This window comes from Grampus griseus (assembly GCF_964374135.1).
Source record: "Grampus griseus genome assembly, chromosome: 12".
Classification (NCBI taxonomy): Eukaryota; Metazoa; Chordata; class Mammalia; order Artiodactyla; family Delphinidae; genus Grampus; species Grampus griseus.
In genome coordinates, this window is record NC_139006.1 from 4,247,501 (window position 1) to 4,391,679 (window position 144,179).

Here is a 144,179-nt window from a genome sequence, read left to right on the forward strand (position 1 = left end):
AACTAATGATATCAGCAAAGATCCTATTTCCAAATAAGGTCACATTGGAACTTCCAGATGGATGTGAATCTGGGGGGACACTATTAACTCTGTCTGAGTAGTAAATATTCTTGCTGATTCCGTTATGATCATTTAGGTTTGTGACCTCATTCTTTGGTCTCAGCTCGGCAGGGCAACACAGGCTAGAATACATTTGGACACGTTTTAAAAGTCACAAAAGGCATTGAGCATGGGGCATTCCCATGGGTTTATTATCTTTGTGACCCATCAGCCCCTTAGGTTTCAGGTTCTGGAACCTCATGCATCACTTTGTTCTCAGATGTGGCCTCATGGGTTCTTAAGAATACATGGGTTCTTAAGAATTCAAAACCATGAGGTTAGGGGAACAAGAGAAGGGGTTTCTGATGGGGCCTGACTTCTGGCTTTTCCATTTTAACACTGACAAAGGCTCCCTCCTTGATCAAACTTCAGCCAGACTCCTTTGTAAAGGAGTCTTCTTCTCTACAAGTTCTGAACGTTGGCCTTCCATGTCCTTAGGCTGCTAAATCAGTTCGTCAAGGATCTTCACACCCTTGATTTCTGTCTTAGTCTGTTAGGGTTGCCATAATGGAGATACAGTAGACTGGGGGACTTAAACACCAGAAATATGGCTCTCACAGCTCTGGGGCTGGAAAGTCCAAGATCCAAGATCAAGGCTCTGGCACATTTGGTACCTAGCGAGGGTCTGCCTTCTGGGTCACAGATGGCCATCTCCTCACTGTGTTCTCACATGGAGGAAAGAGGTGAGGGGGCTTTGGAGGGTCTCTTTTTATAAGGGCACTAATCCCATTCACAAGGACTCCACCCCCATGACCTAATGACCTCCCGCCAACACCACCTCCTACACCATCACATTGGGGGTTAGGATTTCAACATACGACTCTTTTTAGGTGGTGGGAGAGACAAACATTCAGTCATTTTCTGATCACATTCCTCTTCCCCCATCTTTGACGGCTAGGCCTTTGGCTTATCTTTAGCAAGAATCTTGTTAAGACAGTTGAGCAAGAAGCCCCCTTCCCTTGACTTCCGATTTCCCCCCCACTGATCCCCCTCAGCCTGTCCTTCGGCTATAAATCCCCACTTGCCCTTGGTGTGTTCAGTATTGATTTCAGTCTTTCCTCTGTATTGCCATAAGCTTTTTTTTTTAATTTATTTGTTTACTTATTTGTATTGAAGTATAGTTGATTTACAATGTTGTGTTAGTTTCAGGTGTACAACAAAGTGATTCAGTCATATAGAGATAGATATATAGATTTTTTTTCAGATTCTTTTCCATTATAGGATATTACAAGGTACTGAATATAATTCCCTGTGCTATACAGTAGGTCCTTGTTGGTTATCTTTTTTATATATAGTAGTGTGTATCTTTCTCTCTGGGCTGGGGTAGAACCCTGGGCGCTGAAAGCAGACCTTGTGCCCCACTGCGAATGAGTTTAACCTTCAGGTCCCACCAAGATCAGAGTCAGGAACCTGTAGACCTTTCGCCCGGTGGCGAGGGAAGTATTTTTCTCACCTCATGCCCGCGCCCAGGCGTCCCGGGACCCCTGAAGACCCACTGTGAGCACAGCCTCAATCCGGATGGAGGCGAGCCTCTCTCCTCTCCAGCCCCGCGCTCACCCGAGCCTGAGCGGGGCGTGGAGGGCACACGTGGTCGGCTGCTCCTGGGCATGGAAGCCGCCTCCTTCCCTACTGATCTGGGTCTGCTCGGCTCCACCCCGATGCCACGTGTGCATCATAAAAACAGCAAAGGTAATAAGCTCGCCTCTGATCTGGAGATGCACCCACTGCTCCCAGATACCAGTGAGCCCCACAGTCCCGATGAGCACTCTCCCAACCGCCTTGGACCCGGGGAGTTGCCCGCGGGGATGATCCCACACCTCGGCCAAGAGGGGGGCTCCCCGCGAGCTGCGCTGGGAGCGCGAGTCATTTCCGAGGGTCTAGGCCGGCTCTCGGGAGCAGAAGGCTGGGGAAAGACGGGTTCAGAGACCGGCTCACCCCTTGGATTCCCAGTCCCAGTTTGACATAATTGAGGTGAGAGACGGATGGGGCCCCGGGATTTGGGGAAAGAGTGCAAAAAACTCGGCTCCCCATTCCGAGTCCCACAGTCCCTCAGAGTATTGGGGTGCTCGGCAAACCGTGTTCAGCACCCCTTCCTTCGCTGCCTTGTACACCCATGGATCAGGAACCGGTCTGCAGGTGGTCTCAGGTAGGGGAGACCCGGTACGCAGAACCCAATGGGGTCCGCAATTCCAGGGATGGGGCCCCCCGCCGAGGGGCTCCAAATGGGACCAACTCCCTTGCCAGAGCCCGGAGAACGAACTCAAGTTCAGGTTCTCTCCGGTGCCCCTGGAAGCCTGGAGGAAATTGCCCAGCGCTGGGGGCGGGGTGGAGGGGAGAGACAGCCGCGCTCCTGCCTCGCCTTTCCCGGCGCGCCAGCATCCAGCTCAGCGGCCGGCACAGCCCCGGGGCGCACCCTCGGGGCGCATCTTGAGGTCCCGCCGTTCGCATCCCGCCGGTGACCCGCGCGAGTGGAGGACCCCGCGGCTGAGCCCCAAGCCCGGCAGCGTCTCGGATGCCTGCGCCCCGGTCCCTCGGTGCCCTCGCCGCTGCCCGCGCTCTGCCACGAGCAACTTTTCTACTGCCGCCGCCCCCCGGTCCCACCCCCGTCTCTGTCCCCGCCCGGGGCCTCCAGGACTATCCCCGGCCCAGGGGCGGGGCCCCTCCCGCGCGGATGCTGGGCTGGAGGTGAGCGGGGCGCAGGGGGAGAAGCGCGCGGGCGGGGATGCAGGGTGCCTTGTGCGCTGGGGAAGTGGCACTGCCGGAGGCAGATGGACGTGCCGGGGCGGCTCTCACCGGTGACCCGCACAGCTCGTCCGCGCAAACCGGCTCCACCCGCGAAGAAACTGCAAGTTCGCAGACTCGGTCCTTCGCCCCTGCGGCGCTGGAATTCTGCGCCGGGTACCTGCTACTGTGATGCGGATCCTTTCCCCACCTGCCGGCCGTCCCTTGGGGCAGGCTGTGGGCGCCTCCCACTTGTAAATTGCTCTGCTGTCTTGGGAGCTCGCGATTTCAGGAATTAAAAATCCCATTCATCTGATGTGTAACCATCTTCGGCCCACTAAGAGAATACACAACAGTGAACAAGGGATCTATGCTTATATAGATGGACATTTACCTGTATTTTAGGTACGCGTGTGTTAAGACTCAAAACATACGTGTAGAAATACACCGTTAACTGCTAATGGAAGAAAGGTTAACTGTTCACTAGTGACCCTTGTTTACTCATGGAGTTTTAACGCAATGTGCTTCAGTTAACTATTCAGGAGGGAAGAGCCCCCTCTCCTGCAGAATTGTTCCCGCAATAGCATTTTCAGCTCAACTTCCCACCGCCCCTCATCCCCTCCTCTTTCCCCCAGATTTTCACCAGCGCCCCCAGCTTCTCCCCTCGCGGTTGCCTCAGGTGCCGCCCGATCAGGTGCTTCCTGTTCCTGTCGGTCTGGGGGTGAGTGGGAGGTAGAGCGACCCGCCTCCTGACAATACACCAGCGCAGAGACCCCTGCTGCCACGCCTTCCCCGCGCCCCTGGCCCAGCGCTGGGACAGCCTCCTTCGTCTCCTCTTCTGGGACAGGGCTCAGGCCGCCCTTCTCTCTCCGGAGGCTCAGTCTAGCCTCGGAAAGGAAGCCAAGCTGACTGTGCCCTGTGTCACCATCTTTCTGCGACCGAGGGCATCCTGAGCCCAGAAAGCTTTTCAAAAGAAAAGAAAACTTAAAATCCCGTGTGGATGAGAATCAAAGAGAGAGAAAATGAGCAACTGAAAATCCTTTTGTGTCCCCAGACTCGGGCACACGGAGGTGCCAGGCCTCGGAGGAGCTGGGGGTGGGCTGGGCAATGCAGTCAGCGTGGGGCAGGTCCCCCAGGAGATCACCTTTGGAAATCTGGACCCAGGCTGGGGTGAAGGCAGCTCACTGGGTCCCCACGTTGATTCCACTTGGCGGCAGTGGGAGAAGGCAGCCTGGGACACAGGACACAGGCCCGAGGGGTCATAGTTAAATGCCAGCTCTCATAGGTCTGGGGAGCGAGGCTTGTGGCTTTTACTGTTTGCTTGTCTTTGTTTAAAAAAAAAAAAAAGAAAGAAAACTCTTGCTGATAATTTCCCAAGATTCCTTCCATTTGGCTAGCCTAGATGTGACCTCAGAAGCAGATGCAGTTATAAAACACATGTGGGCTGTCTGGTGCCCCTAAAACAGCAGGGCTATCTTCTTCTGTATCTGCTTCTGCTACTCCTCTCTCTCTCTCTCTCTCTCTCTCTCTCTCTCTCTCTATCACTCTCTCTCTCCCCAGCCCAAACACACACACACACACACACACACACACACACACACACACACACACGTTTCTCACCTTCTGAATTCATCCAAGAGTGCGTTATACTGGCTGATGAATCAGGCTGTTCACCTTTCCCTCCTCCTATAAGATCATATGAACAACAAAACCGTAAAAATAGCCCTAAAAATGTATCCAGCTTCCCCCCTGCCTTTCCCTCTTCTCTGCAGGCTTACAGTCTGCACTTCCTGCTTCCCTATCATCTCTAACCTTCCAGCGCTGAATATTACTCTCTCCAAGTTGTAGAACTAATGCAGTTCCCAGTCCAAAATACCACGGCGAAAATAAAAAACCCCTTTCTGACTGTGATGCCCACGTTTATCTTCCTTCTAACGTATCCTCACACCCTCTGTTTCTCTCTCTCTCTCTTTCTGGATAAAGATTTAGTCCATCCTATGCCCCATCCAGTTGTAACTACGATTTACTGAGCACTTGTTATGGGCCTTCCTTGCTTCATTTTGTTGTTCATTTATTTGTTTACTTGCTTATTTGTCCCCAGGGCCACCCGTCCAGCCCTCAATGAAAGCTCCACGGAGCATGACGATTCAACCCTCCAGCTCCTGGAGCCATGCCCGACATAGTGTGTAACTCGTGACCATTTGTTGGGTGAATTATTCTTGTAAAGCTCTGCATATTATCCATTTTACCACTCAAGAAACCAGGATTCAGAAATATTAAATTAAAATGGCCTAGCTTGCAATGACAATAGTATTTTGGAGCACATAAGTTAGATGCTTTTCTGAGCATAATGAGTGAGTTGACGCATTGAATCTTTATGCAAACGCTACAGGTATATGCTCCCCTTAGAGCCATTTTACAGGCAAGGAAACAGATGCTTAAAGATGTCCAGTCGTTTGTCCAGGGTCACACAGGTGGCGGGGGCTGGAGCTGAATCCATCCCAGGCAGGAGGCTTCTGACTTCACATTCACCAGGCAGCTCGGTGCCCGGGTGTTTCCAGAAGTTGTGTCCCACCCTTACTGCATGACACGCCGATGGCTTTGTTACCGACCAGGGTCCTTGGACTCTTTAATAACTAGCAATTGATAAGAGGCTGGAAGAGAAATTCAGGCAAGGCGTTTTGGGGATCCTGCTGCAGCAGGGGAGAGTGAAATCAAGTGGCAGGCTCCCTTGGGGCGCTCGCTCCCTGAGAAGAAGGGTGGGTCCAGGAGTCGGGCTGGAGGGGCAGCTTAGGTGGTCTGTGCACCCCCTTGGGGATGCTGTGTGCAGGGGGCATGCGCAGTATCCTGCTTTTGTTCCAGGCGCCTCAGAAGTGGCAGCTGGGTTTTGGCCTTTTTGTATCTTGTTGTTCATCATTTGCCCCAACTGCGCCTGTGTGCGGTTACTTTTAGCCCCTTACAGTTTCTTTGTATCTGTTGCTTGCAGAGGCAGTTCGTCCAGGTGCAAGCCCTCCAGTAAAGGGTCCCAGGTCCCAGCCTGTCTCAGGTTCTGTTGCCTCCTATGTGCTTGCTCATCTCTGGGTCAGATTTTACTTGCTAGAACTTTCTACATCAAACAAAACTGTTTCTTGGTAACTTCGGCTTCTTTTCACACTCCTAGAACCAGCCTCATCACAAGCTTAGGAGACACCAACCCACCCTGGGCAGGGCCACCTCCTCAGAAGTCTGGGTCTCAGCCCCAGAGGGGTTCCGTCTTACACCCTCTGGAGGCAGCAGCAGCCCCCGGGTTGTGGTCTTTCTTCTGAGGTCCACACTCGTAGGTACCAACATAACCTCAGGGTTTGGGAAATTAAATAAAATATTTCATGCAAAGAGGCGTCTGTGTCCAGCAAACACCGGTTCCGTGTCACTCACTGAGGGCCCCTTCAAGAAGAAGTCACAAGTACTTTACTTTCCAACATTTAAAGCATACCACAGTGTAAAACATTCTGATTTAATGCGAAATATTTGTAGGAGGATCTGAGTGATTTTTACGGTGAATTCGCTGAAAGAGCTATGAAAGAATTTTGTAGAGAAAACATATTCTTCTGCCCGTGTAAATACATCATAATCTATATTGGAATGTAGCAGGGAACCGATGGGAATAGAATAGAACGGTCCATTAGCTCTGATTTTAAAAAGGTGTAAAATTACATAAATAAAAGAAATATGTTGGCTTAAGTGGATATGGGTACAAATCAGGGGAAGAAATGCCACAAAATATTGCTGGTAAATGGATTCTTATATTTTATTTGTGGTATTATAAAAGCAAACGGCAGCACTGTGATTCAGAAAATATGGGTGCCTGAAAAGCAAGTCACAATATAAAATTGGATGGGATAAAAATGAATGGCTCTGTTGGCAAGCGAAGAAATTAAGCAAAACGAAAACATACGTTGGACTGAATTCCCACACAGGTTTGCTGGAGGAAATGTTGACAAGCCAATATTTCTGTATAAATCAGTGCAAGACATACAGTAAAAAATCGAGCTGAAGGAAACCCAAGGTCATTCTTATGCATGCAGTAAAAGCCAATATTTTTCTGGCTATTATTCACACACTAACCAGTGGCAGGGGAGAAAAAAAGAATTGTAATAGAAACTAGCTTGAAACGTAGCTTCAAGAACATCCTAGAAATTCCATTCCTCTTGAAGCCTTGGCTTGTGGTAGTGAGAAATTTAAATTTAAATCTCGTAAGGAAATAACCCCAATTCTAGCTCTGATTCGTTGGGTGGGTAACGGGGTGTTACTTATATAGAAAATCATGCTAGGATGGGAATCTGTCTCCAATCTTTTCTGTGATGTTTGTGTTTCCATTTTTTGCCACTAGAGGTAACGATGTTACCATAGTCTGGAAACCCGCTATTCCTGTCTCCTTCCCTGCTGGGTTTTCAACAGGCTCTCCTGGTTCACTAGACATGGGGTAAAAAGATGTGGCTTTTGGAGAAAGATGGACCTTGCTCGCTGGCAAGTAGAGTAGCTCTTAACAAAATGAGGGACACATACACTCCATTCAAAGGGTGACCAGAGACAGTGGAAGCAGGTCGTCAACAGATTGTTGTACCTTGCTAATTACTAGAGAAATGCAAATCAAAACTACAATGGGGCTTCCCTGGTGGCACCGTGGTTGAGAATCTGCCTGCCAGTGCAGGGGACATGGGCTCGAGCCCTGGTCTGGGAAGATCCCACATGCCGCGGAGCAACTAAGCCTGTGCGCCACAACTACTGAGCCTGCGCGTCTGGAGCTTGTGCTCCGCACCAAGAGAGGCCACGAGAGTGAGAGGCCCGCGCACCACAATGAAGCGTGGCCCCCGCTCACCGCAACTAGAGAAAGCCCACGCACAGAAACAGAGACCCAACACAGCCAAAAATAAATAAAATTAAAAAAAAAAAAACCTACAATGAAGTACCACCTCACACCTGTCAGAATGGGCATCATTAAAAAGTCTACAAATAACAAATGCTGGAGAGAGTGTGGAGAAAAGGGAACCCTCCTACACTGTTGGTGGGAATGTAAGTTGGTGCAGCTACTATGGAAAACAGTATTGAGTTTCCTCAGAAAACTAAAAATTGAACTACCATATGATCCAGCAATTCCACTCCTGGGCCTATACCGGGACAAAACTATACTTCAAAAAGATACATGCACCCCTATGTTCATTGCAGCACTATTCACAATAGCCAAGACATGGAAACAACCTAAATGTCCATCAACAGATGAATGGATAAAGAAGTTGTGGTACATATGCACAGTGGAATACTACGCAGCCATAAAAAAGATAATGCCATTTGCAGCAAAATGGATGAACCTAGTGATTATCATACTAAGTGAAGTAAGTCTGATGGAGAAAGACAAGTATCATATGATATCACTCATATGTGGAATTTAAAATATGGCACAGATGAACCTATCTACAAAACAGAAACAGACCCACAGACATAGAGAACAGACTTGTGGTTGCCAAGGGGGTGGAAGGTAGGGGAGGGTAGGACCGGGAGTTTGGGATTAGCAGAGGTAAACTATTATATATAGGATGGATAAATGATACGGTCCTACTATATAGCACATGGAATTCTATTCAATATCCTGTGATAAACCATAATGGAAAAGAATATGAAAAAAAAGAATGTCTACGTGTGTATAACTGAGTCACTTTGCTGTACCGCAGAGATTGGTATGACATTGTACATCAACCATACTTCAATAAAAAAACTAAATTATAAAAATAAACAGACTGTTGTAAACGAACCCAAACTTCTTTGCTTCATTCTGGGTTGACCATTAAATATAATACCAGCGGCTCAAATTTTTGTTTATTTTGTTTTGTTTTGGTGTTTCTTGAGTAGCAGCCTTGGGGACAACTCCAAGAAGCTATTGCCACAATTTTTTCAAGTATGCTATTCATTGGATTGATCATTAGCAAACTGAGGGATAGATAAAACAACACAAGTCACAGGAGTTTAAAACATTCAGGGCTCTTGATTCCTGGTGAACAACTCTTTCTTTGAGCTTGGAGGATTTATAGGGAAACAGTGAGAAATGCAAAATTTTAAAGAGAGAATGGGTTTTGTAAGACGAAGTGTATTACAGTGATTTGCTGTGCCTTTTTGTGGCCTTTTTCTGAGTGGCTGCATCTCCACATGTAAAAAGCAAAGTAATCTTGACTTCAAGCCAGTTTCCTCTCAAGCGTGGACTTGGGATGATTCCTCATTTAAGATGCTTCCACCCTAGCAGCCGCATAGCACAGAGATATCAGCTCGGTGCTTTGTGACCACCTGGAAGGGTGAGATAGGGAGGGTGGGAGGGAGGGAGACGCAAGAGGGAAGAGATCTGGGAACATATGTATATGTATAACTGATTCACTTTGTTATAAAGCAGAAACTAACACACCATTGTAAAGCAATTATACCCCAATAAAGATGTTAAAAATAAAAAAGATGCTTCCACCCTTCACTGTCATCCTTTACCAACTTTCTTTAGGTGATTGTGATCGATCTGAGAGCTTAGAGTCCCCTTCATGGATCGGGGATACAAAGAGCAGACACGGATACAGGCTACAGACATGGAAACAGCCTCTGTCCCAGCCACATGCCTGAGACAGCTCAGAAGATGGCCAGCCCATCCCAATTTACTACCACCATCCTCGCTACTCATAAAAGAACAGCTCAATATCTAACATGCCTGTGCCTCTCCTGGGAATGTTAATAACATGTACATATTAATAACATAGATTCTGATTTGGTAGGTTTGCGTTGGGACCTGAGAGGCTGCATTTCTCATTAATTTCCTGATGGAGCTGATACCTGCATCCCATGCGGTGACTTCTCTTAGCCCGAGGCGGGGAATGAAACATTCTATCCAGCTAGACATCAGGCACTGAAATGCAGGCATTTTCTGCTCATGAACTGTAACAGCTAGTACAACAATACTGAAAACAGCCACCATTTGTAGACTCTGCATATTGTGTGGATATATAACATGGATGCTGTAAACCTCACCCCACCCCTGCATATGATGTTACAGATAATTAAGTACTAATACTTACTGACCTTTCCCATGAGCCAGGTATTTTTCTAAACATTTCATGTGCATGAGTCATTCTGACCTTCACCACAAGCCTATGAGGTGAAGGGTGTTACTGTCACCGTTTCAATGGTGATACTTTGAGACACAGATAGTCACATGGCTAAATCTCTCCTTTTCTTCAGGTGTTTGCTCAAATATGTTCTTCTCTTTTTTTGAAGATGTTGGGGGTAGGAGTTTATTAATTTATTTATTTATTTTTGCTGTGTTGGGTCTTCGTTTCTGTGCGAGGGCTTTCTCTAGTTGCGGCAAGCGGGGTCCACTCTTCATCGCGGTGCGCGGCCCTCTCACTGTCGCGGTCTCTCTTGTTGTGGAGCACAGGCTCCAGACGCGCAGGCTCATTAGTTGTGGCTCATGGGCCTAGTTGCTCCGCAGCATGTGGAATCCTCCCAGATCAGGGCTCGAACCCGTGTTCCCTGCATTAGCAGGCAGATTCTCAAGCACTGCGCCACCAGGGAAGCCCTCAAATATATTCTTAAAGACTCTTGTCACCTCCTGTTTCAAATTGTCACCCATTCCCATCACTAGCAACCCGGATCGCCACTATCTCTTCCCTTTTTATTCGCCACTGTACTTATGACCTTTCAGAATTTAACACAACTTAATTACTTCTGAGGTTTATATTTTGTTGTTTACCCTTTTATGAAATGTAAGATCTCTGAGCACGTTTCCTCTATTTTTTTCCACTGATGTATCTTCAGCACCAAGGAGAGCGCTCGCAATACAGTGGAGGATCCAAAAACTATATACCGGTGGAAGGTTGAATGAAGAGGTGAGGAATGTGCGGGAGGAGAGGGTACATCTGGGAACGGCTGTCAGCCATGGCTGCCGTGGTGGGCATGGTGATGCGGGACTCGTTTGGGGAGCACTGCTTCCTTGGGTGGAAGCTAGGCTTGGGAAAGATTGAGAGCCACTAGTCCCCCTGAGTGCCACTGGCAATTCTCTCTACAGCACATGCTAACATGAAGAAGGGTGATTCGCCCAATCCCCTGCAAGGAAAGAGGAAATCATTTGATTGAGTGGTTTAGCAACATGTAGATCAAAGAAATCAACCGTAACAAATTCCAGCCCATTCAGATGGACAAATAACGGAATGCTCTCTGTTTTGGCCGTTTGTTTTGTAGCTACTTGTAGGTCAAAGTGACTTCAAGATATATGGTAAAACCTCCCCCCAAAATAGTTTAACAGTCAAAGGAAAGAGGCTGTTGAGTGCCCCCGCCCGTTGCCTAATGTACTGACTCTTGCAAAAAACATTCATGGTTGGGGGGAAATTTTCATCATCTTCACGAATTAGGGGCTGAGGGTCTAAGCTGTTGAAGAAATCTGCTTGGGTGGCTACACTGTGTCGGGTACCTGCTTGGAACATCCAGGATCAAAGCACTTGACTAGTGATTGAACGTCACAGAGTGTGGGCATCAGTAAACTCCGCACATTATTTGTGCTGATAAAAATAAGACGTGTCTGATCTGCACATCAGCGGTGCTCATGGAGAAGGATCCCTGGGAGTGAATATCACAGAAGAGATACTGTATCCGTGAGACAGAGGTGGGATTACTATCAGGGTCAACATGGGCACACCCAGAAGGAGGTCAGCATGATTCTTGTAGCCCAGAAAGGGAGTATCTCTGACAGCACATCCTACATGCACAGAATAGTGACAGTGACAGCACCAGCAAATGTGTCCCCGTGGAGGGGATCCTTGACAGACTGGATTTCAGACCTGGGCATGGTGTTTTTGTTTATGGAAATTTGAAATGCCAGAAGGGGAGCCAGTTGACGTGAGGGGTTCAGACAGAGACGGAACTCAGACAGTAGGAAGCCGCACGTGAGAAGGACAAAGCCAACAAAGGCACAGTCAGTAAATATTTAGTGAATGGATGGATGGATGGATGAAAATGGCTAAATACAACACTTATTCTACCTTTTAAGACAAACCCAAGGTGGTCGGCATCCTGAGTACGACAAGGGTGCCCCCGTGCTGCAAATTCTTCAGGCTACTTGCCTGACTATTTGAGCAACACAGAACATCTAATTCAAAATAGCAATGGTACAAAAGGGAGTTTATTGGTGTAACTGCCTGTGAGGAGCATTGCATGTAGACAGGGCAGGGATTGGTGGCTCAAACAATGGCACCAGGACTCATCTTCTCCTCCTGGCTCTTCTCTCGTCCATGTTGATGTAATTGTCAAGCTTCACACGGCAGCAAGATGCAACAGGGAAGGGCTCTGCTTTTCAGCTCAAGTCCTGTTAAAAGCATGTCTTCCTTCTCAAAACTAGCCAATAGGCCTTCCCTGGTGGCGCACTGGTTGAGAGTCCACCTGCCGATGCAGGGGACACGGGTTCGTGCCCTGGTCCGGGAAGATCCCACATGCCGTGGAGTGGCTGGGCCCGTGAGCCATGGCCGCTGAGCCTGCGCGTCCAGAGCCTGTGCTCCGCAATGGGAGAGGCCACAACAGTGAGAAGCCCGCGTACCGCAAAAAAACAAAAACAAAAATTAGCCGATAACTAAATAAATAAAACAAAATAAAATAGATTGCTTTGCTTCCTCATCTCATGGGGCCAAAGGCCACCCCTGGCCTTCTGGGGCCATGCCAATAAGATGCTTTGACTGCCTTAATATAAGGCACATGTTTACTTCCAGAAAAGAATGAGGTTATTCTCTGTAATATAATTAGATATTATAATTACTGAGTGATTTTTTAAAAATCTACTAAAATTAGTGAATGTAAAAAAAAAAAAAAAAAGCCTGAATCTAGAATAACAGAACAAACATGAGTGAAACCACATTTGGAAACTAATTATGCTTTGGCACTGGAATAACAAATAAGTAGTTCTTATTAAGCTGGGCCTCATTATTAGTCAATCTTGATACTTTTCCTTCTAACTCCAGATGCCCCTTCAGAAAAATCTCAGTACACCTCTGGGCAGTGAACCATGCTTTTGGATTTGTGATATGAACTGAAGTGTCATTGTCATTCTTTATGGAAAGGATTGGAACTTGAGAGTTCAGTGGTTCTGAGTTCAAACACCAGCTCCACCTGTCACCTGCTATCCAGGTGAATGTACACAGTACAACTCCTGTAAGTCTCAATTTTGTCCTTTGGAAAATAGGGAAAATAAATCTTTCAAGATTACATGAATATATGTAAATAGCCATGTTTATAACCCATGCAGTGCTAAATTACAAGCAATCTTCCCTTCCCTCTCCCTGAGAGGTCCTGTCTGCACTGAGTGGGAACTCTCTTTTGGAAACTGTAGCCAAACAAGCCCCAGCCTATGATCAAGTGGCTATAACTCTCCCTCTGCAATCCAAGTTTGAGGGTTCAGCTCTTGCAAATCTATTCATTCTGTGCAAACAGTCTTGAGACAAATGATATACTTGGAAGAGCCAACGTGGTTTGGGATACTCAATCCATGATTGGAAAGATGCTGGCCAATTCAGTGCAATAGTCATAAGATTTCAGTGGAAAACACCAACAATGGCACTAATGATGCTGGTTTTCTGAATGCTTTAGAGGAGATGGCAGCCTCCTGCTGCCTGTCTTAGGGACCAGCCTTGCCTCTGAGACACTTAGAGAAAATCAATACCTCCTTGATAAGTTTCTCCTTTAGAGCCAGTTTGTAACTTTCACCTCTGAAGAAACACAATCAATCAAACACGAGCAATTGCTGAAGTCTGAACTGGGCACCGGTTTCTTATACATCAAAAGTTTGGAGGAATAATTTCAATTCCAAGATGTACTTTCCGTAGCTTGTTCACCTGGAAGGTGCCCGTTGCCTTTGAGTTGAAATGTAGCCTGCCCTGGAATTTGGTAACAATGTTCAATGTTTAATAGAAGTGTGAAATAACATTTCTTTGGCTCATCCAACTTTTATTTGGCAGGTGTTTTTGAGTATCAACAATTTTATCAGGCCCTCCATTATGTGTCAGGGGATGAGCAAAACACTTGATTCCTGCCCCCTTGGTGAAATCTACTATCAAGTAAAAAGCCAGATATGAAACAATGAATTTCAAAATTAATCATTTAATTACATTTGAGATAAGACATCAACTAGACGTGCATGATGCTTTTTTCTTAATTAATTTATTTTTGGCTGCGTTGGGTCTTCGTGGCTGCACGCGGGCTTTCTCTAGTTGCGGCGAGCGGGGGCTTCTCTTTGTTGCGGTGCGCGGGCCTCTCATTGCAGTGGCTTCTCTTGTTGCGGAGCACGGGCTCTAGACGCGCTGGCTTCAATAGTTGTGGCACGCGGGCTCAGTAGTTGTGGTGCACGGGCTTAGTTGCTCCGCAGCATGTGGGATCTTCCCGGACCAGGGCTCGAACCCGCGTCCCCTGCATTAGCAGGTGGATTCTTAACCACTGCGCCACCAGGCAAGTCCCTCAGTTGGTTTCTGAATAAAGTTTCGACATTGTTAGCATGAAAGAAGCAAGCAGTCTGACTCTTCTCATAAAGATGAGAAACATACGTTGCCGTACCACACCACTACCAGCACCAAGTAATTCCTCAAGAAATACAAGCCTCATTAGTAAAGGTAACAATTCCCGTCTTGACTTCCTCCCATACTAAAGCCTTCAGTATCCATGGTTGCTTTTATAGTTCAAAAACAATCGTCTTCTTGTTAAGTATCAAGCAGAAAAGGAACTTCTGTCATTACTCCACAGGGCCACAGGGGGCAGTGTTGAAGAGAGGTTCTGTGAGGATCTGCAAACTAATTCGCTGCTGCTCAGATACCAAGGTTCAGGCCACGGTTGCGTGCCACGGTACCGGTCTTTTTAGTTCATGTGCAGTTTTAGCCATTCTTCTCTAGATCACCATTGTTGTTGAAACTCGGCCTCTGTTCACGGGTACCAAATAGAAACGCAGAGACAGAGTTTTGGGTGAAGCAGAAAAGAGTAGCTTCTATGGTTTTGCCAGGCAAAGGGGGGCCACAGCAGGCTAATGCCCTCAAAACGCCCCTGGAGGGGGTAGTGAGGAGTTTTATAGCAATGGTTCAAAGGGGAGGGCGTGGTCAGCTTTGAACAGTCTTCTGATTGGTTGGTGGTGAGGTAATCGTGAGTCGGCATCATCAGCCTTCTGGTTCCAACCCGTCTGACGTCTACATGCTTGTGATCAGCGTACAGGTAACTTCTCCTACCTGGTGGGGCTTTCAAGTATCTGCAGAACAGCTCGAAGGACATGGCTCAGAATATTACCTATAGCCCTTGAGGAGGAACTAAAGGTCCTTGACTTTGTTTAATAGCTAAAGTATTATTCTTTTGTCTTGCTTGACAATTTTCCTTTCTGCATGTTCTCACTTCTCTGATTAAATTTCTTCTTTGACTAAAGTTTTTCTACAGACAAAAGGCAGGTGGAGGACATGAGGGGGTGTCTATTCTGGGAAGGCCTCATAGGGTCCTGCTAGATTATACTATCTCTGATAAATACTCCCAGAATCAGCTGTGTGTTTTGCTTTGTTTTGTTTTGTTTTCGGTACGCGGGCCTCTCACTGCTGTGGCCTCTCCCGTTGCGGAGCACAGGCTCCGGACGTGCAGGCTCAGCGGCCATGGCCCACGGGCCCAGCAGCTCCACGGCACGTGGGATCTTCCCGGACTGGGGCACGAACCCGTGTCCCCTGCATCAGCAGGTGGACTCCCAACCACTGCGCCACCAGGGAAGCCCAGCTGTGTGTTATTTTGAAAACAACTCTCTGAATGGATCTGTATGACCTTTAGCTGAGCCGGGTCACTGGCTGAGACTTGCATTTTCCATGAGTTGATTTTATTTTGGGTAAATGTACCCCTCTGAGTAGATTAATTAGGGTATTCACTTCTACCTGACCAGGAGGTCCTGGATTCCTTATGAAAACTGAGCCCTTTACTTTCCAGAATTAATTTTGTAAACCAAGAGAGTGATGCCATTTTTGCTCAGCCATTGGAATAGAAGCTTTATGAGGGAATACACTCTGTCCTTTCATAACCCCATTTACTGATTTGAGTAGAAGCCCAACCTTTCAATGAAATAAATGGATGATGAATGAAGCGACTTAGACGTTTGTTATATAAGGATTTTAAGCAAATAGATATTTATATAACTAAGAGGGATGGTTGAGTGACCCTTGTTGAGTCTTCATTCCCATGGCTGGATGAAGTAGGGCCAGTATCATTTTAAATACGCTGTCAGGAGAACCCCTACAATCTCAGTCTTAAGAGACATCCTGCTTTGTACTATAACAGTCTCCTAAAGATGCCACGGGCCCCTATTAAAAAAAGAAAGAAATTTTCTCATTTTAAAACACAAAACATAAAAACATCTCAGCCTGAAGCTTGTCGTGTGGACTAGCTTACTATCTGCCCAGTAACAATGCTTAAGTCTGCGCCTTACATATGTATGTGTAAAACATTCTTGACAGCACTCCAGACTCCCTGGCCCTTCGGTTTACAACCTTGAATAAAAATTAGGATCTAATTTCTCTGCCTGGATCTAAGTGGCCAAACTCCACTGGGTAAAGTCATGCAAGAAGGCACATCTTCATAATTTGAAATCAACGTCCTCCCCGAGGTGCAGAAAGCCCGCCACATCTTCTTCTCCCTCTCATGCTGAAAATACATTTCCACGTCCCCCTCTATTCCCTTCTATCCTCACCTACCATCTTATTTTCAGCAGAGGAGTGTGTCTCTTATTTCACAGAGGTAATTAAGCACTTCAAAATGTTCTCCCAGGGCTTCCCTGGTGGCGCAGTGGTTGAGAGTCCGCCTGCCGATGCAGGGGACATGGGTTCGTGCCCCGGTCCGGGAAGATCCCACGTGCCGCGGAGCGGCTGGGCCCGTGAGCCATGGCCGCTGAGCCTGCGCATCCGGAGCCTTTGCTCCGCAACGGGAGAGGCCACAGCAGTGAGAGGCCCGCGTACCGCGCAAAAAAAAAAAAAAAAAAAAAAAAAAGAAAAAGAAAAAAGAAGGGACTGTCTTCCTTTCTAGAGTCAGTTCCTTCGCCTGTTGGCTGTTGCCCATTCCAGACATCCTCTCTAGGGCCTTACATGGTCATTCTTCTTTCTCATAATCAACCTCTCAGCTCGATTCTTCCCATGTCTTTACTAACGTGTGTAGTTTTCTCTGTTCAAATCAACTACAAGCAAAGCAGACTTTCTTCGACTCCGTATCCGCCTCCATCACTTTCTCTCACTTGCTCTTCAGCATAACACTTCTTGGCGTGATGAAACAATCTGTCTACGTATATCTGACTCAGCAAATGGTTTTTGAGCTCTTGCCACCTGACTCCCCTATTCCTTCATCGCTCGCTCAAAATATCTCTTCATCGTACTCCATACCTGTCGTTTTCCTAACTCTAGTAGGTGTATTTCAAAGCATTTGTTCCAATCTACCTGCTCCTTCCTGAAACCCTCTCTTCCACTGATTTTCTTGATTCCACACTTCCCTGAGTTTTCTTCCTCCTTTTGGTTTATAACAGGTAAGTTTCTGTTGAAGGCTTTTGACTCCTGTACTCAGCAATTAGATGTCAGAATTTTTCAGTGTTGGTTCCAACATGATCATGAAAGCCAGGAGTCAGAATTCAGAGGCTCTTTGACTCCAAAGACTGGACTGATTAATCTAGAGCTTAATTATTAATTATTACTTAATTAGGAATTAATACTTGCTAGTTATTTGCCTAAATGTCTCTCAAAAGAAAGAATATAACACAACATTGTAAATCAGCTATATTTCAGGGACTTCCCTGGTGGTCCAGTGGTTAAGACTCTGCCTTTCCAATGCAGAAGGCGTGGGTTCGATCCCCGGTTGGGGAACTAAGCTCCCATATGCCACATAGTGTGGCCAAAAATAAAATTAAATTAAATTAAAAAATAAATCAACTATACTTTAATAAAAAGAAAGAAGGAATATAATGTCCATAATGAAGCGGCTATGTCCCTGTGTTCTGTTGGCCACAGGTCTTTTCCTATGTCACTCCCAACAGAAAAGTTTCTCTCTCCAATGAACACTCACAATGGTGCCGCTTCCCCCGTGAGCGCTGGGTGGGCTGGGGCCCGGTGAGAGAAAGCCAAGGCTGGAGAAGGAAAAGTGAGGGGCACTGTGTCTTCCTTCTTTGGCACTTCCAGAGTAGCCTTGGGGAAACCAGATTAAATTAAGAAACAGTATACATTTTCCCCTACATTTAGACAAGCTACCTAGGTAGAGGACATAGGGATTTATGCCAAAGTCCTGGCCAGGGATACAGATGTTGCGTAGAAACATTAGGCCAAGTGACTTGAGAATATAAGTGAGACTTGGCAGGGCAAGGGTCCAACAGGGAGCAGAACCCTGAATACATTTTTGGAGGTGAGACGAGGCATACAATAATTGAACCCTTTTGTTATGGGCTGAACTGTGTTCCCCAGGCCTTGATATCCCTTCTCTATGTCTGAAGCATCCTGTCCTTGTCTCTATTTGCTGTCACAATTTTTTAGGAACTAATTTGGAAAACATTCAGGAAACGCTTACCACCTTTTCTTCACCTGAATTGCTTGTGTATGTCCCAGCCACAATCCTGGACTGTAGCGAACCCTTGAAAATTGGGGCAGTGGCAGTAATCACAGTGAAAAACTTGAACTTCCTTTTTTTTTGGCTAGATGGATTCCCTCACAATTACCAGAACCTCATTAACAGCTACGGTATCATAAGTAAAGAGTTAAAATTATTGACACAGAAAGGTATTGTAACAGAATGCTAGCCTGTGTCATTACTTCTGTACAAAAGCTTCCACAAGTTATACCCATAGAAGTCTCTGCAGACTCTGACAGGTTGATGATCACAGACACAATATATCTTCCACCTGTTACTTTTTCTCCCCCTCCCACCTTCTCTCTCTCCCTCCCTCCCTCTTATTTATTTATTTTGGCTTTGCCATGAGGCACTTTTCCTGTCTTGATTACACTGTATTAAAACGAGGGCTATAATGAATGCAACGCAGATACAAAGATTTTTTCAGGCAAGTCATTACACACGCAAGCTGTGATATTGTTTACGCTGATGGGATTCTCCTCTCATTAATAATCTTATAGGAAGGATCCTGATTAACGAGGAATGGGGCTGAAAAGGAGGCAATGAATGGAATAAAGAAATAAACAAACATGCACGGTGTACATAACATCTTAAAAGCCACCTGGGTTGCACAGCTAGAGGGTCAGCAGAAATTTTGGCTGCAGTAACTGGATCTGGTCATACACTGGAGTCACGTGAAGTCTCCAATTTTCCAGTCCTTTTCTGAATCTAGATGCTGATGAGGAACGCAGGCAAAAGCTGACAGCCCTGTGTCCTCTGGTGCATTTCCATAGCGCTGAGTCCTGTAAACATGCTGGGACCACCTGGGCTTTAGTCTGCATCTTGTGGTTTAAAAAGACAGAAAGCTTCCCCCGACTGCAACCTCTCTCTGGGCTCGGATCTCCCAGTGTGCGCCAAATTGTTTTATAATTTCTTATTAAGTAGCAGTGAAATAAAAACACACAATTAGGACCAATTTTAATTATATGCTGCTCTCCCAAAGAGGACTTAAATTACAGTTAAAAATTAGACAGTCACATAAAACCCAGGGAAATAACAAGGAACAAAGAGAAATCTCCAAAGATCCTGGCACGGAGAGCAGGTTTCAGATAATTAGAGATAAACTCGGAGATCTGACTGCTTGACTTTACTTCTAAGAAGGTGACGTTCAATTTAAAACGTAAGTCTGATTTTTTTTTAAAGAATCAACAAATCCGGGCTTCCCTGGTGGCGCAGTGGTTGGGAGTCCGCCTGCCGATGCAGGGGACGTGGGTTCGTGCCCCAGTCCGGGAAGATCCCACGTGCCGCGGAGCGGCTGGGCCCGTGAGCCATGGCCGCTGAGCCTGCGCATCCGGAGCCTGTGCTCCACAACGGGAGAGGCCATAACAGTGAGAGGCCCGCGTACCGCAAAAAAAAAAAATCAATAAATCCTTGTAGTGATGGGAAGATATTAAAATAATTCATTATATTTAAATACCAAAATGGAAATTATAGCTTCATGCTAGCAAAAGTAGCATATGATAGCAACATTTACATTCAGGTATGAATCTTTCAAACCTGCTATCAAAAAGTCTCACGATCCATAACAGAACTTTATTAATTTTAACTTTATGAAATAGGCAATATTATAGTATTGTAAAAAAAAAAGTAGACAAAGGAACCCAACATTTGCATATAGATAGAAAAGAATTCAGCTTCAGATGACTAGTGGAAAATAATGATTTTCAATATTTCCAGCTAATTTTCAGTAAATTATCATTTAGGAATGTCACTGTCATGTTATTTAAATATGTAGATTGGTTCTCTCTTAGCTTATCATGTAAAAAATAAAAACGAGATTGCTTTCTCCAAGAAACTGCAACACCACGTGGTTGAACTCCAGGAGAACATCTCTGGGTTTGCCAGGTTGTAACCAAACCCAGACAACATCTATGAAGTATGGATTTTCCCTTCACTTCATTTCACTACTTTTGACTCAAATTCATAGATTTTTTTTTAAAGATTTCACTGTATATTTTATTAGTACATAAGCACAATTAATAACAAGTATAACAGGTACTACGTGTCAAATGCCAAGAAATTCTGCTCATGGAGCTATCACTGTCCTTCATCCAAAGTCATGGGGTCGCTGAGTAGTGGGGGACAGAATCTGAACCCGGCTGGAGGTGGTTTCAAAGGCCTAGCTCTTTTTATTTGTTTGTTCATTTCTTTATTTTTTGTTGAATTACAATGTTGTGTTAATTACTGCTCTACAGGAAAGTGACTCAGTTATACATACATATATATACATATTCTTTTTCATATTCTTTTCCATGATGGTTTATTACAGGATACTGAGTATAGTTCCCTGTGCTGTACAGTAGGACCTTGTTGCTTATCCATTCTATTTATAATAGTTGGCGTCTGCTAAACTCAAACTCCCACTCCTACCCTCTGAGTTAGTTTCTGCTGTACAACAAAGTGACTCTGTTATACATATACCTATATCCACTCTTTTAGATTCTTTTCCCATATAGTCATTACAGAGTATTGAGTAGAGTTCCCCGTACTATACAGTAGGTCCTTATTAGTTATCAATTTTATATATAGCAGTGTGTAAATGTTAATCCCAATCTCCCAATTTACCCCTCTCTTCCCTCACCCCCTAGTAACCATAAGTTTGTTTTCTACATCTGTAACTCTATTTGTTTTGTAGATAAGTTCATTTGTACCCTTTTTTTAGATTCCACATATAAGCAATATCATATGATATGGAGAGACAAAGGTTTTTGACAATGGGAATTCATATTTTCTAATCATAGGACATATTTAACTATAAAAAGAGGGCATCCCTGGTATCATTTATGGCACAGACATTTAAGGAGCCCCTGGTACCGGGGTTAGGCTTGTGACCTTTGAACCTGCTGAAAATGACATGTGCCTGAGTACACACTGTTGGCTTCTTGCTTTGTTCTGTTACAGATTTTCCTGTTCTTGACGTTCTACTGAGATTCTATTAAATGATGGGAAAAAAGCACACAGACTGCCTGATACTTTTTCCTCAAGAGAAAAGGTATTAAAGGCAACATCTGGGTATTTCTCCAAGTATCGTACCAGGGGCTGCGGAGGCCTCTGGGTGTGGCAGTCTAGACCTTCCATGGGAGCCTTCTCGGGATCTTCGGAGCGTGCCTCCCGGAGGTGGTGGGAAGTTTTCCACTTGGAGTCGTGTTTAATGTTTGTGTCTGATTCTGGGCAGGCGGCTGGCTGGGACCGCTGTGCGGACAAGGAAGGGCTCCTGCAGGAACACGACTCAGGTGGCTCTGAGGACCCCATTCCCTGTCTGTCAGAGGCTCAAGCCCGTGGTGATCAGGTACAGGAGATGGTCAGCAGACCCAGAAACTGGCATCATCACTGTAAACATTTTGTGCCATGAGTAAGTAGCACAGACACCACAGCACGTGTGGAATAAGCCCGGCTCCTTCTCTCTGACTCGAGGAAATGTCAATATCGGGTACTGTGCTCGACCAAGCAATGCAGTGCAAAGCCATCGAACTAGGCCCCTCGATACAAGGAGAAAAAGATATATTTGAAAACCAACGAAACCGCTGAAATGAACTATGGGACGGAGCAGGACTGCCCTGATATCTCACACCTGCTTCCCAGGCCCCCGGCTGCACGGGCTGTCCTGTGTATTAGAAGTAGCGCTAGGATAGAATGAATGAAATTTGTTTCCTCCGAGCTGATGACTTGTGTCCTACAATATGCACTACCTACAAAATCAACTGAATCTAAAAATAAAATGAATGAATACTCCAATTTGAAGCACAAAATGGATGTAAACAATATGACTATCTTTTAGGCCAAAGAAGGCAAAATCCCTCCCCCCACTTCCCCTCTCCTTCCGTTTCCCCTTCCACTTCTCCTTCTTCTTCTTCTCTCTCTCTCTGCCAATCCACTGGTAAGCCACGATTCATTCATAAAGGTAGCCTCGTTCAATGTCTTAGAAAATGCAGTTTATTTGGCCTTGTTATTTCTAACTTGGGGAAAAGGTTGGACAAATTACAAGTCCCTGGACTCATTTTCTGTAGAACAGGGAAATGAGCTTATTGCCTCCATGACGGATCATCTGCAGATCTCAAACATAAGCACATTAACCCCATATTTATACATAAAGGTTTTGGCAATTTTTGTGCTAGGAAGAGTGGAATACAAAATACATCCATTTTGGAAGATGTGCATTGTATATTTTAATACCTGAAAATATTATTCCATGATCTTCCTAGTTTTGCCTAGAGAGTTTGACTAAATTGTGCTCCGGTACACTGGGAAGGAAATACTAATATTAAATATGTGCAACGTAATCCAGACTGACAGACCCTCTAACCTCAGGATTACTGACTGGAAGGGGCCGTCCCACCACCATCTCTCCCCAGAACTCATTTAGATTTAAATTATCAACATGTATTTATTTAAAAATTCACTGATTTCTTCAAACCCTTGCTTCTCAAGCAATGCTTTTCTTCTCTAAAGGGTTTTCACAGTTGGATTTGGCTCCCTCAGCTCTAGGCAGCGCCGAGGAGGGTGTACACTTAATCATAAATGAATGCATTTACAACTGCCTTCACGGGATTACCGGGACTCATCTCAAATGCCTCCCAGGTGTTCTCACATTCTTATAATTTCCTGGAAAGGTTTTTTAGATGGTTTGCGCTTTTTATGGGCCATAAGAACTTGACATAACCTAAACTTTATCTGCCACATTCCATTTATTTCTGTGGTAAATGCAAACTAGAGTAATTTAAGTTCTTAAGCAACGTGTGAGAAAATGAGAAGACAAAAATGGGGACGGCCTGATTTCTGCCTTTTAAAATTCTAGCGAAATGAAATTAACATCTCAAGTGCACAATATAACACATGCCATGAGAATCAACGCTACATGAGAAAAACATAAGAACATAGATTATTGAAAACCAAAGTAGGTAAGGAAGAATACGAACAAGGCTGGATTGATCTGGGTCTGATTACACTCGATCGGTCATGAGACCAGGTCTGGAAGGAGAGGAGTCTTGGGGGGGCAGCAGCTCAGTTAGAAAGACTTGGATGGAACTTTGTCTTTTGGACGAAGGTGTCTGGATCCTGGACGCTGGGTGAGAGAGTGGAGTAGCCCCAGCGCGGGAACCTTAGCCTGCCCTTCTCCTGCCTCTTCCCATCAGCCTCCTATGCAGAGGCGGGTACTTTGCAGATTCCTGGCTTTGTCTACCCTCCAGTACTGCCAAAGAAAGAGATCCCTCCTTATCACACACTGGCTTTCAATACTCAGAAGAACGCCATGAAACAGGTGGTCCCTCGGTTTACATACGATTAACCCCTGCAGGGGTGTACCTATGGGAAACAACGCATAATCACATAGCTGGCAAGACACCTTGTATTTTCATTTTGGGAGAAGTCAAAGGAAAGGAGGGCTTTGCCACGAGGGCCAACTGAAAGGCAATGGGAGGCTCTAACCCTGACTCTTCCATCAGGCTTCTTGGTGGGGCATGAAGAGGGGGGGGGGGTCTCATCAAGAGTGAGACCCCCTCCTTTGAATCCCATCTCTACCTCGGGCTGGCTGTGTGATTTGCTCACACAGTCACGGTGCTTGACTCTCCTGTGCCTTGTCAGTAAAATGGGAACAGTAACAGCTCCTAGTCTATACGTGTGCGAGGATTAAGTTGAATGACGTGGCATAGGGGAGGGGTCTCCTTCAAGGTGGGCTCTGAATACCTGGTGTGCAGAGAGAAGTTATCATAGGGGGCCCGGGACTGTTATCCTTGGAACAGGAAAACGGCTTGCAAGGTTGGCTGGCGTCAGAGAGCTAAGTTGACTCTCAGTGTCGAATGGCTCCTAGCCGATAGTTAATAAAAGGGGCTCACTGTGCCTAGGCTGTCTGTGCAAATGATACGGTTCGTGCTGAACACCTGCTGTCCTTGTCACTGTCTGGAATTTTGGCCAAGCCAGGCAGATGGTGCCCTAAGTCACCAGCCCCCAGTAAAAGCCCTGAGTCTGAGTCTGGGCAGAAACCCAGCGTGCATGCTGCCGCATTCTTATAGCTGGGAGCAAGTGTGTCTGTGTGGCCCTCATTGGAGGGACAGCACAAGGGGGCTGCATGTGGACACCCCCAGACCCACCACTGTCCCTTACAGCCCCCCTGAATATCATATCTACGCCACTGAGCTACACCTCAGCTGTGCGAACATCTCTCTGCCAATTCCTGTGAGTCTTTCTAGAGGGTCTCTGAGCATGGGGCTGGTCTTGGGAACCCCTGAAACACATAGGGACCAGCATTACTTCCTTATTTTATTCTTTTATGAATGTCTCTCAATTTTCTAATGAAAAAAAAAAAAACGCTTTTGTAACTGAGCTGAATTTACTTTTTTTTTTTTTTTTTTTTGCGGTACGCGGGCCTCTCACTGCTGTGGCCTCTCCCGTTGCGGAGCACAGGCTCCGGACGCGCCGGCTCAGTGGCCATGGTTCACGGGCCCAGCCACTCCGCGGCATGTGGGATCTTCCCAGACCGGGACACGAACCCATGTCCCCTGCATCGGCAGGCGGATTCTCAACCACTGCGCCACCAGGGAAGCCCTCTTCCAGTGATCTTTGAGGTGACCTGCTTTATTAGTCAGCTTCTGCAAAACCTTCTTTGAGACAGAACTATGTCTTCTTGAGTTCAGAGCAAGGAATTGGAGAGAAATTATTTTTATCCTCATACATTGGCCATATCTTTGAAACTCAATATATATGGTGGTGATATTTTTTTACAACTCTGTAAATACATTTGAGTCTGGTGAAACACCAGCCACATTTAAAAAAATTTCTATAGCTTTTTATGATAAGCATTTTTATTGTTAGCATTTTTCATATGATGTATTTCATTTATCTTTGAAAGGGCAAGAGGAGAAGCCAGTGTCACCAGAACTCAGGGCTGGAGCCTTGGAGGAGGGCTAATCTTCTTCTAGGGGCTGTAATCTTGGAGTGGTGGGATTACTGTCAGAGTCTTGTCACCAAATCAGAGAAGCAGGAAAGAAATACCCTGATACGTCTCTCCTCCTGCTGTCTGTGGTCTGGTTGGTGCTTCCCATTGGCCAAACCCAATTGGAAGGCAGAAGATAAAGGTCAACTTTCTAAGGTTCAGAAAGGCTGTACACGTCATCGTACAGCAGAACCTAACACAACATTGTAAAGCAATTATACTCCAATAAAAAAAAGAAGGATGTCATAGTTGCAGTGTAATAGAGTACATCTGGATTGGTAAATGCTAAATAATCAGGATTAAAAATCTGACATCCAAAAAAAAAAAAAAATGGCCAGAAAATAGATCTTGTTGCGAATGTTTGAGAAAGGGAAACTGAGTTTTCCTCGGGGTGTTTCCCACTTGCGGGCAGGGAGGCTGGTTCTGAAAAGCTTCTGAGTCACTTCTGTCTGCTTTCTGGTATTTGCTGGCTGAGAATCCCTGCCGTTATTCAACTTCTCTGAGGTCCTGAATACTGGGAATGCTCACCCCAGCCTTGCTCGGTTATGGGTGTGAAATGCCTTGTATACTAAAAAGGGCTGTGTCTGTTCTAAGAAGATCCCCACCCTCACACGGACCGTTTTCCCCCGGGTTCAAGTCAAACAGACTCAGAAATTAGCAAGTCACTCCCACTGCTGTTCGTGCATTGCTCATCTCTTAAATGTGGTTTAATGAGTCGATTTAACTTTAACTGAAAATTCATTAAAATGTATTTGCTCTAAGTAAATATTTAAATGAATATAACACACACTAGGGAAGGAAGAGGCTTGTTTAATCCCGTCTGGCTTCTCTCTGGGAGTAATCTTGGTTTTCCCCTTCTAGGCTGATTTTTCTATTAACCACAGCATCTCCTGCCCTGGGGAAGCCACACTGAAATTAACCAGGCCCCACCCAGATAGAGAGCATCTGGGTTTGGGATACAGAACTTTGTTGGAATTGGCTGCCTTCCAAGCGTTTGTGGTCCCTCTGTCGGTCACACAACTACATCTGTGTCTGGATGATATGAAATATTAAACCAGGTATGCATTTTCCCCACATTCCTTTGCACTTTTGTTTACAATCAGGCAGCTGGGGCATTTCTGGCTTATTGCCCAAATGACAACAGTTATGGAAGAGATGCAAATAAAAGGCAAACAAGTCTATGGCTATAACTTTTGAGATTCATCACAGAAATTTTAAACTCAAGACAGAGCCAATGCTCTCCAGACAGCACAAAGTCAGAGGATGGGGAGAGGGGTGGGCGTTGAGTCAGAAGAATCTTGTTCTCTTGAATTTCAGATTTTAGGTTCTGATCTAAGCAGTAGGGAAAGAAGAAAACGTGATTTGTCAGAATGAGTTTCTCTTGTTCACCTGGAATAAACAATCCACATGCCTGGGGGACGGTGAGACGATCTGAGAGAAAAGCAAGCACGATTAGGAGGTGTTCTAAGCTGATGGTGGTTGAGTGATGCATCCCCTATATAGTTTGGGAGCCTGAAAACAGAAGCAGCCTGTTACCCATCCTGTTTGTTCTCCATTCCCACGTGGAGTCCCTCATGCCTCCTTGGTACTGAAGGGTAGTAATGGCCACATGTGGGACTCTGGCAGAGGGACCTGGTGTAACCCTCCAGCCCTCTTGTTTCCCACCCAAAAGAAGGCACTAAATACTCTCTTGTGTGGCTGAGATTTGCCCACACGCATTAGCAAGAGATGGAGGAGAAGCCTGGGTCTCCTCGCTGGGACTGGGTCCAGCCCCATGGGTGAGAGGTGGTTGTCCTTCCCAATTATCAGGCAAGGAATATTGAAAGGAGAGGATTCACACGGACATAGAGAACAGATTCGTGGTTGCCAAGGGGGAAGGGGTTGGGGGAGGGAGTGAGTGGGAGGTTGAGGTTAGCGGATGTGAGCTTTTATAGAGAGAATGGGTAGACAACAAGGTCCCACTATATAGCACAGAGAACTATATTCAGTATCCTACAATACACAATAATGGAAAAGAATATGAAAAAAAAGAATGTATATAACTGAATCACTTTGCTGTACAGTGGTAATTAACACAGCATTGTAAATCAACTATATTTTGGTTTTAAAAAATTAAAATATTAAAAAAGTAGAGGATTCAATCCTCTTTGACATCTAATCAAAATGGAAATTCCCTGTTATAAGAGTTTACCTGACTACGCAGCATGTACTAGGATAACACATCATATATTTTTCTTCTTTTATGAAAATTGCACAAAATAAACTTTATCAGAAAATGCAAAGCCATACAGCACATAGCAGACATGTCACATGTATTAGACATCATAAATATCAATGTTAAAAAATGTAAGGAATGCTTGATTTGTATATCATTATACGAAAATTGTATTTCAAAATCATTGTCATGTAAAGAAGCTCTCAAGGAGTACTCAAAAAATATGTGTAAGAACAGTATTACAGAGGTGCGTCAGGCCATTACTTAATGATATTGCATTCATTTCCTGAAATTTTGTGATATCTGTGGCATTGATCAACTTTTTACGATATTTAACCTGTTGTGGTTTAGGTTCTCTTCCTAAGTAAATATGCACATCCATTCCTGATTTTTATTTGTAATTTTAATTTTTTTTTCTTAGAGATGGTCCCTAAAATTGTATACTCTCAAGACTTAAATGAGAAAGTCAATGGGATTAAAGTAGATCTCATTTCTTTTTTTAAGATTCTATTTTCTATACATCTTGGTCTTTAGATTCATATTTGCACCCCTCCTTTCCCAGAGTGTGGTCCTCTCCATAATCAAAGGAGCCTTACAGTTTCACTTACAGAATTTGGAGATCACTTCCAATGAGACCACACTCTACAAAGTCTGGCTGCTGTATATGAATCTGTTTACTTCTTACCTCCTGGTAATCAGAGCCACAGAGTTGAGATTAGTTAGAGGGCTATCCACAATATGTGAGAAATTGGCCTTTTCTGGTGTGTGTTAGGCTGCAGTGACTTGTGGGTTATTTGTTACTCTGTATATGCTTGCCTTTGCTGACTGCTACACTCCCTAAACTCACTTAACCACATAAAGTAAACATAACTAACCTTTGCAGCTACTTAGATTCAAGCAATTACTCAGCTATTATATAGAATAATAAGTTTGCTGTGAAATAATTAGGATGTGCAGAAATAAATGTTATTAATAGAGCCGTGTTACCTATAATAGTGTAATGAACTAATTGCAGAGTTTAGAAGTCTCGTTTGTTTTGAAGTAGTTAAGGTGACGATTTTTAACGTTGTCACTGCCCTGATATAGTCTAGAGATGAAGCAATTTCTACCTCTGGCGTGGGTGTATCCTGGCCAGTGGGCTTCCCTCCATTCTAACTCTATTTTCTAAAATGCCTGTCAGGGCATTTTAAAAAATAACTAGCCTGCATCCTTATGGAGAACAGATTTACACACCTAAAAATTCAGCAAGGCACATACATAAACATCACGAAACTCAACGAAAGTACCTTTCAAGCTTTTGTCAAGCACAGCCACATTTTATAACAGCGCTTAAATCAAGGGTTTGCGTGGCTTATTTTAGCCTTGGGTTTCCAAGCAGTTGACATTAACAGTGGTCGTAGAATCAGCGTCTGTATTTTCGCATTCTAGATTATTTTTCTTTTTAAAGCCAAATATTCAAAGCTGCATCAGTGAACATACAGACTTTCTGCAAAGGCCACTTACTTATCACCCTCATTGATCTGAGAGTCCTCCCTCACGGCACCAAGACTCTTTCCTTTGTGTGGCTAGTGAGGGTTCCTGAAAGAGCTGTGCCTTGTTCATCAATTGCTATTCAGAACCAAATCTTTAGTGTGCGGTGATTTTTGCGTTTCTGAAGAGCTGCCTGTCATTGTACAAGATTATCTCGCTGTTAAAATGGGATCACCTAAGCATACTAATCTTCCAAAGTGACTCACGCCTGAAAGAAGGCCAATGAGTGACTTTCTTTATGTGTCAATTAGCAAGTCCCAGCTTCTCAGCTGGAAAGATGAGAAAGATGGGGAATCCAATATGGTCCTTATTCTGCCAGAGAACAGCTACTGGGTGACTTTTACGTGCCAGGAACTATGGGACAAGGGTCCTTGCAGAAGGCTACTCAGGAAAGAGGAATTTTAAAGCTAAGCTTTTGCATTTATTTAATGTTTCCATTTTTCTCCCTTGGAATTTGAAGGATCAAGGGGAAGCCTGAGGGCAGAGACAGCACGATGATGTGTGTTTCTTGCTTTGATCCAGAGAAAGGGAATTTAGAGACATGTGAATATCAGGCGTCCAAGCATGGGAAGCCTTATCATCTCGAGGTCAGAGGTGATTGTTTTCCTTGCCTACTTTGTTGTTTTTCTTAAATTTTCAGGAATAAAGATGTTTTACCTCTGTCAACTAGAAATGGGCACTCACCATTGGCTCTTGCCATCTACCTCTACAAGGATTAAATCATGTGATGCTGCAGCCGCTGACTTTCAGCGGCCCCTGAAAGGAGTTCAGGGTGGAGAGCAGGAAGGAGGCCCTCTGTGCTCTGGGAAAAACTGGCAGAACAGGTCTTCAGAGAGTTAGAGATTTTCAGGAGCTGATTTTTTGAGCCCAATTCTTGTGTCTCCTCGTATCTAGAAAAGCCCTAAAATCCTTCACGGTGACGACCGCTCCTTGAGACTAGCAGAAACCTTCTGCAAAGAATATGTGCTCAGTTGCATGTACTCCCCCTTCACCAAAATCACATATATTCTGACCTTCTCCCCGCCTCTTTGAGCAGGTCCTCAGAGCTACCTGAAACGCTGTCTCCCGGGCTGCAGTCCTCATTTTGCCCCAAATAAAACTTAACTCGCACCTCTCACGTTGTGCATTTTTTTTTAAGTCGACACATCCAAGGTTAAGAAAAAAAGAAAAACAAAATCCCATCTGTACCCTGTAGGATGTTTCACCTATAGCAATAGAACCACTCAAGCAGTAGTGATTAAGCCATAGACCAAGAAACGTTTCATTTGCAGGGAGTGCAGAGGGTGGTGGTTTTGTGACTGTTCAGCCTCTCCTTGATGTCACTTGGCCTGTTTCCTTCCTTGCTTGCTGTCATACTTTCCCAGTTGGCCTTTCATCCTCATGCTGTCGCCTCACGGTAACAAGATGCTGGAGGCAGGTCCACACGTAACTTCCTGACACTCGTGTCTCCTGGAGAAGGAAACCTGAAGACAAAGCGTGGCCTCAGTTTTATCAGGTAGGGGCTGGGTCTCGGCCACTTCCTACTATATCTTCTCAGGTCACCTGACCACTGCCAGGAAGGACAAGAAAATGTCCAGCAAAGCCATCTGGAGCGCCATGACTAACCACAGCCAATCAGAATCTACACCCTGAGGCTGGACACGTCATTGCTCAGAGGCAGTTAAAAAGGGAGATAATGGATGGGTTGACCACCCAGGGTCAGCTCCATCTTCACCAGACGCTTCATCCAGAGACCTGAGAAGTCCAGCCTGTGGCTGTGTCTTATGTGTGTGCTGCACATGGCACAGGAAGGCTTTGGTCTTGAGTCCGCTGGCTCAGCTCTGTCACTCCACACCAATGCTCCCTCCCGGTCCCCATCACAGTGGCTTGGATAGACGGGCCATCAGCTGTGATTCCTGTGTCCCGCTGACCCCTCTGCTATGTCTCTGCCACCTGAATACCCGTGGGTGGACCTTGGCGGTTTAGACAAGTGCCACCCTCCTCCCCCCGCGTTATGGTCTTTGCATTCTTTGGTAAAAGAGAGCAATTCCCCCTGGGCAAGCATGGGGGGCCTTCCCCAGGGGAAATGAGAAATTATGTCTCTTGGCCACGACGTCCACCAGGAAATGCCCTGCTTTCCGAGAACCGAGGGAGAGAGAAATAGCGTTCCCAGCCCCTTCCTGAAGATGAACCACTGCCTTTCCAAGTCTTCTCTTTTGAAAGCAAAAGCACTTCTTATTGGGATCTGGAAGAATAAATCATGCAGGAATACCCTAACATATTTCAGGGGTGGAGATGAAAGAGGTTTGATTCCTTGTGGAAGAAATGGGCAGAAAGAGCATTCTGGACACAGTGAGAGGGTGGATGAAGCTGCATCCTGTGGCAGGTCTGGGTTCTAAAGAGGAGAATAAGATAAAAACCATGTCTAGTCAAAATAACTCCATAAGCCCAGCAGAACCAGGGTTACTGCTAAAGTGCACATAGATCATTATTGTAATTGTTAAGGGATTATGTCGTATAAAAAATGCAGGTCTTGGGCTTCCCTGGTGGCGCAGTGGTTGAGAGTCCGCCTGCCGATGCAGGGGACACAGGTTCGTGCCCCGGTCCGGGAAGATCCCACATGCCGCAGAGCGGCTGGGCCCGTGAACCATGGCCGCTGAGCCTGTGCTCCGCAACGGAAGAGGCCACAACAGTGAGAGGCCCACATACCACAAAAAAAAAAAAAAAAAAAAAAAAAAATGCAGGTCTTTTCAACATCAAAAATGCACTCAGTGCAAAATGTGCCTCCTTTCATGACACCCACTTCTGCTGCCTTTTAGTGGACACATCTACAGAAACTCACAGCACAGGGAAAGTGGGTGCATGCAGAAATGCGGGGACCCATCTATCCTGGCACCGAACGCTGTCTCTGTGTGTGCTAATTGGTTAGAAATAATATCCCCAAACTAGGGAAATTCACAAACCTTAGATCCCTCTGCAGTTCAGACTCCAAATTTATTTATTTTTTAAATAAAAAGGGCCACTTCTTCATGAGAAGGATCGCATTTGGGGGAGTAGCTGTCTCGTGATGTGATAACTACAGCATAATAGCAGTAATTATACTTCCTGTTAACTGGCTTTCATTTGATTGTGGAACAGACCTATTAAGTCCAAACAAGGCATGCCATCATTTAATAACATACAAGAAAACCGGAACCGTTCTGTAATTAAGTTTTCAGGGCAAAGATGACTTCAGGAAGTGACCTAAATATTTCTTTTTGACAGAGGAGAATTTTTTTCTCAGCAAACAATTTGGGAAGAAATAGGAGGATTAAAAGACAGAGTAAATTGAATAACCCTGGCAGCAAACAGAGCAGTTGGATTTATTCACCCTGTTGAACAAATGTGATCTTAAGTGATGCTCACAGAATGCATATTGGGATAAAAAAACAATAAAGCGTCTCCTTTAGCCCCATATGATTTAAAGAAATTCCTGCTATAAATTAAAGATCAGTCTGTGTATTTGTTTTGACTCAAAATACAAGGTGACAGCCAATGGATTAACTTGACAGATGTGCAAGGAAGTTGTGTTAGGTTTGCCCAGGTAACATAAAAGTGTTTATTAAGAAAAGTGGTAACATTCTAGGCAACGGTGCTCCCCCCAAAAGCGTTGATCTGACAGAATATAACCAACAAGCCCACAGAGCACAGTCATACAATAGCCCCTTCCAAGAGAAGCTGTCTTTTTACCCCACTGAAGCCCCTGCCACGCTCTGGGTCTGGGAAAAACCACATGGAATGAGAATTACAAGAGCCTCCAGAATCGGAGGCTCTTTGCCCCAAATAAAACTTAACTCACAGCTATACATCCTTTTTATACGTCCCTTTTTCTCTGGGGACTCAAACGCCTGGGGGATCCAGACCCAAAATATAAGTAAGTGATCCCCACTAAGTGATGAGTGTGAAACCAAGTCCCCCTAAAACTGAGCTCCTCTGCTGAGTTTATGATTAACCTCTCTACCCAAAATGTCATTCCCTTTCTCATCCAACACTGTTCCCCTCAAGACTGAGGAGTATCAGAGAAAAGAGGGGATGGAAATTGCACACAAGCCCCTGTGTCCCTGTGTCTAAAGTAAAGGCCAGGCCTGCGCTGAGTCTCAAAACACTGGCTCAAGAGTGAGTGATTAGGAAACGTGAAGATGGGAAAACAAAGAATGCCTGTTGGCCCGGGAAACTGGTAACAATCTAGACTACAAGCCAGCCCCATAGTAGAGTCACTGAGCTCCCAGTTTCCTAAAAGATGGAGATAAAGGTGTAACTCACATTCCTAAGTTGTTTGTTTGTTTTTTTTTACCTCCACCAGCTGAAAACTTCTGACCGAAAGCACGTACACCCCAGACCAGCTGAAACCAGAAAATTGGCGATGCTCAAAGCTTCAACCTTGATGCCAGCCCATCCGAGAACTGAGCACGAGCTGATCATGTCGCCTGCAGCCCCCTCCCCCTCCCTCCCACTGCCTTTAAAACCTTTGTCTCCCGACCAGTAACTTGGAGATGGTCTTAGGACATTAGTCCAACATCTTCCCGGGTTGCTGGCCTCCTGGATAAAGCAAATTTCCCTTTTCTACAAACACTTGCCTCTCAAGTATTGGCCTTTCAAGCAGCGAGCATCTAAACTTGGGTTCGTTACCGGCCTCACCAGGTTACAAGTTTATCAAGTAGGGACCATGCACCACCTAAAGGGGAGGGAGACTTGAGACCCAGTCCTGGGTCCCACTTTCATGTGAGAAGACAGACTAGGGGCACCAGATCCTATGATTTCAACAGGATCTAGAAACCTCGATTTTTATGTGACACCTCCCACCCTTATTTTTATTAACTAATTTAAAAATATTTTACCCTGCCCATTGGATCCAGACTATGGGTAACCCCTCTTCATCACCTTATGGCAGAAGACGTTTTCCATAAGAGTTGAGAAAGAGGACTTCCCTGGTGGGGCAGTGGTTAAGAATCCACCTGCCAATGCAGGGGACATGGGTTTGAGCCCTGGTCTGGGAAGATCCCACATGCCGCGGAGCAACTAAGCCCGAGCGCCACAACTACTGAAGCCCGCGCGCCTAGAGCCCGTGCTCCGCAACAAGAGAAGCCACCGCAATGAGAAGCCCGCGCACCACAACGAAGGGTAGCCCCCACTCGCCACAGCTAGAGAAAGCCCGCGTGTGGCAATGATGACCCAACGCAGCCATAAATAAGTTTATTAGGACAGGACAACCCGGTTTAAAAAAAAAAAAAGTTGAGAAAGAAAGGCTGTGCTTGCAACTTCACAAGGATGTTGAGGATATCCTAATTCACCCTAATTCACCCCATTCTAGATATAGCTCTGCTTTTTGACTCAGTTGATGAATATCAGGAGTGTTATTTTTTATTTTTTTATTTTTGTCTCGGTACGCGGGCCTCTCACTGTTGTGGCCTCTCCCGTTGCGGAGCACAGGCTCAGCAGCCATGGCTCACAGGCCCAGCCGCTCCGCGGCATGTGGGATCTTCCCGGACCGGGGCACGAACCCGTGTCCCCTGCATCGGCAGGCGGACTCCCAACCACTGCGCCACCAGGGAAGCCCAGGAGTGTTATTTTTGCCCCAAATTATCTATGGATTCTGTTCCACAGGAAGACAAAGGCTCCAGGTTGCCTTCCTTGCCCCCTGAAGCAGCCCTGTCTTCTAACTTCTGCCCTGTGTCCCCAGGAAGTGTGACCTTGGGTCGGCTGCCCAGCTTCTGAGTCTCCTTGGATGTCCCTCGGAAAGAGGACAGACGTCTGTCCTCTGCAGATATTTGCCATATTTGTCTGTCTGAGAAACATAGCAGATATCTGCTTAAGCCACTCAAAATAACTGGATTCCATTCAGCTTTGGAAAACCACATAAAATGAGTTTCCCTAAACACTTCCCATGAACGATGTGTAGAATTCACCATCCTTTGTTGGGTGGTACTGTTGATGGTTCAATTTATGCCATTAGGGCTGAGACTAAACGACCCTGTACATTCAAGACAGTGATAACCGAAAATTAGGAAAAAGCAAAAAACATTTCCTCTCTGCCACCTGCCACCTTCCACTTACATACACTCTCGCTTCACCTCCTGGCCCGAGAAGAGTCTGCCTCATCTATTTTAAGAATAGTGCATTTAAGAACGTGCATTTTCCACTCAGCTCTGACCAGGGCTATCAGGGTAATCCTCTCAATTTCAGCAATTGCAGAAGTTCTCTTAAGTGCCTGCCTGTGTAAGAGGGTCCTGTAATTACAGATGAAATGGCAATCAGCTTTCAATTTTGAACACACGGCGGGGGAGGGGGGGATGTTTTCCACCGTGTCTAGTAAAAGTTTATCAGCTTGTTTATTTTGCTAATGCATTTCTATCCCTAACCACCATGACTTGTCGGGGAGCTCACTGTTAATTAAGGGAAAAGCTGGTTGGGCAGCGTTAGAAATATTGCTGCTTTTTTTTTTTTTCTTTTTCTGGAAACAAGCTCACTTAGAGGATCATTAATGGATGACAATATTCCCAGACCCCAGCTTCTTGGTACCTAAGAGAACAGAAAAAAATTATATCAATTAAAAAGCTTTATGGGACTTCCCTGGTGGCGCAGTGGTTGATAGTCCGCCTGCCGATGCAGGGGACACGGGTTCGTGCCCCGGTCCAGGAGGATCCCACGTGCCGCGGAGCGGCTGGGCCCGTGAGCCATGGCCGCTGAGCCTGCGCGTCCGGAGCCTGTGCTCCACAACGGGAGAGGTCACAACAGTGAGAGGCCCGCGTACCGCAAAAAGGAAAAAAAAGCCTTAAGAAGTAAATTAACCTCCGGAAACTTTAGGAAAATAAACTATTCGTGGAGGTCTCCTGGGAGGCCCCAATGGGGGTTGAGCGTGTTGGAAAACGGCAAACTTTCTGCAGTGGATAAGAAATGGAATGAATGAAGCCGTGAATATTGGCACAAACAACACAAAATGTTACAAAACACTTTCAGAGAAAAGACTTCCCTCTCCAATGTAAATCTGCTTCTGTGTTAGAGTCCGTGGGGGTTTTATACTCTAGAAAGAATGGTTATGATATGACAAAAATAGTAACAGTAGCCAATGTTACTTGAGCTGCATGTGAAAAGCACATTTCTACTGATTTTCGTGGACAATCTCATTTAATTTTCTCATCCCTAATATATGTGAAGGAGATAATGATCATATACGGACTAGAGATTAGTTACTCTGTGACGTCAAATCACTCAGGGTCTCAGCTAATGAGTTAATGTGAGGGTGTGAATCCCCGCTTCCTTCACATCCCACGACTCTTGTAGCTCACGCCTCCCCAGAGTTCATGTAAGTCCATGTCCCTTTCCCGTGGGATCTGTAAGGATTTATGGATGAAGCAACCACCTGTCTTCCAGATCCACATCCCATCAGGGTGGGTCTGGGTTATGGTTCCCAAGCAGTTGCTATTATAAATAGGTTTTCAACTTCCATTCATGTGTGTGTGTGTGTGTGTGTGTGTGTGTGTGTGACATTTGTTAGCAGGTGCATTTACACATCTAGCCGACTCAAGCCTGATTGCCTGGGTCCAAAATTATCATGCACTTTGACTGCAAACAGGGAGATGATATTGAGTAATTATAATAGGTTCTTCATTTTCTGTAAACACCTCTTCATTCAAATTGGGAAGTTTACTCACCCTTCGATGTAACAAGCTCCCGAAATCTGTCTGGGCAAATAAATGTTAATATTAACAGCTTGCACCAGATGGCAATAAAAATAACTGCTATGACTTAGATGAGAATGAAGCCCTCACCGACCAGAAAGTCCTAGGACCTTGAAGTTATTGAGAAGATATCCACTTTGCAGAAATTAAAGCTAAAACCACAAATAACCAACATGCCTAACGTGTGGTTTCTGTACTGGAGTTTGCTCAAGTGCATTTATTTTCTGGGTTTTCCACCCTGTCACGGTACTTGCAGTCATTTCTGTAAGTGCCCTCAGGGAAGCTAAATTCGTATGGTTAATAAAGGCGTAATGAGCGTTCTCAAGCCTGTTCGCGACCACAGAACCTCCACGACAGTACGTGAGCATCCAGAAATGAAAACTATGGTTTTTTGTTTTGTTTTGTTTTGTTTTGTTTGTTTTTTGCGGTACGCGGGCCTCTCACTGTCGTGGCCTCTCCCGTTGCGGAGCACAGGCTCCGGACGCGCGGGCTCAGCGGCCACGGCTCACGGGCCCAGCTGCCCCGCGGCATGTGGGATCTTCCCGGACCGGGGCACGAACCCGTGTCCCCTGCATCGGCAGGCGGACTCTCAACCACTGCGCCACCAGGGAAGCCCGAAAACTATGTTTTGATACAAGCCAGCTCCACTCCCCAGGACCCTACTCCAGGCAAAATGAAAGAGGAAGGGTCATAGTCTCGAAAGCTCCTGCCTCCTGCCTTTCCCTTTCTTTAGATCTGCAGATAACTTCTCTTGTTGAGATGCTTCTGTTGAGATGCTCGTGAGCTCCTCCCTGCTGCCTTGTAACAAGGACAGAAATGCTTGTTCCAAGGCCTTGTGGAGAAAGGAGCCTCCTTCCATCTCCAGCCTGTGCCTCTCCATCCTATATGTCCTATACCTCCCAATCACACCAAGCCCCCGGACGTCTCCCTACTCCCAGCTCCGAGTGCAGCAAGAGTCTGAAAACATTGTATTGAATCCTTCTAAGTATCTGGGGTGTGCTGGGAATGCAACGACAGTTCCATGAACATTTGTGGAATTACCTTAAAAAACACCAGTTGTTTTCTTATCTAGTTTGGATACTAGCTCCTTTATCAGATAGATGGTTTGCAAATATATTTTCCCATCCTGTAGGTTGCCTTTTCATTCTGTGGATGGTTTCCATGGTTGTGCGGAAGCCTTTTCATTTTCTGGAGTCCCACTTCTCTATTTTTACCTTTGTTGCCTGTGATTTTGGTGTCATGTTACTGCCAGGACAGCTGTGCCGTGACGAGGTTTATTATGTGACACCACTTCCAAGCCTCAGGAACAAAACACAGCAGGAACTGAGGGGGATCTCGATCCAGATGCCTGGGCTGAGTCAGGACCTCGATTACACCCAGGCTCTTGAAATTCCTGAGAACGTTGGAATAGTTACCCCAGTCCCTGCCCCCCAGAACACAGACCCGGTCCCCCCATCAGTGACAAGGGGGCCACGCGGTCAGATGTGTGGGTACTCTTGCTTCCAGATGGGCACTTCCTGTGTGTCGTTGGATGCTAGGTCCTGCTGAAATTCACCTGCTCCAGAAAAACCACTGGGAAAGAAAATCTAAATCTAAAACATACATAATTTTAACATTTTCTTAAGTGTAGTGCAAGTGCACAGAGCATTCCTTTTAATTTTGAAGAGCTTCTGTTTATAGGATAATATTGCATCATATGGATAATTTGAGAAACTCAAAGCTTTGGTGAAATACCCTTTGTTTAAGGTTCTTAGTTTTCTGAGACTCAGTTTCCCACACTGAGGTCATTCACGTGTCATACTCTGCTCTCTACAAGGAACACATGTTCTATTATTTACCTTGTTCTTATAATTTTTTTTTACTATAAATTGACTTTTTTAAACTTTAGTACTTATTTTCCCTTTGTAATAGGCCAAAACATCTATACAATTATGCATCTGATGTCCCAATCATGCTTCTTTTTATATAGAACAAGAATGAACGTCACCATAATGATGAAATCAAATGTTTATCCATATATCTTAATATCTCTCACCTCGTGGTATAAATGTCACACTGGGCTAAATGTTCTTTGAAGTTTATGCATGTCTGCAGAAGTCAGGGTTTTATCAGAGAAGAAGAGATAAAGCAAATGATACAAAATGTAAGATGGATTGTAGGGAAGAGATCACATGAGTCCTGGGAACTGCCTAAGAGTCCGATGTAAGGATTCAGTCCCTGCTTCTTGAGTGTGGCCAGAAGTTGGGAGGAGAACACACACATGCAGCTGGGGAGACTCAGGACAGACTAGCACTTCTGGCTTCCTCTGTCGAGTCATCTGAATTCCTTCTCTTTACATTCTCCAGAGTGATGCTTCAAGGTTGAATGCTGACCTTGACCATCTATTTTTTTTTAAATCTTTGAAGGTTCCTCATCGCTCTTGGCTAGAGTCCAAACGCCTTCATTGATTATAGGTCCCCGAAAGATCCAGCCCCTCTTTCCCGTCCTGTCTGGTGATACACAACTGTTTCCTTTGCAGCCCAGCCTCAAGCCACATTGAAATCTCCGCAGGTCCTGAGCTAAGCAACTCCCATCTTTGAAGAATGGACATGTCCTTTTCTTTCTGCCTGGTCCACCTTTCACTATTCAAATACATCCCCATCTGTTTCTCCTCCAACCTTAATTTTCTATTATTCAACCTAGAGGCATCCTCCCTAGAGGAATGCTCCCTTGACCCTTACTAAATTTTTTTTTAAAGAGATGTCACAGTTAAAAATGCTTCTGGGCTGAATAATTTCATTTGTTGGCTCCCAAGGAGATGGAGACAGAAAGTGGTCCAACGGGGTTACCTTCCACTCAATTGCTTTCACATGCAGCACCCAGACTGCTACCTTCTCCATGGAAGGAGAAACTTCCAGTTGTCGGTCCTGAATCTCTGAGCTGGCTTTTCTTACAGCTGTGGGTAGGAGACGGGGGATGCTGCAGCCCACTACCTAAGTGCCGTGGGGGACCCTCTGCCCCGTTGGGAAAAAAAGGAACTTCTCCCTCCAGGGAAGGAGCTGTACATCATTGATATTTGTTAGCATCCTCTATCTAAGCCCAAATCCATTATTTCCTGCATCCATAAAATCCAGTTTCAACTTTCTTTTGCATCATTTGAGACACAAAGGGATACGTCCCTCTCTGATTTATTCAGGGCCACTTTTCTGCCAAAAGTGCTTGAACACATCAAAGGAGGTTGAGGAAATGAATCGCATCTTATCCACGTGCCCTGTGTGTTGCAATATAGATATTTTATAGGAATGAGTGTGATGAGTTTGACACCATCTATTACCCTCATCTCTTCCCTTGGAGGGGTTAAAAAAAAACATAAATAAAAGGCAGATGGGAGTCCAATTTGGGAACCGAGATTTTCCTGAGAAGCCTCCAAATTACATTCCTAGGGATTCCTGAGATACCGTGTTCAGGGTCCGGATAAAGTACTCACCGTGTAAGAGAACCATCTCTTCACTAGTCTTTGACCCCAGGAGCTTGTGAATCAGGAAACCTAGCCAGCGGGTAATATGAGACACTCAATAAATGCTTAGAGAATGAATGATTGCATGAGATTGTTTAAATTCTTTGATCTGATCAAAGACATAATTTTGTTTTAAGAATGGACGGTAGCTCTAGTTTTAGCTTTTTGAGGAACCTCCATACTGTTCTCCATAGTGGCTGTATCAATTTACATTCCCACCAACAGTGCAAGAGGGTTCCCTTTTCTCCACACCCTCTCCAGCATTTATCATTTGTAGATTTTTTGATGATGGCCATTCTGACCACTGTGAGGTGATACTGTAATTTTGATTTGCATTTCTCTGATAATTAGTGATGTTGAGCATCTTTTCATGTGCTTTTTAGCCATAAAAGAATCTTAAAACGAGTGGATAGATGTATAACTGATTCACTTAGCTGTACACCTGAAACAAACACAACATTGTAAAACAACTATACTGCAATAAAATTTTTTTAAAAAAGAATGGATGATCTGTGAGTCTCTTGCCTACCCTTAGTTCAAGACCACAGTTAGGCAACTCTCGGGTGTATTGTTTTTCCAAGTAATACCCCAAACATTTTATTCTTCCATACATATATATTTTTTTAATAGCAGAAAGATTTCAGTAGTGGCTTCTGTTTATGTGAGAGATGTGTGGGCAGGAGCTCCAGGCATAGGCATCAAAAACGAGTTAAAAAAAAACAACAGACAAGTTTTAAAAGCCTATGAAATCCCGTGGAATAAGAAACATTCCACCCATCCTGCTGGGTTGCCTGATTAACATCGGAGTCTGATTTAAAAGACAAAGAATCTAAATAAGAGGTTCCTTTGAAAGGGATGTACAAACTCAGGAACCAATTTAAAACCCTTGAAAAATGTGTTTCTGAGCTGTACGTAAGGGGCCTGGAGGGCACCAGGCCACTCCCGTTGCACCACTGAGTTGGAGGTATAGGAAGTAATTTCCATTCTTTTTGTCTTATAACAAGGTTCTTGATGAGTATGAAGATAAAATTGCAGTATTTGGCAATCCCTTTCCTTCAAGGAGCCTGGATCCCTTAGCTGGACCTTAACTTGTTAGGAGGTAATGGGAAATCTGAGGGTGAATTTGACCTACGATGGACTAACTTTTGACACCTAATAAAATCCGGGTTCATAGAGTCTGTGGATGTGAGAAGTGTATCATTTTCATCATCAAACACCTTTCCATTTAATCGATTGCATTCCCTAAATACAATTGCAAATGAATGGGATTCGACCCAGCACATCCATCACCTGGAAATTGGCAGGAGGTGAGGAAGGGCAGCATCTCCTTGTTACACGTGGACCAGAAGAAAATCCTCACTCAGTTTCCACGTAAAAGAGCTTCCATCTGGCTTTGCAGAGACAAGTCACAGCAAGCCTGCGATGGGGTCTGGAAATGTTCAAAATTGTCCTGCAGAAGTAGTCGTTTGGGGAAAATCCTAATTCTCTGAAGTCATTTATGCCACTTAAAGCCCCCAACATGCTTGTGGCTCCTTTGAAACACAGAGATAATTTGCGTGATTTTAATTATAAAGGTACTTTTCAAATTTATTGCATTTTTAACTGATTTTTGTTGTTTTTAATTGCAGAAGTCGTACCCAGTTGATTCATAGATATTTAAGGAGAAAGTCGCCCGAAGATCATTGGGTCCAGAGCTCAACCAGAGCTTCCAACTCCAGTTGGAAGTACTGTTAAGAACTTCTTACACGTTCTTCCAAATCTCACTCTTTCACTCACTCTGCAGCCCACCTGGCCATTTCTAATAAAGCTCCCTTTCTCTAAATATTTACATCAATGTAATTTGATTTCTCATATACAGCTCCATAGCTCACCCCAGCGGTACTTTTAAAGGGTGGATTAGGAAAAAAAAAAAAAAGACAAACAAATAGAAAAACGCCTTTCTCAAGAAAGTTTGCCACAGTCTACCAGAATATTGTCTTGAGTATTTTGAAAATCTAAGATCACTGTGAATATGAACTATGACCCCCCAGAGTTGCTCGCAACCTGCACAACTGTACGTGGTGACCCTCGGCCAGAACATGAGATGCTCCCCTCCCTGCACCCACAAACGCCCCTCCCCTACTCACACACCCCATCTGCAAATACCTGAGGGCCTCACTTCCCCATGGTCACTTCTGTGCAATTCTTCTGTCCGGTGTTTCTTTCTCTTTTCCCTGTGTCAATCCAGACACCAAACTGAGCCTGATTTTCTGGTTCAATAACGTCCCATCCTAACAAGGATTTCAGAGGTTTAGTTCAGTGGTTCCCAAACGGGGTAACTTCTGCACCCTTGGCCAGGGGATATTTGGCACTCTCTGGAGACATTTCTGGTTGTCGTGTCCTGCAAGGGGATGACAGTAGGTAGATAGAGGCCAGGGATGCTGTTAAACAGCCTACAATGCGCAGGACAGCCTTCCCACAACACAGTTATCCGACCGCAGATGTCAATAGGGCCAAAGTGGACACACCCTTATTTAGTCCCTTTGCTGAGGGCATCCAGGGCTGTGGGGAAAAGGCCCATCACTCTGCCTCCTGCCACCCCCCTGGTTCCCACCCCAGCTCTCTCCACCCTCACATCCCTCTGCCCTCAGAGCTCTCCATTCCCCTTGACCTCAGGACAAATGGGCTCTTTGCCAGAGCTCCCCACTGAGCAACACCCTGCCCTCCCTGAATCTTTATAGCCGGTCACTTAGTAACTGGTCCCACAGAGACGTCCCCAGCCCAAGGGGACTTGCCAAGACATTTCCCTGGGAAAGGTCTCATGTAAACCAATAAGGGAGCAGAAAACTTCCAGCTTTGCAAATACATTTGGAAGTTATATTTTATTCAAATTTGAAACATAGTTTAACCAGTGTGTGATAAGAAACACGAATTCAATAGGACTGTATTTGAATAACTGGGAATAATGGGTGTCACGTAAATTAGAAATAAATCTTCAAGAACCAAGTTACTTCACAGCTGATTGGCTGAATAGATTGTAAACTTAGCTAATGTTACTGCTCCATTATGGCACCAATTTCGCCAGGAAAATAAAAACACCAGCAATTTTCAACTCATTCTCCCTGACATCAGGGCTTGGGATCTGAACCAGAGAAGGGAGACATTACGTATGAGTCTTTTTAACAATACGATCTCAGTTTATCTTTATGCTACTTGGTGATGTGGGTGTTATGATGGTCTTCATTTTATAGACCATTTAACCCAAATTCAGAGTAGTAAAATCAGTTTCTAAATCAGTTCATATGATCTCATCTAAATAAAATTAAATATTTAAAAATATATAAACATGTGAAAAGAAAATATTTCACCTGAGAGGATCATTCCTGAAAAAAAACCCAGAAACCTACAATTCAGAACGTGATAAATCCAAAGTCATCCAGGAATGACTGGAATGTTTTCTTTTTACCGGCTAAATGGGCACCTCGCTGACACATTTAGCCTCGGGAGGGAGACAAGGAACCCCTCAGGCAAGATGCGGAAATGAACTCAGAACCTCACCCCAGCCTGGCGAGTCCCCGGGAAGCCTACAGAATCCTGCGGATTGCACGTCAGACTTAAACCCTGTCCCACCTGCGCAGACCCTCACTGAGATGCTGTAGCAGTGAACCCTCATCCCAAGTCACACCCGCTACAGACAGCACCACTCTCGTGCCCTCCTTCATTATATCTGCCCTTAAACCTCACAAAGCCCCATTCTCTTTCAACCCTTCCCTGTTTTTCCTGTGCGTTACATCCCTTCTTTTTTTTTTTTTTTTTGCAGTATGCGGGCCTCTCACTGTTGTGGCCTCTCCCGTTGCAGAGCACAGGCTCCGGGCGCACAGGCTCAGCGGCCATGGCTCACGGGCCCAGCCGCTCCGCGCCATGTGGGATCTTCCCGGACCGGGGCACGAACCCGTGTCCCCTGCATCGGCAGGCGGACTCTCAACCACTGCGCCACCAGGGAAGCCCTGTTACATCCCTTCTTGATGAACTTTCTGTCCTCTGTGGATCTCACGAGCAAGCCTCTTAATTATCCTTGTACAAAGACCATCACGACCTGGTCCTCTCGTCTTTCCACTATGCTTACCCAGCCAATTCAAAACTCCTGAGGACTTCAAACACCTACCTAGGCCATACCCATGCCCAGGCTGTCAGGGGCTAGAGGACAATCTCTCAAGATATTCTTGATTTCTCTACTAGTTCCTGGTCTCCAGCCCTGAGCTGACCCCCAAGGCCACTCAACTCTCCCAGGACGTGAATCCAGGTATCTTCCTCAACAAGTCCCTTTCCCAATCTCTGAATCATTTCCCACACTCCCAGCTCTCAGGGAAACTCCTGCCTCCCAAGTCTTGGAAGCAACAGAGACTATCAGGTGGGATGGTCCTTTGTTTCCTGACTCACTCCTTGTCTTTACCTGCTATCACATTCGGGAAATTATCACCTTGTTGGTTTCAATGGACCAGGTCTCACCTCGACATCCTGTCTTCTCCTTTATTCTTCATTCTTCCCATTCTCATTCTCATGCTTCCCATCCAGACGTTCTTCTGAAATTGCCCCTAGAAGATCACTGATGACCTTCTGATGGCCAAAGCCACGTGCCCTTCTTTTCTCTCTTCTCACATATCTTGCTCCTGCTTTATTCTGATTCCTTTCTCTCTCCCCTCCGGACACATCACTTTGAGAAGTTGAGGGCTCAGACTCTGAGATCAGACTTCTTGGGTTCAAATCCCAGCTCTACTGTTTTCTCACCTGGGGACTTTGGGCAAGTTATTTATTGTCTCAATGCCCCAGTTAGCTCATCCTGGAAATAGTTGATAATGAGCAGTATCACAGGTCATGAGGTTGACGTGAATGTTGAATTCTTGGCTTTGATGGTTCTAGCCAAGATTTCTGTATCGAACACTTAGCCCCTGGGAATACTGATGTGGGCAACTGGTTCCATAAGTCAAAAGAATTTCCTGTCATTAATTTGTCTAAAAACTCAATTAATTAAAAAAAAATCTTTACTCTTACTCTCCATCAGACAGCCATCATGGCTCCTTTATAGATCTTCAAAGGTCACTCCTTTTTCTTCTTCTGCACAAATACTGGGACTCCTTTTATTTTCAAAGGTATATTTGATCTCTTTTAAAAAAAAATATTGACCTCCTTTCAAATGCGTATTAAGTTTCATTGCAAAGCCATCTTGCTGATGAATGAAAAGCTCTTTCTCCCCTGAAGATCACAAAGAATCTTTGGAATGAGTCAAGGAATGGGTGACATTTGGGGCAAATTCAGGTGGAAAAGAAAGTCTGCAATTTTGACGTCTTGCGATGTGGATTATGATGGACTCAACCTGTGGGTGCGGGGGACACGTCTCCTTCTTTCTTACTGTTCAGTCTTTATGAATCAAAAGTGGGGGTTTTAAATTCTGCACTTCCACCATCTATTCTCCCACAAGAGTATAAATACAGTCGTTATATTGTAATATTTGATGTCTCTTAGTGTGTGACAGTCTTGAGGGCCTCCTGTCTGTTGTTGTCACATTTCTTTCTCACCTGGGTTCTCCTCCAACTTTCCAAAGCCCCCCGCCTTTTTTTTTTCCACCTGTATTTATCAAGGAGAAAGTTGAGAGGAGAGGAGAGAGGCACCATGATCAAAGACATTTAATGGTGCTTTGCCAAGGCCAAGTCTGAATCAAATCTTCTCCATGCCAAAGATCGTGCTTGTGTTCTGACTCTGAACAAGGGATCGGGGCAGCGGGGGCAGAGAGCAACTCCATCGTCTAATTTCAAACCAAACTTCGACCCCAGGTCATAAAGATACGGGACGCACATCCTATTCCAGCAAAGACGAGGGAAAGGAAGTTCCATCACATCTCCCAGCGCAAATAGTTCAAGCCTGTGGGGTTCCCCCTCTGTTGGCATGAGTGGGACGCCAGTGGTCAGTGACAAAGGTGGTCCCTGCCTCCCCTCTGTCTCCTGTCCTCCACCCCCAGCTGTGTCTGCTGTAGGCAGCACTTGGGGGACCCTGGAAACAGAACCCCCAAAGCATACAGCGACCTTTCAATCCAGTGACTGCGACTAGACTTTTCACGGTTCCCAATCCAGATAAATTTGACTTTCTGTTTTTTTTTAATCCTATTATATTATCCAATATTTTGTTAATTCTCTAAGCTATTCTCTTATATTTTCCAGATCTGCCTTAATAGTCGGGCCCTCAATCCGCAGACTTCTACAAATGTGTTTATCTACACACTCAAATGTTACTGATTTCATTCACAAAGGCCAATTATAGCCCAGAAGAGAACTGTTCCTAAGGACTTTGAGAACAAACAGGGAAACAGCTCACGTGGATTTCACTGAGGTCTGATATGGCGTGCTTGAATTCATGCCAGTTGAATTTACTAGACGAAAGAAAAATCAGATTTCTTTGAAGTAAAACACCTTTTATCTCTGGGGTTTAGTTGAGAAAAGCTTAACAGAAAAGAACGTGCCAAACGTAGGGCTGCTAAAGTCTCATTAAATTGGAAACTGGAGAATTATCGACCGTTAAATAATTCACCTTCATTAAGAGGAGAGGGGGAAACATCAGAAAAAGATGTGCATCTTTTCACCCTTGAAATGCATGTGTTTGATTGTTTTCTCCAGGTTAACATTTGTACTAAGGCTCTTCTCCAACACTTCTGCAAATCATTCCTGACAAGTCTTTTCCTTCTTTCCACTGTTCTGAAGTGAACTGATAAGGGCACAGCAATGGAAACATCTCCAGCCTTCTTAGAGGGTGACTGGGCCTCCAGGAGCACGAGATCCTCCTTTCTCTGCAAACTGTGGGCCATCCTACAAGACTTACTCCCAAGAGCATCTTCACTATGTAACCTTTCCTGTCTCCTTGTGGATATACACACACAGACAGAGCTAATGTCTCCCATATTTGTGTGCCTATAGACTTCTTGACATACCAACATTTACAGATGTGTTATATTTCATAATTTACACTGGGGCCCACCAGCTGAATCCAGCTGACAGCCTTCAAGTTTAAACTGGTAAAACAGCTTCTAAGGAACTCCTACAACTCAATAACAGAAAAAATAAATAAATACACAATTAAAAATGACAATTATAGGGGCTTCCCTGGTGGCGCAGTGGTTGAGAGTCCGCCTGCCGATGCAGGGGACACGGGTTCGTGCCCCGGTCCGGGAAGATCCCACATGCCGCAGAGCGGCTGGGCCCGTGAGCCATGGCCGCTGAGCCTGCGCGTCCGGAGCCTGTGCTCCGCAGCGGGAGAGGCCACAGCAGTGAGAGGCCCGTGTACCACACACACACACAAAAGACAATTATAAAACGGGCAAAGGACCTGAATAAACGTTTCTCCAAAGACGATATACAAATGGCCACCAGGTCTATGAAAAGGTTCTCAACATCACTAAACACTAGGGATAAAGCAAATCGAAACCAAGATGAGATATCACCTCGCATCTGTTAGGCTGGTTATTACCAAAAAAACAAAGATACCAAGTGTTGGGGAGGAGGTGGAGATATCGTGACCCTTGTGCTCTGTTGGTGGCAGTGTCAAATGGTGTATCCACTAGAGAAAACAGTGCGGAGTTTCCTCAAAAAAATTAAAAACAGAGTTACTGTATGACCCAGCAATTCCACTTCTGGGTATATATTCAAAAGAACTGAAGGGATCTCAAAGAGATATTCTACACCTATTTTCATTGCAGAATTATTCACAATAGTCAGGACATGGAAACAGCCCAAATGTCCATCAACAGATGAATGTGTAAAGAAAACATGATACCTACATACAATGGAATATTATTCAGTATTTAAAAAGAAGGAAGTCCTGCCATATGTAACAGCATGGGATGGACCTGGAGGACATTATTCTAAGTGAAATAAGCCAGAAACAGAAGGACGAATGCTGCATAATCCCATTTATATGATGTATCTAAAATAGACAAGCTCATAGATGGAGGTTGGGGGGGGAAATTGTGACTTATTGGCCAATGGGCATAAAGTCTCAGTTATACAAGAGGAATAAATTCTAGAAAGCTGCTGTGTCATGTAGGTTCTATGGTTAACAATACGATGTTGTGTACTTAAAATAATTTTAAGGGGGTAGATCTCATGCTAACACAAAACAAAACCAAACCAAATAAAAGAGACAAGAGGAAACTTTTGGAGGTGATGGACATGTTTAATACCTTGATGGTAGTGATAGTATCATGGGTATATACAGTACGTCTCCTACATACGAACAAGTTCTGTTCCGAGAGCACATGTGGAGGTCCCATTTGTTCGTAAGTCCAACAAAGTTAGCCTAGGTACCCAACTAACACAATTGGCTACAGAGTACTGTACTCTAATAGGTTTATAATACTTTTCACACAAATAATACACTGTACATAAAAACAAACACACAAAAATAAAGAAAACATTTTTAATCTTACATCACAGTCCCTTGAAAAGTACAGTAGTACAGTACAACAGCTGGCATCCAGGGGCTGGCATCCAGTGAACAAGCAAGAAGAGTTACTGACTGGAGGAGGGAGAGGAGGTGGGAGATAGTAGAGCTGAAGGATTGTCAGCAATAGGGGATGGAGGGCGAGCTGCAATTGCACTCACGCCTGAGCGCACGTTCGCATGTTTGAAAGTTCGCAACTTGAAGGTTCGTATATAGGGGACTTACCGTACATATGTCCAAACTCATCAAATCATATGCCTGACTCACGCACAGCTACTTTTGTGCATCAATTACACTCAAGAGCTCTGCATGTAAAGAAGGTGCCCCTCCCTCCTAACGAGTAAAAACCTGAACAGACTGAAAAAAGAACAACTCTCCTTGAATCCATAAGAAAGGGGAGGACACAGGTCAAACCGCTGTGGCCATCAGGACCACAATGAGGCCATTATCTTTCACCCTGACGAGTGTTCACCACATTCTTGCTAAACATTTCAGTAGTGTTTCATCAATCACTCCAAAAAAGGGGGGGGGGAAGATAGAAATGACAATCCCTATGAAAATATAAAATAAAACTTTTAAAATTCAACCCAGGGCTTCCCTGGTGGCGCAGTGGTTGGGAATCCGCCTGCCGATGCAGGGGACACGGGTTCGAGCCCTGGTCCAGGAAGAGGCCACATGCCACAGAGCAACTGGGCCCTTGCGCCACAACTACTGAGCCTGCGCTCTAGAGCCCGCGAGCCACAACTACTGAGCCCATGTGCCACAACTACAGAAGCCCAGGCACCTAAAACCCGTGCTCCGCAATGAGAGAAGCCACCGCAATGAGAAGCCCGCTCACTGCAACGAAGAGTAGCTGCCGCTCGCCACAACTAGAGAAAGCCCGCATGCAGCAACGAAGACCCAACACAGCCAAAAATAAATAACTAACTAAATAAAATTCAACACAAGGAAATTAAGATTTGTAAATAGTAAATAATAAGCTGAAAATGTAACATCCAAGCACTTTATTCCGCCGTATTTTATAGCAGAAAGGATTCCACTCTCTGAACTATGTCCCTGCTTGGTTACTTCAACTCGTGATGCAACTCTAAGAAAATTAGGAATTATACCAGAAGCGCAAGCAAGTCTCCACTGTGAAAAATAAAAAATTCTAAAACCATGATTTACAAGCCTGTTTGTGATAGTAAAGATTATTCAGCCGTCCTTAATTCCGGATAATGTAATAAAAATGCCGGTGAGTTAACAATCATTGCAGATGTCTATGTACAATTAAATTCATTCGATACAGATATGCATTGCAATAACGTCTGTCTAGGGGAAGCAGGCCTATTTTCAAATTCTTATTCTTTAAGCCAGCTTCATGTAGGTACACACTCTAAAAAGCAGCGCACTATTTGCAATATTAAAATTAAACACTCCAAAGAAGTAATTTTATACACCGTTTTCCAGAAAGCCCTTCACCCCGCACCTGACTGTAACCATGAGTGCAAAATAGCATTTTACAATTTTTTGGCTGAAGGAGCAGAACAGATTTGAACATATGTGTAACTCTTCTACGTGGTACATATCGTAGCTCCGATTTCTCACACCGGATTTACTTAATTTTCTAACACAAAGTGTGGTTTCTGATAGAAATCGAATTTCCCCACATAACTGCGTCTAGCCACATAAACATTTTTAAAAGTTGAGTACAAAGTACATTGGAATCATTATATCAGCTTCATGGGATGGAAGGGGAGCTTTAATCTAATGATACCGTAGTCTCTAAAAGAAGCTTTGGCTTTTAGAAAGAGTGAAAATATGGAGGTCAGAGATGGAAAACTGGCAATTTGCAGATAAATGAGAGGTGCTCTATAAAGCCCCGTTTAGGTGCGCTGTGGTTAAACTTGATCTTAATTAGTTCCCAATTTTTTTTTAAGAGTGAGATTTTTAGATAAACAACCATATTTCAGCCCTCTCTCCTTCTGTTAGATTTCCTTAATCCTGGCCGGAATTCCTATGTGGCAACAATCAGCTGGGTCTGAGAATAAGGATCCCCAGTTCACCCCAGTCCCGATGATTTCCCATGCCTCCCACCCCTTGCTTCTCACTCAGGTATAAGCGTTCACTGCCCCAGTAAGATTTTAAATTGTTTGTGGCAGTCTAGGAGTTAGGTGCACTTAGAATCAAACCCGATACAAAATTTGCCTGTAAACTGATGCCTATCTAAGCCTTAGAGAGTATCAGAGGAGAAATTAAGAAAACAATCACATTTAGCATCACATCAAAAAGAATGAAATACCTATAACAAGAAACCTACCTAAGGAGGCAAAAGACCTGGACTCTGACAACTGTAAGACAGGGATGAAAGAAATTGGAGACGATCAAATGCATATTTTAAAATAATAGATGAGCATGGTTCCTGCTGTCAGTTCATTGGAAAACTAGTGGGAGAGACAAACTAAACAGATAAACGGGGACATTAACAAACTAAGAACAAACTGTGAAAACTTTAGGAAAGATATAAATAAACGTGGTCGCTTGGGAATAGTGGTGTGCTAGGTGGGAGGGCTTCCCTGAGGAGGTGACATTTGGATGGAGACCGGATGGTAAGAGGGAGACACTAGTTAAAGACTGAGAAGAAGTTTCCAGGAAAAAAATAGCACATTCAATTGGTTTTCAGTTGCCATCAAGAGCACCCATTCTTCTGCTCTTAACATGTCCTAGGGCTCCATTTTTCTTTCCATGCAAATGTCCTTCTCTTGTTGACCACGGAAGACGAAGGCCACAGTGACAGAAGATTCAAAGGAACCTGATAGGTCAGCATGCGAACACACCACTTCAAGCTTCAGAAGACCTTGATTTATACTGCCAATTTGCGTCAAACATCTTCTTTTAGAATACAGCTGGGGCTTTTCCAGAAACTCACAGTTCATTTATTCTTGGTCCTCACCTCCTGTTAATTATCATCCCTTTAAGCCATTCTACTGAGCACAAAAATACCTCCACAAAACAAAGATAGATTGTTGACCTTCAAAAGCGAAAGTGTAGAAGTTACCATCTGATTGCAAAATAAACAGAGCTCATGCCACAGAAGCATCCCATCTCGTTGGGGTGAATGACGGCCTCTCTCAGAAGGCAGATTTTACTTAAATGCTGTAACACACTCAGGTCTCCACTGGATGGCAAAACGTCATCCCACTATTAGCTGTGTTAGCTCTCCACACGTTATTCATTTATTTTTGAGGGGCATTGAAGTGCTACATACCTAGTAATTAATGCCAGCAATTCTTTCTGCTATTTCTCTTTGGACGGTGATTTCACATTTCACAATAATTCTTCATTTCTGTCTTCTGATTGTCTTCTCCCCCCACACACTCATTTTAACGGATGTGTGCCTCCCAAAACAATCAGTTGCTTTTGGTTAATGGAATGTTGATAAAGGAAACTGTCAAAATCGAGTTCCATCAGTATCCACGATCATTTCTAAGATAAGATGAAATCAAATTCACTGAAAGTAGAGATTAAAATTTTTGTTCACTCTTTCATGGGCCTGGGAGCATTCCTTGTTTTACTGTAGGACTCAGTTCAGTGGTAAACACTTTGAGTTGGCCACTTTACAGCCATCCTGTTCCTTCCCTGCCATTCTTTACCACAGAGACCGGGAAGCAAAAATATTTTCTGGATTCTCTTGTAACTAGGCGTCACGTGACCCAGTTTGAATCAAGGTCACATACTTGAAATTTTTTAGGGAAAGCAAACCTATTCTAATAAAAAGCAAAGACCTGTGAGAAGAAGTCTGTTGGCACCACCCCCTTTTCTCTCCCTGGAATATAGATGTAAAGGATGGAGATATAGCAGTCATTTTGTGACCATGTGGCAGGAATCACCTGCTGAATTGGGGGGAAAATGAGGGAAGGATCTGGACTCTTGATGACAACATGAACGACCACTTCATCTATAAACTGCCCATATCCAGGCTTCTTACTACAAGAAAACCTAAGTTCTTTATATATTTATAAACTGTAACAGGGATTTATGTTACCCAGAGCTGAAAACATAATCTTACCGTACCTCCCCCTCATTAAGAGCCTTGGACTTAATTCTCTGTGTTCTCTCAATAAAGAATCTCCCCAAAGCATACCTTTTCTTATTATCCTTCTCCATGATTACTAGAAAACTCCATTTCCTACCTATCAACACAGGAGCATGGGGTACAGTGGAAAGAGGACGATAAGTGAAGGTTGAAGTTTCTTATCTGTGTCTCCCTTGCAGTATCTGTCAAGTTTGTGCAAATTGCTCTATTTCTTGGTTGTTCTGTGTCTGTGAAGTCTTATGCAGTGTACAGATCAAGGATAATTAAAATATTCCAGTTCTCTAAGCATTCAGTGTTGCCCTTCTAATCTGCAGCCATTCAAGAAGCATTTTTTTTGATGTGATTTAGCTCAGAAAATGTGAGCTTTCATGTTGGGGGGGAGGGGACACACCCCAGGAAGCCCTGTGGTCAGTTCCCCATGTCATAGCTTTTTGTTTTCTTCCTACTCAGAGGATCCTAGTGGAAATTAAGGAGTATTACGTGGGAGATAGTAACACACCATGACTGCATGTCAATTACTGGCTTGTGACAACTGCCTCACAGAGGGTCTGTGCTTAAGAAATTAAGAAAACACCCCTGTGAACTTCGCTTATCTAAGCTCCTGCAAAACGAGAGTTTTGGAAAACAGTATTAAATTGTCATGGGCCAATTGTTCCCACAATTTCATAAAATAATGGTTTCTATATTAGCCTGAGTTAATAAAAATAGTCCCCTGATGAAAAATGTATGTGATGAATAAAAGATGAGCATTTTTAATCAGTTCTTGCTCTTCCAAAAGCCCTAATTACAATTATTTTTTGTATTCACGCAAAGATTTTTATTTTCAGAAAAGTAATCATGGTTTAGTCAACTCAACAATGTTGAACAGTGATGCGGATCATTTTTTTTCAGTTTTGGTTTGCAAAGCATTTCATTAAAATGCCTTTTGCTCCAGGTTTCACCCAGTGAATGGAATCTGTGCAAACAGAATAAATGTGACACCGCCTCATCACCTATTTTAAAAAGTGTCCTTGCATAGCTTCCAGGTGATCATTAAGCTACTTTCTGACTGTAGATTTACCTGTTCTAGACACTTCAGACAAATGAAATCATGCAGAATGCGAACTTTTGTGAATAGCGTATTTCGCTTGGCATCACATCTTTAAGTTTCATCCATGGTGTAGCACGTACTTCTTTCTTTCTTTTTTTTTTTTTTTTTTTTTTTGCGGTACGCGGGCCTCCCACCGCCGTGGCCTCTCCCGTTGCGGAGCACAGGCTCCGGACGCGCAGGCTCAGCGGCCATGGCTCACGGGCCCAGCCGCTCCACGGCATGTGGGATTCTCCTGGACCCGGGCACGGTGTGCCCTGCATCGGCAGGCGGACTCTCAACCATTGCGCCACCAGGGAAGCCCCTTCTTTCCTTTTAATAGCTGAATATTATCCATTGTATTTTCATTATCTATTCATCACTGGTGGACGTTGAGTTGTTTCCATTTTGGGCTATTATTAATAATACTATTATAAGCATTAAGGCCCAAGTCTTTGTGTGTATATGTGTCTTCACTTCTCTTGGGTAAATACTAGGTCATATAGTAATGCTATACTTATTATTTTCAAGAATTGACAAACTATTTTCCAAAGCAGCTGTACCACTTTGCAGTCCTATCAACGGTGAACCATTGTTGAGATTCTACCAATGGCTCAACAACACTTGCTGTTATTGGTCTTCTATTGCATTTATCTGTAAGTTCCTCCCTTGCTTCTGTCCTGTTGTTTTGTATTAAGTCTTGAAATAGAGAAATGTGAATCCTCCAACTCTGTTCTCCTATTTTCAAGGTTGTTTGGCTATTCTGGGTCCTTTGTGTTTTTATCTGAAACTTACAGTGAGCTTGTCAATTTCCACAAAGAAGTCAGCTAAAATTTTGGTTGTGTTTAATCTTTAGATCAATTTGGGAGTATCATCATCTTAACAGTATTAAGTCTTTTGATCCAGAATCATGGGCTATCTTTCTGTTTATTTAGATCGTCCTTAATTTCTTTCAACCATGTTTTTAGTTTTGAATATATGTTTGTACTTCTTGTTAAAATGTACTTGTATTTCATATTTTTCCTGCCATTATAAATGGGTTTTTTTGGAATTTTATTCTCAGTTTGCTCATTGCTACTGTCTAGAAATACAACTGATTTGAAACCTTGCTGAACTCATTTACTATTTCTAAGAGTTTTCATATGGATTTGTTAGGATTTTCTATGTATAAGATTATGACATCTGCATGTAGGTATAGTTTTACTTTTCCTTTTCCAATTTTGATGTCTCGTGTTGTGTTTTCTTGACTGTATGCCTGAGCTATAAAATTAATTTCTTTCAACACTTTTTTTTCAACATCTTTATTGGAATATAATTGCTCTACAGTGGCGCATTAGCTTCTGCTGTATAACAAAGTGAATCAGCCTTACGTATACACATATCCCCGTATCCCCTCCCTCTTGCGTCTCCCTCCCACCCTCCCTATCCCACCCCTCTAGGTGGTCACAAAGCACTGAGTTGATATCCCTGGGCTATGCAGCTGCTTCCCACCAGCCATCCATTCTATATCTGTTAGTGTATATATGTCCATGCCACTCTCTCACTTCGTCCCACCTTACCCTTCCCCCTCCCCGTGTCCTCAAGTCCATTCTCTAAGTCTGGGTCTTTATTCCTGTCCTACCCTAGGTTCTTCAGAACCTTTCTTTTTTTTGTTTTAGATTCCATATATATGTGTTAGCATACAGTATTTGTTTTTCTCTTTCTGACTTACTTCACTCTGTATGACAGACTCTAGGTCCATCCACCTCACTACAAATAACTCAGTTTTTTTCCCTTTTATGGCTGAGTAATATTCCATTGTATATATGTGCCACATCTTCTTTATCCATTCATCTGTCAATGGACACTTAGGCTGCTTCCATGTCCTGACTATTGTAAATAGTGCTGCAATGAACATTGTGGTACATGACTCTTTTTGAATGATGGTTTTCTCAGGGTATATGCCCAGTAGTGGGATTGCTGGGTCGTATGATAGTTCTATTTTTAGTTTTTTAAGGAACGTCCCTACTGTTCTCCATAGTGGCTGTATCAATTTACATCCCCACCAACAGTGCAAGAGGGTTCCCTTTTCTCCACACCCTCTCCAGCATTTATTGTTTCAACACTGTTTTGTAGCTTTCAGAGTACAAGTTTCGTGATTCTTCTGTCACATTTCTCTTAAGCATTTTTTTTCTTATGAAGCTGTTGCAAATTGAATTGTTTGCTTGATTTAATTTATATTATTCATTCCTAGTGTATAGAAATACAGTTTTTTTTGGTATATGTATCTTATCTCCTGCAAGCTTGCTGCATTGCTGAACTCTTTCATTAGTTCTAAAAGGTTTTTAAAAATGAATTTCTAAGCAGTTTCTAAATACAAAATCATGCCATCTGCAAATTGCACCATTTCACGCCTTCCTTTTTAATCTGGATACCTTACATTTTTATTTTCTTGCCTAATTGCCTTGGCTAAAACCTCCAGTACAGTGTTGAAAGGAACATGCAGGAGGAAACTTCTGTGTCTTTCATGATTAAGAAGAAACATTCAGAACCATCAAGTTTGATGTTAACTGTGGAATGTTTGTAGATATTTTCAGTTTCAAGGAAACTCTGTTACATTCTTACTTTGTTAAGCTTCTTATTATAATAGGGTACTGAATTTCACAGAATGTTTTCTGAGTCTATTGAGATAATCATTGGGTCACTGACATTTTTTCTGTCGGTAGACTGTACTACATTAATTGGTTTCCAGATGTTAAAATGACTTTCCTTTGCTGAGATAAATCCCAGTTGGCCATGGTATATATTATTTTCCATATGTCACTGGATTAGTTTACTACTACTTTGTTGAGGATTTTTGCATCTCTACTGAAGAGATATTGGTCTGTAGTTTTCTTTTCTGGTAAGGTGTTTGCAGGATTTGGTATCAGGTAATCTGGGCCTCAAGAATAAACAGAGAAGTGTTCCTTCCGCTTTAAATTTTGGGAAAGATTTTGTGAAGAATTAGTATTAATTCTTCTGAAATATTTGGAGTTCACCAGTGAAGCTCTGTGTCTGGGCCTGGACTTTATGAGAAGGTTTTAAATGTATAATTCAATCTACGTAATCTATGCTCTTCCCTGATCTGCCCTCTCTCCTCAAGCTCTGTGTCCTGGTGACTCAGCACCCTCTCTGGGCTCAGCCATTGCCTTTTCCCAGTGCAGAGTAGGAAGGAGATCATTCTAAAAGTTCCCTTTACCTCTGACAGTATGTTTTCATGACACCACCTTCCTTTTTAATCTGGATACCTTACATTTGTACTTTCTTGCATAATTGCTTTGTCTAAAACCTCCAGCCCCTGAACCAACCGGCCATGGAACCCTTTGCCTGTGGTACACAGGACTCATTATTATGTGAAAAGACAAATTTCCTTCTTTCTTCAGGCAGTATGAATTCAAATTTCTGTGATTTCAATTTTTTTTATATGTGAAATAACCTAAACTTATAAAAGCCAGCATTCTTCCACATACATAGGAAACAAAACTAAACAAAAGTTATGTGTCTAGTACAACAGAGTAGATCTAGGAACTGAACTTAGTTCTGCAGGTGAAATCAGGTCAGAATGAATACCCTTATATAAAGTGGTTGACCATATGGACTCAAATGTGCTTTATGTGCTGGGAGAATGGTCAGAAGATGCAGTCATTTCAGGCTCATGTTTCTCCAGGGCAACAATTGCCTAGAACTGGGCCCAGCCCTCTTTCAGAAAGGAGCAAATACCTTTAGTTCCACATGGTGTCCACGATTCCTTAATTATGGATAATAACCCCATTTCCCTTCCTTTCATTGCCTTCCCTGGAACCTACTGGCATTTGAGTTTCCACAAGGAGGAGCTATCTCAAGTCAGCATCCTAATCTCTTTCCCTGCTTGGTGGGATAACTAAATCCCCGATGTCCTGGATGGGCTCTTCCTTATTGTGAGCCTGGGATGCCAGCACACCACACAAGGCAAGGCCGAGGTGAAGGCCAGACAGATTGCAGTGATAAAGACACAGAGGTTGCCTTTAGATTCAGATGGTGTATCACTCACATAGATGGAAAAGGACAAATAGATACAGTGAAACAAAGCAGGACCCTATGGTCCTTCCCCCTGATGTCCTCTGCCTGCTTTTTGTCTCTGGAAAAGCATTAGCCAAAGAATAAGTTTAATCAGAGAAGTAAGAAAATGTGGAAACAAAGGAAAACAGTCAAAGGAGACCAAATAATAATAGTTTAGTCACTAAGCATCGTCAAGGCCCTTTAGTTCCCCCTCAAGGGCTAGAGATCATATTCTGAGCCGTGTCCTGGGAGCTGTTTTGCAGATACTGAAACCCTACCAGGTGGAAGAAGTTAACTGCATGACGACCAGACTGTAGCCATGACAAAATCTGCCACAGTTCTGAGAACTGGCCTCAAAGGAATGGGAACAACCAACCAACTGTGCGTAAAACAATCAAGATGACACTGGTCAGACCACCAATGACCAAGTTCAAGAAGCCTGTGGGAGCTTCCTGTGTTGTTTCTGCACGCAGCCCCCTCCCTCCGTCTATAAAAGCGCTTGCCCACGACTGTCAGCGTCCTTTGGACGGGCGTCCCCCTCCCCAGGTTGCCGGCATCCAAATTAAAGCAAACTTTCCTTTCCACCAACCTGGCCTCTTTAGTAGCTTTCGAGCAGCGAGGGGCCGGAGCCCACTACCGGTGACAATAAGAGCTAGTTCCCCATAAGCCTGGTCCTACACCTCAAGGGGCCAGGTGACTGCCACCCTGTTCCTGGGGCCTCTGCTCCATTTTGACGGAGGTAGGACAAAATGCCATGGGCGGTGGTCTCAGACCAGACCCTACAGGCATCCCACCCTCTTATGCTCTGGGGGAATACTCGGGGGTCCTCCCAAGCTCTTCCTTATGTGGCCTCTGGGGATAAGTTCCCGGATATTCGCCACTATGGGGCTGTCCGCCTACAGTAGGCCTGTTTGGGAATATGGTCAAAACATCCATGAGTGTCAAGTTAAACTATGATAGTGAGAAGAGTCAGAATTGTCCTTTCACTGTTTCACTCTAATAGAAAATTTAGGGAAGTAAAGTCAACAGTTGCCTGTCACTTCTGTGAACTGACGTTTTTCACCAAACGATCTCATGGTTGAAAAATATATTACTATTTGGGCAGGAACGTACAGGTTTCCTTATAATGTTTAATCATCTTTAGCTTTTCGTTCTCTGAAAATATCTGGTACTTGTGATGCCAAGGTTTGGTTTCTTAAGAGGTGAATTAGGTTTTTGCAAAATTTTTCAAGGGACACCTATGGATTTTTTTTTTTTTCTCCTTAACACATACATTTATGGAAGCAAAGAACATTGATTTGCAATTTAGAGCCCTTAGTGAAAGCTGTCAATCACTGAACCCTCCTTATTACCCAGACTAATCTTTAAACCCAATCTCAACACTGTCTACACAGTAACTGGGAGCTTTTGATTACAAGTCCCTGTACAAGTCGGTCACCCACTGCTAATTCTTGCTGCCAGGAACGTGCTGAGAAATTAAACTCTTTGCCAAGAGGAACATTTCACCTTTCTCTCTGGGAACGAACAGAAATTTGGTCGTTGTCTCCTGGGAGGGCTTGGAGCAGCGACGACCACTGACGAGAACATGTTTTTAAAATAGTTTTCACCTCATGGAAAGAGAGCGGCTTCCTGATTCTCACATGGTCATGTCTCCCTCAGGTGACAAATCTCTCACATTTAGACCGTTTAGGGTTTCCCAACATGAGCTCCGGACCCTGGGCCAGATGGTCCTTTGTTGGGGGCCGTCCTGTACATTGTAGGATGTTTTCAGCATCCCTGTGCTCTACCCTCTACTCCAAATCCCACATGGGCACGACCAAAAACGTCTTCAAGTTGCCAGATTTTCTCAAGGGGACCAACTTTCCAGGCCCCGGGTGGGAAGCACTGCTTCAGATGCTTAGTGGTAGGTAATGCCACGGATTTCTTTTCCCATTAAATAGCAGTGTTGTTGAACCAAACTTGGGTCCACTCACCCGTGCACAGTAAGGCCAATCTACTGACACCAGGTTGTGGTGAAGGAAACTGCAGCGCTTATTGCAGGTGCCAAGCAAGGAGTCCAGGGCCACTAGTGTTCAAAAGACCTGAACTTCCCAGTGGGTTTCAGCGAAGCATTTTTAAAGACCGGGTGAAGGAGGGGGTCCCAGGGTGTGTGATCAGCTCATGCACAGTTCTCTGATTGGCTGATGGTGAGGTAACAGGATGGTGTCACAGGGGGTCACGTTATCCATCCTCAGGCTCCAGTAGATCTGGGGGCTACGTGCTCGTGGTCATCAAGTGGTTAACATCTTCCATTTGGTGGGGGTTTTAGCATCTGTAAGACAACTCAGGAATGTGCATCAGATACTATTATCTGGGTACTTCAGAGAGGAGTTAAAGCCCAGGATATGGGGGAGGGTCTGTCCCCGGAAGATCCCAGAGGGTCCTGCTCAGTTACAATAGCAGAGTTCAGAGACAGACAATGAGCAAGGTTCACCTTTTTTTCAGGAGGCAAGTCCCTCTGGTTTAGCAATTGGACTATCAAAGTGAAGCACTCAGGGTTTTTCTGCAAATAAATTGTACTTCTCACGGAATTGTGAAAGAAAAAGGCACAACAAAAGCTCTCAATATCGTTTACTGGAAATGGAGAGTTTAAAGGTGGAGATGCAATAATGGTAAACAGTTTGTGCATGCCTTAAGTTAGGAAAGTGAGGGAGAGTTATGAGCCACGGACTTAGAACACAGTGAGTATGAGAGTTAGAGTTGCATATACTAATAACATAGAACAGGAGAGGCTTAAATTCAATAAGACAGACCTGTTTTTTCTTCCTATTGTCTAACATGGAATCCTGCAGTGGGGAGTCCAGAGCTAGTGCAGAGGAACTTCATTGCCAGTATATTTTAGACTCATTCTATCTTTCCACTTTGCCATCTTTATCACCTGCTTTTATCCTCACAGTTGTCTCATTGTGGCAACAGGCTTCTGTTGCACCGGCCACTGCATCAGCATCCCAAGGAACGGGAAAACTTTTTTTTTTTTTTGCGGTACGCGGGCCTCTCACTGTTGTGGCCTCTCCCGTTGCGGAGCACAGGCTCCGGACGCGCAGGCTCAGCGGCCATGGCTCACGGGCCCAGCCGCTCCGCAGCATGTGGGATCTTCCTGGACCGGAGCACGAACCCGCGTCCCCTACATCGGCAGGCGGACTCTCAACCACTGTGCCACCAGGGAAGCCCAGGAGTCAGCATTCTTTTACAGAGCTTTCCTAGAAGTCCTACTCAATAGCTTCCGTTTAAATCTCACTGTCCAAAAATAGTCACCTGGCCGTTTCTGTCTGTAAGCAAGACTGTGAATACTAGTCTTTATTTTGACCTTGGCCTATGGCTACCCTGACCTGTCAGAGCACCTTAAGTATGACACCCAGGATGAATGGACATTGCTTAGGTAACACTGGAGCGTTGGCCTCAAAAAGACTGAATGTTAAGGTAAGACTGGGAGGAATATTAGAGTTAATTTTAATATTTCACAAGCATGTTAATTATGCACAACTTACAGATTTTTGACCTTTTTTGAGTACCACGTCTGTCTTCCTTTTCTTAGTGTTTGCCTTTGAATGTACTCATTTGTTTAAGTTGATTTTGTTTGCAAAGAGAACTTTATGTTACACAGTAAATGGAAAACCGCTTTGCCCCTAGGGCAGAGTCACGGCCCTTTACAGATGCTTCCACGCTCTACCAGCTACTCTCACAGCTCTATCAGGCCTAGTTTTTCTGACAGTACTATCGATATTTGGGAGCAGATAATCTTCGTTGTGGTGATCTGTCCTAGACAAGGTAGGATGTTCAACAGCATCCCTGGCCTCCACCATGAGATGCTAAATGCCAGTACCACAAGCAAGAATGTCTCCTGGGGGAACAGCTGACGTTTCCCTGATTGAAACACTGGTATCACCTCTTATTCCTATAATTGATTTTTATTCTACGATACTCATTTTGGCTATGCTTCTCTGATGGGATCCTGATGGATGCAGAAGATAATTGTAAAATACAATAAAATTATTCAACAATATAAAATTCTTGCGGGACTCTTACATAGAAAAGATTCCAAGCCTGAAGTTGCGTCTCTCTTTGCTAAATAGGGAGATTAAAAAGTGTAAAAATCCTGCCGGGACCAAAGAGACTCTCCCCTTAATGGAACCAAAATCAAAAGGTAATTGAAATGGAGATCATTTCTCTCTAAGTGATTTAATGTTATTTTATGCCGTGCCAAGTGCCACCTAACACTAGCTTGTATGGTGACTGAGCCACGCTCCTCCGTGCTAGGAAACACGGATCTGATCGAACAAGTGGAAAGGAAGCCCAGGAAGGGAAGGAGATTTATCCAAGATTTGGGTGGAGGCGTAACTCATTTCCGTAATTTCTGTATTTTCTAAATCTCGGGCATCTCTAAATTCAAGAACATCCCAATTATGTGTTTAAGAGTGTCAAGGTGTTCAGGTATGCGTGACGCCTGGAGCCTAGAACACAAGCTAAGAGGCCCCGAGCAACCCCAGCACGACGTCACTTGAGTTTGGAAACCAGCTACATTCCCAGCATTCTGCAAGGTGATTTGCATCAGACTTTGGTTTAGCAAATGGTTTTTGGTACCTGCCCTTGTGGAATGTAAAACCTAATGGCTGATTTGTTTAAAAAGTACAGCGAAACAAGAGTAATAATAACACAGGAACCACACAACACAAATTCTTAGTCCACATCAAAGCAAAAGCACGTAGCTTACTTCAAATAAAAAAAAATTGCACTGACATTTTTTTTTCTTTTTGTGGGCGTTTATTGATGGATTTCAGTCCCTAAAAAAAAAGACCATGACCCTCGATTCGACTCAGTCTTTCACTGAGATACGGAATCATTTTTCTTCTTTGGACATTCAATTGGAACTGACAGAGAACAGTACTTCTTTGAGTTTAAAAAAAACACGAAATTACTTTATTTCTTTCCACAGGAAAAAAAGTCAATAGATTTTCAAGTCAAACTTGATTTTATTTTCAATGCTTTGCTAAAACATATGCCATGGTTCTATGTAGGATTACAAGAGAGCAGGTGAAAGGTTAAATGGGGACAAGCTGAGATCAGTCCTCATAGAAGGGCAGCATAGACTTTTGGACCTCATTTGTTTATGGACCTCAGTGGCACTTGCAAATCTTATTCGTTTAATAGGAACTATGCCCACTCATAGGCAAGGAAGCTTGCCCTGAATCTAACCCAGGAGAATTCGTGTACTTACTTAAACTTACTTTTCCCCTATCATTGGTATTCTTATGAAATTTTTAATTCAAAGCTGAGGTTCAAGTTCCTCGCAGAGCTGAGACATGAGCGGAGGATGGAAAGACATCCATCCATCTTCAAGTGATAATGCCCTTAATATGCTGGGAGGCTTTGCGCTCTGTGGCTAATGATCAATTATGCAAGTTCATTCTTCCACGCCTCCGGGCTCAGATGTGAAGTTCATGCCTTAAGTAGCTGGAGCCCGTCTCCGTGGCCTTGAGTTAGGAGGAAGCCACTCAGAACCCAGAGCCCCTGGGCGCATCCGGCTGTGCTCACAGCGCCCAGACCACTCGTGTGAAACTATGCCCTGCAGCTCACATCCCAAACCAGACACCGAAGCTGGAGGTTTTAAGCTGATCTCCGCAGGCCGTAATTTCTCTAAGAGCCGCGTTCTCTTTCTCATAACCCCTTCAGTGTTAACCTGTGCCGTGTTAAAAATCAAAAGAGAGTTGGATAGTCTGAATTTGAAACTGGGAGATTTCACATTCAACTCTGCTTCTCTTGGAGAAACGATTTTACCTGATAACCCTGGGACTTCATATCTGCAGAGCAACACACCTGAGAAGTAAAGAGACAGTGTCTGTGTCTAGACGGCTGCGGGATGTGCCTCCCCAGGGGCCTTACCGCTTTCTCTTTCGTCTGGTCAATTTACTTTTACTTGTCTTGTCCTAGCAAGCATGTGGGTTCAAAGTTCTTAATTCCCTATATACCACCCAGATGCAGAGTTTCATATTCACCCGTCTTATTTGAGTCCTGTTGGGCAGGAAGAAATTTTCCTCTCCCTTTCGAGGTTCTTCTGGCTGGTCTAAGAATTAAATTGACATGAGACAGATGAACAGGAGAAAAATCAAACACAAGTGTAATCCCATGTATACATGGGAGAGACCCAGGGAAACTGAGTAAGTTGCCAACATGGCCCAGACCCTCACCTTAAATACCATCTTCAGCTAAAGACCAAAGAAGATGCTGAGGTTAGAGGAAGGCAATTCACATGGAGATGGAAAAGCAAATGTCTGGTAAATAGATGTTTGCTGAGCCAAGCAGGGACAGTGGGACACAGAAGAATTCTAACAAACAGACTGCTGGGTTCCCCCACCCCGTCTCCACAGCTAGTTCATACTATGGTTACCTATGGTGACGCTCCCTTCCTGGAACAGGTCCTCAATCTATAATCTTTTAAGAAGTTAGGGGGTAGGTCAAAGTTTCTCCCTGAGTCTTTTGGGCCTTGATTGTTTTCGGCTGGAAATCATCCACATACCAAAACATTCCAGGGTGGCACATTTTGTTCTCCTGCAGCCCGATCACATATTCAATGACGTGATGTACAACCCTCTATTTTAGAAAGCGACTGCCCTTTGTGGTTAAGAGCAGTTGCTTAATTTTAGCTCAAGGTGGTATATAGGCCCCAATTACCTTACAGCCAGGGAGTTTCACATTTTTATGGGGCACCTATACATACAAATTTTGTATTTTTCTCCTGTTACCGTCTTATGTCAATTTAACTATTAGACCAGCCATAGAACCTAGAAGGGAAGAAGGGAAATTTTTTCCCACCCTATCTGGTTATCCTGGAGCCTTTGCATTTCTGCATGAAATTAAGACGCGGTAGAGTGGTACCCATTGCTGCCTAGCACGTTACCAGAGATGTGCATCTTAAAACAGTTCATCCACGGTCGGACAGGTTCTGTGGGTCAGGAATGTGGCACAGGCTCCTGGATCCTCAGCTTAGGGTCTCACCAGACCGCGATGGAAGGAGGCTGCCAGGCCCGGGTCTTCATCTGGAAGCTTGACTAGTAAAGGGTCCACGTCCCTGATCCCTCAGGTTGTTGGCAGATTCATTTCCTTGCAGCTGGATTCACAGAAGCTTGCTTTTCCGAAGCCAGCAAATGAGAGATCGTAGAGCGAATCTAGGAACTACGACTAGCAAGTAGCAGTAATCTAGCCATGTCTACTAGCGAGATGGAGTCCTACCTAATACGCAATTCAGAGTGGCGTCCATCACTTTTGTTAGAATCAAGTCACTGATTCGATCCACACTCAAGGGGAGAGGACACACAGAGGCACGAATATGTAGAGGACACAATCACGGGGATGTCTTGAATCCTGACACCACGCTCAGCTTGCGAAAGCCTTCCAGGGTTGTGACTGGATTTCACTGAATGTATAAATCAATTTGGGGAAAAATGGCATCTTAACAGTATTGAGTCTTCTGATCCCATAGCACTCCGTTTATCATTTCTCTTAGGGATTATTGTAGCTTTCCTCTTGATCATAAGCTATAAAGATATCAGTAATGATGACCTGTAACCAACTGCATAGGACTTTTTGAACTTAAGATGATTCTTTTTTAAATACACATTTTTTCTCTTTTGGATCGGAAGCTATAACGATGAAGTTTGGAATTCTCTGAAGACATCACTGCCACTAATGTGAAGGGACTTCATAGATTTGATGCCATCACACAGAAGAAGGCAGATCTGATGATGTTTCTGCCACACCTCCCTCCCCTGGAATTTAACTTTGCCTGAAGCCTGTATCACACCTGGCTTTTCCAGTTACATGAGACAATTTGCCTTTTTTGATTTTAAAATTTACTAATATAGTTTCAGTACTAACTGGATCTTAGAGACCTCTCACTTCATGTACAAGGAAACTGAGGTCCAGCAAGCTGAATTGGCTGGACTAGAAACTCACGCAGCTGGTCCCCTAACTTGCACTCCCTGTTTCTGCAGTATTTGACACGCTACATGGTATGTACTTGAAATTCAGGGTCTCTGCCAGTAGCTGCTTCCCGTTACACCTGAGCTGTGTCAAGGAAGACAGAGAAGAACTTTTACAAGTAGCTTCAGAGGCAAAATGCGTGACTAACATTGTCCCATTCTGCGTCTCCCTTCCCAGTGTAAATTCCCAAAGGCTCAGATTTCTCTCTGTTTTAACCTAGAGTCTTTCTGGAAGACAGAAACTATATGATGAACGTGCATTTCCAGAGAGTTTGAAGAAGTGGTTAATGAGGCAAAAAGAACAGACAAGTTCCTTTAGCTAAGAGTGGAAATATATTATTTCAAGGACTGAGTCTCCAGATACTTCCATGGTGTTCACAGTTCGTGTTTCCACAATGGGAGAAATCACAAAAAGGAAGATATTCCGTTCGTAGTAAGATCTGCCAAAAAAGACACAAACCAGAGTCAACTATTGTGGTCGCCTCCATTTATTTTGCTAAAATACTCATGCTTGAGTATTACTTGAGTAATACTTGAGTATTACCAAGCAGAAGCTGGTGTCCTACTCTCCCTAATTTTAAGAATAATGGAGATAAAGTAAATAAGTGTTTAAAATGTGTTGAATGGGGCTTCCGTGGTGGCGCAGTGGTTGAGAGTCCGCCTGCCGATGCAGGGGACGCGGGTTCGTGCCCCGGTCCGGGAAGATCCCACATGCCGCGGAGCGGCTGGGCCCGTGAGCCATGGCTGCTGAGCCTGCGCGTCCGGAGCCTGTGCTCCGCAACGGGAGAGGCCACAACAGTGAGAGGCCCACATACCGCAAAAAAAAAAAAAAAATGTGTTGAATGTTTATATCTATGTATATACACAAACAGGGAATTACTTCATTAAATCGTGAAAATAATCCCGAGAGATAGGTGCTTTATCTCTATTTTAAAATTAGAAGTTGTAAAGCAACCATACTCCAATAACAATTAATAAGAAAAATAAATAAAATTAGAAGACTGAGGCGGTCAAAGGCAGTAAAGGCTGTCGCGTGTTACAAAATTCTGATATTGATTCCAATGATCTGAAATTGGCAAGTCTAATTGTCCCACTGGCACCTTCACTTGGAAACTTTCTACTACATTGACACTGATTTTACGTAGCATGTTTTTAAAGCGTGTATGATGTAAACATGGTAAGAACTAATGACCTGTGGTATAAAACCCCAGTAGGATAGCGGATTAAATTTACACAGGAAGTGAAAGTATACCTTGTTTATCCTACCTTTAATGCATATAGTTCTATTTTATGGTCACTGAAATATACACGTGTGCATCTCAGTCAAAGACTGCAAACAAGAAGAGAGTGCTGATTTTTATCAGTTGCTTATCATGTAGGCAATTCACCATTTTGTTCTGATGAAATAAAAATTCATCAAAGGCAAGAGAAACAACATTAAACAGAATCTTTTCTCTGCCCGATGTGGCCTCCTCCCTCCCTTCCAGTGTGCCTTGTGCGGTTGCAGTGTGCATTAACCAGACCTCCCCAGTGGCAGAAATACCTGCTCAACCATAAAGATCAATTTTTCTCCTTCTGGCACCAGCCATGTAACTGGTTAGGAGATAAGATTCCTCTTTCAATCCTATAAAGGCTCATGATGACCCACCATTCGCCTTGTCCGTGCAGACATCTTTGGTGAGCTTTCTGTACTATGCCAGTGTATCATCTCCCTTAAAGGTAAAGATTGGTGCAAACAAAACAGGCTGGTCAGACGAACTGGGGAGACACTGGGCCACACCTAATGGAAGTTCTTGGCTTCAAGACTTACTTATGACATTAGTAGTGTCACTAGCTATATTCCTTGTGTTCTGCCTAGTTTACAGGATTATTGTTTCTGTTTATTATTGATTATTGTTTCATTTAGCCTCCAATAAAAATAATGATGACTATGCAGCTTGGAACAATTGACCAATTATACATTTCTATGAGATCAATGATTGTAATAGTGTAACTCTAAATATGGGAAGAAGCAACAAAAGGGAACCATTTCCTGGACCATAACAGACCAGTATGACAGGTGGCTCAGAGGCCTTTGATGACTGTTAACAGGGGCTTAGTACAGTAAGAGCACACTGCACGGCCCATCAACGAAATCCTCACCTGAACTGGGAATGAGCATTCCCAGCACCATGAGACATATAGGTCCTGAAATGCCTCCCAAACCTTGGTTGAAATTAAGACCAAAAGGGAGGGGATTGTAAAAGAAAGAATGTTGCCCACCATCCAGTTCAACAAGAATCAAGTCGTTAGTCACCGTGTTTGCTGATGTACGAGACACCCTGAAAGGGATTCAGGGTGAAGGTCAAGATGAGACATTTTGTGCTCTGAGAAAATGCAGAAGTGGCCATAAAACAGATATTTTCAAGAGAAAATGCTATGAACCCAGTTTCTTGCATCTTCCCATACCTGGAAAAGCATTAAAAGCACTAAAACCATGAACTAAAATATCTGTTCCTCATGAACATAGTAACCTTTTACCAAGATGTGATTACACACACCCCTTGATTAGAGGTACCCCTTCGCCAAACTCACATCTATACTGATCTCCCCCCACCAATTACCTCTTCGGAAATATCCTCAGAGCTTTCTAAAAGGCTGTCTCCCAGGTTATAATCTTCAGGTTGGCTCAAGTAAAGTTTTCAATTTCTTTCTTAGATCGGCTCTTGATTAATTTTTGTGTCTACATTTTTCACGCCAGATGTTCACCAAATTCAGTCACTGTTTTTCCCGAGCACAGGAGGATTGTATTCTGTAGCTCCTGCGATTCTTTAAGGTCCATATGACAAAATTCTAGTCAATAAAATATGGGCTGGAGTGATACATGTCGCTTTCAGGCTTCAAAAATGCATGGGCTGCTGCCCTGTGCTGTCCTGTCTCTTCTGCGTGCAGGGTGGGACTGAAGGCTCGTGAGATGGTGGAACCACACGATAGAAAGAGCCTTATCTCCGAGCGCACGGAGCAGTCCGCAGCAGTGTTACACCCAACCGTGTGCCTGGCGGAGTTCCAAGGCGTCAGCCTCCTCTTGCAAAGGCCACAGATCCGACAGGCGTCTCATTGCATCCTGGGAATAACGTTTTCCTCTTGCTCTTTAAGCTTTGGAGGAGTAACTGCTTCCCACTCTTGCTAGGTCTTGGGGGCTTCATCATACTTCATTGGTTACCTTAATCCTGTCCACACCCGTTAAAGGGGTCCTGCGTATTAATATTTGATCACCCACTTGTGTATGACATACGGTCTTTCTAGGATCATGACTGTTACATTTCATGCACAATTGCAATACGGAGGAACAAATCTGACTCCATAATGGATCTGTTTCTTTTACTTTAACCTTTGTGTTTTATTGCTTTCGTTACAAGTTAATCACTAAAGGGATGTTGCCTATTGCTTAAGGTATGCATAATGGCCCATCTCCAGTCCCCTGCCTCCCATGCCTGAGTGCTAAGCTAAAATATCTTCATTTAAGCTCACAGGAAACATCCTGATCAGGCCCACCTGTGAATGGCTGCAGGAAAGAAGAAATTACTGCATCCCCTCTGGAGTCTGATGAGAACCAGGCAATATTTGCAGCAACGTATTTGCCTTTTTTTTTTTTTTTTTTTTTTTTGTGATACGCGGGCCTCTCACTGTTGTGGCCTCTCCCGTTGCGGAGCACAGACTCCGGACGCGCAGGCTCAGCGGCCATGGCTCACGGGCCCAGCCGCTCCGCGGTATGTGGGATCTTCCCGGACAGGGGCACGAACCCGTGTCCCCCGCATCGGCAGGCAGGCTCTCAGCCACTGCGCCACCAGGGAAGCCCCCGTATTTGCCTTTTTTACTTTACTTCCTTCCTCACTTCCACCTTGTTGTTCTGTAAAAGAAACTAGCACCCAAACCTGGGCAAGACGGTTCTCTGGGACACGAGTCCACCAGCTCCTAGGTCTGAGGGCTTTCTGAATAAAGTCGCTATTCCTTGCCCCAGCACCTCCTTTCTTGATTGATTGGCCCGTCATGCAGACGGCAGGACGAGCTTGGACCCAGTAACACAGTGATAGCTACAGCCGGCACTTACCTATGGCTTACTTCATGCCGTGCTGTCATAAATGCTTGGGAACTATTGATACTACACCCACTTTACAGATGAGGAGACTGAGGCATATAGATTGTAATTTGCCTGAAGTCTAGCAAGTAAGTAAGTAGCACATCTGGGATTTGACCTGGGACAATTTGGCTTCAGGAAATTGCAGTTTTCTACTTCTAAAATCCAAAATGGGGACTTCTCAGGCTAGCGATTTTTCCAATTGCCATGTCAGTGGTGGAATTTATTACACAATTTACTTTGCATTATCACCGCTCACTGTGAGAAGTGCTTGTTCAAAGTCATTTGCTGAGTTCTTCAACCACCCAGTGATACTTTCAATGAATCCGTTAGAAAAGCTTTTGCTGCGCACCAACCAGTCTGCTCTTATGAATGAATAATTAGTGTGCAGCGTCTCTTATCCAGACAATGAAGAAAAACCAGGCAGGAACAGGGATGATTTATATATAATCAAAGAGGATTATGTAAACCCCTTCACAAATTAATGGAGGTAATAAAAAAATTCACAGCCATTTTTACACCTAAGCCTTCCCATATTTCAAAATAAAGGCAACTTAGTTGGTAAGAGTGATATGCTGAAAGCCAGGTCATGCCAGCTTGCAAGAGCTGATTCCCAAGCATTCTGTGAGCTTGTTGTAAATACAACCATTATCAACTAATTTAAAACCGAACAATGATCCGTTCCCCTGCAACTCTTCCAAAGGCAATAGAGATAGTTGGCACTACCGCAATGAGCAGTGCTGAAGCTGAAAGAGGTTTCCGTCTAATGAATCTAAATCATTTGAAGGTGAAAAATCATTTCAAGTAGATCACAGATCAGATACAGCGACGATATGCTTAATGGGAAGAACAGAGTGAGATGCCCGGCCATCGGTCAAGTCATGGTTAAGCTGCAACCATGTTGTCTCCTGAGAGACAAGACCCACAAAAATCAACAAAAGTATTAACTGAGTATCAATTAGCTAGATGGACTTTACGATAAATAACATATTTTTATTATTAATTGTAAATGGTGTTTTACACATGTTTTACATCAGAACAGCTCATAATAAACTTATATAGGAATACACGTATATATGTTTAACAATTATAGGTATTTTCTCACTACCCCATAAAAACCCAAAGCATGTTCACTTTATTTAAAAACATGGCCACGTAGATAACAACAATATAAGAAAATTATAAAAGTCGTCGTCTCGTCACCTGTTCTACTTTACTGTATCTGTGTAACAGAGTCCATCAGAACTGAGTGATCGGATTGTTTGCTACAACTCACAGTGAAAAACACATGCAGTCACTCCTCCGGATCCACATCTACAGCTTCCACATCTGTGGATTCTACCAACCACGGATCAAAAGTATCCGAGAAAAGAATCTCAGCAAGTTCCAAAAAGCAGAACTTGCATTTGCCACCCCATTTACATTGTATGAGGTATTATAAGTAACCTGGAGGCGATTTAAAGTATAAGGAGAATGTGCATAGGTTATGTGCAAATACTATGCTATTTTATATAAGGAACTCCAGCATCCATTGTGTTTGTTATCCGCGGAGGGAGTTCCTGGAATCAATCCCCCAGATACACAGACAACTGTGGTAAGAAATATATTTCATGTCTCACTATCCATGCAAACACACACTCTTGTACAACGGAAGCAAAATTTTACAAATCTTTAATTTCTTTGTTACATGCAATGAGCTTCAATATTTTCTTCTTTCTTTTCTGTTCTATTTTGTTCTGTCCTGTTCTATAATACTTCACGTAAAATGTTGGTTTCAATAAATAAAGAAATACACATACACATACGTACATAAAATGTTGGTTTCAACTCTTACTGAGCGGCAGCAAGCCATTATGACCTGTGAGAGATCCATGGAAGAGCGTTCCCCAACAAACAGGTGACAAGAAAAAGTCAGATTTTCATTTAAAATGATACATGTACTATTGCAATAATCATCTCACAGTATATGCAAATCAAACCACCACACTGTACGCCTTAAACGTAGCGATGTATATCAATTATTTCTCAATAAAACTGGAAAAAATACTCATAGACTAGAATAGAGATTTAAAAAGAAATGTGCTATAGAGCTACGGCGAGACATGGAAGAACCTTAGAATGTTAAGTGAAAGAAGCCAATCTGAAAGGCTGCATACTGCATGATTCCAACCCCTGTCGTTCTGGGAAAAGCAAAGTTATGGCGACAGTAAGAAGATGGGTAGTGGCCAGGAGTTGGGGGGAGAGTGACGAAGAGGTGGAACACAGAGGATCTGGGGGGCAGTGCACCTTACATGTGTGACACTGTAATGGTGGATACAGGGCATTTTGCATCTGTCAAAACCACAGACGTGTACAACACAAAAAGTGAACCCTAATGTAAACTACGGACTGTAGTTAATAATGACACGATGTGAGTTCATCCTTTGTGAGAAACGCATCACACTAGTAGTGGAAGAAGCTGTGTAGAGAAAAGGAGCGTATGGAAACTCGCTATATTTTCTGCACAATTTTCCGTAAACCAAAGGCTGTCTTAAAAAATAAAATTTATTTTAAATGTAGACTAAGATGGAGATTGTGTGGTATTTCCTACGGCATTTGTGGAGACGTTTTTTTTTGCAGGACTGGCAAACTCCATCTTTACTAGTGGTGACATTTTAATATAATCCCCACAGTTCTGACTGTGCTGAAAGCCTTTATCTTGACAAGGATGTCTTTCTAGCCATACTTTTAGGTGACACGTTTATATACTGCACAGAGAGGTGAAAATTCATTAATGGCTTTCAAACCATCCTCCAGTTTTCTGTGTCTGTGCATTTCCTGCTGATCCTCTAACTGTTTATGTTTTGATGGCTTGTTTGGGGAAAGTTCCAGAACATGAGACGGCTTCATCTCAGATATCTATGAAAAGGAGACTGGATGACAGAAAACAATGGCGTGGAGAAGGAAGTTAAGCCGAACCTTTAGTAAAAGCAACAAAAACTGATTTTGGCTAATATAACAAAAAGTGGGGAGGGATTCTAGGAAAGACAGGAGTTTTGTTGCCGTAGCAGAGTTAAAAACCCAGGGTCCAACGGCACCTAATTTAGCACAGAACACTAACTTGGCTATTTTCTGACAATATCGTGATCTTTCTTGTTCTGCAAAGAGTGCTGTGCTTTCTCGATGCTTTGCCACTTGAATAAGTTTTGCGATAGAGAAGGGGGTCCAATTTAGAAAAATGAACATCCAGATAAATGAAAATTAGTGAACAGGTGACTGTGCCTTGAACAAGATGGCAGGAGGAAAACGAATTCTCCCTGGTCGTAAAAACACCATTATTCATTTGTACTTGAAAATGGGCTTTCCGAGTGTCTAATTTAAAACAAAGGAGCTCATTTTTAATGGTTTCTGTCCTAGACAGTTTGACATGAGGTGCGTGTAATGAATTCATCACAGAACAGCAGCTACACTTGTAAACATCAGGCGGAGAGGCAGGGGACCTGGCAGCCAGGGTGTGGGAAGGTTAGGGTGGATACTGAAACAAAGGCTCTTAATTTTTCTCTCTAACCTCTAATCCCTCAGGACCCATCAGATTGTCTCAGGAGGACATGCCCTCCCATCATTTTCCCAAGAAGATTTGCAAGAGGAAGTGAAACAGTCTATATTGTCTCCTTAAAACTGACTCTTATTTCATTCATTAAGAATGTCTTACTAGGGGCAAACGGTTCATTCCAAGGCTTTTTTGTACCTGTGATTTTGAATAAGCCATGAGAGGATTTCCCATCGCACATACAGACACAAAGCTTTAAACTCAATATTGGCCTGCTAGGGAAGGGACATTCAAATGCTTCAAGATTACACAAAACTGCTCCAGGGTCTAACACTGGCAGATTGCTTGAGCTCCAAATATCAAAATGGTTAGCTCACCATCCTCATCTTAGGGATGGGATGGGAAACGTGAAGGCAAAATGTTAGCAGGTGTTTGCTAGCAATTTTTTTTTTTTTTTTTTGCTGCGCAGCATGCGGGATCTCCGACCAGGGATCGAACCCGTGCCGCCGCCAGTGGAACCACGAGGTCTTAACTACTGGACTGCCAGGGAAATGCAGATGTTTGCTAGCTTTGAAAGTCCCTTCTGATGTATTTGTTGTTGTGCGTATCATCCACAAATATGTACTAGGCTACCATGTGTATTTCAGGCTCTAGGCAACATTCTTTTACCAAAGGCGCAGAGCCAGCATGACTCAGCACAGGCAACAGAGCACAAGGGTTAGAGCTAAAGGAATAGATCCAACACAGTGACGTTTGCTCTTCTCTGTTACACTTATAATTCAAAGAGGAAATAGAAGAGGGGTCAATGTCACAGAGGGATTTGAAATGCTACAGTACTCGTTTTCGAGATGGAGGAGGGGCCATGATCCAAGGAACGAGGGCAGCCTCTAGATGCTGGAGAAGGTGAGACACAGATTCTCCCCTGGTGCCTCTGGGAGAAACTAGCCTTGCCCGACACCTTGATTTTACCCACAAAATGCCCCTTTCCTATTCCTGATTTCCAGAACTGTTAGACAATAAATTTGTTGTTTTAAACCGCTAAGTGTGTGATAATTTGTTATAGCACCAAGGGACATCTAATGAACTATGCATATTGGGGAAAATCACAGGGACCTGAGTTAGTCTAAGTGCTCTAATTAGCTGTGGGTAGTGTGGAGCAAGCCACGGACATTTCCATGGTCAGGGTCGGTTCAGGCCTTAGAGACCATCGAAAACAGGGTCAGCAACTGTGGCCTGTGGGCAGCCTCTAGTCCTGCAAAGCCCACATGCTAAAAATGTTTTTACCTTTTAAATGAATATAGAAATAATTATATAATGTTCTCGAGTTTGCCTTTTCTGGCCCGCCAATAGATTTCCTATTTGGCCCTTTGCAGAAAAAAAAAAAAAAAGTGCTGACCCTTGATCTAGAACAAGCAAAAACCAACAACAAAACAAAGCAAAAACAATGCCTCCCTTTGGGCTCTTTGCATTGTTTAACCGGTGGCAAAAGCTACACTGAAAAATAGGTCTTCCCATATTTAATTCCAAACACTTCTCAGGCGTCCACCTGAAGACACTTATGTGTGGGGAAGATGATAGACTGTAAATTTCATAATTGATTTTTCGAAAGGAATAACAACGTAGAAACCACAGACCCAGGATCATCTTGGAATGTGCCACGGATCTTGAAACTGTGGCATATGCAATTAAAGGTCCCTCCGCAGGCCGTTCAGCCGTGAAGTTAACGGCATATTTTGCTCTCAAAATTTGCTTTCTGCTTCTCCAATATTTAGAATCCAATTTCCACCGGCACAGATGAATAATGACCCACCCCAACCTATATAGTCTATGTGGAGAAGAATGATGATCAGACTATTGATTTTCCTTCCTCCTTCTTGCTTCTAGAGACTGGAGGAGAGATAACCTTGTTTTCCTGGGACCCTGCTGTGCTTCAGATGAAGTAAATAACGGGCAACTCCAAGAAGCAGCCGTTAAGTTCCCAAATTAGTAAATATATTTGGGCAACAGTGTACAGCTCTAGGTTTGGGGAGAGAAACTCGGGAGTTTTCAACGAACAAAATGATGTTCAGGACAGCCCTCTTAGGCATTTACAGAAAATTGGAAAGAACGTTACCCAGCGTAGAAAAGATGTTTTGTATAACTTGGAGCTTATTTCATTTACTCGTTGCCAAGAATCTTTATGTGTTTTCTCCATTACCTGTTTTAAATCAACTTTGGGGAGTGTAATTAATAGACAATAAGATGCACCCATGTTAAGTACAGTCAGATGAGTTTTGACACCCCTGGGCCTGGGTCTTGGGGTGCAGAGCCCCCCTTGTCCCCTCCCCTCCCACTGTAGACTGTAAATGCCCACCTTTATGAGAAAACACAGGGATAACAGAGAGAAACCCCTAAAGCTATAAGTGGTACCTGAGTTCTCTACTGGCCAGATAGTGGGAGCCCCTGAGCCTCGGTTTAATAACTTGAGTTTGAATTGAATAAAGCTTCAACCAGTGACACCAAAGAGCACACAGTTTCTGGAGAGTGATACTGATTAACGTGGATAAAGCCATTGTACTAATCAAACTTCTTCTAGCACTTAGAGTAATTAGTTTCAAATACCTTCCACTGAGGGGTACAGCACGACAGACACTTTAATATATATTTTCCTTTAAAGACCATAAATTAAAATGTTGATTTGTGTTTGCTTTGGTGGTCAACCTTCAGTGCAATCCATCGGGATAAAATTGGCCGTTAGAAGCCCAGTGAACCCAGTCTGGATACCTGAACTCAATGACAAACAACCATAAATTATTTTAGAAAGTTCTTCAATATTCCATCACCTGATTTCCTTGTTTTTCTTTTTTCCCCTCTTTTTAGTCAGAAATATTAGTTTTCAGAGCATTTCTTTTTGCTGTGACATAACTACAAAGTTGGACTGTTCCATGTTTGTGCAAATCATTTGATATATAACTAAAATATTATCAGTAGAGATGGTATACTTAATATGTTTTGTTATTGGAAAGGTCAAAGTTTACTTTTCAGTTCTTTTTCTTCTTGGTCATATTTTCTATCTATATCTTTGATTTTTCCTTTTCCACCTGTTAGAGTTCTTTATCTATTAGACATCAACCAAGGGTTTATAGTCTATACCGTACTTGGAAACACATAAAATTCCATCTTAACACAGATTTCGTATTTAACAATATGGACATAATATTTCTTACAATGATCTTCTCCTCATTGTAAGTGCGCCACAGTTTGAAATATATGACATTACATTCCAAAATACAAGGACGCTATTTGAGAATCAGGCCATCTGCGTATGATCAGGGATTTCTTATTTTTTACATCTTTATTGGAGTATAATTGCTTTACAATGTTGTGTTAGTTTCTGCTTTATAACAAAGTGAATCAGTTATACATACACATATGTTCCCATATCTCTTCCCTCTTGTGTCTCCCTCCCTCCCACCCTCCCTATCCCACCCCTCTAGGTGGCACAAAGCACCAAGCTGATCTCCCTGTGCTATACGGCTGCTTCCCACTAGCTATCTACCTTACGTTTGGTAGTGTACATATGTCCATGCCACTCTCTCACTTTGTCACAGCTCACCCTTCCCCCTCCCCATATCTTCAAGTCCATTCTCTAGTAGGTCTGTGTCTTTATTCCCGTCTTACCCCAAGGTTCTTCATGACATTATTTTTTTTTCTTAAATTCCATATATATGTGTTAGCATACGGTATTTGTCTTTCTCTTTCTGACTTACTTCACTCTGTATGACAGACTCTAGGTCCATCCACCTCATTACAAATAGCTCAATTTTGTTTCTTTTTATGGCTGAGTAATATTCCATTCCATTCCATATATATGTGCCACATCTTCTTTATCCATTCATCCGATGATGGACACTTAGGATGTTTCCGTCTCCTGGCTATTGTAAATAGAGCTGCAATGAACATTTTGGTACATGACTCTTTTTCAATATGGTTTTCTCAGGGTATATGCCCAGTAGTGGGATTGCTGGGTCATATGGTAGTTCTATTTGTAGTTTTTTAAGGAACCTCCATACTGTTCTCCGTAGTGGCTGTACCAATTCGCATTCCCACCAGCAGTGCAAGAGGGTTCCCTTTTCTCCACACCCTCTCCAGCATTTGTTGTTTGTAGACTTTTTGATGATGGCCATTCTGACCAGTGTGAGGTGATACCTCATTGTAGTTTTGATTTGCATTACTCTAATGATTAGTGATGTTGAGCATCCTTTCATGTGTTTGTTGGTAATCTGTATATCTTCTTTGGAGAAATGTCTATTTAGGTCTTCTGCCCATTATTGGATTGGGTTGTATGTTTTTTTGATACTGAGCTGCATGAGCTGCTTGTAAATTTTGGAGATTAATCCTTTGTCCGTTGCTTCATTTGCAAATATTTTCTCCCATTCTGAGGGTTGTCTTTTGGTCTTGTTTATGGTTTCCTTTGCTGTGCAAAAGCTTTGAAGTTTCATTAGGTCCCATTTGTTCATTTTTGTTTTTATTTCCATTTCTCTAGGAGGTGGGTCAGAAAGGATCTTGCTGTGAGTTATGTCATAAAATTGGGATGTTTTATTCACATACGATCTTGCTACTTGCACAGGCTGAATATATCATGTCTCAGTGATAAGAAAAAGCAAGATGAGCAGCATAAAAACAAAGCACTAGGAAAGTACAAAATCAGATTACGGTCTTTTTACGCCTTGAAACGGCTCAACAGTCCTTATCTTGAAATTAGCAGGTGCATCCGGATTAGGGCACACGCGCATTCCCAGGCTGTGACGCTCTTCACAGAACAGCTCTTGCCAAGTTGTCTAAAGTCTGGGATACATTCTTCCATCAGGGATTCTCCGTCTAAGAGACGGGGTTCAGCTTTCTCTTTCTCTGCCTCCTTATACTTTCATGTCCTTGGTTAAGAGCTCTGACTCCCCATGTGATTTGAGGAGACCTGGTGCAAGTGTTCTAACCTCACAGGTTCAGTTCAGCTAATGTGTTAACTACCCAGCCCATTCCCATAGGAATCCACTCTTTATCTTTAGCTGAAATGCTTCCCAAACTCTACCCCAGTCCTTCTCCCAAAGGGGAGCCTGCAACATCATTGCGGCACTGATTTCTGTTGGTGTCACCGACTTGGTTTTGGTGCATGACGTCATTAGCATGAGGAGGAGGTCTTTTAACTGCTGCTCCTCTAGAGAGACGCTTCCGTTCTAGCCAAGGTGTCTGCATTCACCAGATTCAAGTCCAATTACCTATTCGAATCACTTACTTTTTGTCATTAGAAGAATGCAGCCTCCCTGCAGTTGCCTCTTCACTCCCTTGCCTGGGAAAATGTGAATTTTCTTTCTGCACATTTTAATTGTAGTTTCTCTTTTGATTTTTCAGAAGGTGCCAAATTCCATTGAACTTTTTTGCAAGTCTTTGTAACAATTTTAAATGCATAAGTGGAGGTTGGGACCCGGCAACACAAAGAAGTTAATTTCAGAAAAAGAATAGCTATACTTAGTTCTTTCTTCTCTTCCCCCCACCCCCCCACGCCAGGGCTTGTTTTTCCTGCAAGCTTTTATACATGCATTGTTATAGTCTAGCTTAGAAGCAAATTAAATTATCTTAACGTACAAACAAAATGGATAAGGGGTAAAACTCTTCATTTAAATATACTATGTTCTGGATGAAAAAAGCAGGAGTAAAAATTGATGAGCAATTAAAAAAAAAAGTACTACAAACCAAGATACCGCCTTCTAAAAATACTGGTATCATTCAATCTATTTAAAATTATACAGTGTTTCCTATCCTGTAGTATCACATACTAGTGCCCTTGAATCCCTTTAAACACGTTTATTGTTTACTAATCACTTAACCTAGATTATATCACATCTTCACAGAAATAGATTTTCCTTCTGTTCAATACTGTCCAGCTTCACACACTGCCATTTCTCCACCTTATATTCAAGCAACAGCCAATTAAATGTGGTGACAGGCGTGGGTACAAAGAACTTAGACCATGCTCTGACTACCTGTTTTTGAGAATTTTATTATCTCTTTCCCTACCATGCTCTTTCATACTTTCATGCCTCCGCCTGCACGAATCTCTCTTGTCCCATATTTTTTGCCAGGCATTCTTATGACCCAATGGGGCATCATCCCTTCACAAAGCTTTCTCTCTACCCCAAGCTGCACTAATTACCCCTCCAGCAAGCCCCACCGTGCCCTTTATGTGTCTATTGTGTGCATCTCATTATGTAGTTTCTGTATTCGGTTTTCACTTAAAACATAAACTCCTTGAGGAAAGGGAGTGGGTCTCACTTATACCTGAATTCCCAGTTTCTAGCACAGTCCATGGCACATAATAAAACATTTGCAATAAACTGAAGGGATTCATTAAGATCATTTTTAAAAGCCCTTTCAGCTCTGATATTTTATTCTACCTATTGGGTAAATGGTCAAAGAAGGACCCATTATTCTCAATTTAAGATGTGTGACGTGTCAGACTTGGGGCTCCAGCTGTATTCACAGTAGATTCGGTAAAAATTTCTTATGATTTATGGAATCTGCTTAGCTCACGTGAACATAATTCATCACTCCAAGCCCAGGGAGCTCCAGCCCTCTGTCAGATTTGGGAATCGTGTCCTTGTGACCAGACAAAGGCTATTTTCGAGTCTGGTAACTAACATTTCTGTCACCTCTGCAGTCACCTCTGGCTGAAGCACAGAAATTTTATTCCTGGATGGTGTTGACTGAAAAACAGGCATTCCTGTATCTGCTGCAGTGGGCTTGGGAGGAGGCATTTTGGAAGAGTCAGGGTGTTTATCGCCAGAATCACACACACTCTGAAATCTCAGTGGCTTGAAATTGTAAAGGTTGACTCTTCATGCACCTGTGATGCGCCTCTGGCATCTCCTCCCTAGTAGCTGCGCTACTGCAAGTGGTCCACTAGGTCCTCACATCAGGGGAAAGAGTGATAGAAGAAACACTGGATTTTAAATACCTCTTCTCAGAAGCCATATATGTTACTTGCCCTCCCAGAGCAAGTCATCAGTCCCAGTGTAGCTGCAAGAGAGGCAAGGAAAGATGTATAGGGAGGTATATCGATATACGTGAGGCACTTCCTGTCTCTGCCACACGTTCCCAGATATTTGAGATGCCATTCATCAAAGGCATCCTAACAGGCCATTTGGAATAAACGCCATGTTTGGAGAAAAATTCCCTTTTCAGTTTTGTGCATTCAAAATCCAGAGTCTGATAACTTAATTTTCCCTTCCCTATACAGCAGCTTCCGGCTTCAGGCACAGAAATTCTTGGGCGTGAAGCTGTTATATTATGTTAATGACTTTGGGCACAGAAACACAATAGGATGCTTGTATGAGAAAACAAGATTCTGACAGAGCTAGTGGTGGACCAACTTTATGCTCTGGTCTGCTGCCTGGGACTAGTGTCCTAATAAGCTTTTAATGACGTTCCCCTGATACCTGGGCGTGAGTCACTCTGCCCACTGCCATCTTTTCCTAGAAGACAAATCAATTAAGCCCCAGGGCTTCCTGACCTTGTCTTTTCTTCTGCCTTATCCTGACAGCATGTGTTTCATTAGCACACTTGGAAAGGCCTCACCCCAATTTGTTTCTCCAGATGTTTTGCTCATCGGATGTCACATAAGATACATTCTGCCTTCAAACAGCCCAATGGTTTAATGCTAGAGGCTGGGCAGCCATTTTTGGATATTAATGACTCCTTCTAGGGGAGCGTCATTGCGGAAGTTCCCAGATGTCTATAGATGTCATGATCTTTAGTGATTTCAGTGTTTCCCACGGGTAGCTCTTCGGGGTCTGTGCATGTGTTATTTTAGCATCACTTGGTGGTACCTGCTCACAACATTCATTCCTGTAACATTAGTCTAATGGGGATTTTCCATTTCACGCATAGTTTTTGCTTTTTTCATTGGGATTCTACTCTCAGACACACTGGCTCTTCTGTACCATTAATTGATTGATTGATATTATATCAATTCATGGATACTTATTTTATTCTATGGGTTATTAGCCAACACTGTCATAGTTATTTTGTTGTACTCATTGTTCTGGCTTTGAACATTCTGAGTTCCTTCAGGTTGGTTCTTGTAATCTTTCCATGTATTTCTGTCACATCTGAGCACTTCCTTGTACCTTCCTTGTACCACAAGATGCTCCAGGTTCATCCAGTAATTCTTCTGCCTCAGCCCTGGGGTCAGCATTTTTTTTCCCAAGAGCCCTGATTCCTATTATTAAAAATTGGTATTAGAAACCAAGATCTGAGCATTAGGTGTTCTCATTGTTACGGGGGTGTCACTGCTTCTAAGTCCTCTTAGAGGACAGAGCTAGGAAATGTTGGTATACACGTGTGTATACCAACCTGTGCACACACATATATCTATATTTGTGTGTGTGTGTGTATGTGTGTGTGTAGTACTTTATACTAGTACCTGATTCCAGTCTAATGCCATGGGATTGACTCCCATCCTCTCCATTTCCATATATATAACTTTTTTCTCCAACATTAAGAAATCTGGCTCTGCAATATATCTATGTATTTTTTCAATCCTAGAAAACATAAAAAGTTTAAAAAGTACTTTCATAATTGCTAACCTATACCTCTGTTAAAAAAAACACTAAAGGTTCATTTCAAAACACATGTATTATATTATATTTCACAGACACCAAGAATGCAGGGTCCTTGTAAACCATGGTGATATTTTCTAAATTCCCTTTTTCCTCGCTGGTCTCTTCCTCCACACACAGACACTGCTGTGGCTCCTTTGTCACCCTAACAACTCCTTGAAAACTTTCTTTTCTGCTCTTGCCCGAATACTCCTTGTTTTGCTCACTTGCCTTCTTATTTCCTGCTACAAATCTCAAAGGAGCATCTGGCCAGGCTGGTCCCTCTGTAGGGAGAGGGTCAGAAACTTAACAGGCCATGTCGGAATCTTCTTTATTTTGTGGGCGTGGGATGGGAAAGACTGGATATTTTTATAGTAATAATTTTTTTTAATTGAAGTATAGTTGATTTACAATATTGTGTTAGTTTCAGGTGCGCAGCAAAGTGGTTCATATAGTAATTGTGTTTATATTATCACCATGGTTGATGGATGCAGTTGAACTTCATTAGGGAGGTGGTCAGTAGGTTCACCCGTTGGTGTGAGAGGTTCCCAGGCAAGAAGAGCAAATGATCCCATTGTCTCTGTTCCGGTGCTTTTCTGTGGGAGACGCTATAGGTGTTTGGGGTGCACCATTTTCATAGTGAGGTCCCATTCTGGTCATTTCAGGCTCTCACCATCCCAGGCCCTAAATGCCAAAAGGGTTCCATAGTCAATGCGACAGCTCAGATCTCTCCATTTCCAAGTGTCCCATTCTGGGGTGGGAGGGACAGAGCAGGGCATTATCTGGCCCAGGTAGAGTCTGAGCCTAAACCTGCTGTGAATCATCTTCTCATATTCTCATTTCCCTGCATCTTGGGGTACATGGGTCTTAAAAGCCACACTGTTTAAGCTGTCGACTGACTAGTTCTCTGAAGTGGAGAAGAATGACCTGCTGGGGGTGTGACAGTAGCAGATGGACGCTGTGTCTCTTGTCCTTCTTCAGCCACGCGTGGCCGATCTGCCGGAGTCCTCATCACGGCTCCTGTTTCCTGTCTGTATCTGCAACTTCAGAGAACATAGGTTATTCTCCAGCAGACCTTGTAGAAACGGAAGTACATTTTCTCTTCTTCCTTTTTTTTTTCTTTTTTGATGATTATCTGGTTTTATTTGCAATTAGCAAATTTAACTTCAAAAAGCACTATTCCAGGGCTTCCCTGGTGGAGCAGTGGTTGAGAGTCCGCCTGCCGATGCAGGGGACACGGGTTCGTGCCCCGGTCTGGGAAGATCCCACATGCCGTGGAGCGGCTGGGCCCGTGAGCCATGGCCGCTGGGCCTGCGAGTCCGGAGCCTGTGCTCCGCAACGGGAGAGGCCACAGCGGTGAGAGGCCCGTGTACCACAAAAAAAAAAAAAAGCCAGTACATAACCTACCAGACTTAAAAAGAAACAATAATAATATAATATGAAATAAATATAATGTGATATATAATTATATAATAGTATAATATCATTACTAGTGTTGCTAACTGATAAATTATATAATATAAATGTAATAAATAATTATGCACATACTTTTTTTAATTTAACATAAATATAAAGTGGATATCTGCACATTGTATATTAAAAATAATAATCATATAAATTATATATTATTTTGTATCATTTACTTTTATGTTATGTAAATGGTATTAAGTAAAAGGAAAAAAATAAATAGATAAATAAATAAAAGTGGCAGAGTAATTAATATCGGACTAATTAAACAAGTAACATGTGTGAGAACATGTAATGATATTTCGCAATGTCTCTGTTCTCCAAAACAATTTACTTTAACGGCTTTTTAACTCTTTATTGGAGATTTAAATTTTATAGGCTCTGCCGTTGAATATTCTTAAGATCCCTAAGTGTTAGACATTCAGAAGTGTTAGACTTTCAGAAAGAAAAGGTAAATGCAATAGGACTCATTAAGCAGACATTAACTTATATTTAATAAATAGCAATGGCATGTTTCTTTCTGCCCTGTGGAATGATAGGGTATTTTTATTCTTTCTGCTTCCTTTTCTAATAAACGTTCTCCAATCTGCCTGCAGCCTCCAATCTGCCCACAGCCTCCAATCTGCCTACAGCCTACAGGCTGCCTGCAGCCTCCAATCTGCCTGCAGCCTCCGATCTGCCTACAGCCTCCAATCTGCCCGCAGCCTCCAATCTGCCCGCAGCCTCCAATCTGCCTGCAGCCTCTGTCCCTTTGAGAAGCGGCTGTGTTATCAAGTCTACATACCACTGACTCCTGGTGTTAGTCCAAGGCGATGTTACCAAGCTAAATGAACTCCCGACAAAACAGTCTGTGCATGGAACTTAAGATTTTATTTACTAGAACAGCATGGTTTCTGGCCTTGAAGAATCAGTCCCCAGCTTTCCCAAAACATTCACCACTTTCTATCTGCAGCCGTGTTTCGAAAGACCAGCGGTTTAGTCAGCTTCTCTGCATCAATATGCCAAGCTACTAGTAGCCTCTATTTTCAACTGAGCGTTGGTGTCTTTGGGGGAGATGAGGAAACTTGATTGATTTAAGTAGACTGACCCTTAAAAAAACATAGTTTTGAACTGCACGGATCCATTCATACAGGGATTTTTTTCAGTAATAAATACGACAGTAAATACTGCACACTCCGAGGTTGGTTGAATCTGTGGATGTGTAACCTCGGATACAGAGGAACTTGGAATACTGAGGGTCAACTATAAGTTACATGCAGATTTTTCAACTACTGGGAGGGTTGGCGCCCCTAACTATACACCCCCCTCCCAGGTTGTTCAAGGGTCAACTGTACTTGCCTGTCTCTTCAAGTATAGTTGATGTATAATGTTGTGTTAATTTCTACTGTACAGCAAAGTGATTCAGTTATACTTATATATACATGCTTTTCCATATTCTTTTCCATGATGGTTTATCACAGGAGATTGAATAGAGTTCCCTGTGCTCTACAGTAGGACCTTGTTGTTTATCCATCCTATACGTACTACTTTGCATCTGCTAATCCCAAACTCCCAATCCATCCCTCACCCGACCCTGTAACTATGTTTTGATAGGCACTCAGATAACTTGGAAGAGACTTGCTGGCATCTCCTTAACGTGAGTTAATTGTGTCACACAGGTTTCCACAGTGGTGGAACTGCACCAGTTCCAGCTCACTTAATGAAACTGAGGGTGGTCATCAGACCCATTAAACTGTAACTTGCTTAATAAATAATGAATTGTAACCTGCCTTCACTTACCAAGCTAATTTTAATTGTGTTTACAAAAATGTGTGTGTCCTCCAAACATCATGTAGCCTAAACAATAAGATGTTTGCCCAAGCTGTTTTTCAGGAACTTGGAGTCAGCTGGTTCCAGTTTGAGTCGGGCCGGCTAAGATTGGTCGAGACTACCTCAACACTAGAGGCCAAAACCCCACACTCAAAAGATGATAACGCCTGCACTTTCTGAACATGCAGGCCTGTAGCTTAGCTGCACCTGCATAGAATGACAATGACCTCACCCTTTCCTTTTCTCCAATCACCTTTCCCCACACTCCTCATATGCCTCAGACCACCCACCCTGCTTCTTTTTTTTTTTTTATATTGAAGTATAGTTCATTTACAATGTGTTAGTTTCAGGTGCACAGCAAAATGATTCAGTTATACATATATTCTTTTCCATTACAGTTTATTACAAGATACTGAATATAGTTCCCTGTGCTGTACAGTAGGACCTTGCTGTTTATCTATTTTATATATAGCCACCCTGCTTCTTTATCCCATAAATATCCTGAACCCCTCACCTTCAGGGAGGTGGATTTGAGATCTGTCTCTTTGCTTGGCTGCCTCGTGAATAAACCTTTTCTCTGCTGCAAAACCTTGGCGTCTCAGCATTTGGTTTGTTAGGGGGGTAAACGAACTTGGTTCAGTTACATTAGAAGTGTTACTGAAATCATTTTCCTTACGTTAAACTGCAGAGACCGTTATACCTGGTCCAGTATCGTATTGCTCAGCGTTTCTCCTTTTCTTATTGACTGCTGAGTACCCCCTGGATACTGTCCATCGATCGGGGTCAAAGGGAGAGACCGTCCCATCCATCCTTCACCACTTTCTCTTCACTGACATTCCCAGCCACCATGCTTCAGAAATCTATTCTTTCCCCGTCGCTTTATGTTGAACCCCTCTTCTATTTTTGCATCTCCCTGACAGCCCTTTCCACTGCCTCTGCCTCCTCAGAGAAGGAAATCCCTTGAACAAAAAATGAGTGAAGGAAAAGTAAACGAAAGCTACAGTCCCCTAGTTTCAAATATTCAACTTTTGCAGTTTTTCTACCTTGTGAATTTTTTTATATTGATTAATTTATTGTTTACTTCATTGGGTCTTCGTTGTGGTGCGCGGGCTTCTCACTGTGGTGGCTTCTTTTGTTGCGGAGCACGGGCTCTAGGCGCGTGGGCTTCAGTAGTTGTGGTGCGTGAGCTCAGTGGTCGCTTGCGGGCATTAGAGCGCAGGCTCAGTAGTTGCGGCGCACGGGCTTAGTTGCTCCACGGCATGTGGGATCTTTCCAGACTAGGGCTCGAACCCGTGTCCCCTGAATTGGCAGGTGAATTCTTAACCACTGCACCACCAGGGAAGCCCTACCTTGTGAATTTTCTTAATCAGAACCCTAAATACCCTCTGTCAGATGGTCCTGAGTCTCCTGCATGTGGGTCACTCACCAGTGGGGAGGTTTACACGCCTGTGAGGGCAGCTGTATGCATGGCAACCTCTGTGCTCTGGTGCTAGAGTAGCCCATCTGCTGGAGCAGAGCGAAGTGCACTGTGGGAAACTTGCCCACGCCACTGGTGCCGAGAACACTGCCCCCTACTGGCTCCAAGACATTCAGAATAAGGACCTGCTGTGCCTTTCTCTCCGAGATCAATCTAGACGCTTTTGCAGGAGCATGGCGATGCAACTGGGGAAGAGATCAATGTGAACCGAACGTCAAAACCTCACACTCCAGTAACTCAAAACTGCCTATGTTTCTCACGCTCCAAACAGGAAAATGACACTCTAATTTTACAGAGGCTGAAGGACGCTAACAAATGCCATTCATCTGAACGTGGGTAAAAAAGATGCTGTCATGTATATGCTCGGTTTTGTTCCCCAAGGGAAGCTGTGACATGAGACTGAGGACGGGCTCCTGGGGCGAGGGAGACCTGCTGTGTTTATATTTTATGCCGTTGACAGGTCACTTGCTGTCCCACACAGAACAAGTAGCAGCAGATTTCATAAAAAAGCAGTGCAGGCTGCAGGGAATTACAGATGCACGTTCGCGGCCCTTCTCTGAGAATGGAAGCCATCTGGCCCTTGCTGGACGGGGAGGTATAGCCAGTCTGGTTACTGGCCATTCAGTCGCTAAGGGTTCCATGTTGAAGAAGATTTTCAGACAGACAACAAAAAACAGCCTTGCTGAGCCCGCACTCTGCACCCCGAACCCGATTTCTCTATCTTTAAAGCTTGGTCAATCATAAAGCAAGATCATTTAAATCATTAGAAAATGCTGAAAATGAACCTAAATGCCTACAGATCACCTATATTTAAGGTAGATGGATGGCAACACAGAGGCCTATTGAAAGAGGTAGGACCACAGTAGCCTTTCTCTTTTGCCAGAGGAAATTCCTGTAACTGGCAGCTTCCCGCCCTCTCATCCCACTGGGTCCTGAGTGACCACAGGCAGACTGGGCTCCTCAGATGGGCGCGGAGGCCTGTGGATGCGCACGGATCAGCAGAACAAGGCAGGCGTGAGCTGCCGGGGAAGAAGCGGAGGGATTCTCTGCAGGTAGCACACAACCCAACTCTCCACCTGGAGATGCACCTCTCCCACCACGGCGGGCAGCCTTGCCCAGCAGGCGTCTGGCTCTGATGCTGGACGTCTGGGTCCCAGGGAAGCCTGGGTCCGCCTCCACCACACAGGGGGCGCCTCTGCCAATGGGTTAACCTCAGCCTCCACTCTCTCGATGGCCACTGCACTGCAGCCACTCCGCCTTGATGGTGACAAGGAACGGAGGGGTTCTACAGAGACAGAGAGGCTAGGTATAGGGCAGATCCCTAAATCAGAGAGCGCCTGCCTGAACCCGGGGCTGCGAGAGATTCTTGAGGAATGAATGGGCAGTCTGCAACGTCAGCTTGAAGATTAACAAGGGAGGGGCCTGTGTGGTCCTCACACCGGGGACCCTGAGGGGCTAGGCTCCTGGAACCTCGATGTAGTACTTCGCATCTACATCCAATTATGGGTCGGTGGGTGGCTTGATATCCTGCATACCTAGAGCTTTTTTAATCACAGATCGCCCTTGGCCTGGAGAACACACCACATTCATTAGAACACTGTTTTCTGTGAATAACACACAGCCACACAGCCATAGGATATTAATGGTATAAAGTAAACAAAGAAATTGACAAAGCCACACAAGTGGAAGAAAGCTTGTCATGGTTACTAATTCCCACTGGCCTGAGAAATAGGTTCTTGTAAAGATTAAATGACAAATGGGAAAGGTAATTATAATCTACGTGACATATAGTACACGTACAGGTGATATCATTCAACATACAGACCCCAGGAACGAAATTTATTCATTAAGTTTTCAAAGTTTGGAATAACAAAGGACCAAAAACATCGTTGATAGCAACCAATTTCAGAAAGCAAATTTGGAATCCTGTTCTGATTTTTTTTTTTTTATGTTACTAGGACAGCGTCAATTTGATACAAAATTTTATATAATAATTTTGTTCCATGTGAATTAATTCTTCAAAACCTACTATAAAGAAGTGACCCTACATGTGATTTAACACACTTGCTCTGTTTTTTATATAAATCGGTGGTTTTCATCTTTCTTTCATGGATCTTCAGATTCCACAGAAAGTAAGTCATATTTGGGGAAGGACCTGGGGTATTGGTGAGAATACAGTAGTGAAAGGTTCAGCGTTTCCTGCCTTGAGAGACACATCATTTAGCCAGGGAACCATGTAATGATCTCTTTGGAACAAAGGTAATGGTCTTAAAAATAATATTAACTCAAATAGATGATGGAGTGGCATATCTGCTAGGTGGTGTTTGGCTGTAATTAACAGAAAACTGAGCTCACAACGGCTTCAAATAGACAGTCTCCCCAAATTGAACATCCATAATTAGTTATCTGTTGCTGCTGTAATGAATTACCATAGACTTAGTGACTTAAATCAAAACAAATTTATTGTCTTACAGTTCAGGGGGTCAGAAGTCTTAAATGGGTGTCACTGAGGCAGGAGATAGATGGGCTCCAGGTGAGACATTTACAACTGGTCTCCTGTTCACACTTCTGGGGGGAGAAGAAGATGGGCTCCAGGCCAGACATTCATTACCAGCCCCCTGTTTACATTTCCTGAAGCAAGAGACAAACGGGCTCCAGGAATACATATTTATGACCGGACTCCTGTCTATATTTTGAGATCTGCACCTCGATATAAAAACCAGTAAGAGAAATAGGGTAAATAACCGGACATTGGACATTTTTATGGCAGGGACGGAGTGGGACTAAACCCTGTTAAAAGATTAAGAGGCCATACATTTCCCATCCTTGGGGCAAGGGAGACATTGCACATGCACAGAAAAACTCTTTGGGGGTCAAAAAGGAGGGGGCACCACCCTATAATAGGTGATGCTAAGGTCGTCCCATAGGCCTCTGGGCTGGGATCCATCTTGGAAAGAAGCTGCCCACGCGTGTTAGGGAGGGTCCTAGGGCAGGGCAGGTGTGGAGAAGGCAACCAGATAATTGGCCAGAGGTGAACAGAGACCCGGAAGACCTGCCCTATATAAGTGACCTAACCGCCTCTTTACTGGGGTCCTCCTCGTTAAGGGGGACGCCCACACCCTTGCTTTCCGGGTGTGCATCTCTGCCCTGCTTCTGTCTTAACCAAACAAACTGTTTCCCTGTGTGCTCTCCCACTTGTTGTTGTGCTGTGTCTCTAATAATAAACTTTGCACCTGTTTTTACAGTTTTGCCTCCATGAGAAATGCATTTTTCACCAGGGGCAAGAGCCAGGGGGTGTGGTGGCTGGGATTCCTAGTTTTCATCCAGGCTCCCCAGGTTCAAGTCCCGGGCAGTGAATTAAGATCTCGCTTTATGCCATCACTCACTGCTGCCTCTCCGAGATCATCACGGGGCTAAAATCAGATGTCTGCAGAGCTGCGTTCCTTTCTGGAGGTTCTAGAGGAAAATCCCATTCCCTGTATTTTCCAGTGTCAAGCGGCTTCTGGCATTCCTTGGCCCGTGGGCACGTCCTCCATCTTCAAAGCCAGCCATGGCCAGTCCAGTCTTTTTCTCATGGCATCACTGTGACAATGACTCCTCTGCTTCCCTTTTTCACATTTAAGAACCCTGTGATGACATGGGATCCGCCCTGTTAATCCAAGATAATCTGCCTGGTCAACAACCTTCATTCCATCTGTTACCTTACTTCTCTTCTGCCGTGTAATGTAGCATATTCCCAGGTTCTGGGCATGAAGATGTACACTTTTGCGACTGTTTTGCCCACCACAGTGGGTGTTCTCAGGATTGACCTGGAAGTAACTGGAAGTCTTCTTTCTTCCTTTCATTCCACAGTTCTTGGTAACAGCCTGTTTTCCAAGGCTCAATCCCTCGTGATCCCAGCATGGCAGTCTCCCATCCAGGTGTCACATCCTCCAAAACTGTATATACAGCAGGAAGGCACAGGACGGTGGCAGGAAGCTCTTTACCCTGTGTGAGTATTTTTTGTTTATTAAGGAGAAAAGTATTTCCCAGGGCCCCAAGATCACTTCCCCTCCTCTCTCCTTGGCCATAAGTGGGTCACATGCTCATGTCTAGACCAATCACAAAGGAGCACCGGGTTGCGATGACTTAGACTAGACTTGATTCATCTTCAGGGCCTGGGAACAGGGCAGCCTGACCAAATCAGGGTCCTGGCAGCAGGGAAAGGAGCACAGCTGTGGAAGAGCCAATAACAGTGAAGCCACAGGAGACCAATAGATCTGAGGGCTTTTCAGCACTAGTTTTCTGGCAGTTAAGGTCAGAGAGAGGAAGAAGTGGGAAAATATTTTTTGCGAGGACTTTAGAAAAGTTTTTATTGTGTGTATATATATATATATATTTTTTTAATACACACAAATTAAGTTCAAAATTGACTTTACTCTCAAGGAGAGAGCATATCGCAGTTAATAAAGACCGCTCCTTAATTTTTTTCGGAACTGTACCCTAATTCTTCCCAAGGTTTATCTTTCTCATTTCATCCAACAAGGAGGGATGAGCTCTTTATCTCAATAAGATGTGACCATCTTAAAGGCACATCAATTCACTAGAAGCAAAAAGCATTTTTTTCAGAGCTGAATTATAGGATTATTGGGGGTCCGTTTTGATTCTGAAAGGCAGAGATAGAATTCTTTCAAAGTCACTTAGGAAATCGAGACCCTTCGAAGTGGCTGAGGAGGACTTTATGTTAAGAACAGTTATTTCATTGGCACCTCTGCGGTTTTCTAGGTCTTACTAAACTTGATCATTTAATGACGTCATATTGCACAGTCATTAAAAAAGTTTCAGGCATTTGTTTCAAGTTGGAAGCACAGTCACAATGATAAATTTGCCAACTTAACAACTGTATACCAAAAAAAAGAGAACGGGACAAAATTCATGTATTGTGATGGGAGTAATTATGGTAAGTATGACATCTGTGTGTCACACACGTGCACTGCAAATGCATATGCCCTGAAATTCATTCCGTATGAACGTTAATCAAGTCCATGTGAACTCGTCGTGGACAGATTTGTGGCTGACCTCTGACTAGGTGCATAAGGAAATGGCCATCGTACTCATTCAGCCATCTCTGCCACCAGCATGCCCTAAATCACGGAGGCGCTCAGCAATGATTCATGCCTTCAGTGCATTTCAGGGAAAAAAGTGTGAGTTTGTGTGAGTCATGAGACTAAGGGAAGGTGAACATAAATGAACGTGAAGCAATCACAGCAGTGAAGAGCAGCGTTTTTCCATATCAGACTGAATTAGAACACCAAGCAGGTGGATAAGAGAACGTGCTCACAAGGACTAGCCTGCCGCCTCATTTTCAGACTGATAACGTGCTGTGTTTTAAAGTCACCGTTCCATTTTCCTGTAAATACTCTGAATTACATGAAATACCATCGTTTTAGAATCATCACAACATGCAGATTATTTTTAAGAGAAAGAAGATTGAAAGTCACTAATACCCTGTCACCAAGAGGCAAAAACAGTTGATAGTTTGGTGACTTTTCTCAGACAAATATACACCTAAAATATAGTGTTATACAGGTTTGTTTGTTTTCAACAATTTTCAAGTACATGCAATTTCAAATAACTCTTCCAAGACACAGAAACATGAAATTTCAACCCACACATGGAAAAGCAATGAGTCAGACGTTTCCCTCGACGCCTGAAGGAGTTTATGGGATGGACGCGTGTTCCGCAGCCCGGCCTCTGCGACCACCTGTTTACATCTCTTGGGTCTGGGCTCAGCCACATCCCAGGGGAAGCCCTGTTAGGCTTGTAGCTCTTTGTGGCTCTGTTTCTCAGACACAATTTTACAATCCGCTGTAAAATCCTCCCGAGGTCAACCTATACCTTCTAAATATGTCTCCTGTATTGAGATCAATAATCCATTGTCCACAGAATCGCCAGCTGCTTTATATCTGGGTGACGCATTGTCATTGTAAGACTGGATGCCTTCTGACTCCCAGAAACGGCCAATTTAACATGATGCCATGCTGATTAGACAGAGCTGTGGACCAGGCAGGCAGGCGTTAGGGGACCTCAGTAGAATCTTGAACAACTAAGACTGCACAGCAATTTTCCTACCTCTTCCTGTCCTCATACACACCAAAAAAAAAAAAAAAAAAAAAGAAAGAAAGAAATTATTTTGTAGAAATTTAAAAATCTCTCTCTCTCTTTGGGAGAGGGGGTATCGGGCCAGCAGTTGGCAATAATTTATACCAATTGAATTGTGAGTTTTTTTGTATAAGGTATTTATTCCTTTCTTGCTTCAAATTAATAGTATTTTTAATTTTTATATAATTTTAAAAGGTCACTGTCCATTTACGGTTTTTACAAAATATTGGGGTTATATTCCCCATGGTGTACGATACATCCTCGAGCCTCTCTGACACCCAGAAATTAAGAGTAGTTTTAAACAAACCTGATTACGTATGGGTATTTATAAATTTGACTTTTCTTTGTTCATCTTCTCTTTTGTCTTTATTATAAATTTTTAAATAAGAAATGCAAACTGTATTATAAATATTTTAAATTCTTTCTGCATATTATGATATTTTGACATATTAAAAATCCTTTCTGGCTGAGAAAGGACCACCCCTCCAGGGACTAGACAATTCTTAGAGATAATAAAGGGCCCAGATGGGAGTTTGCCTCTAATACACAAAATAACCAACCCACAGCCAGACCTACACCCCAGGAGGCATTCTTCCCCTATTTTAATCATCCCAGGGCCAGGTGCCGTAAGCAGGGGACCATCCCTGTAGCACAGAAGTTTTCCAATGAGTCAACCCTGAACTGTTTACTCTGCTGTCTTTGCCTTTCCCCAGCAAACACCCATAAAGGTCATGGGAGTTTCCTGGGGAAAACTTCCCCTCACCGTCTTACACCTCCTGACTGCCCTGGTGTCTTTCCATGTGGTCCTGCATGTTATGTGTGTCTCCCAACTCTAGGACTTGTGAGTATAATAACCTTTGTTTTTGCTGAGTCTCCCCTGTGTCTCCTTCTGTGGCTGCGTCTGACCACCACAATAAAATATATATATACATGCAAAATTTTGCCATTTGCAGCAACATGGATGGACTCGGAAGGCATTATGCTAAGTGAAAAAAGACAGAGAAAGACAAATACTGTATGATGTCACCTGTATGTGGAATCTAAAAAATACAACAAAGTAGTGAATATAACAAAAAAGAATCAGATTCACAGATCTAGAGAACAAACTAGTGGTTACCAGTGGTGAGTGGTGGGGGAAAGATAAAGGTCGGGGGGTGGTGAGAGGCACACACTCCTGGGCGCAAGATAGGCTAAAGGATGTATTGTACAACACAGAGAATATAGCCAATATTGTGTAATAAGTGTAAATGGAAAGTAATTTTAAAAATTGTATAAAAAATTGAAAAAAACCCAAAACAACAAACAAACAAAATATATATACACATTATTTACCAGAAACCTAATGAGCCAGAAAAAAAGTATTTTTAATTAGCAAATTGCATATCTTAAGTCATGCACTAATGGGAATTCCGCATATGGACAAATTATGATTTTATATCGTTTGCTTGTGTGATTTCCTTCTGAGATTACATGCGTTATCAGAATTCTTTCTCCTGAACAAATGGAGACAAAATTCAAAACTCTAAAGAGAAAAAGATGGAGGCCGAGGCGAGAAGTCAGTAAAACGTCAGATGAGTTGATAATACTAGATACATACCCCAAAGGCCGCTGTCTTTCAGTAAACATTTTTCTTTTTCTCACAGAGTTTTCCCCGTGCAATGATACCGCTGCACCTACACCTTGTCAACAAGTGGCCGTTCGTAGAAGCTGCTAAGAAAACACAGGGATGGAATGAGCAGCTTTGCTTCCACTCCTACAGGAACCAGGGATGCGTGTTGCTCTTCTCTGAGTAACAGGACGTTCTACACCTGAATCTTCCACAAGTTTCAAGGGAGGAGGGTGCACAGGCAAACACAGCATCCTACCCCTGACCACCACCGTCATCTCCACCACACCTGCCCTTCTTATTCTTCAAGGCCTTCTAGCGTATCACGAACTCAAGCCCGAGGGTGAGGGGCGCGGACTTTGCCTCCATTGGAACTTGGGGAAGCCACACTGTCCCTAAAGCCTGACAGCGTCCAGACTGTGAGCTCTAGCCTCTGGATCTGAGACCTGCCCATTGCTGATGGCCCCATGACCTCAGGCCTGCCCCCAATCCTCCCTTGACCTCTCAGTTTCTTCACCTCTAACTTCTGGATCCTATAGTTGACAATATTCAGATACCAGCTGGAAATATTTATCCTGGTCATTTTTGGTAGGCAATAGCTATAGAGAAACAACTGGTAAAGTGAGTATTTTAACTGTGCAAGAGTTAACTGGATGTGTCAACATCCAGAGGCTGGTCCCCCGGGGCGGGGGACCAGATAAAACATTGTTTCTGGGTGTTTCTCTGAGGGTGTTCACGGGTGAGATTAGCCACGGAATTAGTGTCTCTGTATATGGCCCTCCCCAGTGTGGGTGGCCATCGGCCAATGTTGAGGGCCTGAATACAGCAAAGGGCCCCTTCCTGCCCGCCTAAGGTTCACCTGAGACACCTTTTTCCCCTGCCTTGGACTGGACTTACATTTAGGTTCTCAGGCCATCAAACTGTGACTTGAATCACCCCAACTTTCCTGGGTGTCCAGCCTGCAGACCTAAAACTAACCCTAACCCTAACCCTAACGTTAAGCCTAGCCCTAACCCTAACCCCGCAAATCTTGGGGCCTCTCAGCCTCCACCATCAACTGAGCCAATTTCTCATAGTAAATCCCCATACGTCTATGTATATCTCCCATTGGGACTGTTCCTCTGGAGAACCCTGACTAATACAAATAGGAATCTTGTACTTCCTTTGTGCACGCCAGGAGGGAATAAAACATGTATAATACCCACCTTTCTGTATGTGTGCAAAAATGAATAAATATACATACACAGATGTCTTGTTTTTTGTAAGTTCTGAGACCATTATTCATTCGTTCCATAAATATTTATTGGGTATGCCAATTAGCTTTTCTTGCATGACAAACGATGAACAACCAAAGTAGCTTTAAATACAGCTATTTGTTTACACGTGATGCTCCAGGCTGGAGATGTGGTCTGGCCTCAGCTGCGATGGGCTTACCCTATGCTGACAGTCACCAGGGTCCAGTGGCCTCATCAGGTGTTTGGCAGCTGGGGCCGGCTCTCAGCGAAGCTGATGGAGGTCACAGGCCACGTGCTGTTCACATTCACAGGCTCACCCAGGCTTACTGGGGGGTGGAGGGCAGCCAACAGGATTTCCAGAGCAAGAGAGGGCAAGCTTCAAAGGGCAAGTGCTGTTTAATCCTCTGTTTAAGCAATATTTACTAATTTACTAACAGGCAGAGCGATCCCCAAGGCCAAGTCCAGACACAAGATGTGAAGAAACAGTCCCACTTTCAGTGGGAGCAGTGGAAAAGTCATTTGCAAAGGCGTGTGAATAAGCGGAGGTGAAATTTGTGGCCACCTACCTCAATGGGCACCTATTCTGTGCCCAGCACTCGGTGATGTCATGACAAATGACCCCCCTCCAAAAAGACAAAAGTGAAAAATAAGCAAAAAGAAAAACGGACAAAGTAATCCCAGCCCTCATACCGTAGAGAGACAGAGCTTAAACAAATAGACACATAACACATAAATAGGGCTTCCCTGGCGGTGCAGTGGTTAAGAATCCGCCTGCCGATGCAGGGGACACGGGTTCGAGCCCTGGTCCGGGAAGATCCCACATGCCGCGGAGCTACCAAGCCCGTGCGCCAAAACTACTGAGCCTGTGCTCTAGAGCCTGTGAGCCGCAACTACTGAGCCCGTGTGCCACAACTACTGAAGTCCGCGCGCCTAGAGCCCGTGCTCCACAAGAGAAGCCACTGCTTGCCACAACTAGAGAAAGCCCGCGTGCAGCAACGAAGACCCAATGCAGCCAAAAATAAATAATAAATAAATTTAAAAACAAACAAACAAAACATATAAATAAATGTGTACAGAGTGTAAGAAGGAGTGCCAGGGGAGGACAGCCAGCTAGAACCCTAGCTTGTGATCCTCAGGGCCCTGTAAGGAAGTGAACCTGATGCCACCTGCCCAGGGGGAGGTACCAACCACAGGGCACTCTGGACCCTCAGATCAGGCTGTGACCAATCAGGACCCTATGGGGCTTTCCTGGCATAGGACCCCAACCCCTCATGTCCTCCGCCTGCCTCTTGTCTGTAGAAAAACTTTAGCCAAAGAATAAATTTAATCAGAGAAATGAGAAAAATGCAGACGCGATGGAAAATCAGTCAAACAAGACAAAATAATAATAGTTCAGTCACTAAGCATAGTCAGGGCCCTTTCGTTCCTCCTCAAGGGCTAGAGATCGTATTCTGAGCCGTGTCCTGGGAGCTGTCTTGTAGACACTGAAACCCCTGCCAGGTGCAGATGTTAACTACATGATGACCGGACTGTAGCCATGACATAAGCTGCCACAATTCCGAGAACTGGCCTCAAATAAATGGGAATTGACCCTGGAACTGAAGACTAACTGTACCTAAAACCATCAAGATGACGCTGATCAGACCACCGATGACCAAGTTCAAGATGCCTGTTGGAGCTGCCTGTGCTGTTTCTGCAGGTAGCCCCCTCCCTCCACCTGTGCACCCCTGAAACTTCCCTTTAAAAGTTCTTGCCCCCTGATGGGCAGTTGGGAGTCTGGCTGTGGACACAAGTCCGCCTTCTCCCCAGGTTGCTGGCCTCCTGAATAAAGCAAGCTTTCCTTTCCTACCAACACTGTCTCTTGAGTATTGGTTTTCAAGCTGCGGGCAGCTGAACCTGAGTTTGGTAGCAGGGTCCGTGAAACCAAGTTCCATCTGGGGTCTTTGAAGGAGTTTGTTCTCTCCGAGAACTGATGAAGGGGGGCACCGGCCTTTCGGGGGGAAGCTTGACTGCTTTGACATGGCCTTGAACTACAATGACCAAGAGCCTTCTTTCTCTCTGTGGCAAAACAGACAGGGCAGCATAAACACGGAATCCTCAAATCTATTAATTACTTTGGGTGGTAAAGAATAAAAATATTAATTTTGTTGCTATTGTTGTTTGTTTTCTTTTTAAAAAAAGTTCTATTGGTGAACATTGGCCCTTACGTATCAGTATATGTCACACGTTTCCAGGACCAGAAGCCTGATAGCCTGGTTGTCTTAGAGCATCCCAGCCTTTAACGCCATGTGTGAACCTCACACCTAAATGATGCTGCCCACATACTACACCAGCATCCCAGCCTTCACCCTACTTCCTCCCACTCACAAAGCACAAAGTCATATACACAGGGTCAGAGAATGTACCTCCTATTCTCAGCCAAAAGGATTCCAAAAAGCATCTTAAATCAAATGATAGAGTAAACCCCCAAGAAAGCAAAGCCCTGAAAGAACCTTATAATTAGGATGGTGACATAACTTATTCCCCACCCTTGGACATTTCTGAGTGTGAACGGAGAGTGCTATAAATAATTAGCTAGGACGATAGGCATAAATAGGTCTGCATCACATGTAGTTGACAGATGAGCAATTCAGTTACCTAGTTACAGATATTTTTATGAGTGAGAATGATTCCATGCCCATTTAAATGGTGTTACATTACTCTAGGAATTATCTCTTATTTTAAAAAATCATTTGTCTGAATTTAGGGAGCAACTATTAATAGTATGGAAAACAAATTTTGCATTAACAGTCAAAATGAAAAAGGACTAGGAAACGTATAGGAGCATGGACTTATTTGAAGAAAATACATTTGTCCCTCCATAAAGCAGTTTTTCAGGTCATTTAAGAAAGCAGAGTTGATGGGAAAGTCATATGGAAACAAAACAAAAAGTCCTTTTGCTTTGTGGTGCATCACCTTTCATGTTTTAACTTCCTCCTCTCTTTTGAAGTTTGAAAAAAGCTTTCTTGATAATTGGGCTGAGTGGTACTTTGCTGGTTCCCTAAATCGAATCCTTCTGGGAGTGAAGAATACGGCTCTGCAGTAGCCATGCTGATGGTGCGTGAAAATGACTGGACGATAAGTGGGACGAACCCACTGGGTGTCAGGTGCCTCGTGTCTCCATTGTCTTGGGAGCCTGGAGCTCTTGATTAGAATTTCTGTGGGCTGTGAGTCGCTTATCTTTTTTAATTTTTTATTTTTTTGCGGTACGCGGGCCTCTCACTGTTGTGGCCTCTCCCATTGCGGAGCAACAGGCTCCGGACGCGCAGGCTCAGCGGCCATGGCTCACGGGCCCAGCCGCTCCGCGGCATGTGGGATCTTCCCGGACCGGGGCACGAACCCGTGTCCCCTGCATCGGCAGGCGGACTCTCAACCACTGCGCCACCAGGGAAGCCCCGCTTACCTTTTCTAAAAGGGCGAGCAAAAGACGTCTCCAGAGTGGCTAAGGTTGGCATCTCCCCAGGCCATGAGTTGCCCATGTGACTAGCTTGTGAACAATGGGAGAAAGTCCACACATTGGCTGAAAAACATGCCCGTGAAGCTATTTGGAAAGCTGTGGGTACTCTTTAAAACAGGGCATTCTGGGAATTTGACAAAATAACGATATAGCTGGGATTTCGAATAGGATTTCATTATTATTCAGAGCGACAGGAGTTCCCTCTACAAGCCCACACTTGGGGAAATATTTAGAGACAGAGGTGAAGAGGGTCACTTAGAATGATGCCCTGGTGACTTCTGATGGTGAGTGAATGGGTGCCTATTCCAGCTGGTACTTCATTAAAAAAAAAAAGCCCCCAACCATTTCTATCTCAGTAATGGATGTCTGGCTACAGGGCCAAGAAAACAGCATGAATATAACAGGGAATACCCAAAGCACCATTTATTTTTAGGAAAAGAGGTGTCACATTTGAATACTTGGGCCTTGACCCATGGCTCTTGAGGGAAAAAAAAAAAAGAAAAATTTCAACCAGCTATTGTTAACCTGAAATAGAAAAGATCACCAATATAAACAGTATCAAACCCAAACTTGGGATAATTCAAATAGTTTATAATATCATTTTTAATAAAAGCTCTATCTCTCTGGCTCTATAAGGGGACTACATTCTCAAGCCAGAAGATTCATTAATGCAAAATCTCAGGGAATTCTTATTTTCCTTTAATTAGGATTTTTCATGGGCTAAATTACCAATTTCTTTCAGGAGATTTTTACCTTTTGGTTCCAGGAATTCAATTTACTCAAATTTAGATATTCAGCTTAAGCTAAGTGACATGTTTTAGACAATCCCTTCTCAAACCTAATTATTTTATCTCCCTTTATAAGTTACTTCCATATATAAAATGTGATATATGTGGAAATGCAAAAAATTGTGCCCTGGAAAACATTTAAGACCTCCTCCAATGTTAACATTTGTATGATATCAAAACATATTTTAAGATATTTTATTAAAAATGCTCTGCCACCTTCCATTTTCGTCCACATTGTTAAAATGAATTGTAGAGAAATAGAAAGTTAATAATTAGCATTTGGATGGAAAAATCCCCAAAGTTCGGATAAACAAAATGTGGTCTATTCATACCATGGAATAGCATTCAGTTCTTAAAGGAATGAAGCAGTGACCCAGGCTATGGTGTGGACGGGCCTTGGAAACACGACGCTAAAGGAAATAAGCCGGGCACAAAAGACAACGTATTGTGCACTTACATTTACGTGAAATGTCCACAGTAGTCAAATCCACAGAGACAGAAGATGGGTGGTTGCCCAGGGCTGGATGTGGTGCGGGGTGACGGGGAATGACTGCTAATGGGAACACGGTTTCTCTTTGGGGCGATGAAAATGTTCTAAAGTCAGGTTTGATGATGTTGTTCAATTCTGTGAATATACTAATAAAATAAACTTTGACTTAAATTGTATATTTTATTTTATATATTTTTAAATAAATTTATTTATTATTTATTTATTTTGGCTGCATTGGGTCTTTGTTGCTGTGTGCGGGCTTTCTCTAGTTGCGCTGAGCAGGGGCTACTCTTCGTTGGGGTGCACGGGCCTCTCATTGTGGTGGCTTCTCTTGTTGCAGAGCACGGGCTCTAGGCGCACGGGCTTCAGTAGTTGTGGCACATGAGTTAAGTAGTTGTGGCACACGGGCTGAGTAGTTGTGACTCGTGGCCTCTAGAGCACGGGTTCAGTATTTGTGGTGCACGGGCTTAGTTGTCCCGTGGCATGTGGGATCTTCCCGGGCCAGGGCTCGAACTCATGTCCCCGGCACTGGCAGGCGGGTTCTTAATCACTGCGCCACCAGGGAAGCCCAAATTGTATATTTTAAAAGGGTGAATTTAATGGTATGTGAATTATATCTCAATTAAAGACTGGACTTAGCCAATGGAAGGCACTGATGCTAGACTGTCAGGCAGGAGGAAGAAAGAGTCCAGGGTGTTCCTCCCCTTTGTTCTTTTCCTCAGGCCAGGTTTGCAGCAGTGGCTGACTCCCCTCCAACCTCTGTCTCCCACTCGACATGTCTTTTGAGGGTCTATCTCCACTGGGTGATACTGGGATTTAGTAACACTGCTACTGAGCAGGACCCTCTGTAACCAGGACAGATGCCACCCACACCCATGTCCTCTGCCTGCCTCTTGTCAGTAGAAAAACTTTAGCCAAAGAATAAGTTTAATCAGAGATGTAAGAAAATTCAGAAGCAAAGGAAAACAGTCAAACAGGACAAAATAGTAATACTTAATGGCTACATTAACAAAGTCAAGGACCTTGAGTTCCTCCTCAAAGACTATAGATAATATTCTGAACTATGTCCTTTGAGCTGCTTTGCAGATATTGAAAACTCCACCAGATGGAAGAAGTTAACTATATGATGCCCACAAGCATGTAGACCCCAGACCAGTTGGGACCAGAAGGTCGATGATGGTGACTCCCAGTTACCTCACCACCAACCAATCAGAAGAATGTCCACAAGCTGATCACACCCCCCACAACCCTCTCCTCAGCATGTAGCCCCTTCCTCTTTTCCCTGTATTATCTCCAAGTGAAATCTGAGGAGTGGGGAGTTGGTTTTTGGGGACATGAGTCCACCTTCTCCCGAGGATTGCCAGCTTCCTCAATGAAGCTATCTTTCCTTTTACCCAACACTTGACTCTCAGTATTGGATTCTTGAGTGACCAGCAACTGAACCTGAGTTCAGTAACAACATCATTGCCTTCCTTTGCCCTTCAATCTACAAAACATGCAGGGAACTAGGAATGCAACAGTGGAAATAGAGGTATCACCTACCCGTGTGGAGTTTACAGCCTAGTCGGTAAATGCCATTCCATTTAAAAGTAAAATGACAGTGGCTGTACAATTCAAATCATACCTGTGGTCATGCAGTCCTTGACACTGAAAAGTAATGATTTTTCTTCTCCACAGTCTCTGGGATGTCCCATGCTCTCCTTAAGATATTTGCAAAACCTCAGTAAATTTATGTTTGTGGGGTTTCTTCTATAGTCACACTCCAGAAGCTGTGATCTCCACCATCTCACATATCTGAATCCCCAGGCCGTCTTCTTTTGTTCTGCTCTAGATCAAAATCCAGCAACTTTTCCATCATTCCCCCAATCTTCCACCCACAATTTCACTCAAGTCATTTCTAAGTTGAGCAAACTTGAGAAGAGCAATCAGAAGGTCTTGTTGACCCTCAGAGCCCACTTCAGCACACAGACAACTTTCTCCAAAGATATGCCCTCTCTTTGGCCTGATTTTCAGAACTCTTCAACTTCAATCCTTTTATATTCTCAAGCTTACTTTATACATGGTAGTCAGCACCTCACTTCGGAAAGTGGGTGTACTTGTTTCCCACTGTTTTCTTGATCTAGAAGAATTCCCACATACAGATGCTACAAAAATAAAGAATAATATAACCAATGCCCGTATACACGGGGCAGAATTTGGTTAAAATATTATGAACACTGTTGAAGCCTCCTGGGGGCCCTTCTCCAATTTTATTCTCTCTTTTTTCCCCTGATGGAACTACTATCCTAAATCTGGTTTTAAGCATCCTCTTGGATTCCTTTAATTAGGAGCTGGCAATTCTCCTTGGCTTTGAACACATCACCTTCAATAGCAGGTGAGATGATTCAAAAAGGGGAGATTTCACATTTAGACTGAGGGCTATCAGATCTAATGGATACTAATATTTCATAAAAAGACAATCTATTTCATTACCTTAATTACTTGGTCTAATACCTCATTTGCCACCAGGAACACTGACAAATTAAGAGGCTTAAAAAATGGTCTATATCGTATCTGTCATGAATTCACGCTAACCCAGATAGAAACACAGACTCTACCTTTGTATTGTTTTCTTGCAAATAATTCAGTGTTCATAATTAATATGAACTTAACATGTGACAAAGTGCTTGTTTCTGTCAAATGAAAAAGTCTGTTTAAATATAAAGTGGGAATTTTTCCTCTAATTACAGGTTTTAGTGATTTCTGTGCCCTGTTTTCCAGTCCTACAGTATTGCTAGCAGCGCACTTGATACGGGAAGAGAATTTAGAATACTCTACGGGGGGCAGAGGAGAGAGTTGAAATAACTGATGGCTGTGATAAAGTCACAGAAAGCTGCAGGGAGGATTCACATTGCTTAACTCGGCAAAAAGATTACCTTGTGCTCTGTAGTGGTTGGTGGCAATAGAGCTTATAAAAAATAATGTTTGGGGCTTCCCTGGTGGCGCAGTGGTTGAGAGTCCGCCTGCCGATGCAGGGGACACGGGTTCGCGCCCCGGTCCAGGAGGATCCCACATGCTGCGGAGCGGCTGGGTCTGTGAGCCATGGCCGCTGAGCCTGCGCGTCCGGAGCCTGTGCTCTGCAACGGGAGAGGCCACAACAGTGAGAGGCCCACGTACCGCAAAAAAAAAAAAAAAAATAATAATAATGATGTTTGGGTAAAATCTATATGCCTATTTTGTATATACAAGCAGGTAAACTGGAAACTCTGGGAAATGTATAAGTAAATAAGTGTTTTGTGGGTGTCTTGGGTATAAATGGGACGTATCAGCATTTACCCTTCATTCCATGGCTCACGGGTCCAGCCACTCCGCGGCATGTGGGATCCTCCCGGACCGGGGCACGAACCCGCGTCCCCTGCATCAGCAGGCGGACTCTCAACCACTGCGCCACCAGGGAAGCCCTTACCCTTCATTTTTAACTTATCCAGAAAACGGGGTGAGGAGATGAGCTGTAACACCACGGGTGTATGGCATTGTGGAGGAGGGGCTGTCACATGTCATTCTTGGAGGGAACATTTAACATCCTTGAAGGGAAGTGGAAACATCCCCTTGTACCTGACTGTCAAAGGCCAACATTTATTTAAGCCCTCAGAGAATGCAATAAACATTTCATTAGAAAACATCTGATCCTAGAATGAATATCCTTCTTTAGGAAACTGCATGTTGGCTGCTTACATTTGTATAGAGAAGCACTGTTTGCAGAAACTGAGATCTATAGAGTTTCAGAAGAAAATGTTTTCACTCTGCAATAACTGCATCGGACACTTTCATCTTTAGACGCTATTGTATACTCTGGCCAATTTTTTCTTTGGACCTGGGGAAAAATATAATTTTAAAACACATGAAAGGGATATCGCCCCTCAAGGGTCTGTTTGTGAACAATCTGTGAAAGCTACTCTGGTCGATATTTTACATATTTTGAAGGAGCCTCAGAATGGGAGGCATCACCCCTCTCTGATTAAAATGGATTTCACTAAATATAATAATTCTTGAAGTAAGAGATATTACAGTGTTCTGGAATAAATGTGGGGGTGGGATCAGCGCTGTCTGCCACGGCTGTGGGTCATGGCCAGCTGTGTGTGTGCCAAAGTGCTGGAGGGTGTCTCTGGGCATCATCTCTGTGCCGCTCTCTCTCCACTTGGTCCTCAAAGCTCAGAGTCCTGAGATCAGGGCTGCAGCACCGGGGTGTGGAGGCCATGCCACTCTGAGTGATGACTGCTCCTCGTCTGCTGTACCGTTCACTCATCTGTACAGACGCAGTGATGCCTGCTTCGTCATCAGCCTCTCTAGCCAGTGCCGAGGGAGGCTGTTATCCTCACCCCATGATGGAGAAGGAAGTTCTTGCTCGAGAGAAGATGAGGGTGCTGGGGGCTCCAGGCTTCTGTGTGCAGACACTCCTGCATTGTTGTGTGGATGTAAATTCAGGATTATATGAGAATAGGAAAAGTTTCACCCCACTTCCAGGCACTAGACTTCTTTCACCATCATTCCATCGGATTATCTGTGGATCTCTTTTTTTTTTAATTTAATTTTTATTTTATATTAGGGTATAGTTGATTTACAATGTGGTGTTAGTTTCAGGTGTACGGCAAAAATGTTTCAATTATAGTATACATATATCCATTATTTTTCAGGTTCTTTTCCATTATAGGTTATTACAGAATATTGAGTAGAGTTCCCTGTGCTATACAGTAGGTCCTTGTTGATTATCTATTTTATATACAGTAGTGTGTATATAAGTGGGTTTCTTAAGGAATCGGTCCCATCACAGGTTGATGGAGACCTAGGTGATTCCATTTTGACATAACACACTAAATGTTTTAACAGTGGGATGCCAAAATCAGATTACAGAAACTGTGATATGTTTCAACTGTTTATTTTCTCTGAATTCATACTTCTAACACATGACAATATTTTTACATAGGTTCTTGTGCTATAGCTACATACAGTGACACCTCTTAACAGATACTGATTCACACCACACTGTGGATTTCGTTGTCTGGTACTGTGTGAATTTTAAAACATTGTTGAATTTATTGTGTCATGCCTTGCTGCTATCGAGACCCAGAAGAATAAGAAGTCAAGCTGAAAGTTCTATCTATCTAAAAATCCACCTAAAAAAATGCTATCAAGCTGAAAGTTCTATCTATCTAAAAATCCACCTAAAAAAATGAAAAATGTAGCGGAACATCCAGATGGCTGTTCCCAATGTACCAGCCCAGCGTGAGGATATTTACAAATACCAAGGAGTCTGCGCACTGCAAACGCCGCTAACTCTCGTTTCCTCTGCACTCTGTGGATTGCTCATCACTTCACCCAAGTCTTCCAAAGCGGCTGCAATTAATCTCCTTGTGTGAGATTCCATCAGCATGGTCATCTGGTTTTTCTCCTGACTCAATTTGGTTTTTTTTTTGGAAACAAGATAGCAATCACTGTAAAATTGAGATAAAATCTGAGTTTCTCAGAAAGTTTTCAAGGGCAGCTTTGGGGAAAATGAAAGTAAGGTTGTAGCTCTAGAGAAAGGATCAAGTGGATGGAGTGAAACAATGCTGTGACTTGAGAAAATGCAAACCATGGATGTAAAGGGAAAGATGGCAGGTTTGTAATTCACAAGAGGGAATTAACTGTAAGGTAGAATGTTCCCTTTTTGTTTTCTTGCTCTCTTTCTCTTTTCTTCTTCTCTTTCTCATAAACCTAACACTGAGAAAAAGAAGAGAAGAATGGAAGGAGGGAGGGAGGGGTAAAAATCTTCCCTCTAATGCTGATTTTCCATTTTCCCAATAAATGATGAACTTTTTTAGTGTAAAAGGTGTAAAAACATATCAACAATCCATCACTTTGTAGATGTATCCTCTTCCATGAGGTGAGCGATGGGGAGAGGGCTGAAAATAATTCTTAGAAGGCAAGGGAGTTAACAGACGTTCAGTAATAATTTGAATTGTTGAGAAAAAAGGATCCATTTATTCACTGGCCAAGGCTATTTCTGTTAGGTTGATTCTGTCCAGTAAAATGTAAATGTTACTTATTTGTCACTGGATAATTAATCAGCATGTGGTATTAGTGTGCTTAGATCCAAGGATTAATTATCATTATTTAGTATAAAAAATCCATTGAATGAAGTTGTCTTTTAGATGGAAAATGCACGTTATCGGTGGCCTTTTGCCTTGGTCTCACTAGACTATACAGGTGCTATGCTGTGTGTGTTCCTTGACTGAGATGAATTTTAATTTTTGCCAGAATGAAGGGCACAGGGAAACTTGCAGATAGCAAGTCAGAGAAGAAAAACAATATGTCTTTACTTTTGTGCTTGCTCTTTGCTTTTTTTTTTTGTCTTAGAAACCTGGCTTGCATTCAAACTCTGACCAACTAATAAAAAAAAGAAAATTAAACAAGGAAGCTATGATATTAAATACTTATGTCTTTGTTCTTTTTTTTTCTGATTAAAAGACACTAAAAGGTGAAACTAGAACATCGTGGAATAGGCGAGACTGACAATTTAAGGGGCTAAAAAAGACTTTAAGTTGAATGAATTCATACGGAAAGTTTGAAATTAACACTGCTTTAGAATGCTATTTATGCCAAGTTCATTCATGCAGACAAAATGTGTTAAAAATCAGAGGATCTGTGTTTGATTAAAGTGGAAGGTTGCCTCCGTGAATTATTTTCACTCCCTCCCAAATTGCTGCAACAATAACTGTGAATTGATTTTATTTTTAAGGAGTAAATCAAGAAAGACTAAGAGAGACAAAGGAGACCACAGGAACAAAAACCGCTGGACGCTAAGCTCAATCATATTCCAACAGGGAAAAGCTAAGCGTCAACCCAGCTTATTCCAAAGAACCCCTCAGAGGTTCAGGAATCCTGACACCAGAAGCAGCTGGACAGGCAGGGCTGGCAGCAAGAGCATTTGCTGAAGAAGCTGGATCCCTTCTCTACCGCCTTTCATCCTTCCCAAATGTGGCAGAACACATGATTTCTTTCCTGTGATGACTGAAAAGGGAGGGGGCTCAGGTACACTTGAAGGTGAGCTATTATACTCAATACCATCAGGGCTTTCTGAACCCTGATGAGACGCACAGCCCTCCTCACCAGCTGGGCTCCAGAGTGATGACTGCCAGACCACGCCTTCCACACCGTGTTCACAAGACACCTCTGAGGAATTGCAGGAGCTAACTGGGAAAGACACCAAGGTACTGGCATCAACGGTTCAATGAAATAGCCCAGCCCAGCCTGCACTGGACATTCTCCACCATGTCCCTTACTCGTAAATGGGAGTCAGCGGGGTTCACATCCATGAGGAAATCTTCCAGCCCAAAGGTACACACTGAAATAAGCAAGCACATAACGAAAAGCAACCTGAAGGAATTACAGCTTTGCAGAGAGAAGAAAATTTATAAAAGAAAAAAAAATAAAGATCAAGACATAGGGATGGGGGCTTCCCTGGTGGCACAGTGGTTAAGCATCCGCCTGCCAATGCAGGGGACACGGGTTCGATCACTGGTCTGGGAAGATCCCACATGCCACGGAGCAACTAAGCCCGTGGGCCACAACTACTGAGCCTGCACTCCAGAGCCCGTGAGCCACAACTACTGAGCCCGTGTGCCACAACTACTGAAGCCCACGGGCCTAGAGCCGTGCTCTGCAACAAGAGAAGCCACCGCAATGAGAAGTCCGTGCACTGCAACGAAGAGTAGCCCCTGCTCGCCGCAACTAGAGAAAGCCCGCACGCAGCAGCAAAGACCCAACGTAGCCGAAAATAAAATTAAAAAGAAAAAGACATAGGGATGTAATCAGAATATACTGGATGTCGAAATTACTCTAAAAACAAATCACTTAGAATTAGTAAGAGTTTGGGGTAAAAAATATAAATAATAAGCCTTACTGAATTATTTGACTCTGTGAGGTTGTAAATGTCTAACTTCGACTTTTTTTAAACATTCATGCCATTTCTTTCCAAGTTTTCTTCCAAAAGTTTAGATTTTCATTGAAAAATGGTTAAGGCGCCTTGTGACATGTTGAATCATTTGATAATCCCTTAAAAGAGCCTGACTTCTCATAGTTCAAATAATCTTATCCATGAATTCACCCTGCTCTGTGGGATTATGGCCAAGACGAGTCCAGATTCATCAGAATACAGTCAGCTCAAAGGTGAAAAAGTGAAATTATAAAACTGCTGCACACAGCCAGCTGGTTCGATCCCATTACCGGACAGAATCCATTTCAAAACGACTTCAAGGAGTACAATTTAAGTGTTTAACATGGAGATATCGAACTGATGACGCAAGGCTAAAGTATTACTGCTGAAACTCAAAGACATCCTGCAGATAAGAAGTATTCATGCAGAAAGGAAGTTGCTTTTGATAGAACATTCATTCTAGTACACAAGAATCTTTAAAAGAATCGCTTAGTACTAGGAATTATGAAATGTAAAGATGGTCAAAGTAGGTGGAATTAGTGTCTGCTGTAGGGCCGCCATTAAAAAGAGTATCTAGGCAAAGGGTTTCTGTTGGTGTTTCCCATAGTTTACTCACAGTCTTGGAAACCTGTGTTCCTTATCAGGTCCCTCCTGTATTCTCAATCCCTTTTGCATTAGAACACACATGGCTAGGTGTTTGGGCTGAATATCTTGGGATTATAGGTATTAACACAAAAGAAACAAGCAAACCAAAGCAAAACAAAAAGCATTGTTTGACTGTTCCTCATGAGAAAATAAGAATTGTGGCACTACGTCTAAGATTTAGGGTGGGCATAGAGTGTGTGAGGCAGGGAAGGGCAGGGGAGACGCCGAGCACGGGCTAGCCCACCCCAGGACGTTGGTAAGCAGAGCATGGGGTGAATTTCTGCCCCTGCCTAGCCTTTCTGCTGGTGCCCTTACGCCCTGCATATTCAAGTTTAGTGGACTTGGCCAAGAGAGAGGAGTCCCATAGATAGTTGGAACAAGGGATTCCGAAGACGTTTCCCTATGGGTGAGAAACCAGAGGATGTTTTAAGTGTAGGTTTATGAACAGAGACGCCTTACATTCAGGTTGCGTGTTTCTGTAACGGAAACCCTTCCTTTGCCTCCTCTGCCCACCACCCCACTTCGCCAGACTCTACACAACTCCTAAATGCTTTGTGTGAGTAAAGATGGGGTGAAAATGAAGGCAGGCACTGAGTTTTAAACCTGGGGTTTTCAGCTTGTAAATGAGAGAAAAGCTTAGAAATAAAAGCCAAAGGGAGACGTGACTATAGGATGATAAGCCTCAGGAATCCTCATAACACTGGGGTAAGGCTTTAGACGTTCACAGAGAAAAAAGGGACTTTCAAACCATCTTATGCAAATGCCAAGGTCCAGCAGGTCCCAGCCAAACCCTGGGCAACCTGTATAAGAAACAGGGCAGATAGGGAGGGTGGGAGGGAGGGAGACGCAAGAGGGAAGAGAGATGGGAACATATGTATATGTATAACTGATCCACTTTGTTATAAAGCAAAACCTAACACACCATTGTAAAGCAATTATACTCCAATAAAGATGCAAAAAAAAAAAAAAGACAACCTGGATGAACGGAGTTGATCTTACTTGCCAAAACGAAACACAGGCCACGTGCCGTCTGTATTCTACATTGCGAATGGATAACGAGGAAAAGATTTCCAATGATGGAAGCCCTGAATCACATTTAATTATGTATTTATTTAATCATCTTCACTGAAAAGAATAGCATTCCACAAAATGAGGGTAGTCCTAAAACGGAAGTCTGTTGAAGGGGAGGCCGTGTTGATTCACTTTCTTCTCCGTTTGCCGTTTATTTGGTTGTGATGTGTTAGAAAACTTGTATTATGTAACTTGACGTGCATTGTAACTTTCACCTCTAAGAAGAAGGCCTCTTGGTCTTCAAATGAGGTCTAAGGGTGACTGATAAATTTTGATTAGTTTGGGGAAGTTTAAAATGACCACGGGTTGGTCCAAATAGCCACGAATAAAAACTCATGTTCTGAAAAGTGCATTTCCCCCAATATTCACAGCATGAGGCTTAGAACAGAAGATCCTGAGACCTAAATCTATATATTCCACAGAAGCAATTGTGAGGCAGCTCAGCTGATTCACGGGGGTCTATGCCTCTGCTATGACCACGGACTTTGGTTCAGCCAGAAGGTAAGTTTCAAAAAATGATAGTGAGTGATCTCAAGGTCAAGGTCAAAGTCACACACACATGCAGTAAACACTCACACAGAAACACATGTGCACACAAACCTGCATATATGTACATGCACACACAAACACAACCTATACCCATGCACACACACTTATACTTGCACACACCTACATATAGGTACATGCACACACATCACACAGACACAACATATACCCATGCACAGACACAGAGTAAAGATGTGTTTCCCTGGCAATGTCCACAAGCAAAGTCCAGCAGCCAGAGTTGTGGAAATCTGTGCCCCTTACTGTCACCTCTATATTCTATCTTCCCTAGACTATTACATACCTACCCACTTCTGAGACTGGATTCCAAGACTTTCTAAAGATGGCCCCAGCCTGCATTTCCTGCCCCACCTCTGAGTTCTCCCTCCTACTCCATCTAAACTGGATTCGTCTTGGCTATTTACAATAGCCATGTTTCTCATAAAGTCACTGACAAGGCCTGCACCACTGAACATGAGCCGTACTTATTTAAATTAACAAGGGAAACCTTTTTTTTCTGTCGTTTTCCTCTGCCTTCCTAACTATGTTGAGAAGATCCAGAACAAAATCATAAGTGAAAATTGCCACAAACAGAAGATGGGCAGCCTAATCTGGAGGCTTTCATCACTTTTTCTAGTCCTTGTAGGCTGAGCCCATCTCCTACAATTTTGGCTTAAAAATCACAGATACTCACATTTGCAACCTCCTTTGAAGGCACAGGTGAGCAAGTGGCTCAGTTCTGACCAGTGAGAGGCTAAGGAGCATTTTGGTGCTTCTGGGAAAATATTTTCTGTCCAATAAAAACAGAAACGCGGGCTTCCCTGGTGGCACAGTGGTTGAGGGTCCGCCTGCCGATGCAGGGGACACAGGTTCGTGCCCCGGTCCGGGAAGATCCCACATGCCGCAGAGCGGCTGGGCCCGTGAGCCATGGCCGCTGAGCCTGCGCGTCCGGAGCCTGTGCTCCGCAACGGGAGAGGCCACAGCAGTGAGAGGCCTGCGTACCGCAAAAACAAAAACAAAAACAAAACAGAAACGCACCCTGAGGTCTCCTCCCCTCCTCCTTCTCCCTCTTTTGGTGTTATTATCATGGGAGACAGTGTTGCCCTAGAGCAGCAGTAGCCACTTTGAGACCATGAGGAAACAATCTGACCATAAGACTTACGAGCTAAAAAGATGAAAAAATCTTATGTCTTGATGACATCATTGATCCACTGACCCATTCCTGGAAGTATCCTTCTGGAATAGTTATGAGATAATAATTTTTAAAAATAAGTTGCATATTCTGGACATTTCATATAAAAGGAATCATACAGTATATGGCCTCTTGTGTCTGGCGTCTTTCACTTAGCATCCTGTTCTCAAGGCTTATCCGTACAACTCATGATGTTTTACAACACTTAACTGGTGATAGTAACGGACAATTAGGTTTGAACACCCATGGGTATTAGGACAGAGGGACAGTCTCCACAACACTTAGGACCATGTCTGGCGCTGAAACTGTTTAGGTTTCAATCCCAATTCTTCCCCTTCCCAGCTGTGTGGATCAGAGAAGTTATCTAAATTCTCTGTGCCTCTCTTAATTACTTGACTGAAAGGAAGTTGTAGCACTTATTTTATAAAGATTTTAAGAGATTCAAGATAATCAAGAGCTTGCAAGAATGTCTGTTAAGAGTCAGCCTCTACTGAGCTATTATCACGATCTGTCGAAGTCTTGAGTAGACGAAATCCCCCAAAGATGTCAATTTCAGGCCAGGAAAGGGAGCATCTTTCCATCTGCCCCCTGAGCCTTATTCACCCCTGTAGCCCAGGGCTGGGAAACCCCAGGGCACCTGACACATGTTTTCTGGGAGAATAAATCCATATTGAGTATGTGTTCCTCGTAAAGTCCCTTTTGCCTTTTCTTAAATTTACTAAATCTTTTCGTTTTCAAAAAAAGGCAGACACCAAAATATTGTATGAGATCTCACAACCATTAAACATTAGTAAATCAATGAAAATATTCAAATAAAACGTCTTGGCTGGTCAAAGGCTTCATGTTTCAAATTCTAAGATATATGCGTTTTGTTGCTTTTTTCCCTCAAAAACAAATGGGTAAAAAAACAACATTCGTAAGTGCAGGAAAGTAGATTCACTCTCATTGAAGCAGCAGAGATTTACCGACGGGCATAAAGAGCCTCACAGAATGACTGAAGGCGAGGGAGGGAGAGATTCTAGACGGAGCTTCCAGGAACACCCCCCAGAACCACTTAATAGGACTGGCTTGCGACGGGAACCCCAAAGACTCTGCCATCACGGAAGCCCCCATCGCTATCCTTGACCCCAGAAATACACGGCTTCCACCATCTATACCCACAAACAGATGTTCTGTGCTTCTGTCTGGTTGCTCAGCAACGCCTCCCGCGGGTGTGCCTGAAGACGAACTGGGTTCACGTGCTCACAGCGCTGCACGCAGGAAACTGAGAACATCATCTTCCGGACTCTGTGTTGGGGATATCAACTCACAACAGATGTTAGCCAGAAGTAGAGTTTTAAACTGGAGTAAAGTGATAGATGGTTACAAGAATCTAATTCCATTTCCTCCTGGGCTCCCAGCTAGCTGTGCGGCATGTCTCGGCATCCTTTGCAGTTAGGAGATGTCACGTGACCAGGCTCTGTCCAATGGAAGTGGTGGAGTCACGGGAGCTGCTTTTGGGCTTGGCCCGTAGACTCCTCCTCTTCCTGTTCTCTCTCTCCTTCGGCTGGCAGGATGCACAGCCCCAGCAGAGGACTCTCAGCCCTAGGGATGACAGGGCCAGAGCATGAAAGGGGCCTGGGTCCCTGAGTGACTGTGTGGAACAGAATACCCCATGCCCCCGAGCTCATTGGACTCTGTCTGGGTTAAACCACTGAGATGCAAGAGTGTATCTGTGTCTACAGCCACCCTTATTTTAAACTAATACAGGGCAGACCTGAATAATAGATCAATGTCCCAGAGAATAAGCACTTGCACCCTCAATTTTAAATTAAAGCTTCAATCCCTAAAATTGCCAGGCATCTTTAAAAGAATAATCCCCGTCACTCCAATTAGACTTATTATGGGTTCAGCAACCGATCAGTGTTCAGTCTCTATACCAACACACACCAAACATTTATAGAGCTGTCAATGCCTTGCCATACGTGCTGCCCAATAACAGGCTTCAAAATGCAGTCATATAGGGCTTCCCTGGTGGCTCAATGGTTGAGAGTCCGCCTATCAATGCAGGGGACACGGGTTCGTGCCCCGGTCCGGGAAGATCCCACATGCCGCAGAGCAGCTGGGCCCGTGAGCCATGGCCGCTGAGCCTGCGCGTCCGGAGCCTGTGCTCCGCAACCAAAACCCTTGTAAACCCTTGTAAAACCTCTGTCAAGAAAACGCACCGAACTCACTTTATGACCTGCTCTATCAGGTACTGAAATGTTTGCATATTTAAAGGTTTTCATGGTGCAGAAAATCATTTCTTCTTCTTTACGGGTCATCTACTTTCCTGCATGTTAAGTTAACAGGAGAGAAAAAAAAAGCTGACATTTCCTCTAATACGTAAAATAAATGTGTATGAGTCTCAAATGCATTCCTCCAGGGGAGGCAGGGTGTGTGAACCCAGGGTGTTGGTTCCCTTCAGGCCCCAGGAAAGGTTGCTGTAATGTCTCCGTAATTGACCCTTCCCCAGAAGTTCACCCTGAAAGCTCCCTGAGTGTGAAATTTCTAGTTCAATCATTATCTTCCAGGTTATCTAAGTACTAATCTTTCACCACATTTTAGGAACCAAAGGGAATACCTTAAAAAGTTGAAAAAATGTGAAAAAGTCCCACGTGTAACTGTTACTGACATTTTTAAGACTGGGATCCTTTACGATCCAGAAAACCACTGACTGACTATCGTCCACCTTCTACTCTCCGATTCTTTGTATTTGGCCTGGAAAGGGAAGTGGTGGCATTATGACCTTATTCTGTGTGATGTCGCCCTTGAGATTAAACCTTGTGGTTAAAATCTTGGATTCTGGATTTGAGAAGCCTGGGTCTCAATCCTGACTTCACCACTAACTTGCTCTGTGACCCAAGGGAGCTTTCGCTTCCCCTTTAAGCCTCAGTCCTCATCTATAAAATGATAAAACGGCGAACTCTCCCTGGTGTGTGCGGGTGGTTAATGAGATAAAATACACAGGGCAGTGCCCATCACACAGTTAAGGTTGTTTTAATGAGGTAATGTTATTTGTTTTACTTTTTTTTATTTAAAAAAATTTTTATACAATTTTTTTTTTTTTTTTTGCAGTACGCGGGCCTCTCACTGTTGTGGCCTCTCCCGTTGCGGAGCACAGGCTCCGGACGCGCAGGCTCAGCGGCCATGGCTCACGGGCCCAGCCGCTCCGCGGCATGTGGGATCTTCCCGGACCGGGGCACGAACCCGCGTCCCCCGCATCGGCAGGCGGACTCTCAATATACAATTTTTAAAGGTTACTTTCCATTACAGTTATTACAAAACATTGGCTATATTCCTCTGTTGCACATACAGCCTTCAGCCTACGTTACACCCAATAGCTTGTACCCTCCCCTCCCCTACCTCATAATGCCTTCAAAGTCCATCTATGTTGCTGCAAATGGCAAAATTTCATTCTTTTTTATGGCCGAGTAGTATTCCAGTGTGTGTGTGTGTGTGTGTGTGTGTGTGTGCGCGCGCGCGCCATATCTTTTTTATCCATTCATCTGTTGATGGACACTCAGGTTGCTTCCATATCTTGCCTATTGTAAATAGTGCTGCTATGAACGTTGGGGTGCAGATATCTTTTTAATTTAGTGGTTTTGGTGTTTTACGGATATACGCCCAGAAGTGGAATTGTTGGATCATATGGTAGTCCTGGTTTTAGTTTTTCGAGAAACCTCCATATTGCTTTCCATAATGGCTGCACCAATTTACATTCCCACCAACAGTGTGTGAGGCTTTCCTTGTCTCCATATCCTTTTGCCAAAATTTATTATTTATTGTCTTTGTGATGACAGCCATTCTGACAAGTGTGAGGTGATATCTCATTGTGGTTTTGATTTGCATTTTCCCCGATGACGGGATGTTGAGCGTCTTTTCTTGTGCCTATTGACCACCTGCATTTCCTCTCTGGAACACACAATTCATGTCTGGCACATCTCGGTTCTTATTTTATTTGGACATAGAAATATTTTTCAGTATCCATGAGTGTTTCAATCCCAGAGCTGCATTAGCAACAAGTAGGTCCGTTTGTCTCAGTCTCTAGAGAAAAGACCTCAACTTCACTTTAAGGGAAGTTTCATTCATTCTTCCCTTTGACTTGAGATCCACAATGCGCCAAAGATTGGGCGCAAAATAAAGATACCAAAAATATTGCCCTGGTCTGAACAAGCACTTTGCAGGAGTCTGGGGGAGCTGTCCTCTGTCCCTTTTTCTTCCCGTGGCTCACACTCTCCCCCAATTGCCCTCAAGATGGCAACAGTAGTCTACAGACCCCAAGTAAATCTATCCTCTTGAAACTCCATCCTCCCTAAAACAACACAAAATCATCCTCTTACAGTTCTGGAGGTGAGAAGTCTGACCTGGGTCTCAGTAGGTACAATCAAGATACAGCTAAGGCTGGATCCTTCTGGACGCTCGAGGGGAAATCTGTTTTTCTGCCTTTTCCCATTTTTAGGATCCGGGGAGGGGGCTTTACATGGAGAGGGGTGGCTCCACGCTTTTCCTCTCTCCAACTTCAACCCCCCTGATTCCACCTTTCTCCTCTGACAGCCCCCAACCATCCTGGTCCAGACCCTGGGATATGGAAGAGAAGCAAGATTAGGAGACACAACCTATGACATGAGTCTCTCAGAGCCAGGGCAGAGCTGGGAGAGATCTGAAATGATAGCAGTGATCAGCCATTGACGTCAGGCACATCGCTGACACTCCTGGGACTTGGCCAGATGGAGCACAGCGCAAACGGATGCAATCTGTGTCTAACGTGGAAACAAGGCAGAAAGGCAAACATAGTGATTCTCTCTATTTCTGGTAAGTCCTTATATATGTACAACAATCCGCATATAGACACCAGGACAACAGCAGGGGGTCGGGGGGAGAAGAGGCACCTGCTCTCCAGTTACCAGGTCCCTCCCCTGACCCACCATGTGCCTTCATCTGAGGGGGGAGGTGAGTTCCAATTCATCCTTAGGCTCTACTTTTGCTCTTACTTGAAATCGAGTTAAGGGGAAAGTGAGGTTTTTTTTCTCCTATGTTTACTTTCCAAAGTGGATAAACAAAATCTAGACCAATAGGGTCGATTTTTTACAGAAAAGGGGTAGAGCTCATATGTTTCTGTGAAAGTATAGAATTATTACCCTGAGTGTCTTGTATGCCCCCAAAATGTGCCCCTTTTAGAAATATCAGAACATTTTATAGAGAGATACGACCAAGCCCTTGTAAGTACTTGAGATGGACGCCCCTGGCCCACATTTCAGTGTCTTCAGACGAGGGACCCAACACAGACTCCAGTCCAGTGAGATACAAGGTCTTTTCAGTTTTGCTGGAACATAAGGTTCAGGGCACAGATATCGTGGTGGGCACATGTTGAGGATGAGGTCAGTGTTAGAAGTTCCCCGCTCTTTCCATTCTTCTAACCTCAGATGAACCAAATCAAGTGCTATTTGGGGATAACTATATTTGAATAAATTGTTGAAATATCATTTGGCCCCAGGACAAATTAAAAATGGCTGCTGTGGGCTTCCCTTATGGTGCAGTGGTTGAGAGTCCGCCTGCCGATGCAGGGGACACGGGTTCGTGCCCCGGTCCAGGAAGATCCCATCCGCGGAGCTGCTGGGCCCGTGAGCCATGGCCGCTGGTCCGGAGCCTGTGCTCCGCAACGGGAGAGGCCACAGCAGTGAGAGGCCCGCGTACCGCAAAAAAAAAAAAAAAAAGGCTGCTGTTAGCTTTCCAGAGGGTCTGGCCAAATTGGTGTTTACTCTCTCTCAACTCTGCAGAATTTCCGGTGCCTGGAAGGTAGGAAAATGTATTATCGGAGGCTGATGTCTGTGTTTTATAGTATTTGTTGATAGGTATTAAAGAGGAAGATATAATTAGAGTTGTATGAAAGATGAAATCTATCTGGTGCTTGTGAGGATTGTCTGTTTATTCTGTTATTTGTCAATGTTCATTTCCTCAACAGGCAAGTTTTTAAAAAAAAATTACAGATAAAAGTAAAAAGAGAAACACCAAACATGGTTGCGTTGGCTTTGGGAAACTGTCAGATCCATGGCCATATTTAGTTAAAAGGCTGTAGTTAATCCACCTTTAATGCTGTTCACAGACAGCTTCTGATTAACGTGTCAGCACTAACTTCCCAGTCAGATGAGTGTCACTTTGGGAGTGGATTTTCCTACCTAGTAACTAACCCCAGTCAGACCTTCAGATAACTGAAGCCCCAGCCCAAACCTGATACCAACATCATGAGAGATGGAGAAGCAGAACGGCCTGATCAAGCCATTCCTGAATCCCTCACCCACAGACACCATAAGTGATTATCAAAGATCATGACATGAAACCTCTCATTTCTGGAGGTGAGTTTTATACAATAATGGATAACTAATACACTTACTGAGTTTCTTGCAAAAGAAAAACAAGTGCAGACTTTATTCACATATATTCTCACATTCATTTATTCAGCAGATATTTACTGGGCACCAGCTCTGCACTGGGCCCTGAGCCAGAGAGAACATGTCAGCCAGACCCACCACTTCCTGAGTCCCCCATAATTAAAAAGTCAGCCAAGCACAGGGGTCACCACATCACGTGGGGCAGGGGCTGCTAAGTCCAAGAACAGCACACTCAGGATGCAGAGGGGCTGGTCCTCAGTCCTGCAAGCCCAGGTGGGCTTCTCAGGGATGTCAGTACCTCTCTGTTCAACAGAACTTCCTGGTGATTCTGGATACATGGGAATTGGGGTTATTAATCCTGACTCCAATTACTTAGTAAAGATAGACTGACCAAAAGGTGTGGTTTTAGTTCAGTTTCAGGTTAAGGTGGTACATGAGAATCTGAGTGAAAACATGAAAAATTATTGGCTGTTGCCACCCCTAAGCTCATGAGAATCTGCAGTATAAGTCATATGTGATATTTTTAGGAAAAGAGGGGGGAGACGGTGTAAAGAATTTTCCACTGATAAGAGAGAATCTATAATTGTCTATTCATTTATTTAAGAATTATGTTTAGGGCATCTGTTATATGTCTGGCATTGTTCTGGGTTAAATGATGACAAACGATAGAAACAGGGTCCATCTCTTTATGGGGTTTACAGTCAAGGTAGGGGAGAAAGAGAACAAGTAAAAAGTAAAGGGGTGGGATAATTACAGAGCATGGTGATTATTTTGAGATGCATGAGATAGGAGAGTGACTGAGTTCCAGGCCATTTTGGAAGGGGCTCTCTGAGGAGCTGCCGTTCCAGGTAAGACCTAAGAAATCAGAAAAAGTCATCAATGTAAGAATCAGGAGTACAAGTATTTCAGGGGGAGAGAATAGCAAATAGCATGTGCTAAGGTCCTGAGGTAGGAATGAGCTTGGCTTGTTGAGGAAAGAGCTGGAAGGGCCATGGTGGCTTGAGAGCAGGGAGCAGAGAGGTGGATGGGGAACAGGTCATACAGAGACACGTGTGTCCATGAGGTCTAGAGTGCTAAGTGCGTAATATATGCAAAGCCCTGGGCTGCTCAGGTGCTCGAGAACACAGGTGCACAGTTGTGACCTCTAAGGAGCTTGCACTCCAGATAGGGAAAAACTACGTGAAATTAAAGAACTGCTGAACAAGAAATGCCCATCATCCGTCCCCTCCATTACTCCATTTTCGAAAGCGAGCCCCACCCAGGGCCTGACGGAAGCCTCCCTACTCTTATTACATTCTGACCTCATCTCCCGGTCCCAGATGATTGGTCCAGAAATGAACATCTGACCTCAGCCAGGCCAATCAGATGCTGTCTCCTTGATAGTCCCTCCATCAGTGACATGGGCTTACTTTGTACCCGGAAACCTCAAAGCCAAGGGGCAGCTGAGAAACCAGACGGAGAAAACGCGATGACAGCATGAAAAAAAAGGATAATAATAACAGTAACAGCATAGACTCCATAAGCACATACTAGGTCCCAGACTTTATTCTAAGTACTTTAAATATTAATATATTTAATCTTCACAACCACCTGTGAAGTTGGTATTGTTATAGCCATTTTGCAAACTATAGAACTGAGGCACAGTTTGGAAATGAAAAACACAGAGAGAGGACAAAAAGATACCATTTGGTCCCAGAGACAGAGGACGAATGATTAGCTGCTAACGATCTAAGATCTCGGTGGGATAAAACTGACACAGCTGGGGCTTGGCATGTGAACGGCACTCACTGCTCTGTTGTCTGGTTTTCCACGTAAGGCAGCATGTCACGGCCCACCCCAGCCTTTGAAGAGGTTTGTTCAGGAGCTCCAAGCCCTCATCTGAAAGCGCACAGGCCAGGGGGCTCTGTGAAATGACAGCTGAGGGCGGCCCCCGCCCTTCTCTCTCCTCAGGGTCCTCAAGAAGATCATGTTGACTCCTTCACCCAAGGGGCATGCCCTTCATACTCTCCAGCTGGGCATAAGGCAACGTTTATATTCAACATACCTTCCTATACTATCTAACCGGCGAATGCCAAGCCTCTGTGCATCTGTGAAGTCTCCTTTTATGCACACACTCTTCCGTTTGGTTCTTAGCATTACCACCTTGCTTCCTAGAAACCATCGTGCAGCCAGAATGTCATGACGTTGTCACTGAATTAATTCTGATCCTGGAGCTCTAAAGTTTGGAAAACCTTGTTGTAGAAGGCCGTTTCCTCTAGCAGACAGCGAGACTAATATTACAGTTCGCTGTAGAACAGTCGATTTGCAAGTTGTGGGATGTGGCAAAATGGTGCCAGAGGTTGTGCAGGATCTTTGGCCAAGAGGGAGGAGGGGTTTCTTGAGGGCCAAGTGGCTCCCCCAAAGGCCATCTTGCCGAACCGAGCAGTGCCTTCTGGGAAAAGCCCAGCGAGGGCTTCTGAGGTTGGCAGTGAGCAACCCTGATTGGGCTCCCAGTGTCGCGTTAAATCTATCCACCAAATGTCGATTGAACCCCTTCATGGGGCACTGTTCTAGGCAGGCAGAGGTGGCAGGGAGAAAAGCAGACAAAGGATTCTGCCTTCACGGAGCTTCCGTTTGAGAAGAGGAAGGTAGAAAAGCCAACGAGATAAAGTATATTGTACGTCACAGGAACACAAATACAGATGAATAAAGCCATAAGGGGGATTGGGATTTTTGTCGGTGGAGATTGTTATTTTAAATCAGGTAGCTTGGAAATGCTTCCCTGAGAAGGTGACATTTGAACAGCTTGGGAGTAGAAACACAGAAAAACCCAAATAAATTGATGATGATGATGATAACAATAGTTACAATAATAATAAACACCTATATAGTACTTAGTGGGTACCACTACTGTCCTAACACTTTACCTCATTGAGTCTTCATTTACAGATACAGAAACTAGGGAGCAGAGAATTACGAAGCTTTTGCCCAAGGTCACACAGGTGATAAGCTGCGAAGACAGGCATTGACCCAGCCAATCTGGCTCTAGCGTCCATGCCCTGAAGCACCCTCTGTCTTCCTTATAATACAGTAGAGAATGGATACGTTTGTGTGTCCAAAAACAGACGGAACTCAAGAGTCCTGCCTTGGCTTCCCACTGTCGTGACATGGGAAGTCATTTACTTCCTCCTGCTTCTTTTCAGAACATCTGTGACAATAACAGGACCGGCTTCCCAGGGTTGCCGTGAAGTTAAAATGAGCTAGAGATATCCAGCTCTTAAAAGAGTTCCTGGCCCGTGGCAAGTGCTTCGTAAAGGAGGTTAGTATCATCATGATGATTGTTCCCTTTTAAATCATGGGTACGGTGTAGGGGAAAATAAAGTCATCCTTGGTGGAGAGAAGTTCAGGAAACACTGATCTGTCATCTCTGGGAGCCTTTCACAAGGACCCACCTTTCCACATTTCTTACTTTTTCAGCCGATAAACAATGTGTCCAATGAGATTGGACCTTCTGGTCCTGACCATTGACAGAGATAGATGGGATGTGCAAACAGGAGGAAAGTGGAGGAGAAGGAAATCCTGTGATTGCCACATTGGGTCCCACAAGGAGAGGCGTGTGTCCTTGTAACACCATCCCATGGGTTTGGATGCTTGATATTAACAACAGCATTAATGTTCCATGATTCTCTCTGTTTAGGGAGGTGTCATGACTTCTCTGGTTTTAAAGATTAGCAGGACCATCTATCCTGCAGCCTCTGTGGGCAATAACTTGTTAAATGCCCACGGAAAGAAAATGCTAGCCTAAGATGGGGCCAGGACCCCCAAAGAGGAAAACCTAGAGAGTCTTACCTTGATTTTGGACATTCTAGGATCACGAGAGCATCTTTTATTTCCCCCAGGGAAACACATTTTATTTCACCTCTCTAGCTACACTCTGGAATAGTTCCTGCTTTTCTCAGCAGCAGCCTCTGACAAAATTCAACAAACTTTATTGACTGAGAAACTCAGACTCCAACCACTGACGGGCACATGAGAGGGAAGGAAAAGTGTCTGATGCATGGCAGGGAGCGAGTGAGGCTGCACTGCAGGACGGGGAAGAAGCAGGATGTCTCAGGTGTGTGAGCGGGCTCCTGTGAACTCTAACCACTGTCCTCTCGTTTACACATTCCAATTTCCATTCCTTGTGACTCTCAAGAAGTGTAATATGTTACTTGAGCCAATTACCTATGTGCCTTTTGCTCTTCCTCTCCCTCTTAGGCAAAATTCTGATTTAACTTCAACCCACAGGCCAGTTGGGCCCATCACCTCTGAATGTGATTATACAGACGTGAGATGGCTCCAACCCAGATGCCCCCTGTACGTGCTATTGTGGATGTGGAGAGAAACGTTACGTGTTGTACTTTTCATGTTCCACACGTGGTCTCAAAATGGCCCCCAGGCACCCATATGGATTTGGTAGCTGGGGTTCCGACCTTAAAGCCCTCGAGAAATTCTAACTGGGGGACTTTGGGACTATCCTCCAGTATCTGTGGGATCTCTATCTATGCCAATCCACCAGTACCCACACACAAGTCAAAACAGAAAGCCAGGCATTTGGGACATCTGGTCTACCCGCCACACTCCCTCTAGCTCAGAGGTTGCACCTGCCTCTGTTGGCTGTTTGCAGTCACAATAATTTCACGTAGACGGGATGTCTTGCTGTCGGAGTTAAACACATTTGACCCAATCAATGGAGTTATTGTTCCGAGGCCAAAATATCTCTGGCTCATAACCTGACTGTTGTTTCCCATATTAAATGAATGTGATATGACTTTCTAGCCCTGCCTTGGTAGAATCCGCCCAGCCCTTTAAGAAGATGAAAGAAATAAGAACAACGTCCTCTGCGCACTCCCCTGACGCACCTTTTCATTTCACCAGTTACACCACAGCAGCAGAACAAATACTACAGCCTGCTGTAATGTTCTGTAACGAACCCAATAAATGGCGGGAGCCTCCTATCCTCAACTGTTCTCATTTGGGATGTGCTTTTCCTCTAATATGTTTCTCCCCCAATTCTTTGTGCCGTGGATCCACTAAAGTAAAACGCTTTAAGAATCTGAAATTCACCGGGAGCCATCCTCCGCCTACGGCACAGAAATTGCTGGCTCTGGCGCTCTCCGCTCTGTCAGTGTGATCGGAACATAAATGCAGGTACTTGCAGCAGCAGTAGCGGTCACTGACGTAAACCCGTCCAACTGTCAAAACAAACTTGGAAACCCTGCCTGAGAAATGTGCTCACTTCGCTCTCTTTTACTGCTTCTCCTCCCCCTTCAGCTCAACCCAGAGGACTGCAGGGGTCCAGTTACTATCTTTCTTCTTGGAAAGAGTTGGGGCAACCACCTTCTACCGCAACCTTTTCTAGAATCAAAACCCAGATGCACAGGGCCTTTGCTTGTAGCAAAAGATGATCAAATCACGGGACCTACACTGTCTTAACATGGCTGCTCATTGGCAGTGAAACCTGACTTTGAAATAAAGACAGAAATTCAAACGTGATAACCAGTCTCCAAATTTCAGATTATTCTCCATTGTAGTTTATTACAGGATACTGAATCTAGGTCCCCGTGCTATACAACAGGATCTTGTTGTTTATCTATTTCATATATAGTAGTTTGTATCTGCTAATCCCAAACTCCTAATTTATCCCTTCCCCACGCCCTCTCCCCCTTTGGTAACCACAAGTCCGTTCTGTAAGTCTGTGAGTCTATTTCTGTTTTGTAAGTAAGTTCATTTGTATCACTTTTTGAGATTCCACATATAAGTGATCAAATATCGTATATCTGTCTTTATCTGATTTACTTCACTTAGCATGATAATCTCTAGATCCATCCATGTTGCTGAAAGTTGCATTATTTCATTCTCTTTTATGGCTGAGTAATATTCCATTATATTTATATTCCATTACGCACGTGCGCACGCGCGCGCGCACACACACACACACATACACATATATATATCTTGCATCTTCTTTATCTATTCAACTGTTGATGGACATTTAGGTTGTTTCCATGTCTTGGCTATTGTAAATAGTGCTACTATTAACATTGGGGTGCATGTATCTTTTCTAACTAGAGTCTTCTCCAGATATATGCCCAGGAGTGGGATTGCTCGATCACATGGTAGCTCTATTTTTAGTTTTTTTTAGGAACCTCCATACTGTTTTCCATAGGGTCTGCACCAATTTACATTCCCATCAGTGCAGGAGGGTTCCCTTTTCTCCACACCCTCTCCAGCATTTATTATTTGTAGACTGCCCAAGTTGTATTTAATTTATAATTGTCTTCTTCTTACAGTGAGTGACAGTGGTTTTCCAACTGTAGGGTAGATGCCATTTCCTAATCCTCTGTATTTAAGTTAAATAAGCCTGTTTCAAGATAATTTTAAGTAACATTAATACTAGTATTTGTTATATTGTGGTAAATAAGGCAAAAGTCAACAATGTGATCTAAAATGCTGAAAGTGAGGAAAAGCTGTAAGAAGAAGACAAAAAGATGTATCTAACAAACTCACAGATATAGAGAAGAAACCAGTGGGGAGAGGGAAGCGGGGAGGGGCAAGATGGAGTATGGGATGAAGAGGTACAAACTATTATGTATAAAACAGGTAAGCAGCAAAGATATATTGTACACAGCATAGGGAGATATAGCCAGTATTTTGTAATAACTTTAAATGGAGTATAATCTATACAACTATTGAATCAAAAAAATTAAAATAAATAAAATAATCCACAGTCTTGTGTGCCTGTGTGCATTCCGTAATTACTAAAACCACCATTTACAAAAGTCGTGATGAGTAATGCAAGAGTTCATACCCTCTGAAACCTTCTGTTTTAACCTAAATATTTCGTTTTCCTTGGTATTGTAGAAAAAAAGAATGTTGATTCTACTCACTATATATTAAACAGCATTTCCTAAAGTGTTGGGACTCCCCTGGGTGGTGCCCAGTGTGATTTTAGGGGACCTCCCTCCCCGGCCCCAGACAGAACATTAGAACTGAGAACCATATAGTGAGAAATTGTATTCCCTCTTCAATTCTCTTTCAATCCTTTCCATTATAACAAGGGGAAAAAATCATTTTGAAGGCAGAAATCCTGAACAGCTCTAACATTTGCTAATACTGTTTTTAACCTAGAGAGACCTGGCCTTAAGCCCAGAGCCTTTGCAAGAAGCAGAAGAATCCGACTAGAAAAGTCTGTTAGTAGCAATTACACTTTGTGTCACTGAGGTGATCAGAGTCCCAAGGGACAGTGCCGTAATAACAGAGATTTTAAAAAATCCTTCCCATGAGCAGCAGCCTGTGGGGGGAGGCGGGGGAGAGGGGGTCTCCAAGGTTTTTCCGCTCCTGGAAGGTATCAGAGATCTCGGGCCCTGTCTCTGCATTTCTGCTAGTCTGTCCAGAAGGCCTGGAAATGGGTGACTTCAAACATCAAACCCGCAGGCATTAGCCTCCCAAACATGAAATGTGATGGGTAAGGTCACCCCTTCCCTCACGCCCGGAAAGGCTTTCTCCTGAAAAGACTGGTTTATCTAGGAGCTTTCCTCCCACCTCTGAGCCCCTGTCTGTCTTGGGCTAGGACTGCATCACATGCCCAACCGTGGTCCAGGCACGGAACAAAGCGGGTGGGGTCACCGCGGCTTAGGGCAACCACGATCCGCCCCGCGGATCAGGGGAGGGGCAAGACCCCGTTCCAGCAGGACCCAGGCCCGTACGAAGTTTGCTCGGTGTTTATCTCACAGCCCACCGTCCTGTCTCAGGCAGGAGTACTCTGAATCCATCCCTCCGAGAGCAGAGAACCTCTTCTGTCCTCAGAGGCCTCCTGGGCGCCACACTGGATCTGAGGCTGTGTCTTTAGTATGAAACTCGCAGCCAGCTTCCCCAAGACAAAACACGGGCTCATTCCCTGTATCAAGACAGGCTGGAGCACAGGTTACGACTCTAGGATGGACAACTTCCTGTTACCCCTTTACTGATCTTGAGCCTAAGATGAAAGAGGAGAAGACATTTTTCTGGAAGAACTGACGGGGCCAGGCAGGTTTGAGTGTGACTGAGTGCAGGGTTCTCTCTTTCTGGAGTCTTGCATCTCTTTTTCAAAGAAAACTCCATTACAGATTCAGAAGTTCAGCTAAACCTCTTCAGTGTTAATTAAGGGGAATTTAAGATCGTGTTAAAGTTTGAATTATGAAATTTAGAAAAGAGATATGGCTTTGCTGTCAAATACAGTAGCTAAGATAATTCAAATAAGACTGTTCAACATTAGGAAACAATGAATAATGAATGATGATAATGAATAATGATAATGAATTCTCATTATCCTTTTGGGTCAATAGCCTGTTTTCATCTTTCTTTCCATGATTATTTTCCCTTGGATGTTGTAATATTCCCACTCTTTACCCTTGTTTGTACAACTAATTTGGATTTGCTCACCAAATGTTTTGTTAATAAACTTATAACATGACCCTGTTCATTACCATGAGTTTTATATCAGAGATACCTTAATGGATAGGCTGATGGCATCCTGAGCAACAAATAGGTGACTGTATTTTAAGAAAAATGTAGCCAGCTTGCAGGCTGCCATTACTAAGCTCCAACAATGCCCCAAGCGTTATGCCAAGACCTTTGGTCATCACATCAATAATGTGGCCGGAAATACTAGAGGGCATCCATGGGGGCTTCAGTAAAGCTTTTCCTTACTTAAAGAAAAAAAAAAAAGGAGACAAAAGTTTGCCATCTTCCTGTCTTTGAATGCAAACAAGTGAGGATGTGATTGATGTGAGGATCTCTGGCAGCCATGTTGTGACCACAAGGAGACAAGACTAAGGAGCAACCAATATGCAGTGGGTTCAGTAGAAAGACAGAGGGAACCTGAGTTCTTGGAGACCTGGGAGAACTGCTGGACCTGATCTGAAACTTCCAGGCTTTTTGGTGTGTTAATAATAACTTTTTGTTTGAAACATTCTGGTTGAATATTCTGTTATTGTCACAGGGTAGCATCAGAGGATACACAAAGAAGCTGAGCTTCCAGTGTGAAATTCCAAAATCTTTGAGGTGAATGAAGAAGATAGTCAAGGGTTGGATGTGACCTTTCCTGAGACCCTAAAAATGCAAAAGGTAAAACACTGCCTATGCGTGTTAAGCATGAAATTGACCCTGGCACAGTAGTCCTGTCTTTCTCAGAGCAATTTCAAAATGCTATCCCCTGCCTGTGTGAGCGTGAACGCTGCTGTGTGTCCTCATGAAACACTTGACCGTGGACAGATACCTCAGATGCTCTTATTCTGACGTGGATGCACAGGGTGGAGAGTCTCAATGAAGACTGCCAGACGCAAACAAAACCATGGGTGTGTGGAGCTGAATGGGTAAAGGAATCTGCCTGACTTCTTTCGATCCCATGTGTTAGGTGTAATCATGCTATACCATCAACTGTCAGAAGTTCACATAGAAAATATATACATGAACACAAATAAATAAGAAGATATCCATGTTCAAGTTTTATGTGTTAACATTGTTAAAATGTCCCTACTACCCAAAATCATTTATAGATTCCATGCAATCCCTACCCAAATTCCAAGGGCATTTTTCACAAAATTGTAAAAAAACATTCCTACAATTTGTATGGAACCACAAAAGACCCCAAATAGCCAAATCAATATTGAGAAAAAAATACAGCCAGAGGCACCGCACTTCCTTACTTCAAGCTCTATCACCAAGCTACAATACTCAAAACAATATGGTACTAGCATAAAAGCAGACGTATAGATCAATGGAACAGAACTGAGAGCCCAGAAAGAAACCCATACATATAAGGTCAACTAATATTTGACAGGGGAGCCAAGAATACTCAATGGGGAAAGGATAGTCTCTTCAATAAATGGTATTGGGAAAACTAGACATTCACATGCAAAAGGATGAAATTAGACCCCTCTCTTACACCACTCACAAAAATTAACTCAAAATAGATCAAGGACTTAACTATAAGATCTGAAAGTATAAAACTCCTAAAAGACAACATATGGAAAAACCTCCTTGGCAATAGTCTTGGGAAGGATTTTTTTGAGTCTGACACTAAAAGAAACAAAGGTAAAAATAAATAGTGGGACTACGTCAAACTAAAAAGATTCTGCACGGAAGAGAATCAACAAAATGACAATGTAAGGAATGGGAGAAAATATTCGCAAATCATATATCTGATAAGAGGTTAATATCCAAAATATATAAGGAAATCTTAGAACTCAATATAGCCAAAAAATCTGATTGAAAAACGGGTGAGGACCCGAACAGACATTTTTTCAAAGATGACATGCAAATGGCCAAAAATTACAAGAAAAGGAGCTCAAAATCACTAATCATCAGGGAAATACAAGTCAAAACCACAATGACATATCACCTCATAACTGTTAAAACGGTTATCATCAAAAAGACAAGAGATAAATGCTGGCGAGGGTGCGGAGAAAAGGGAACCCTCGTGCGCTGCTGCTGGGAATGTAAACTGATGCAGTCACCATGGAAAACAGTATGGAGTTTCTTCAGAAACCAAAAATAGAGCTACCAGAGGATCCAGTGATCCCACTTCCGGGTATTCACCCAGAGGAAATAAAATCACTATCTTGTAGAGATATTTGCACCTCCATATTCATTACAGCATTAATCATAACAGCCAAGGCATGGAAACAGCCTGAGTGTCCATCAGTAGCTGAATGGATAAAGAAGATGTGGTATGTACATGGAATGGGACAACACGGATGGACCTAGAGGGTATTATGCTAAGTGAAATAAGAGAGATAGAGAAAACCCAATGCTGCGTGATCTGACTTATAGGTGGAATCTAAAAATGTTGAACTCATAGAAACAGAGTAGATTGGTTGTTGCCAGGAGCTGAGGCCCGGTGGGTGGGGAGGGATGAGGTGACGTTAATCACAAACTTCTAGTTAAAGTGATGGGAATTGAATATACAGCAAGGTGATTATAATTAACAATACTGTATTGTATACTTGCAAGTTGCTGCGAGAGTAACTTTTAAATGTTATCACAGTAACAACAATAACAAAATGGTAATTAGGTGACACAGAAGATGTGCTACCTTGATTGTGGCGATCATTTCACAATATACATGCGTATCAAATCATCACACTGTACACCTTAAACTTACACAATGTTATCTGAGAATTGTATCTCAATAAAGCTGGACGGGGGAGCGGGCGGGTGGAGGGGGAAGAAAATATACACATGAAGCTTCCTTTCGTCTGCCTGGTAAATAGACTTGTAAAAACTCCAATCCCCCGTAACTATAAATACAAAAAATATGTTTTTCTTACAGTTCAGAAATATCCATCCTTTCTCAGATCCCGGGCTGACATCAATCCTGTCTAGACATTTCGTGTGATTGGATGCCCTCCCCTCCAGCTGAGTCTCCTACTGCATCCACCGTGGGCTTATACACCTGTCAGAATGTCATCCGTCTTAGTTTCACCGCCTGATGAAAGTAGAGATTTCATTTAAAAATTGCTGCATGACAGATTGAGAGGATATAATTTAGGGAGATTAAATAGTCTGGGTTTTAGATGCCTGTAAGTGTCTACGTCAGTGAACGGTATCAGAATAGCTGGGGAGTGATGCATGGCCGACCCCAGGCCATTTTTCAGCTGAACAGCTGACAGTCACCCACACGATGTTCCAAATGTGTGTGTTTCCTCCCATAATGAGGAATTAAAAATAACACTCTCACTTCTTCCTCTGGGTATGATCAGCCAGCCAACTGCCACCAGGCAATCCACAGGAGAAAACCTCGTCGGATATTATAGAAAGGCTTGGGAATAAAATATATAACATGTGCATGTTATTCCAATAAAATTTTAATCGATTCAGAACGAGTTCCCAAACTTCCTGAGACCACTCGTGATCATGGATTCTCTGAGCTCTTCTTCCAGCTTGTCCTGTCACGCTAAATAGACTGCATCTGACAACACTGACGGGAGGAAAATGTCTTACTGCTGGACTGTGGTTTAGGGGATCTGTTGAAATATCTTAATTCCCCTCTTCCAACTTCAGTCTCTCCCTGCCTCTTTGTCGGGAGGGGTGACATGGATGGGTTTTGCCTACACTTTCTGAGCTGCATGGGAAGTGTCTCAACTCAAGGGAGCTTGAGGTTTTCTTTCACTTGCATCCTTGAAGACAACCCCAGTCGTTCACCCAACCAAAGCATTTCATGCATGGCACAAGAGTGACGCTGAATCACCCCTGTCCTTATCTCCACAGCTTGAGAGCCTCATTCTCTATTGAGTACCACTCGGGGATTAGCGGAACGATCAACAACCCGAGAGTCTGAGGGCTTGAGTTCTGACCAGGGATCTTGCATCAACTCATGGGAAATTTACGCAAGCTACACCTGCTTGGTCTCTCCACTCATAAAGTAAATGTTAACTCCAATCTGACCTTCCCAAGGGCCTTGCAAAAGTCGCATGAGATGAGTGCGCGAAGCGCTTTGCAAAGTGCTAAGTAGCTCTAAAATTTGGCCCCCATCAGGTCCTACTCTTGTGGCCCCAAAGCCGCAGCCAGTCTCAGCCGTGCCGTACCCTCGTCGGGATGGGGAGTCCCAAGGACAGGATGGACCAGAGAAGGGGAGGCTGATCACGATTTTGACATCACGATGCTATTTGTAACACCGTATCTCTCCATATTTCCTCCCAATTCCATGAGCATATGACACACTGAACATTAATAGATATCATGTGACAAAACACAACGTTTCCTCCCCTGGACCTTTCAAATGTATTAAGGGATCATTTTCCCCTGTCCCTGCATGAAAAGTCCAGCAGACCTCATGACGTCTATGCTTACTGTTAGGTAACAGACCAAACTTTGCTTAATTGGGGTCCTGGCCATTGTTTCCATTCATAATTAACACTTCAGGGGAAGATGGAGTAAGTCCCTCACAGCTTGTTTTCCCCATAGATGACAAGTAAAACCTGGACAAAATACACACACAAAACAGAAACAAAAGCAAAGCAACCTCAAAAAAATAACCAGAGAACTCTGGAGGGTGACTAATATCCTCTCAGTTTATTCTGTCACTGCCAGAGCTCCACCAGCCATTTGTGCTGGGCGTCCTGAGCCTTCTCCTGGACATCTGAGGAACACCTGTAGTTCCTAGGCTCTCCTGTCTCCTCCCCGGAGCACCTCCCTGCAGTGAGATGGGGCTGCTAGGGGTAGGTGGTGAAACCAGAGGGTACAGGGCAGTTCAGTCCTGATGGAGCAGAACTTGTCCGGAGGAAAACACTCGTGGCTTGTTTTCTCCTGGCAGCCCCTCCAGGGAGTCCTGTGCATTGAATGGAGCACAGCCAAGCAGCCCGTGTGCCTCTCACTGCTGTTGCGGTTATTATGATATAGGATTAGGGACTTCCCTGGCAGTCCAGTGGTTGGGACTCTGCGCTTCCACTGCAGGAGGCGTGGGTTCAATCCCTGGTCGGGGAACTAAGATCCCACGTGCTGTGAGGCACGGCCAAAAAAAAAGGAAATCGGATTGGGCATGTAGCTCACACACACAGCCCTTGGTGCTCAGGCCAGGACCAGGGTGACGAGAGTGAGGCTACTCTCAGGTGCAAATTTTAAGGGGGCACCAAAGAACTCAGTCATCTAGATAAAGGACATTTTAATGAAATATTTTTTAAGTCAAAATTCTTCTAAAATATCTACGATGGACAGTGTCAACATGTTAAACAAGAGCAGACTCTGAACCCGCACTTGCACCATTCTGCGCCACTCACCTCACGCTGATTCAGGCTGTGTTTGCCCCACACACACCCCCTAACACACAGTGCTCTGGCTGAGCTGAAGTTTGTAGGACAAACGCACACACACACACACACACACACACACACACACACACGCACATCCATAGACCTCTCCACAACTCAAATTGTGCTCAAGAAGAGAAATGTAAACTTTCCATTAGAGCAAATAATGGTTTTCACAGCTAATCAACCTGAATCCTATTATCAGTTCATAATTATACTTGGCTGTTGATCCCATGACCCGGGTCTAGAATGTCACAGGGAGCTATGGAAAGCCATTCTCAATGTGCTTTTGAGACGGGCTGGGACCTGGGACCTGGGACCCTCTGCTGCAGGGCTTGCACCTGAATGAATGTCTCCTCCAGCAACAAAATACAAAGAAATTATAAGGGACTAAAAATAACTGCATATATGCGCAGTTGGGGCAAATTATGGACAAGATACAAAAAGACCCAACCAAACCAACCAAACCAACAAACAAAAAAAACCCAGCTACCACTTCTGAAGAGCCACGAGCAAATACAGGGTGTCAGGAGAAAAGCAGGGTACTGTGCATGCCCCCTGCATACCACGCCACCAAAGCGGTGGGCAAAACACCTAAGCCATCTCTCTGGCCTGACCCCTGAACCCACCCCTACCCTCATCTGATATAAGGAAACAGCTCGCCACGCCCCTGCCCCACCCCGAGCCAGTGAGCAAGGGAAACTGTCACTTGTTTTCGCTCCCCGCCTGCTGCAGCAGGGGTCCCAATAAAGCCTTGCTGAGCTTCTTGTCTGGACGCTAATCAGTTTCCATTGATTGGGGGGAGGCCAAGGGCCCTGGTGGGTATCACTCTGACATTCTACCTGGCTGTATCAAGAAAGCTGACAGAGCCGGAAGACTTCTGAGCTGGCCTAAGACATTCTATCTGCTAGAGCTACAGGTAACAAAGGAAATGTTACTTTCTCTCAAATCCTCGGTAATTACAGTGTGTCATCACACGATGATATTAGCCCAACAAAATGGAAGAGTGTACTGATTCCCGGAACAAAGGAAAAGTTTGTCATTTAAATATAGTTATTTACAATATTAAATACATCATCTTTTGGTATAGTTGTAAATCTGATGTATCATTCAAAATATATTTGCACGTAAGATGAATGCATCAGCAGTGGTTTTGTGTGATGATATATGTTTGCTATATTTGCTTTAAACAATTGATCACATTTTGAAGTTATTTAGGTCCTAAGACAAAATGTCTTTCTATTTACGTATAAAGTATGATTTCCAGTGCTCTTAATTTCTTTTTGGTAACTCCAGGTTTCATCTACTTGAAGAACTTTATTATTATTTTTTTTTTGTAGTGTAATTCTGGTGAAGAAAATGTTCACCTTTGTTCTGAAAGACATTTTCATTGGGCAAAATTTCTAGGTTGACAATTGCTTTCGGTTTTTGTTTTTTTCCGTGCTGTGAAGATGTTGTTCTCATTTCTAGTTTGCATTGTTTCCAATAAAAAAAATCTCCCGTCATCTCTCTCTGTTCCTCTATAGGAACTGTACCTTTTTATTCTGTCTGTTTTCAGGATTTCTGTTTATCAGAGAGCTCATTGCTTTCAAGCAATTTGTTTATGATGTGTCTTGGTTGGTGTCCATTGACCTTTTTGATTCTCTAGGTTTATAGGTGGTTTTGTTCTTTGGTTTTTTGCTTTTATAAAATCAGATTTGGAAAATGACCTGCTATAAGTTCTTCAAACTTTTATTTATGTTTCTCTCTCCTTTGTTTCAGGAAATCCAAATACATGTACATTTGGCCACTTGAAAATTTTGTACTGTTTATTAAGGCTCTGTTTATATTTTTCCAAGTTTTTTATTCTTAGTGTTCCATTTTTGAATAGTTTCTACTGATATGTCTTCAACTTTATTAATCTTTTATTCACCCTCAATATCTACCATTCATCCTGCCTGATGTATTTTTCATCTCAGATATTGTCGTTTTCGTCCCTAAAATGTGATTTTTAAAAAGATACATGAAAGGGTAAGCTGGGACGAGGTGAGAGAGTGGCATGGACATATATACACTACCAAATGTAAAATAGATAGCTAGTGGGAAGCAGCTGCATAGCACAGGGAGATCAGCTCGGTGCTTTGTGACCACCTAGAGGGGTGGGATAGGGAGGGTGGGAGGGAGACGCAAGAGGGAGGGGATATGGGGATATATGTATACATATAGCTGACTCACTTTGTTATACAGCATAAACTAACCCAACATTGTAAAGCAATTGTACTCCAATAAAGATTAAAAAAATAATAAAAATTAAAAGATACATGATTTTATTTAATATGTTCAGTCTTTCCTATAGCTCCTTAATTGTGTATAATAAAGTCATAATATATGTTTTAATATCCTTCTCTACTAATTCAGTTATTTGAGTCTGTTTTAAATTCTTGATTTTTCTCTCTTCAAATTTAGGTTACATTATCCTGTTTTTGGACTAGACAGGAAATTCTTACGATGCATTTTTAATCATGGTGTTACTTGACATCAATTTATCCAAAATCACTTCAGAAAGCCCTCAGTCTGCTCCAGTCACATCAGAAGGCCAGGTATTACTTGGTTGGTAATAATAATTATGTTTTGCTCAAATGCTGTATTATTTCTCTTGGTAGTAGTCTCCAAAGATTTTTGATTGCCCACTATCTAAGCAAAAAACAAAGTCTGTGTAGAATTCCTAATATCATTGTTATGATGAGTATTAGTCGAGTCCACCCTTTCCTGACAAGAATCATGATGATAAGATGATAACTGCGGGCACCCTGTGTTTGTGTGTCAGCGTGGGGTTACTCCTGCCCTATTCATGCGAGCAGATGTTATGTATGCTGTAAGGTAGGGGTGGAGTATGTGGTGGAGAGATGTAATTTACAATTGTTTATACCACCGACATCACTACCATCATCCCGTCTACGGTGGGTTGGAAAACCCTACACGCTCTGAACCATTTCCTCAGTTCATCCAACTTCCTCTCATACCCTTTCCCCTTGGGTACAGCACTGGATCTTTTATTGTTCCTTGAACACAGCAGCCATGCTCACCGTGTAACCCTGGTGGCGCAGTGGTTGAGAGTCCGACTGCCAACGCAGGGGATACGGGTTCGTGCCCCGGCCCGGGAAGGTCCCACATGCCGCGGAGCAGCTGGGCCGGTGAGCCATGGCCGCTGAGCCTGCGCGTCCGGAGCCTGTACCCCGCAATGGGAGAGGCCACACCTGTGAGACGCCCGCGTACCGCAACAACAACAACAACAACAACAAAAAAGACCTTTGAAATTTTCTTCCCTCTCTTCGGAGCAAGCCTTTCCTCCAGCTATCACTTGGCTATCAACTCATTTGCTGGAGGTCTGTGCCCAACTGTCAGCTTATCAGCGACACTTTTTTTTTTTTCCTATTTTTTGGTCGCCCCGCGCAGCATGCGAGATCTTGGTTCGCAGGCCAGGGATCGAACCCGTGCCCCCTGCAGTGGAAGCTCAGCGTCTTAACCACTGGACCGCCAGGGAAGTCCCTCAGTGAGTCTTTTCTAATCATTCCCTTTTCAATTATTGTCTCCACCACTGGGTGCTTTCAATGCACCTTTCCCTCCTTTATATTTCTTCATAGACCTTTACCCCACCTGACCTAATGCATTCACTTGTTACGTTTTTATTATTTTCCTGCCCCTGACACACATGCACACCCATAGCTATACAAACGCCATGAGAGAAGTATCTTTAATTGTTTAACATCATGTCCTAATTCCTGGAAAAATGACTGCCACGTGGTAGGTACTCAGTCCATATTTGTTGTAAGAAAGAAGAAAAATTAATCAACAGCTAATATACAAACTCAACTCACATTCCAATGAATGCCCCGCCCTCTCTTTTTCTCCCTGTGCTGCTTCCAGAGAAGACATGAATACAGCATTTTCTACTTTCCTTTGAATATCTGTAACCTTTCCTAAGAGCACTTTCCCTAAAAGCTGGATGAAACTGAAGTGATTGCAGCCTCCGTGAGAAGCTAGAAGTGTGGAATTGCCATAGTAATTGAGCCCCTAAAGCAATTTCCAAAGAGAAGTTTCTAGTTTGCCTTCCATCTTTTATCAGCGTGTAGCGCCTCGACCACAATATTCATATAAATACTGTCCTCGTGGATGTCAGTTCAGGGGCTTTTGCTCTGATGCTCAGACAAAGCAAGTTGTCTGTGAGATGTGCCCATGGCTGCCTTTTGGGTGGACACAGTGACATACTGTGGTAGTGATCTTGCCCAGTTGTGAATAGATTGGGTTATGAATAAAACCACCTTAAATATATTTTGCTATTTTATTTTATTTTATTTCTTCTGCTTTTTGGATAGAAATCAGTATTTTAGAAGAGGAACAAATGTGTGTGTGTGTGTGTGTGTGTATATATATATATATATATATATAGTCTCTACCCATCAGTAAATAGATCTATAGATACAGATATACAGATACTGATATAGATACAGATGATATATAGAGAGATATATAGATGATACAGATATAGATGATATACACATGTAGATGCAGATGTAGCTATCATTGGATTATGATTAGGTCATTCTTTCAACAGCATTTGATTTGGTTAGATGATTCCATAAAGAAGAACAACTTATTAATAAAGAATATTTGTTTCTTCACCAAAGCTTGCCGTAAGTACCATACCCACATGAGCAGAAGCCCCCAAGTCTGACTATGTGTGCTCCCCCAAGTTCTGCACCTCTTGAAACATTCTGGGCTCGGGGTGGCTCGAATGCATCCGCGTCCTTCAGGACACATGGAGAAGCTCCTGACAGAAAAGAACCAGAAGGGCAGTGACCCTGGTCTACTTGCTACAGTAACAGAAAAGGCTCAGAACTCTTGTCACTGTTTATTTCTTCAGATTCCTGGGCCCCTCAGAAGGGCGAGTATGAGACGGAAGGACACTTGAAGACCTGCCACTGACTCGGTTTCTTGCCAAGAGGCAGATGGGTAATCGAGTCCCCACCTACAGCCTTAAAGAGCAGCCCCTTTTCTTTTCACAGTTTATCACTCACTTTGCATCCCTATTCCAAGCAGTTGAGTCTTGCCTACTTTTTCAAAAACTGGATATCCTTTAAATCTCTTTTCACATAAGACTTATCCTCCATCCCTTCCCTTTAACTCCTTTAAATTTATCTAATGAAGACTCTGAACCCCTTGGCCTGTAAGATTTCCAAGATCCCAGGTTTCTCTTTCTTTTATGTTCCCTGAATACGGGCAGCTGAATCCAGAGACTGAGTAAGACTCAGTTTTAAGGTATTTGGAAAAATTATAGTGTTTTACAAAGTGCAGCTTTAATCTGTTATTTAATCTTAGCAACCAATGATGTTTACTATCCAAACTTATTCACTCCTCGGGAGTTATGAGATGTAAATGCAATATGTGTGTATTAATATATAATAATAAATATATTATAAGGACATATTTATATGTTTGTGAATATACTATAGGTCATATAAACGGCATATGCTCTTGAATATGTTGATATATGATCTATATTATATAACTATACTGTTATATTTTATTTTAAAATTAAACGTAACAAGTTTATGTCAGCAAGTGTCACATGATGTGAAGAAAATAACGCCAGGACCTAGAATAATGTGACCAGTGGTGGTGGATGATGCTACCTGGGAAGCCCTTATGATGAAACTTCCCAAACTCACGGCATTTGAGTTGAGAAATAAATACAATGTAGGCTCAACTAGGCAAAGATCAGGAAGCTTGCACTAGGCAAACAGAACAGCAGATAAAAAGACTCTTAGTTGGGAGCGATTGGGGTGTGTTTTAAAGCACAAAGACAGAAACTGGAAAAAGGTCCATGTAGCTAAAACATAGTAAGAGGGCAACAATATTAGGTGAGACTTTTGTCTTGCTGCAGGGTCATTGCCTTGCAGGTCACAGTTACTATATTTCAGACACTATAAATGTCTTAAGTTACAGAGTCAGCCCGAAGGCTGTCCTTCCAATGCAGGCTTTTATTTAGAGACACTCCTATTCCAATGCCCCTTTTAGTGGTCCAGTATATTCCCTACAACGCATACACGAAGCTCTATCATTTATATTTGTGTGTAACTTTCCGCCATCCATTTAAATAGCACTCTTTTGTGGAAAAGATGATATGCATTACATTATACAGGGCTGATTTTATAGAAGAAGGTCCGCTTGGTTTAAGAGACATTTGTGCTGTATCCACAGAAAAAATGAAAAGTAGATTTATTATCTGAGTGGAGAAAAAACCTGTCTCAATTACATGTAAATTCCAGGTGGGAAAATCCACGAGTATTTGCTGCTCTTGGAACAAGCCATTCTCCCAAAGACACAGTCATCACTGTGACCCCCACATTCTTCACGTAAAACGTAAAGACATCTTTCACAGTTCTGTGGCTTGCTAAAGAAGCTGTTCATTCCTAGAAAAGAAAAATGTCAAAATCTGCCTTTTCTCCAATTTCACGCAGCTCTGAGTTTAAACTCTGGTACCTTTCTGGGACCACCGCTTCTCCATCCATATATGTTTGGATAGATTTCTAGAGCAGCATCTCTGGGGCAGGGAATCTGGCCTCACCTATTCCCACGTTTTGGGTGTGGTCTTCTTCTAGAATCTGTACCGCCCATCTTGTGACCTCAGGAAGTTAACTGGTTTGTCCCGTCAAGAGGAATATTAGTACCTGCCTCAGCGTTAGTCTAAGCCACTCCAACCGGTAGAAAAGACAGGATACGTTCTGGGGAGAATCAAATCGATTTTTCCAAAAATAATTTGACATCTCTTACACTAAAAACCCAGATCAATTCAGGGACAGCTACAACTCGGATGCCTAATTAAATTAGCCGGAAACAATTAGAGCCGATCAACATTTAACGACTTTCTGTCTGACTATTATCCGTGCTGATACGGAGACGAGTTAAAAGTTACCCTTATCTCCCACTGAGTTTTTGTTTGATCCTCAGACTTGCTGTTTGTTTCTTCACTTTGAACAGATCAAGTTTTAAGAGTAAAAATGGTGACTGCGCTGATACCCGCGTTGCTCTTGGTAACCCTCTCTTATCCATCTCCACACAGCGGTCTTCCCAGGCGATGCATCCCCAGCCCTGTTGAGAATCGTTGCCACCTTTCAGTGCCCCGAGTTGGCTTCCTACAATACGTCATCCGTGGGAACTGCTGTATTTTGCACGTGGTTTTAATCACAGTCCCCATCGCTACCTAATTCCCATTGGTGCGCTCCATCTACGATGCGCCCTGCCCCCCAACAAAGTCCACTCTCCAAGCAGAGGTGGCCGGCTGGGCCACTCAGCCCTTACTTTGCTTAGGCGATTTGGCTACAGAAATGGAGTCCTATAATGGCTTTTCCATTCTTGAGGATCCGAATAGAGAAAAATTGAAAACATCTTTTGAAAAGAGCAAGTGGAGGGACTTCCCTGGTGGTCCAGGGGTTAAGACTTCCCCTTCCAATGCAGGGGTGCGGGTTCCATCCTTGGTGAGGGAGTTAAGATCCCACATGCCTCGCAGCCAAAACACCAAAACATAAAACAGAAGCAATATTGTAACAAATTCAATAAAGACTTAAAAAAATACTTAAAAAAATAGGGGCTTCCCTGGTGGCGCAGTGGTTGAGAGTCTGCTTGCCGATGCAGGGGACATGGGTTCGTGCCCCGGTCCGGGAAGATCCCACATGCCACGGAGCGGCTGGGCCAGTGAACCATGGCCACTGAGCAAAACTTTAAAAAATAATTAAAAAAAAAAAAAGCAAGTAGAATCACATCTTTGTGGTCCATCCCAGTGGGCTGAGGGCCTCCTCTCCGTTTTGGAAAAGTACACAGATCTCCTGGATTCATTCTCTAGACCAGGGTTTTTCAGCCTCACGTGATTAGCGTTTGGGGCCAGCAAATTATTTTTTTCTGTTTTTAGTTTAAGAGGTGGCAGGGGGCGCCGTATGCTGTAGGATGGTTAGCAGTATTCCTGGTCTTTGCTGACTAGATGCTGGTGGCATCCATTCCAGCTCCCCTCCACCCCAATCCTGGCCATCAAAGATGTTTCTAGATATTACCAATTGTCCCCTGGGGAACAAAATCACCATGAGGTTAAGAAATGCTCTAATCAATTTGAAAGTACTTTGGCTTTATCTGTCTCAGTTTCCAACCGCACTTATAGTATTTTGGAAACAGCTCATCCGGGGCTCAGGAAGAAGAGGTATTCTTATTTCAAAACAAAACAAGCGAACAAAGAAAATTGGATCTACATCTCACACCATACATAAAAATTAATTTCAAATGGAATAAGAACTTAATGTGAAAAAAAAGAAAGCTTTAAGAGCTAATCAATGAATTTGGTAAAGTAGCAGGATACAAAATTAATGCACAGAAATCTCTTGCATTCCTATACACTAATGATGAAAGTATGAAAGAGAAATTAAGGAAACACTGCCATATACCATTGCAATAAAAAGAATAAAATACCTAAGAATAAACCTACCTAAGGAGACAAAAGACCTGTATGCAGAAAACTATAAGACCTTGATGAAAGAAATTAAAGATGATACAAACAGATGGAGAGATATATCATGTTCTTGGATTGGAAGAATCAACATTGTGAAAATGACTCTACTACCCAAAGCAATCTACTGATTCAATGCAATCCCTATCAAACTACCAATGGCACTTTTCACAGAACTAGAACAAAAAATTTCACAATTTGTATGGAAACACAAAAGAATAGCCGAATAGCCAAAGCAATCTTGAGAAAGAAAAATGGAGCTGGAGGAAACTGGCTCCCGGACTTCAGACTATACTACAAAGCGACAGTAATCAAGACAGTAATGTACTGGCACAAAAACAGAAATATAGATCAATGGAACAGGATAGAAAGCCCAGAGATAAACCCATGCACATATGGTCACCTTATTTTTGATAAAGGAGGCAAGAATATACAATGGAGAAAAGACAACCTCTTCAATAAGTGGTTCTGGGAAAACTGGACAGCTACATGTAAAAGCATGAAATTAGAACACTCCCTAACACCATACACAAAAATAAACTCAAAATGATTAAAGACTTAAATGTAAGGCCAGACACTATCAAACTCTTAGAGGAAGACATAGGCAGAACACTCTATGACATAAATCACAGCAAGATCCTTTTTGACCCATCTCCTAGAGTAATGGAAATAAAAATAAACAAATGGGACCTAATGAAACTTAACAGCTTTTGCACAGCAAAGGAAAACATAAACAAGATGAAAAGACAACCTTCAGAAAGGGAGAAAATATTTGCAAATGAAGCAACAAAGGATTAATCTCCAAAATTTACAAGCAGCTCATGCAGCTCAACATCAAAACAAACAAACAACCCAATCCAGAAATGGGCAGAAGAGCTAAATAGACATTTCTCGAAAGAAGATATACAGATTGTCAACAAACACATGAAAGGATGCTCAACATCACTAATCATTAGAGAAATGCAAATCAAAACTACAATAAGGTATCACCTCACACTGGTCAGAATGGCCATCATCAAAAAATCTACAGACAATAAATGCTGGAGAGGGTGTGGAGAAAAGGAAACCCTCTTGCACTGTTGGTGGGAATGTAAATTGATACAGCCGCTATGGAGAACAGTATGGAGGTTCCTTAAAAAACTAAAAAGAGAACTACCATATGTCCCAGCAACCCACTACTGGGCATATGCCCTGAGAAAACCATAATTCAAAAAGAGTCATGTACCACAATGTTCACTGCAGCTCTATTTACCATAGCCAGGACATGGAAGCAACCTAAGTGTCCATCATTGGATGAATAGATAAAGAAGATGTGGCACATATATACAATGAAATATTACTCAGCCATAAAAAGAAACAAAATTGAGTTATTTGTAGTGAGGTGGATGGACCTAGAGTCTGTCATACAGAGTGAAGCAAGTCAGAAAGAGAAAGACAAATACCGTATGCTAACACATATATATGGAATCTAAGAAAAAAAGAAAATGGTTCTGAAGAACCTAGGGGCAGGACAGGAATAAAGATGCAGACGTAGAGACTGGACTTGAGGACACGGGGAGGGGGAAGGGTAAGCTGAGACAAAGTGAGAGAGTAGCATTGACATATATACACTACGAAATGTATAGATAGCTAGTGGGAAGAAACTGCATAGCACAGGGAGATCAGCTTGGTGCTCTGTGACCACCTAGAGGGGTGGGATAGGGAGGGTGGGAGGGAGATGCAAGACGGAGGGGATATGGGGATATATGTATATGTATAGCTGATTCACTTTGTTATACAGCAGAAACTAACACCATTGTAAAGCAATTATACTCCAATCTGTATATATATATTCCCATTAAAATAGATAAAAGTATTATCTTGTTCAATGATAGGGACAATTTCTTAGTCCTGCTTCCAGGAGTATTGCTTTATGATTTAAAAGTTGTTTATCTATTTTCCTCAATAGTTAATTTGGATATATTAAGAATGGAATAAACTCTTACCGAAAGGATTTGTAAAGAACTTAAAAAAAAAAGAGAAAGAAAGCTTTAAAATATTTAGAAGACAGGAGAATATCTTCATGATCTCAGTTTACACAGGATTTCTTAAACAAGAAATATAAACACATAATTTGTGGAGAAAAATAGTTAATAAATTCAACTACATTAAAATTAAGAACTTTTGTTCATCAAAAGAACAACCAGCAAGGGAAAAACAAGCCACAGTAAAATTATATGACAACTGGGATTTGTACCTGGTTCACAAACACAAGGTAACGCCATCAACAGGAGAAAAAAGATCTTCCGGTGTGTCAGTGTCACGAGACTTGGGAAGAGGCCGGTTTTGCAGGGCTGCCACCCATGAAAACCTATTACAAGAGGAAGGCTGAGCTCCTCTGAATAGCTCAGTAATCAGTCATTTGGAGTCGCGGAGCCTACTCCCATGACATCCTGATGCTGGAAGCCACTCTGAGTCCTTAATATTCTATTTCTCAGAGATGCCAATGGCCCAGCAGAGGCCACAGTAAGCCACTGGAGGCCAATGCTTGTTTTAGCAGCTAGCCCATCGTGAACAATGGACATCTTGTACCATATTCCTAATCTGGAATCCTTATTTTGCTTAAGGCCATTGATGTTATTCTTGCACGGATAGTTTCTATTTAAAAATTTCGCACAGCCCTTTATATTTCTTTTTCCCTTGCGCTTTGATTTGCTATCCTCTGTGTTTTTCACAACGGCTGCTTCTTAAACTTTGGAAGCCATTTGTGTTTTACAACTTTTGAAAATACTCATTGCTTTTCCCCCTTATTGCACAACCCGTAAAGTTGTATCTTCTCAGAGGCACAATTGCACTCATTTCACAGATGGGTTTGTAAGTGCAGGGAAAGACAATCATCATTCTTTTCTTTCTGGTGTATTGACAGCTTTGATCTGAAGTTATTTCCTAGACCATTTCTCTTTCATGCTCATCAGTGGTAACTTTTGTTTGCTTCGGGTAATACCATATATTAACTATAAAGTGATTTCATAAATTCAGCCAACTTAATTGAAGCTTTATTCTCCTCCTAGAGATGTGCTCCACTATTTCCCCATCATTTTCCAACTGTCAGAGGACAAAAATAAGCCTGCTGGTGGTTCACAAGCTTCTCCTAAACTTCCCAAACTACGTGCAAAAAAATAGTTGCTAAAAGGCAATT